Source organism: Cricetulus griseus, chromosome 7 (assembly GCF_003668045.3).
Source record: "Cricetulus griseus strain 17A/GY chromosome 7, alternate assembly CriGri-PICRH-1.0, whole genome shotgun sequence".
In the NCBI taxonomy this organism is placed as follows: domain Eukaryota; kingdom Metazoa; phylum Chordata; class Mammalia; order Rodentia; family Cricetidae; genus Cricetulus; species Cricetulus griseus.
The window spans coordinates 78,368,999-78,513,177 of NC_048600.1; the positions used below are offsets into that span (position 1 = coordinate 78,368,999).

The window sequence follows — 144,179 nt, forward strand, 5'->3', positions numbered from 1 at the left end:
GAGACCAAGTGACTTTAGGTTACAAGAAGGACTGGATCAGACTCCCAGTCTCCTAATAATGTTGGTACTAAAGTAAGTTCAGAGTGAAATTCACTATTCTATTGTGAATTTCTATTCACTAATAACAGACTTTTCAGAACCTGTACTAGGAAGATATGCACATATAAGCCAAAACAGGTAGGTTTGTTATATGAGAATAGTCAACTGAATTTCAAAAGCAGAGTCTATTTTATAGTAAAACAAACAAACAAAAAAAAACAATCAAAGACTAGTTTGTTTAACTACTCACAAAGTAAATAATCTGGTATCTTCATGGTGAATGTTTTCTTCTATTTGTCATAAGCTCTCTAGAGCTAGGTGACTTGACATGGCCACTATTCAAGTTAGGCCACCAGCTCAGGGGTAGGAAAACAGGTCCAGAAAGACAGGTGATAGTAGGTGTGTTCTGATTGGCCTCAGCTGGTGAACACAAGCAGCTCCAGCTGGGGCCATTGATCAGACCACTCCAGAGATATCTGGTGCAATTAAGGGAGGCATGAGGCTCTAACAGCCCAGTGACCATTGAAAAACAATGCTGTCATCAACTACAGCGTGCATCAGCATGTGTAGTTATGTGCTCCCAGGCAAAGATGAAACCAGTGCCTCAGACCAAGTTCTTTGGTCTCTTGCTCACCTCTGCTTTTTTCATAAAGGAAAGTTGGGGCTCAGTAGCTTAGGCTGTACCCTCCTAATTTGGAAGGACTCAGAAAATGAAACGTCTTTCTGCCAGGAATCTCAGCAAGCCCTTTCTTGACATACTTTATCATTTACAACAAACCCCCTGGAGAGGAGAGTGGACTATCATACCTCCAGTTTAGGAGTGAGGGCAGCTTCATCTGAGGTTTGGAAGAAGTGTTTGTCCAGGAGAAAGTGTAGGTGCTGCTATCAGAAGAAGGGAGCTCCAAGAAGCCTCATAGTAGTATCTCCATGCAAATAGTGGGAAACACCTTCCCATGGGTCTCACATGGGTCAAGGCAAAACCGGTCTGAAAAAGTACCAGAACCCATATGAACTGGTTTGATCTCACAGCACAAACTTAATTAAGGCTCTGCTACTTAAAACATGTTACTCCATCTGACAGAAACTGCTCAGTGCAATTCACAAGTCTTCAGTGAGTTCTGCTATAATTTGAAGTTTTATCAACCCCAGAAGTTATGGATTAGGAAAATACTCCCCCAAAGTCATGTGCTAATGACACTTCAAGGTAGATCCTTTGGTAGGTGATTAAGTTATAAGGACATTGACTGAATGAAAGGTTATCAAGGGAGTGGGTTGGTTATCTAAAGAGTAAGCACGTTATAAATGACAGTTTGGCAATTTTTCATGACCCCCTCACCAAGTGATTCCTTGTCCAGCCTAGCCTGGGGATTTGGTAAAGACTCTTCACCACTAAATAAGGCTTTCACTAGAGGGCCCCTCCCTTGGACCTCCCAGCTTCTGGGACTCTGGGGAGAAATCTTTCTTTACAAATTACCCAAACCAGATTCAGGCATTCGGTTATAGCAACAGAATAGAGCATCCATGTGAATGAATGAATGAATGAATGAATGAATGAATGAAAATTTGTTCACAGCTCACACAGTTGGACAATGCCCGGGGTTGGGTTTTCCCTTGCTTCTCATACTGCAGGTGAGGAGGGAAATTTTGTAAGTTCCTCAGTAATTTCTTGACCATAGTCTTCTTGTTTGCTCTAAAAGATGGTTTTTGGAAATCAACTCTAATGCAAGTCTCTAAAGTTAGAAACAACAGAGGCAGAACTATTGGGTGAAAGTGTCCAGAAACAAAGAATGCAGCTCCATCACTCTGTGCTGAGGAGTGAGGTGTAAACTAGAGGGAGAGAAAGGAGAAGACAAAGGAGGAGGCTGACAAAGTGAAATTTCTGCTCACAGGAAACTTTCTAAAGTTAATAGGTAATAGAAACACTTTTTTTTTTTTTTTTTAGCCAGGTGGCGATGGTGCACGCCTTTATCCCTGCACTTGGGAGGCAGAGGCAAATGGATCCTCTATGAGTTCCAGGCTAGCCTGATCTACAGAGTTCCAGGACAGCCAGAGATGTTACACAGACAAACCCTGTCTCAAAAAAAAAAAAAAAAAAAAACAGGAAGGAAGGAAGAAAGGAAGGAAGGAAGGAAGGAAGGAAGGAAGGAAGGAAGGAAGGAAGGGAGAAATGCTTTCTTAAAGCAAAAAAAAAAAAAAAGATTCTGGTTATGGATGGTCTTCCAACAGATATAGTTGACCGCCTCAGGGTCACTATGCTTACTGCTGTCACTTAAAATACAGTGCCCCCCAGAATTCCTCCAACACTTATTTTGAAATCTATTATCTCCTCCACCCTCTTTCCATTCCAGTAAATAACTGAATGTCATATTTTCTGTCTGCAATAAGGATATCACTCCACTGGTATACTCCCATGTCCTGACTCAGTAAAAGTAAAAGGCAAAAGCAGCCATGTCTATGTTCACAGACATCCTACCACAATGGAGACTCTCATAAAAATCATACAAGGTATTCAAGATCTGGCTTCTGCTTTTTTTATTCTCCCCTCATTTCTTTTGGTCTTTACCTCTCATTGACACCTTCCCCAAGCAATCGTATAGTTTATTCCATCTGAAACATGGACTCTTTACAACACAGTACTGCCCTTCTGGTCCCTTAGCCTTGCTTTCTCTCATTGAAACACCCCTGGCCCCATCTTCCAGCTCTTCTCTTGATTCATTTGCTTATTTATCATATCTCTCCAGGGCACATCCTTGCATCACGTAATATGTGGATTTTCTGTGTGTACCAGTGAGCACTGACTGTGATGGTAGGTGGCCAGACCTCCGTGTAACTATGGTCCCTTCTGAGGTTCCAATCCAGAAGCTTTCATCAAACCAAAGAGGCAATCTTGAAGATGACTCTTGACTTGGAATTTGCAGGGTAGATTAGAAGTGAACACCGTATTCCTTGAGGGAACAAGAAGAAGGGCCATCCAGGACTGAATGTGGAGCATATAATCTGGTAGTTTGTTGAGTATAATGTAATATTCTGATGAACATTGGTAAAGGTTTTGTCTCATTGAGAGTGTAAGCTCATAAAACCCATGTTACCCCACAGGTGGGACACAATCTCTTGGCACTGTCTCTTGTACTTCAGGGCCTGACGTGGATATACTAGACAGCTAGCTCATGAGCTCTCTGACTTCTATGCTAGTTAGTCCAGTAGTGTGTGCTGACTCCAGATGCTTCAGATGAAGGCAGAGATACAGATGGGGGCAAGCAAGGGGTATCAGAGGGCCATAAGGATTGTTTCTTACATATGTTTGCTTCCTGGGGAAGGGGAGGTTAAAAAAAAAAAGTCTGCAGCAATGCTATCTGTATTATCTATCATCTGTTTATTTACACACACACACACACACACACACACACACACACACACACACACACACCATTTTTTTTTTCTGATTCCTTCCCTAAGTGGTCAGCTTGGGCCAGCTTTGTCCAAACACCAAAGTGTACTACTTTTCTGAGCAGCTGTTCCTTCTAGCTGTGATCCTCTCTCTACTCTGATCTGTCTCACTTCTGTAGATGTAAAGTTAGTTGCTTTGTGGCACCATCCCAGGAGTCCTGTAATAGACTGGGGTATTGTTGCTGCTGCTTCTCTGCAAGCAAGTCTTTGGTTGGTAAAGCTTTCATGAGTTATCTGTGTTTGAATGTGGGTGTCTGATTGCTATTGAGACCCTACAGGGGCCTTCCTCCTCTGAAACAGCATTGTCATCTAAGCAGCCACTTCAGTAGTGACAAGCTACATGTGGGTCCTGAGCATCTGAAATGTGACTTTAATTAAGGTGTGCAAGAAGAGGAAAGTGCACACTGGTATCCAAAGACTTACATTTAAACAAAAAGAAAAAAAGAAGGGGTGCTAGTCCATTTTCTGCTGTTCAAACAGTCCCAATTCCTGGGCTGATATGCACAATAGACGTTTATTCAGCTCATGTTTCTGGATGCTGGGAAGTATGGGGGTTTGGGACCACACCATTAATACTCACAGAGGGATACACAGGTTCAATATCACCTCCCGATGAGCTACAGGTGAACTTGGAACCTAGTGTTCTCCAGATGAGAAACCAGATGTTCTCGTGACCGTGTGACTATTTGCTTTCTGAACAACTTCTGTGTTGTCTTCCTTCTACAAACCAGACTGAAACACACCGAGGAAAATTTCAAAATAAATTAACCTTAAGTCAGGATTAAACTTCAAAGTGGTTTGTCAATATCCAATTTTTCAGACATAATAGGACATGGAAACTTGGCAGGGTATGCTTCTCATCCTGGGCAAAGGCCAGTATTTCCCATCCAGAATCTAACCAGGCCTCCATTAGTTGTGGAATCAACTGTGATTGGTCATTTGTGAACACAAGACTATACCACCAGTGAGTTCTTACCCACCCAGGTGCACATGATCTACTTCCAACCAAGTAAGCTTAGAATCAGTAGGAACCCTGAGGAGGCTGGAAGGCAACCCCCTAACTTCCGTTTCCTTGGTTAAATGGGGTATAGGCAGGAAGTGGAGAGACAATCTGAATGTCAAAGCAGGGCAGCCAGGATTCCTAGAAAGGTGTCTCCTGGGCCCTTGTTAGCATGGGAGCTCTGGGGTGGGAGCGGGTAAGAAAAATGTCTACTGCATGCAGGTATTGGGGTAAAGTGACTAGCGCACAGTCCACATTGCCAGGCATTTTGAGGAGACAGCCAGAAACAAGGAAGCAATAAGATTGGAACAAAAATGAAATATCTGAGGGCTGAAGAGATGGCTCAGCAGTTAAGAGTCCTGGCTGCTCTTCTAGAGGACCTGGGTGAGAGTCCCAGCAACTACGTCTAGGCTCACAACTGTCTGTAACTCCAGTTTGAAGAGATCTAGCACCCCTCAGTTGTCACCGGGCACCCAGGTGGTGCATAGACATGCATGCAGTTAATAAACATAAAATAAAAATAAATGAATAAAATTGAAAAGCAAAATCCCTACAAACTGTCTGCCAAAGAAAACAATCAACCCCCCAACATCTGCAGATTCTACTGACCACCTCCCCAGGAGTCAGCAAGGGGCAGATTTTACCTCTTTGTGACCTGCTCTGGGGCCACAGGAAGGGTATCCAGGGTCAGGGGAAGAAACAGGAAGAGGAAACCACTGTTTATGAAAGGAATCGTAACTCTCAAAGAGTGCAAACACAGCCTCACATACCGCAAGGTGCACACCCACAAAGTATTAAACTTTACTGACAACCGGGTATATGATTTGGATCGAACCCAAATTTTTAAAAATCTTAATTTCTACTTTTGATTTATTTAGGATGTTTCCTAAGGGGTTCCTTTCTAGGTTCTGAGTGACTCTTAATCCTTTTAAGTAAGTCCAAAGGAAAAAGCAAAATGCGGCTTATCAAGAGGCCTCGGTGGACGGTAAAGTAGAAGTCCACCTACCCCGAAGAATTCTCTTTGCCCAGACAAATCAGGCCGTGGCCTGCCTCCAGGAACTCCTGAAAACAAAACTTCAGAAGTCTCTGGGATGAGGAGAGGATGGGATGGATTGGTTGGAGAAGGGTAGGGATGCAGAACCTGGGACAAGTGGAAGCAGGGAACTGGGATCTAGGGGGCGCCAAGGCCGCGAAAGGCTAAACTGACCTGGACAGGCTTGGGAAACCCTAATCGGGCGGCTAGGGGCTGAAGTGGTGGGCAGCAGACCCGGACAATGGCACAGGCCCTAGTTGTCAGTCTGACAGCGGCCCAGAGACCTGGTGGTGGGGAGGGGCGTCGCCTCTGTTGCCCCCGCCCTCTCCAGTGTATTGGGCGGAGCCTCGCCACCTTTTTTTTTTTTTTTTCCTGTCCCACCCCTCTGGCCCCTCTAGCTCGGCCCTGTGCCTCTGCTCGGCACCCCAACGCGGATCCCTGGGTTGGTCTAGTCTGGGCCATTGACGTCACCACCAAGTTTGCCTTCCTTCGCGTCCCACGTGTGGCGGTAGAGGCCAAGGAGGCTGCAGGGAGTATCTAGGAGCACAGTGGCAGCGGCCGCTGACAGGTCCCCAGCAGAGGGTCCACTCCAGGCAGCTCCCAGCTGGGGCCCCAGAGGAGTGGGTAGACTTCCGGAGCGCCCCAAGAGGCCAGAAGACTCGAGTTCTACTCAGACAGAGAGGCTAAGGGGACCTGGCTCCGTGCTGAGACCCAGAGTGCGCTCCTGGGAGGGCCAGGAGAACAGAGCAGCCAGCGGCTGGGGAAAAACGGTCACTCGCTTTGTCCAGAGCGCACACAGCTCTGCGGTCCGGCAACTCCGCGTCCCTTCCACTGGGACCGAGCCAAGGATGCACGGTCGCTGAGGACAGATCCGCACCAAGTGGCCACTGAGGACCCTGCTGAGCCCAGCGCCTTTGCCACCTCTGCGGCACTGTCTTGACCAGCGACTCTCGGGACCCAGAGCGCCGAGCTCTGCCCAGCTAGGCTCAGGACTCGGTCACATTTCAGACCCGAGACGATGGTTTCTTAAGCACGGCCCCGAACCCCTTTCTGCCCCTTCGTCCGGAGCCCGGGACCCCGAGAAGGGCTCGCGGCTTTTGGTCCCCGCTCCAGCTCTGGCCGCCGCCCCGCGGGGCAGCTCTTGCGCACGCAGTGGCGCTCGGGCGATGTGGCCGCAGGGCAGCGAGCTGGATGGCAGGGCACCCGGCACAGTCCCGGCCTAGCATGGCCCGCGCGTCGTCAGTCGCCTTCGGCTAGGATGGCCCCCTCGGGCCCCGCCGGTGCCCAGCCCAGCCCGGCTGAGCCACTGTCGCGCAGTATCTTCAGGAAGTTCTTGCTGATGCTCTGCTCGCTACTCACTTCCCTCTATGTCTTCTACTGCCTGGCCGAGCGCTGCCAGCCCGGGTCAGGCCCCGTCGCTGGAGTCCCGGGGCGCGGTGTCCCTGCAGGACCGAGGGAGTTGGCGGCGTGGCCCGCGGGGGCGCAAAGGAAGCGCCTCCTGCAGCTGCGGCAGCGGCGGAGGCGCGGGCGGCCCGGGCCAGGCTACAACAGCGACCAGGACGAGCAGAACCCGGGGCTGGCCGCCTCTCCAGGAGGCTCTGGGGCGGGAAGCAGCGTGGCAGAGGCCCAGTCGGGGACCCTGGCCCTACTCCTGGATGAGGGTAGCAAGCAGCTGCCGCAGGCCATCATCATTGGTGTGAAGAAGGGCGGCACGAGGGCGCTGCTGGAGTTCCTGCGCGTGCACCCCGACGTGCGCGCAGTGGGCGCCGAGCCCCACTTTTTCGACCGCAGCTACCACAAGGGCCTCGACTGGTACCGGTGAGCTTGGGAGCCCCTCATGGGCATTTCGGAGTGCAGGCTGACCAGAGGGGGAGACTTGGGAAGGGTGGCAAAGGGGAAGCAGTAGCTGTCCCCAACTAGGGCTTTCATTCTCTCCCCTCTCCTTTGGGGAGGGGCAGATTGAGAGAGGAAAGGCTGTTGTCTTGATTTTAATCCTAAAAACATACCGAAGTCACCCTTGTATTTAGATAAAGGAAAATAAAGAGAAAGGCGGGAGAGAGTTTTCTTTAAAGTTAGAAACCTGTTCGTCATTACTGAGCTATCTCAGCAAAGGAAGCTTGTTTCTCTTCCTTTATCTTTGGGGTAATACCCTGTGGTTAACATGATCTTTATTTGCCTTGACCTTTTGCCTGATAGTTGTCCAAGGTGGTAAGTCATATAGAGACTTAGTAAAAGTGTCAAGTGCCCGGGAGTTCATGTAGTTTAGATAATCTATGTCCCAACAAGGGCCAGCAGCCAGTCGCTGGGTTTTAAAGAACATTTCCTTGGTAATACCGTTGGCCTGACAGAAACGTCTCTAAAGAGCTCCGAAAAATTATCTTTACAAATAAGACTGCTAACTTTAAAAGGGGGAAGAGATTAAAAAAATAAAGAATCATAGGAAAATGCAGTGAAGAGTGAACTTCATTTACAAGGTAAGCTTATTTGCCAGTGTCAAATTCAGATCACCTATAATGTAAGAGTTAGCTAAACTCCAATAAATTCTAGCGTGGCCTGGATTTAGTTTGAGGTAAAAATACTGATCCACCCCCCTCCTCCAAGTTCAAGGAAAAATCATATGGTTAGAATTTTCCCATTTTATAAAGTTCAGCCTGTTCATAAAATATTCATTCTCATTATAACTGAAACAATATTAGAAAAGTTATGACACAATTGAGATACACGGAAGGAATCATTCATAAACCGGAGCCGGGCATGATGCGACTAGTGTATTTCATGTGTGGAGTCAAGAACATGTTCTGATTGATTTCAGGGGCTGAATTTATAGGTTAGTCCTAAAAAAAAATTCAGATCCAAACATTAAACACTTCTAAAAACAGTAACTTTCCATTCATTGGAAAGAAAAACAATCAGCCTTCCTCGATGCAGAATATATATCATTTAAAATCATCAGCCACTTAAAAAATTCCCCCTCCCCCGTGTTTCCGTCATTTACATTGTACCCTCTGGGAAGTTCCTTTAAAATGACCTGTTGAATCTGGACAACAGGTCCTTCTTCTTAACACAAAGGCGGTTCTGTGCTATTCCTCAAGGACACAAGAAAGAAGTGATTAAAGACCCTAAAACTCTTATCTCTAGCCGCTCGAATTGAATTTGGCCTCGTACAGTGCTGGGAGAGACACATTTCAAGCCATCAGTCTGAAACATCTAGGCCAGCCTGGGCTCTGAGGTCCTATTAAATATGGTGAAATATTTAGTACTAACCTCCTTTATTTTCGTTTTGCTCTATAAACTTTATTTCCACAAGGTAGGATTGTTTCTTCTTATTCCAATAATGTATATTTGAGGGCACAATATACCTACAGTCCTGGGTCTGATTTTCTGTGGATCTTTCTGGAATCATGTAAAAGCAGGAAGGTTTCAAGGTAACTAAAAACACAACTACTTAAAAAAAAAAGGCAGGAAAAAATAAAAAGAAAAAGTCATAAACTCAAAGCCACCCTGCCCTTTGGAAACTGGATGCATGCTATGAAGGAAATCTCCTTGGGTTGTTTACCCGGCAGAGGAGTTCTATAAAGCAATTTATAGTGGTTACAAAAATAACTGCACAGTAGACTTCATGGTTGGTGAATTTAATTTTCCAAGTGTCGGAACAATGTCTTTGTTTTAACATTCACAGTGAGTTTTTTTTTTATTGAATGCATAAATTTAAGCTCACTGAATTATATGAAAAACTCCTTAAAAAAAAAACAACCCATGGAGCCTGGATTATGGGATTATTTAATGAAATTTCTCCCACAGTTCCTTTTCATCTTGACTCTGAACTTGAAGTTTGATGTTTGTGAGAAAGACTGAGGACTTAAAAAGCCCCACACAGAATGCCTTGAAGCTACTGTGCATTTGGGCTACTTATATTTACCTAATATTTAGAACAAGGATCTGGGTAGCCCTTCCTAAGTTACCCCAAATTTGCAATAGAGAATTTCTACCACACATTTAAGACCACACACACACACAGAGACACACACACACACAGACACACACACACACACACACACACACACACACAGAGACACACACACACAGACACACACACACAGACACACACACACACACACAGACACACACACACACACACACAGAGAGAGAGAGAGATCGAGAGAGAGAAAATACTGAACAATTGAAGAAAATAAAATAAAAAATATGGATAATATTTTTAGATGCTTATTGACATGGGGGAAATAAAAAAAGTCTAGCCTCTGCTTCTTTCTTTTTCCTTCTCCCTTTCTCCCTCCCCCTTCCTTTCTTATTTTCTTTCTTTCTTTCTTTCTTTCTTTCTTTCTTTCTTTCTTTCTTTCTTTTCTTGTTTGTCCTAACAGTTTACTGTGGCAGTGCCCCCTACTGTCTTCACAAAGGGAGAGAACTGTTGCTGTTAGAAAGTTTGAGGAAATCTCTTGGAGAAGCAGTTTGAGAGGTATAACCTCCTGTTGCTGAGATGTTCCTATATATTTCCACCACCAAGAAGAAAAATAAAATATGAGATATGTTTCCAGAATAGAGTATAACTCAATCTTTGAAAACAATTATAATAGAATGAAAACGAATTTGTTATTGAACATCAAAACAGGATGTTCTTCTTATTGACTTAAGCATTTGATGGCTCAACAAGTATCCTGGCAATGTTTGTGTGTGTGGAAACTTGTTCCTAATAACTCAGGACACTCCAGTGGAGGTTTCTGGGTATGAAACTCCACCCTGGTTTGGAAAGCATTCCTCATGACTTAATTTTAGCAGACATGATATCTGTACAGCAAATGTCTGTGCCTTGCACGAGTGTCATGTGACACCAATCATTCAAAGTGAATAGCATCCGTTTCCATTTCATGGATGGTATGATCATAAAGGAGAGTGGAAATCTTTTCACTCTCTTCAACATGTGGAGATCTAATCATTATGCTGTCTTTGGTCCTAGCATGCCCCACATTTTAATTCCCTTCATTAGCAAGTCAAGACCAGTGGCCTCTAGTTCAAGGGCAGGTGAGCTTTGAACTAAATGAGGAGGGCCTTCTCCCTGCTTGTTTATTACACCTGCAGAGAAAGTCTATTCCACTTTCCCTACAGAGACAAAGGACATGTATTTGTAACCTACACATGTAAATATTCGTGTATATATACACCCTTCTTTGGTGTCTGTGAGGCAATGGTCCCATCTCCCTGTAAATAACAAACTTCTCAGATGCTCAAGTCCCTTTTATGTAATGACACAGTACTGCAATGACTTAAAGCATCCTCCTCTGCACTTTAAATCATGTGTGCATTATTTATAATGCGTGATACAATGTAAATTTTATGTAAAGAGTTGCTACAGTATTGTCTAGGGAATAATAACAGAAAAGAGTCAGGACATGTTCAACACAGATGTAAATTTTTCTGCATGTTTTCATACACAGTTGGCCGAGTCTCTGGATGTACAACCTGTGGATACAGAGGGTCTGCTATGCATCTGTCTGTCCTCTATTTATCCACCCACACGCCCACATAAACACACATGCTTATACATGGCTCTGGTAACATTCTATAGATGTATTTGGGTAATGATAAGAAGCATTCATTATGCTGTCTTTGGTGCTGGCATGCCCCACATTTTAATTCCCTTCATTAGCAAGTCTGGGCCATTTCAGCAGAGAATGATATCACATTATAGCCCACAGTAAAGACAGAAGACTCAGCTTGGAGTTTTGGAGTTACTGTTCTCCTGACTTCATCAAAATGTGAAAATTTTGAACTTTCATGATCATGGCCTTATTTTTCAAGGCCACTAGAGAGTCAACTTGAGCAGAGGAACTTCCGGCTTCTGGGATAACTCTGCATTTTGTGGCAGCTGGGAGCAGCTGCAGAGTACCTCCAGGAACCATTCCCACCCTCCACACTACTGTCCCCTTCTGCACAAAAGTCTGAAATTTAAGCCAAAGGAGGTGCAGATCCTGGCCACCCATGCAAGGTCATATGGACTGAAGTCCAGGGGCTGTAGCCTTGAGTAAGCAAGGAACAAGGACTGAGAGGACTCTGAGCTCAGGGGATCCATGTCTCTGGAGAAAAAATGGACCTATTTCTTCTATGAATATAATTCCCAGGAGCTCTGAGTGACTGGATACTTCCCACCTGTTGTCATTGTCTGAATTCTGGGTTCTGATGTCACTGGTAATTTAATCAGGTGTGTGTGTGTGTGTGTGTGTGTGTGTGTGTGTGTGTGTGTGTATGCGTAGAAGTAGATATGCAATAGATGAGGAAGGGATAGAATTTGTGTGATAAACTTCATTAAATGGTTAGGGAATGACTTAGATGTGCTGGCTATAGAAGAGGCATCTATTATCCTAGGGTTGAAATACCTTGAGTCCACACATTCTTGTGTGTGCATCCCCTTAGAATCCAAGGGGTATAATGTGCTGATACACTTTGTATGAGAATGCAGAGACATTCTCTGGCTGAAAACCCCCCACAGCACTGTGATCTCCTGCCCCACCTTCCCTTAAAAGAAAACACTCTGGCCCAAATATTTGCCTCATATAAATAAACCAGTTGATTGGCCAGGGAAGACTAAGTGCCAAGTCTGTATTTTAGAGGGGTCATGGGAATAAAGTAAGCCCGTGCAATTAATGACAACAGGGGCCAACCTTACATAGACCAGATGTTCACATCATGAAGAATGTTGGTCACAAAGCAAACAAGCCTCCTTGATATAAACAACCATAAGAACTGGTCATCTCTCTATGGGACATATTCAAACAACTGTAAACTGTAGTCACCATCAGTCCTAATGCTGGGTCTAGGCAGGAACCCTGAGGGGGAAAACCCCCCACCTAATAGAGGTATGGCCAATAAAGAGAACAGGTTTTGCCAGGCACAGTGCCCCACCTTGTAACCCCAGCACTTTGGAGGTTTTGTGGGGAACACCACAAGTTTGAAACTTGCCTGGCTCCCTAGTGAGGCAGTACATCAAAAAAAAAAAAAAAAAATACAAATCTCAATAGTGTAGTTTCTTGGTCTGTGTTTCCCAACAGTATTAAACCTGAATGTCTGGGAATTTTGTCATCCTTAAGCGATGAGTTAAAATTGTGGAAGTTTCTTACCAGATATGTGCCTTTCATATATGCGCTAAAGAAAGAAATGGCACCGAAGCAACGCTTGCCCTCTGCCCTTCATCTTGATAGACGCTCAACACTTCAGGATGTGTGTTAATTTGAGACACTTTAAAAATCTCTGTGGGGTATATGAATACAACTAATAAGGAAACATATGAGCCAGTGCTCTGTTCTCTCCTAATTCCTGCTTCCAGTGATACAACCTTGAAACGTTGGCATTTCTCAGGTACATGAACACACGAGATTGCCCTTGGGTCCCGTGAGTTTTGTACTGCAGAGTACAGTTTTAATCCGGTCTCAGGAGTTGTCAGATAACGGCAGATGTGTGGCAGGAAAGGGGGAGTGTTTATTAATAATGCAGTTAAGTACTTGCCGTTAGGAATGCCAGAGAGATTCTTTGAAAGGATATAAACAAAATTCCTCCTCACTTGAGAGCAGCCTAGTTTGAATGTGATGTGTAGCGCCACCTAGTGGTAAAATGAGCGGTCAGTAAACCTCTGTGCCAGAGCTGAGGTGCCAGATGATCAGGTTGTGTTTGTAGAAGAGAAAATTGAGAGGGGTGGGGGAGAGGGGGAGAGGGAGTAGGAGAGGGAGAGAAGAAGTAGGAGAAGGGGAGAGAGAGAAAGTGGGGTAGGGAGGGGAGAGGGGAAGAGGGGAGAGGGAGGGAGGAAAGGAAGGAAGAGAGAGAGAGAGAGAGAGAGAGAGAGAGAGAGAGAGAGAGAGAGAGAGAGAGAGAGAGAATAACAAACTATGTACCACTTATGTATCAGGTACCAGCCACCTAGCACAGCTGCAGCATTTTGACTCTTTTAGGTTGGGGCAGTTGCCTCCTTTTAGGCAGGCAGTTTATTCTTTGGAGAGAAATAAAAGAGACTTGACTTGACAATAAACCTGAAAAGCAAGCTACAAATGATTAGAGGATTTATATTAGAAATCTGTATGAGGAAGGAATGCCATATGCCACAGATGACTTTTGTTAGTGCATGTTGCCTCTGTTTCTGAAAGCTGGCTTCAGATGAAAATGCTTCCAGATGACTTTAGTGCAGGCTTATTCCTTCCCCTGTGTGGTGCAAGCTCTGGAGGAGGGAGGGCCCTGTGGTTCTTCACAGAGCAAGAGCACACAGAAGCCAGCTTAACCCTTGGAGCACCTGCCTTGTGCTCACCTGATACAGGACAACTCCCAGGACAGAGCAGAGGTGAGAGATGCATTTCCATGCCTAAGGACAGGTGGAGTCAGGTTAAAACAGTGGAAAAGGGAGGGATAGGAACATTATCACTGGAAAAGTGACTTTAATCAAGGGACCCAGTGGCTGAAGTCAACACTCCCTTTTGCTGAGTTCTTGTCCATTGACCTAGTATTATTCATTGACCATAACTTTCGTCTGTGGGGTATTTTTCCCTGTGTCCAGAACTCATGTAAATTTGACAGTCCTAAGAAAAGTCAAATTGAGCCAGGCGTTGGTGGTGTACGCCTTTAATCCCAGCACTCGGGAGGCAGAGGCAGGTGGATCTCTGTGAGTTCGAGGCCAGGCTGGTCTCCAGAGCGAGTGCCAGGATAGGCTCCAAAGCTGCACAGAGAAACCCTGTCTTGAGAAAAAGAAAGAAAGAAAGAAAAAGAAAGAAAGAAAGAAAGAAAAGTCAAATTCAGTGTCACTCTACTGGTTCAGCCTAGAGCAGGAAAATAAGTGATTTGGGAATAAACAAGGCAAGTGTGGATGATGTGGTGGTAGCTTCCCTGTACTTGAGGTTTCACTTACCAGTGGTTCAGTCACAGTCTGAGAATATTAATGGAGAATTCCAGGAACAAAGACATCACAAATCTTAAATGTCTGCCTTTCCAGATAGCAGGATGAAACGTCATACTGTTCTACATAGTGTAAGTCACCCCTCTGTCCAGAAAATTCACATTGTGTATAACACCTACCTGTTACTCACTTAGCGGCCATCTCCCTTCTGAACCCCACACTCCAAGCATCCCTATGCTTCCATGCAACTACTCCTTATTTTACTTAATAATGAGACAAGCACAGGAGTAGGTGTGCTGGCAACTTGGACACGAGGAGGAAGAGGTACAAAGTTGCTTCCCTAAGTCCAAATCTCAGTAAAGAAAGATAATTTCTGTTGAATGCTGAGTGGCTGAGGTCTATGGAGAAATTAAGTCTTCTGCCTGCAGAATTTTGAAGGAGTAAAGAAATCTAGACAAGTTTGGTTGGCGTGCTCCAAGCTGCAGAAGTTCTGGCCATAGCACAAAAGTGGTTAATGGAGAGGTGAAGGCCATTACATTTGTGTGTGAGCACATATGAGTGGTTTGCATGTAGTGCTATACTATGCCAGCCACTCTCTGGGGTTCTTGGAAGGATTCCATGGTGAATAGGAGGCGCGGGGGGGGGGGCTTTCTGATGTCTGTGTGTTTCATTTCTTGTTTGGAAATGACATCTCTACATGTAGCCCAGGCTGGCTGCCTCGACCTCCCCAAGCGCTGGGGTTATAGGCATATGCTACCGCACCAGTCTAGTTGACTGAGATGAGGGTCTTAGTTTTTATCAGTGTGTTATACTTGACCTGTACCTGTATAATGCTACTCCTGGGGGGGGGGGCGTGGTAAAGTTTATATCCTGAGAATTTTTGTGCTATTTTGTGCAATTTAAATACCCCAAATTATCCTAAGCTCTCCTTGACAGCGAAGGCAGATTGTGTGTACCTACTCCGCACACACTGTGTATCCCATGCTCTTTCATCCCGAGTGGGATGGCCGCTTCCCCTCCTCACAGCACCTGTTGCTTCTAGGCAGGATGAGCCTCCCCTGGCTTGTTTCAGAACAACACTCCCTCCTGGCTCGCCCACAGAGACAGCGTCCTTCCCTTCCTTTGCTTTTGGATGGCAAGTGCAATGCGAAGAAGGGATGAAAGGTTCCCAGCCCTGGAAATTCCTGTAGGGACAGAGAACCTTTGCACAAGTGACAGGTGTGAGAAACTGAAAAAGCCAAACTAGGAGAAATGAAACACAAGTCTTTTTAAAAACTTTTTTATATTTTTGAGACAGGGTTTCTCTGTGAAGCAGTCCTGGCTGTCCTGGAACTCACTCTGTAGACAAGACTGGCCTCAAACTCACAGAGATCTGCCTGCCTCTGCCACCCAAGTGTGGGATTAACAGTGTTAAAAACAATTTTTTTAAAAAAAGGTTCATTTACTTATGCGTATGGTGTTTTGTATGTTTATTATGTATATGGTATATGGGTGTTGTGCCTGCACGTATGTCTGTGTACTGTGTGTATGCCTGGTGCATGCAGAAGACAGAAGAGGGTGTCGGATCATTTAGAACTGGACTTACTAATCACCATGTGGGTGCTGGGAACCAAACCCAATTTCTCTGCAAGAGCAACAAGTGCTCTTAACCCAGATCCCCATTTTTTTTTTTTCATTTTCAACTACAAACATCAGAATAGGTCTCAGAGCTGGGGGAGTTGGTTATAGGGTATGGATGTGGACTGTGGTGGCAACATGGCTTGGACTGTCCAGGCCAACTTATATAGATCACACACTAGCTGGGCTCAATGTCTTTGCAATGGTGTAGACACTCCCAGAGTACCTGAAGACATTGCTACATTCCAGGTTGGAAGAGGTGGAGAGAAAGTCCCATTGCAGAATGTGGAGAACCAAGGATGGAGCATCTAAGCCCAGTGGCTGATCTTGCTGGAGCCTCCCTTCTCTGACAGCATCATCAGATTTGAAGTCTCTATCTAGGTGGCATGCTGTAATTTTTGTGCTGTTTTTAAACACACAGTTGCAAATCTGGGCTTCTCATTTAACACAGTGATGAGATCTCCCTCCAAACACTTCCCCTTTGATATTTATAACAGGTGTAAAAATAACTTATTTATTTTTACATATCATATGTATGTATTGAATAAGCAAATCTAAAACTATTTATAATTACTGGAAAAATCCACATCACTTTTTTTTTTTTTTTTTTTTTTTTTTTTGCTTGAGGAAAGCAAAGCAACACCAGTTCCTTTCAGAGCCCCCAGGAAACCAGTGGTGTTTCATTTTGTTGATTGATTGTCTTGCCTTTAGTGGATCTGTTTTAGGTATCTCTTGAGCAAGAGATGGGTATGGATGTTTGTGCAAATAAAATTAATCTTTGTGATTTAATATCACTCTCTACTTTTGGCATTCTTTTCCATTTTAGTGGGGGAAAATATGCTCCTTAAAACTATTTTCTTTCAAAACATCAAACAAGATATGTGAACTTTGTAATGAGTTTGACAAAACCCACCACTCTAGGTGTAAAGTGGCCAAAAACAATTGTGTTGAGGCCTCACTGTGGGCTGAATGAGGTGAATGGGAGTCTCATTGAACTTAATAGGATCAACGTTTTAAGTCCTGCATTCTACATAAAAAAGCACACAGGTTTGGAAAAGGAAAGTAACCCACAAACAACAGCTTGATGTGACCCCAGGCTGACCCACATGTAGCCCTCCAGTGTGCCCCACCTCCTGGGCATTCTGGGATGCTCTCTGGCAGAAGTGTTTAAATGTAACTCCTGCTTAACTCTTCAGCCATCAGGCTTCCAGAGATCCTGGCTACTGAAAGCAGCCCATGTAGTTTTGGTTTGATCTGATTAGGAGACCTATTAGTTATACAACTGGACAGAACTATTTGGTTCTGATAAGGGACCATTAGTTATAAAAATTGACAACTAATCCTATTGAGTATATTAATAATATTGAACCAGCCAATGGGCTCTTCACATATACATTAAAAAAATAACAACAATCACTAAACAACCTCTTGAGTGAGCTGAGCATGGAGCCTCTGAGCTGCTGTACACAGAAGTCAAAGCACTGTGAAAAATATTATGGGAAGGAGTCTTGCACTCCTCCAAAAGGGACCAGGTTGGGTGGTAGCTGTGCCCAGTGCCTGGAGTCACTGGGAGGCCCTGGGGTTTCCTTTGCAGTGTAAGGAGTCCCACCAGGCCTTCTCCCTGTGTGCTGCCAAATCTCTACCAACGTGTCCCACTCACCTTTGAATTGGCATTTTTTCTTTTTATTCTTAAGATGTGGCAATGCCCCAAGTCAGAACAGAGTACACTGTTAACCCAGCACTCTCTCATCATCATTACTGTAGTGTTGCCTAACGGTCATCATGAATTTAGAACCTGTCCACACATAGTGCCCAGGCCATAGCCACGTATGCCCTAGCCATTGACAACTGTGCCCCTCTAAGTTACCTATATTTAGTTGGGGGGTGTACATACAACATGACAGAAACGCCGCTGGGCTGGAGCCAGTTGAAGGAGAACCTTCTGTTGTCCCAGAACTGGTTAATGAAAGCCTTACCTGGGATCAAAACTGTTCACTCTTCATCTACCTGTTTTTAGATGCTCTCCTCAGCATTTTGACACATGTCTGTTTGGGGCCCCTCTGGCCCCCATAGCTCTTGGACCCTTGTAACTAATTTGTGTTTTATGGTGTTGCCTGAGTGTAAAAGATTAGTGGGAGAAACCTGAGGCCATCCAGGAAAGGATTCTTTTTTTCCCCCTCTTGAGTGTTCAGAATAGGAAACGATCAATCAAATTATGGGAATAAGATTCCTTTGCCATTTTCAGTGTTCTTATTTGGGTTAGATTTCTTTTCTCACTAGGAAATATCAAAGTGGCTAGGGTGGGTTGAATGAAAAAGTCAAAAATGATGTGTCATTGTCATAAATTCTTGCAGATTATCAGTAAATCCAAGTATTTAATGAAGAGATACAGATTAAACCTAGTTTACAGAAACAGGAAGGGAAATGCTATAATATCATGTCACAAACAATGCTTTTAAGTAAACAAAAACTCTTGCTTATTTTTTCTTTCTTTTCAAAAAATTTCCTGATGTACTCTCATTATTCTTGGAGTTTCTTTCATCATCAAATGTGGGTTTGCTTCTTTTTTCTTTAAGAAATGAAGTTGGTTTGTTTTTCTTCCTAATGGGGCCTTGCTCTTTCTTCTTCGTGTAGGAGGCCTTGGGATTGCAACAGTATCTGTTTAAAAGGCTTTTCCTGAAGCCAGAGGTTCCCTTAGAATGCCCTGGGACAGTTTAAAGATGGAAAGAAAACAAATCGGATCTGTTTTATATTGGTATGGGGGGAGGTCATAAGGACTTAATGCTTGTGATGAGAATTCTTGGGATTTTCAGGTGTGTTTGCCCCGTGGCAACAAGCAGCGGTAAGAAAGCAAGTGTTGAAGAAATTATTTCTCTGCTCCTGCTGACCTTGGCAGGGAGAAAAAAAGCAGGCTCATTCTTTTCATGTCTTTTGACAGATCAGCAGAACATAGGAATGCTCACACATGTGTCTGCTACCTGTTGGAAATCCATGGGCAAACTTATCATCATGTGTGTAGCTACCCCACCTGAGGAGGCCTGATGCTACCTTACAGACTATAGGTATTGAGGGCCAGTTAGATAAAGGTGGTGGGTGACATGCAATAAAACCAACCTTTAGAAAACAGCATGGAGGTTCTATGTAGCTCTAATGGAGTTTAAGGGAGTAGAGTGGATCCCACATGCCAGGAAGAGCCATAGCTTTTGGACAAATTTCATTTTTGTCATTTGTTACATAAGGCAGGGTATGCAGAAGTTTTGGATGTAAAATTTCTGTAACAGTGTAACAGTGCATGGTGACTTAAAAGAAAATTGGAAAACACCTGCTTGTATAATAGGAAGTGTAGTTGAAGAGAGACAGTCAAGAGTACCCAGGGCCTGGGAATCTGTACACTAATTACTATTTTATAATAAAAATATGACAGCATCCCCCACAACCAGGTCAAAAGTCAGAAGTTTGTTTTGTTTTGTTTTACTGGGAAGGGCCAGACAACTCACCTTTCAGGCCTTATGGACCTTGCATTGTGGTCCCTGGATGCCCCATCCCTGCCATTAGCACCTTAGCTGTCACTGACAACCTGACACTGCCCATAGCTTGCAGACTTTGGAGTTAAGATGAAGTCTTTACATAACTGTGGGTCTTCCTTTTTCCCTTACCTTTTGCTGCTCTCAGCTGAGCACCAACCAGGGACATTTGGGGGACATGTGATGGGTGTATAATGCAGGCCATTAAGCTCTGTCCCATTCCCAATCAGAAGCTACAGCACCCCTGCTGTGGTGGCAGTTGGTCTAGCATCCTGCCTTGGAACAGCATGGCAGTAGCCCAGGGGAACTTGAAATGTGCAGAATGGCTCCAGATGAGGCCATTTTATAGAAATGCAATTATTGGCCCAGCTACAAACATTCTGTCTTGGAAGGGACACACAAACACCAAAGTAGCTGTCGCTTGTTTCTTTATTTTTAAAGGCCCATCATCCATTTTGATGTTTCCTGACTTTGAACTTGAGTGTGTTTGGTTTACAGCTTTTCTCTGGTCACACCCCCTTCTTCCTTTTGCTTTTTGGGTATTTGTGTAGCAGTAAGTGAGGACACATTGAAGGAAATCTGGATCATTACCACCAGACTTATGATCTGAGCAACCATCTCCCAGCATGGATGACTTTGCCATTCTGTCTGTGTGGGTGAAGAGGTGTCAAGTTGGAAATGAAGGCTAGGCAAAGATTTTTCTAGGATCAGCAGGTGATACTTTTTGAGTTTGGGCTTTATTTTTGGCCTGCTCTATCTAACAGGAAAGTAGACATGTAATCTAAACATGCTTAACACAAAGGAATGGGAACCTTCAGGGAGATGGAAATGCTAATTATACTATTTGGTTAGCACAAGTTGTATAATGTATTGGATTATAAAATTATATTTTAGAAATAGGCACAATTGCTACATCATTAAAACAATTTTTTCAAGCAATGTAATGGAAACTATCTCTGCAAGTCAAACAATCAATCCAGTACGCACATTTAAATGGCATGGATAAGGAGGTGAAAAGGACTTTAACAATATAATAATTAAAAACAATATGTGTATAATACGATGCAGAGTGTAATCACAATAAAACTGACTAATAAGCTAGTTTGCATGCATTTCACACTGACACACAGCTCAGTTCTTCTTGGCTGCCCTTTAAAATGTCCATAAACCTAGGAAACTGGCTGCCATCATGGTTCCACGCAGCGCTTAGGGTAAGATCCTGTGTAAAGGAACTGACAGTCTGGTGGAGGTCTGGCTTTGTACACTGTCTCTGGAAACCCAGTCCTCCTTGGCAGCATGCCGATTCATAGCCATGTAAGTAGGTGGAGGGATCTGGAGGATGGTGAAGGGCTGAGGATGGGCTAAAGCAATCCAGTGGGTAAGGTTGGTGGGGAGGGGTTTGCTCCCTTCATTGTCTGTAGGGATTATAACTTTCAAGGAATGCTAACTACAGAACATTTGAGCATTTTATCCTAAGTGTATTGTATTAATAGTAACGACAGTGGTAACAGTGAGTGTAGAAGGAGGAAGGACACCTCTCCAAAAGAGCGAATGGTGTTTAGACATGGGAAACAGAAGTACTGCTGCCTGCCAGAGTGCATGAGTATGTCAGAGCCAGGCAAGCATCCATGGCCTTTGGGCAGTTGTTCTCAACCTTCCTAATGCCTTGACCCCTTAATACAGTTTGTCATGTTGTAATGCCCCCGCCATGAAATTATTTTGTTGTGACTTCATAACTGTTATTTTGCTACTGTTATGAATTGTAACATAAATATCTGATATGCAGGATATCTGATATGCAATTCTTGTGAAAGGGCAGTTCAACCCTGGGGGTGGGGGTCAAGACCCACAGGTTGAGAAACTGCTGCCATAGTAGGGTATGACATGCCAATCATGAACCCACTGAGTGTGGGGCAGAACCAAGCAGAGGATGGAAAGGGCTCACAGTTTGATCTCTTGGAAATAGATTCTGCAGGTCATTTTGAGCATGTAAACACATTTAGGGGGTACTATACAGGTGTCTATGATTTAATTTTAAGTGACATTTTGAAAAGTTAAATTGATAGATGGTCTTCTTTAGAAACTTAGAAACAAAATAGAAGAATAGTTAAATATACATCAATAACATATCATAATGTATATTTAGAATTGAGCCCATGGGTTGATGGGTGTTTATTGTAAAATTCTCTTGAAAAGGTTGTATTTTAAAATTTCATAAAATGCTGGTGTGAGGTACAGTATGATCCTGAGTTCAGTGCTGTGGAAAGTTTTTGTTAGAAGGCTGAGAATGTTTGCCTTGTCAGTTAGGAAGTCTTTGGTAACTTTGAGACCCTGTGGGCTCTGTGGTGTGCAGAAACCAGAAGACAGCAATGAGTTGGTGTGTGAATGAGAATTCATCAGGACTCTACCAAATGTGCATCTGACCTTTGCTACCCCCTGTCTGCCTTGGACTTGAATTGACCAGTGAGATGATTGCTTTGTGATCACCCTGACTAGTCATTCACAGAAGCAAATCTTCCTGAGATGAAGAGGGGTCAAAAGTGTGTGTGCTTGTGCCCTTGCAAGTATGTATGCATGTGTTTTCATTTTACCTTGGTTTTCACATTGATGATCTGTGTGTATGTGTGTGTGTGTGTGTGTGTGTGTGTGTGTGTGTGTGTGTGTGTGTGTGTACACTTTCTCGACTGCCTGTGGAGGCCAAAAGAAGGTGTAGGATCTCCTATAGCTAGAATTACAGGTAATAAACCATCTGCCATGAGTGCTGGGAATCCAACTTGTGTTCTCTGGACCATCAGAAAGTGCTCTGAATGGCCAATGGCTATCGTGTCTTAGCATGGATGCAAATGGTTTTCAGTGTTAATTGTAGAAAATGCATGTCATTCAATATGCTTGTTCTGTTTTCTTGAACATTTTGTCCAGAGTGGTGGCTGACCCTGAAATGGCAACTCATCAGCCTGTTCTAAATTCCACTCATTCAAGAAGCAAAACCGACTTTGAATACCTGCCTGGAAGTCCCACAAACCAATGAAGAAATTTAACCTTATTCCCTTGCCCCCAACATGCATTCTTGTGGGTTCTCAATTCTTCACTGTAAACATCAAATAACAGTCAACATTCACACACTCTCAGACATGATCATGGATCTTTACTCCCTCCTCTGGACGTTTGTGTTGATGAGAAAGTACTAAAAATGAAATCAAATATAAAATGCTCAAACATGTGAAAACCAAGTCAGCTCATTTCTGGTCATCTGAATCACAAATTTGCTGCTTGTGACCATAAAATACACTGTTACAGTGTTTGATACCTCATTTTATTGATAGTGATACTATTTCTCCATCTCATTGACTTTTGCAGAGAAGGAACCTGGAAATTTTGAGACGAACCTGAATTAGAACAAGCAGAGTGTAGGTAGTTCATCAATTATTCCTGTGATGGTATTTAAGTTTAACATTAGAGTATTGCAAATCATTTATTTTGCCATGACTGTCCTGGTCTACTTAAAGATCCACTGGGGCAGTGTTGCAAGTGACTCATGAAGGGGGATTTTGAGAGGGAGTGAGGGGGGTGGGCTAAGGGGCAAGGTTGGAAGATCCAGAAAGCCAAAGGAAGAAGCAGAATCCTCTTGACTTGAAATGAAAGGGGTTCCAAAGTCTTCATTCTCTAAAACCCAGACAGAAGTAAATTCAGCCTTTGTGTGACCTTCTGCAGAGGAGTGAGAGCATTGTAATTGTTTCACTGTGTGAGCAGAAACTCCACAGAACAGAAGGCAGACAACAGAGGATCATGGCATCTAGTGCATTTAGGGCCAACATTGCATCTACTCTGGCAGGATGATGTGGCCAGCAGGAAGGAAAGTAAGGTTTAAAAGCATTGTCTGGGGCTAGAGACACAGCTTAGCCCTTAAGGTGCTTGCTGTGGGGACAGCAAGTGTGAGAAGTGGAGCTTGGAGCCCCAGGACCTACATAAATATGAAAGGAACAAGGTGATCTACCTCCAACTGCAGCCTTTGGAGGCAGAGACAGGGGATCCCTATAGCAAGCTGGCTAGGTAGACCAGTTGTACTGTGAGCTTAACATTGAACTGAGAGACTCTGCCTCAATGAATATGCAACCAAGGAAGACTCCTGATGTTAACCTCAGGCCAACATGCACACATGCATGTACACCCTAACACATATGTGCATCCATATATGTAAGAGCATGCATGCACATAGTACACACACATACACACACACACACACACACACACACACACACACACACACACACGTGAAAAAGAAAGCAGTTTCAGGTTCTCTTGATTGTCAACATTGGTATTTCCTGTGTTTTCCCAAGAGTTGGGCAAGTCCTAAGATCAGAGATGGAGAATGCATGTACCTATTCCCCAGTGTTCCCTTGTTTGTGTGACTGAGAGTTTTAGTGATTCCTCACACCCTTTATTAACTACCATTTTAGCTTGTACATACATACTTTTGTTCCCATGTCTTTCCTTCACAAGGAAGTATCTTTGGGGATGCATAGCAGTGTGGTCTTCCCAGAAATTCAAGCCATCTAGCACGGCAAGCAACTGGCTGGACCTCATGTCCTGTGCAACTCCTTACACATTACCTACACAGTCAGTTCCAATCTCAAGTGTATGCATATTGATTACACACTGTCTACAACTGATTGCAATCTCAAGAGTGTGTACACTGAGTAGACACTACCTCCTGCTAATTGAAATCTCGAATGTGTGCACTCTGAGGACCCCTTTGTATGACAGTGTTGGAAAGGTGTGACAGTGCTGCAGATACACTTTCTTCATTATTGGTTCATCCAATGGCATCGAAATTATTAATAAAACACTGTGATGAAGGAAAGAACAGTGCCCTGCATCTGTGAACAGGCAGTGCTGTGACATGCTTAGACACCCCTGGATGAGAAATGTTTTTTCTATGTATATGATTTAACTGTTTACCACACTGTATCAGTGGACAGGTTGAGTTTTGGCTCTAATGTTGTAAGCACAGTTTCTCTGCATTTTATAAAACAACAAAGATGGTCTGTGAGACATGAAAGCCATCACTGTCAAGCCTCAGGCTCCACATGGTGGAAGGGGAGAACTGAGTCCCACAAATTGTCCTTTGATTTCCACATGTGTGCCATGGTATACACACACACACACACACACACACACACACACACACACACACACACACACTTAGAAACTTTTTAAACAGCAGAGAAACAAGAGCCCAAGGAAGCACTTTTGCAAGCTTGCTGACTTAGACTCCTACCGCTATACACTTAGTACCATGATATGCAAGCCAGGTTTCAAAGCATTGGACAAATCATCGCCTTCAAAGTAGGAATTTCAAAAACATAAATTAACAGCTGGATAGTTAAGCAACTCCACTGTAATGATGTAAACATCTGACTTTTTATAAAGAACTACCATCAGAATTCTTGGGGACAGACTGGCTCCATGCTGGAAGCTCAGGTAAAACCATTTTCTCAGCACACGGGAAGCCCCATTTTCTTCTCCCTAAGGCCTCCAGGAGTCTGAACTGTTGAACTCATATTTGAGTGATGATGTCCCATGCTTTTCCAGGGTAGTTTCTCTTTTCTAATATCCATCAGGGAAAAAAAGGAAGTGGTTAGTTGGACAAACTCTTTCCCAGGGAAGTCCTTTTATATTTGTTTGTTTAAGTCAAAGGAGTTTTCAAATGAGAGGAAGGCTTCATGCTGTTCTCAGGTAACACTCTGAGAAAATGGATGAGTCTGTGGGCTATAGTTTATTGGCAGAGAAATGCCAAGATGACAGTTCAAGAAAATAGGTATCTTCCTAACCAGAAGCAAATAATTTAAACTGTTTAACAGCAACCAGTCGCGAAAGGAATGGTGGGAAGGAGGGATGTTTCATGTTCTTGCAGTTTTTTGAGATGTAACTATGGCAAAATGTAAAATGCATTAAAATTTTAATATAAATTATAAACATGTCCACTCAAAATGCGTGACTGAATATGTTTTTATAATACTGGATTCCTATTGGAAAATGATGGAGTTTGCACTAAAACTCAGCCCTCTGGAAATGGAGCTTATTAATTTATAGCTTAACAAAGCCTTATTAAGAAAAATATCAGACTATCATTAAATTCCATTATTGGGATTAGAAATGACCTCAGGGTCTTTAGCCCAGTTCTTTTCTAATCAACATTTTAAAAAACATTTCTGGAACAATTATAGTCATCAGACAACATATTTTAAACTGTTACTATTTATTTCACATGTCTTGAGTGTTTTGCCTGCACACCACATGTGTGCAGAGTCCACAGAGGCCAGAAGATGGCACAGGATCCCTGGGACTGGATTTATGAGCTGCCACTTGGGTGCTGGGAACTGAAGCCAGGTGCTCTGGACAACAGTAAGCACTCTTAACTGTGGATTCCTCCATTTGATAAGCTAAGATACATCCTCAAATACTGGCATAGCATAACTTGTTTGGGAAGTAAATTCCTTCATTATAGTTGTTGTCTCTGGGACTTGTGGTTTTGAAATAGCATAGTTAGCATGGACAACTTCAGGAGTGTTTTTTTGTTGTTGTTAGGTCATATTCAAGTTTGTTTATTTATTAGGGACATGGTGTCATAACATTTGACTTTTTTCCCCAGTGATATTAATATTTTTGAATCAGTGGAGCATAATGTGAGTTTTATATTTTCTCATGTATGAATTCATGCACAAAAAACCCACTAGAAGAATGCAGAAAATTGTTCTCCACTGAACACAGCCAGACAGGGACAACACTGCCAGTGACTGTGTTTCAAACACAGCTGCCCAAATCTGCTGCATGGCTAAGCTCACTTTAGACCACTTCCCTGCTCACACTTCACAGCAACACACAAGCTGCAAATCTTCTGATGCCTGCCTCCTGGACAAAACCTTAGAACAGAGGTTCTCAGCCTGTGGATTGCGACCCGCATGGGCATCTGCTGACCCTTTTACGGGGGTCCCTTATGACCACCAGAAAGCACAGATACTTACATTATGATTTATAACAGTAGCAAATTATAGTTATGAAGTAGCAATGAAGATAATTTTTTGGTGGGGGTGTTGGGTCACCACAACACAAGGGACTGGCTTAGGAAGGTTGAGAACCATTGTCTTAGACACTTTTCAGAAGTGAAGTGCTCTGTTGGTTGTAGTATTATGGAAGCTTCCACCATTTATCATTTGTGAAACATTGCTACCACTGTTGCTGGTTTCTTTTTAATCGGTACAGTTCCATGCCGCATGGACTCTCACTCTCACACGACTGCAAAAATGACTGCCTTTGCTCATCTGTTACAGAAAAGCTGGAAACAAACAAAACTCAAAAGGATAGCCCTTGCAACCAGTTTGATATAAATTTTGTTGGGCATTAACTATGTGTCACTTGTGGGCACATGGGTGTTTCTTACACTGCCATAAATACATATTCTCTAATTCTCTAATGTTAAGTGTTTTATAAAAGTTGCAGTGACATTGAAGTCCCCTTCAGAGTTTATCATGATTTGCTGGCTTTGCCTCCAGGGCACTTTCAAGCCTGAAGTTCTTATAGTAAACTTGATGGGCTCACGCTGTTTCTAATATCTAATAGGAGTTATTAAGGATGTATTTCCCAGGAAAAGAATCATGAGGTCAAAGGCTAAGCATATTCAAAACGGGGGGGGGGGGTAAATAAATTTCCAGCAAACTGTGAATTCAGGTTCTGAGCAGATGGAAATGTGGCCGAGCAAGAAAGATGCAAAATTTCATGTTGATGGAATGTTTGATTTCTTTACAGAGAGAGAGAGAGAGAGAGAGAGAGAGAGAGAGAGAGAGAGAGAGAGAGAGAGAGAGATGCAGCGCTAGACATCTGGATAGCGTTTAGATGGTGAGTTGTTACAGATTGCATGTGTACCATTCACAGTGGACAATCAGCATCTATCTTTTTTGATCAGGAAAAATTCAAATTCAATTTGAATTTTTATTTTTATGCACAGCCTTTGTCTTTGCTCTTACTCAGGTAAGAGGTCCATCAAGGGCTAGAGAGATGGCTCAGCAGTTAAGAGTACTGGCTACTCTTCCAGAGGATCCAAGTTCGATTCCCAGCACCCACATGGAACATAACACCTGCATGTAACTCCAGTTCCAGGGAATTCTGACTTTTTCTAGCACTACATGCCCGTGGTGCACAGATATACATGCAGGCAAAACAGCAACACACATGAAATAAAATATTAAAAAAAGAAGGCCCATCCAGAGTCACAGTAGGAGTGTAACACTTTTGCTTCCACTCATCAGCTATAACTGAGCCCCTTTCCTGAACAAAGCCCTGGGATACATACAGGTGGGAACGGAGGCCAAGGGGCCCAGGATCCAGAAAGGGTTGAAGAAATAAATCAGAGTCCACTTCGGAATCAATGGTCTGATGTTCTAATCATTTTAGCACAAAAAAGGAAGAACTGAGTTTGTAGTTACTGGCCTGGGCTGGACATAGCCAGCCACTCAGGAGAGACAGTGAAATACCAGGGTGGGGACACTTTAAGTAACCCAGGCAGTGATGGCTGTGCACTCTCTAGATCCCAAGCTTTACTCTGCATCCCTGGCAATGGCTGGAGTTTCTCAAGGGTGGTAAAACATCGGAATGTCAGTGGTTAGAAGATGCTGTCATCTTAGCACCACCAAGGATCATGGGAGGCTGAAATGACTGTTTGCTGACCTGTTAACTTCCATCTTCTGTGTGGTGCTGATCTCCAGGAGGGATTAATAGTGTCTCTCAGAATAAAGCTTCCAGCCTACACATGTAGGACACAGCTCTTGGGAACAGGAAGGTGGGTGGAGGCAGGAATGGCCAGAGCCCCATTTGAGATGGACATGAAGAGAGAATGTGGCAACAGAGAGAAGACAGCTCCAAAGAGGACCCAGCCTTGAGGTTCTTCAGCTGTGCTACTTGGCTCTGTCTTGTTTTATTATTATCCACGCCCTTCCCTGTGCACTAAATTCACACAGTGTTTTCCTCCCAGGCTTGCTTTCCTTTATCAAAGTCTCAGCTATTGATGACTATGACACACCCACATAAGATCAGTCCTGGCTGTATGTAGAGATCAAAACAGAAGGGCTGATAGAGCATGGCCTCAGAGCCTCAGTAGGTGAGTCAGCTGATGTATTCAGGCTGGAGTCACAATCTGGCTTACTTTTCCCAGTGCCATGTGTGTGTGCCATATCTCAGAGAGACATGTGGATACTGAACATCACCTTTCTCCACAAAATGTGTCACTGACATAGCCTTGACTGTTTACTTTAGTAGTGCTTTATTTACTTTGATGATGCTTCCAGCATGAGATGGACTAAGCTGAGGGGAGAAGCTTGCTCCCACTAAGGATAAACATGAAAATGCTGGGGAAATCATCACAGCTGTCCCAACCAAAACCCAGTTCATGCAGTCAAATTGCAACAAGGGAATTCTGCCGGGAGAATAGGTGTGGTGAGGCTTAGGAGCTAAGGGAGGGTGAAACACAGAAGGGCTTCAAGGATGGGCCTGGGGTTCTCAGATTGACAGGAGTCTGCATTTGACCTGAGACAGAGAAAACTGTGACCCCTATAAAAGCCATCTGCCTTGACAAGCTCCATGCCTAACATCCTAGATTAGAAAATACCACATTTCCTGCGTTGAGAAAGAAGTTTCAAGGACGCTTACTTTTTCTCTAAGCTTTTGGGCAAAACAGAAGAAATAGAGTCTAAGAAGTTAAAAACTGAGGTCTGAGCTGTGTGTTTCCATGCAACTTGGGTTTATGGTACCTTCGAAGTGTGAAAACCACACAAGTTAAGACACAAACCTAGTAACTTATCTCAGGACCACCAAGATACCCTTGGTGTCTTTAGTAGAAAAAAACTCTAATTGTCCTGGGTGATTTTCACAACTCAATTCTCGGGAGACTTCCTGTGCTGACCACCACAGTCTAGGATGAAAATTCCTGCACAATGAGAAACTTCAATTACAGGAGGAAAGAAACTCATGGGGGGGGGGAAACCAATGGATCAAGAAGGTCTGGGCTGACCTCAGAAACCCACAGAAAACTCAGAGGCAAAAAGACACACTCATGCCTGCTTCACACCACCGGACAAATAAAATGCAAAGATCATAATGCAAAAATAAGACAACAGCACAAATCAGATTTGGGAAAGAACCAAATCAAATGTGAACAAATTACAGGACATTGGGGCTGAAAAGGTAGTTCAGTGGTTAAGGTCACATACAAAAGGCCTGCATTCGTTTCCCAGTGCCTACGCTGGGCATCTCAAACGACTGCCCATGTCTACAGCTTCAGGAGGCCCATCAGCATCTCTGGCCTCTGTGAGCACCTGTAATCACTTGCACATACCCAAATGCAACATGCATATACATAAAACTTCTTCAAAATACAGGACACTAACATTTTTTTTTAAGGCTAGAAGACAACTTGAAAATTAAAACAACAGAAAATCTTGTAATAATTCAAAGGAGATGATCAATTTGCTACAAGAGCTGATAACTAAAGAATGTTTATACTGGAAAGATTAGAGAAATTGACTTGAGACAGGTTGAAGTGGGAGCTGGGGCAGGGTGATTTGGAGACAGACTAGATCACGTAGGACCAAGGGATATTTGATATGACTTCAGGGGATGGAATGTGAAGATCATTTGATAAACAGACCTGTGCTGAGCAGCTGCCCCATGCCATGCTGTGTCAGGAAGAGTGCATACAGGAAAGTTGGGACTGTGGGTAAATAGGAAGTTGTAAATAAGCAGAGACTACAGGACAAATACAAAGTAAAATGTTAGTCAACCCTGCAACCCTGGTTCTGCCAAATTGGCACATGGATGAAATATTTATTGATAATAAATCACAGAGAACTGTGTTTTAGACAATTCTTTGATAAACATAATTTTACCATTTGTTAAAGATGGAAGCAAAGCGGTCCACTGATGAGGTGCATGTGTGCACCTTACATCAAGCTTTGCATCTTGTCTGAATGCTTGATACTGCAGGATGTGCAGCATCTTCAGTGTTTCTCTTATCTGCCTGATGCTTCTACCTTATGGTAGTCAGTGTTGAGAGAATTGCTTCATAGAGATGCAGAATACAAAGCGCCAGAGGTACTCAGTGCCATTTCAGAAATTATTGGAAATTCTCTTCTACTCCTAAGCCAAAATTCACTTCACATTTTTTATGAAACCCAAGTTAGCAGCTCAGACTGCCCTTTTCAAAATCAAACACTCGGGCATGGTACATCCCAAAGCTATACTAATTTGATACCTCCATGCTGAGGCTTAATGGTAGGAAACAATTAAAAGCCTATTTTCTGTAATTAATTCATTATGTTTCTGTAAGAGCAGAAACTTTCTGGTACAGTGAAGACATGACATTTCAAAATGGACAATAGTCTTAAATCGGAGTTGGGGTGTTTTAGGAGTCGCTCATTGGTGTTGTAAGGTGTGGGGACAGATGCAGTGTGTGCTTGTGTTGTGTGTGCTAACCCTTGGCTGCAGTGAAGTTGTGTAGTGCAATACAGGCCAATGCTGCCCGAATCAGCTTGAATCTGAGGTTTGTGAATTCATGCTTGACCCTTGCTTGTTCACAAACCTTTACTGTTGTGAATGGTTTGTGACCTACCATATTCACTTATGAGATTGCCCACAAGGCTGTGACTCACAGTTTCGGGAGCTTGGTTCCACACTGCTAGTGAAAGTGTCTGTAACTGTGAAAAGATGGAAGGAAACTGCTTATATAAAGATACCATTGACTTACAGTGTGAGGCATTCCTGAGGACTGATGAAACGTGGGAACAAAAGTGTGCTGAAAGCAATGTAGGCTTTCCTTTAGGCACTTCAGAATTTTGGTGCAGGGTAAGAATCCGAGTGGTTTATTGTGTAATAATAGGTTGGTCCATGCATTGAACCATAATTAATAAAAACGGTGTACCTGGCACCAATACACACATGTATGATATTTAAGACATACTCTTATTGCTGGCTGATAATATCTTTAAAATGTACAGGAGGCTGAGCCAAGAGGATGTCTGGACACCAACACAGTAACACACTGAGGAGAGGAGAGAGAGAGGGAGGGAGGGAGGGAGAGAGAGAGAGAGAGAGAGAGAGAGAGAGAGAGAGAGAGAGAGAGAGAGAGAGCACATAGGAGGAGTAAGAGAAAGGACAGCCATGCACTTTAGGGCACATTTCCATATGTAGGAAGGGAGGAGTAGCTTTTAGTCCAGTGCCAAAGGGCTTTGTGACCCTAGGACTGACTTTAGTGCTTTGCTGGTTTTTTTTCTCCTCTGCATGGCATACATTTAGTGGTTCCTAGAATCAGTGAGTGTCAGAATGAAAGAACCTGCCAGATTTCCAACCCATTGACCTGCTATGGTGAGGAAAACCAACTATATGCCGGTCTCTTGACTCATGCCCTGGTCAGCAATGCACAGTGGTGCAGTTTCTGGATCCTGCCAGTATCTTCTCAGTTTGCTTGTGTTTCTACTCCTGTTTGTCTACAGAAACACAGCTCTGCTTCCCCTAATCTCAGCTAGCAAGGATCTGTATGTGTGAGATTTTCAGTGAGATAACCTCGAAACCAACTCACAAAGGGACCCTTCCTGAAAGAGCAAAGACTTATTCTTCCTCTGCAGGTTGTTTTGTTTGTTTGTTTGTTTTTGTTTTTTTGTTTTTCGAGACAGAGTTTCTCTGTGTAGCTTTGGAGCCTATCCTGGCACTGGCACTGTAGACCAGGCTTGCCTCGAACTCACAAAGATCCGCCTGCCTCTGCCTCCCGAGTGCTGGGATTAAAGGCATGCACCACCAACGCCCGGCCCTCTGCAGGTTCTTATCCTCCCACTCAAACCTCAGCATTTCTCATTACCATGGTCAGCCTGAAAGATGTGTTTCCACTCTTTCCCAGGTTTTGGTGATGTTTATTAAACTGTTACTTCCTTCTCAGAGACTGTGAATCCATGAAGAACCCATATGGGGGTTTCATCTGCCTTTTCTCCTCTGCCCACCTGTACTGCACAGTACACCAGGTATATACATTATTTTTCCACTTTGCCTGGCACCCCTGGGAATCCGTGGAATCTTGGTTAGGGCCCGTTTAGGTCTCCTTTTCCTTCACCCCAACAGTGAGAGGTTTTGGTTGTTTAAGTGTTGTGTGCACCTGATACACAGAGCATTAAAAAAAAAAAAAAAAAGCCAGGGCCTTCCAGGCATAGGAAGTTAGAGGAAAAACCCATCCTTTTATGAACTCAAATACTGTGCTGTCATAGGTAAATATAGGATGGTTTATGGTCCCAGGGCACATGGATCAGCTTCATAAATGCAGACCTCTAGAGCTCAGCTGGGTGCCTAGATATCTGACTCTTTGGATGGGGTTTGGCCCAGTGGAAATGCCTGCCAGTGATTTCCATCAATGTAGAAAAACAGAACTTACAGCCCATAAATTCTCTGCCTGGCCAGACCTGGGGATGGGGTAGGGGTGGTAGGGCCTGGGGGGAAGGGCAGAAGACAGAGCGTGGAGGATGTTAAAGGCTGGCCATCAGGATAATGTTTCCTCAGGTTTTGAATCTGTCTTTCACGCTGGACATTTTTATAGGGCCATTCAATCCCAGGATGTAATGGTGATCAGAGCCAGGAGGGAGGGGGCTGCAGTGTCAGGAACTGGATAGGGTTACATGCCCTCTATGCTCTGTCCCTCTTGTGTGTGCCCCGGCAGCCACGTTGGTGACAGGATGTGAAATGTTTGCAGAAGGGACTGGGGTGTCAGTCTGCAGGAGATATGGTTGTCTCTGCCCCTCTTGGCTTCTCCTGGCCACGGCTGTGTCTGACTCATCTCCTGGCATGAGGTGAGAGTTTAATAAAATCTCCCAGGCTGCCCAAGCTGCTTTTGACTAGAGACAGAGCTGAAGTCACTGCCCAAACATTCCTCCAAACACAGGGTGCTAATCATCATGGGATAGGAGAATAAAAGGGTGGAATCCAATCTGCTATTTCTTCACTTTAGGGATTGGAAAAGTTCTGAATATCATCCCTTCTTGGGGCTTTGCTGTCTGGAAAAGACATTTGCAGCCTCACACTGTCCCCAGCAAAGGGCTAAGCTCTCTGGCCTACTAGGCACATCTGCCTCTAGTGCCACCAAGTCCAGATAAGCCATACCATACCCTCATACTGCCATGCACATATCCTCTCCAAACCCCATGTCTGGAATGGTAGCATTGGCAAAACACACAATCTTCATTTTATAATACTGTAGCAGTGTGGCAGCGAACTGCCTGCATTTAGAGTGTTTTGTTTTGTTTTTTTGATTGTTTGCTTGTTTTATCTCCCACTGGAATTCCAATGTGTTTCCAGCCTTGTGGGAAGTCTGATGCCAGGTAGTCAAAGCATTTAGAATGGCCCGGCCTTGTTACATCTCAGAGGGAAGGATTTTAAGGAAATCAGTAGCACGGGTTGGGAAAACTACAGTCTAATGTTCCTCCCCAAGATGAGGGAGTTGAGGGTGATGGGCAGAAGTACACAGCCACACTCAGCGTGAGCACCCTTGTCCTGGGCTGGTTGTTTATCAGAATCGCTGGAAGCTCAGAAACACTGCAGACTCAGTTTCATCCCCAGGGACTTGTATCTTAGTGTCTGAGGTGGTGGGTCCTGAGGCAGACCTAAAGACCCAGAGGTGAGTCTGGTATTTGGGAGGATGGGGCCGTCTGCCTGCAATGTGTGGTGAGCAGAGTGGGAGGTGGAACATTTCCTCTCTGGTCACTCGTGCGATTTTCACGCTCACACTTGCCAGGAATTAGGGACTTTCAAGTTTTGTATGCACTTCGCTGTACTGGAACTGAAGTTTACATTTTTTTTTCTTTTCCAAGACAGAATCTCCTTATGTAGCTCTAGGTGAACTCCAACTTAGAGGGAGGCCCCTGCCCCTGCCCCCTACTCTGCTGCTATTACAGATGTACACCATCTGAAGTTCGAATTTCATCAGACTTCACGTGTGTAAACTGGAGGGTTTTTTGCTTCAATTTCCTACACATTGGTTTCTGTTTAAAAGAAAGTATTTTTGAAGGTTTCCCCGAAGGGCTAAGTACTTTTTTTCCTTTAAAGCCAGGTTTTGTGTTAGACACCCATTATATGTGTACTTAAAGCAAAATAACATTATAATATAGAGTAATTACGGATGGCTCTTATCCGTGACGCTTCCTAACATTGCTTTATCTGGAGGGAAATCCATTCACTTCATCAGCACACAGCCAGTAGCTATCTGCATTGCATCCTGAAGTCGGGACACATGTTCGGACAGATGCATTGGGTGTCCGAGCTAACTTCCCCAAGGGTGGCATGGCATCGTTACACTTAGAATATTGTTCTTAGAAATACAGTGGAATGTTCAGGGGTGAGCTCCCAACATGCCCTCTTCTGGGTCAGCAAGAGGACATGTTCATTCTCATACACTGGTAATGTGACCGGTGGAGAGTATGCTTCTATAACCTGAGTTTTCTACAATTTGGAAATTTCCAAAACAAAAAGGCATGCAAAGGATTATCAACAAAAATGTTGGCAGGGCACTTACAAAAACCAAACAACAGGCCGGGCGTTGGTGGTGCACACCTTTAATACCAGCTCTCGGGAGGCAGAGGCAGGCGGATCTCTGTGAGTGCCAGGATAGGCTCCAAAGCTACACAGAGAAACCCTGTCTCGAAAAACCAACCAACCAAACAAACAACAGGAGATAGAGAAGTGCTCAGCAGCTACACGCCCTGTTTGCTCTTCCAGAGGACCCGGTTCTGTTCCCAGCATCCAGTCAGGTAACTCAGAACTGCCTGTAACTCCTCCAGGGAGCCAATGCCCTTCGCTGCACTCTTAAGGCCCGGTGCACTCATATGCATATACCGGCAGACATACATACACAAAATTAAAAATGAAAATAAATCTTCTAAAAAATAACATAAACAAAGAACCTTAAATTCATCGTTTAAAAAATAAAACTAATAAAAATAAAACTAAATAATAATTGTGCAGCTTAAACCAAAGGAAAAAACCCATAAAAGTTTATATTTTCCTGTTGCCTTTCAGCCCATTCAGTTTCTTTAACTGAGCATGTTCTTCCATGCTCACTGTTGTCAGCAACGCCAAACCCAATCACAGTGTGTTCATTGCTTGAATTTTACAAAGTGAAGAGTCATTTAAAGACAATAATGTGGCTGAAGAACTAAAAAGTTTAAATATACAATAAAAATAGGTATGTTTATAACTTATTAAACTATTAGATTATTAAATTTTACATATAATATACAAACTTGTAACTATATAATAAATTCATTGTCAATTTTTGAATGTCACTTTTAGCTACAAATATATACACACACATATGTGTCTACATATATTTTTATGTACATAGAAAATGTGACGTTTGGACACTTACACGTGAGACTTCCTCAGTGACTTAGGGAAACTATCATCCTGTAATATAAAGTGCCCTGTCTCAGATTCTCCCTGAGTGACTGTGTCCAGATAAGGACATAGGCACTAAGGCAGACCCAACATCCAATGGTGGGAGGGAGTCCTGTACTTTGAGTAGATGCTCTACCAGGGAAGCTAAAGTCCCAGCAGGACTAAGAGCTGCTGATGCTTGCTCATTTGCCCTAACTTCACTTGGTGGGTTATTGGCTGGTGTTACTCTTGAGTTCTCTGTTAGTGTTTGATTGCCTGACATCTTTGCTGGCATTTCACCTTTAACAACCAAACCTCACTGTCTCTTCAGGACAGCTCTGCTGATCGCTTGAGATGTATATGTGATCTGCTGGGCTCCTGCCACCTTCCTTCATCTGTGCCCTGTCATCAAGGAGCATGGTTACCCAGGCAACATTTCCTGACTCTGCTCTTGTTATTATTTACTGCTACCTTTTTTCTTTTTACATGGACTATGGCTTTCATTCATTCTGAATAGTATTTTTATAATCTTAATTCCTCTAATTTTATCTTTAACTTTTTAAAGTTAAAAGTATAATCATTTCATGTTTATGGTAAGGAGAGAGAGAGTCTATTTACCCACTGTAAAATGAACCGGTTGTCCAGCTTTGATATTCATGACACTTAGTTCATCCAATCTCATTTTTGTTGCTAAATTAACACCCATATTTAATATTAATTAGATGCACACATGTGCCAGGCTCTGGGCATGAATTTTTATCCATTAATTTACATAGTTGCTGTCATTATCCCATGAGATAAGTGCTGTTATGCATCCTTGTACAGAAGGAGTAGAAGGACTTCAAGAGGCATTGTAATGCCTGCCAAGCTCAAACAGCTCCTCAGATCTGCAGTTGGGACCTGGACATAGGACAGTGATATTACCAAGTGTCTTAGTTAGGGTGTCTATTGCTGTGAAGAGACATGACAACTCCCATAAAACATTTAAATGGAGTTGGGTTACAGGTTAAGAGGTTTAGTCTGTTATCATCATGGTAGCAAGCATGGTGGGACAGAGGCAGACATAGTGCTGGAGAAGGAGCCCGGAGTTCTACATCTGGGTCACCAGGCAGCAGAAAGAGAGATACTGGGCCTGGAATGAGCATCTGAAACCTCAAAGTCTACCCCCACTGACATACTTACTCCAACAAAGACACACCTACTCCAACAAGGACACACCTCCCAATAGTGCCACTCCCTACAGGGGCCATTTCATTCAAACCACACTAAGTTCAAACCTTAAGCTATCATATTATACCAATGGACACTTCATTTATTATTTCAATAATACATGTTATTTTTTTCTCAAGGGCTATTTGTTGACACTGATGTTTTCTAAACCTTTTAATGTTAATTATTTATATTTATTTAGGCTTTGAATGGTCAACCTTTTTATTCTCTGATCTCTGCATTCTCCATTTCTTAAAAAGATATACAATGTATGGAATATACTAACTTTATAGACAACTTCTCACTACTAGAAGTGGGATTTGTTGGCTCAGACAGCTGCAGACATAGTTTTTGGAGGGATAAACTAGTCCAGTCAACAGGGAGGCTTTTTGCCATTACCACTGACCTGCTTTGAATTGTTTAAACAGGAAGGCATATTTTTTATAATTTAATTAATATTCTTAGTGTGGCCGATTGTTTCCAAAAATCTTTTTTTTTCCCGATAAATATCTATAAAACATACCATTCATGAGCAAGGCATTTTCCCTGACACCTGCACTTTAAGGTATTTCATGGTGTGAATTGAAGGCCTTAGTCATTTGTGGGGTTTTCTTCTTGTTTTTTTTTGGGGGGGGTTGTTGGGTGGGAGGGTGTTGGACAATTTGTAGGGGTCTCTCCCTCTTTCTAAAACACCCAGTGTCTACCAGTCATGTATTTGTACCTTCCCAGTTAACTCTGTGCTTGGTAGATGTGTTCAGTCTATGACTCAAGTCCTTGAGAGCTCACAACAGCTACTCACCTCATGGACAGCCTGCAGAGCCCCCATGTGGGGCTGCCTTAGCATCATCTACTCTTTTCTGCCTCTCTTCCTTCTGTCTTCTGTCTTCAAAGCTTCCTCTGTGGTATTTAGGATTTTGGTGGTTTGTTGTTGCTGCTTTTTGGTGTTGTGTTTAACTTTTCTGTTTCAGTTTCTCTTCCTGAGGCACCGTTTCCCATATCATTTTTGCTTCCTCTCCCATTGCTACCTTCTAGCCCATCTTTGCTCAGCCTCAGTTCATGTCTCTGCTTCTGGAAGGAGCATGTTTGGTTCTGTGAAAGCTTGCTCAGCGTCACTGAAGCCTCTCTTTGGGTTCTGTCTGATCCATTTTCCCTTTTAATTTAGGGTCTATCCCCTTGTCTCACTCTTGTGGCCAATCTTCCTCCAGCTGTTGTGGGGTGTTATTTGTTGACCTATACTCAAGGTTATATTCTGGCTTTTAATTTGTTCTGAGAGAAGAGTGCACAATTTGCCTCACACAGCAGGAGGTCCCGGCAATGAAAAACCCATTTTAGTCAAGTGATTCCCAGCTGCCAGGAGGCTCTCAACACAGCCATCCATAAGAGAGGGAACCTGGGTAGCATCCCAGGACCCCTGTTCACAGCTGCAGGTTGGCCCAACTGGAAGGTTTCTTCCACTGGTGCTGCTGTCTAATGGGAGCTTTCTGTTTGTGTTTGTTTTCTTTTGGGTGAGCTATCTCCTCTCTTTGGAGGTTTGATTTTCTGCTTTGCTGTCTGTTCTGTGACCTGCTCTTTCAGGGAGGGGTCTAGGGTAATTGCCTGCATTGCTGCAACTTGACTGTTCTGAGTAGCAGAACGTCCTCCTTATTTAATAGCCCTGCTAAACCCTGCGAGACTGACGTTCTTCTAGTTAGTTAGTTCACACTTTTCCATGGTGCCATTTCTCTCAGTTGCCAAACAGAATCTGTGTGAGTGAAATGAGCAATGCTGACACAACCCCTTTAAACAAGGGTGGCTACAGGCTCCATTCTACCTGTCTTGTTTCCACTTTGAGAACCCTGTAGTAGGTTAGCACTGCAACCATTTTGGAAAGGCTTTCTGGAATGAGATGGAAGCTGGACCCAGGCAGACTGTTACCTTTCTGAGAGATGTGAGGTTCAGTTTGTGGGCAGGGAAACACGTGTGCTTTGTTTCAGCAGAAATGCAGGCCATGAACTGGGATGTGATGCCAGTCAGCTGGATATCTCTGAATGATTTTCAGTAATGCCACACATGTGTGTCTAGGATAGGCCTGGGCACATTTGGGATACAGGGTGGACTCCAATGGGGGATGGTGTGTGAGGCTGTCTCTGGTTTGAGATAATAAGGCATAGAGGGTTGCAGGTGGAGGGGATTCTAGAGGGAGGTGGGAGAAGTGACAGAGATAGTCTCAGTTAGATGCTCAGTGATGGTTCTTATCCCTGCCAAGCAGGATTGGAAAACTTTCCTGTTTGAAAAAAAAATCAAACCCTTGATATCTCTTTCAAGAAGGAAGTTTGAGTATCTGGTTTTCCTGGCAGGTCAGGGATGGAACAGCCTCCCTGGGAGTACAGTGTAATCTGCTTACCATCATTGTGGGGGTAGCCCGGAGCTCAGAACCTTCGAGCTCCCAAGAGCATGGCAGAGATACCAGCAACCACTGACATGGTGCAGGGCTTGGGGCAATCAGAAGTCAGCTCTGATGATGACTGTATCTTGGTACACTGTGTATCTTTTTCATTCCCCTTGTGGGCACTTTTGGTTTTTATTTTTAATAAGCTTGATACATTATACATTGCTCATTTGCTACTAAAATTGAGACCAGTAGAGCAGTAACTAGCAATTACCTCCTAAGTGCTGCGAATTTCCCTGCTGCCTCTCTGGAATTCATGGAAGGCTCCGAACAGTTCCAGCAACTAGACTCTGACCTTGACCTTTGCTGCAAGCCTGGTAGAACTGCAGGATCTCTTCCCTTTCAGCAGGAAAACCTGGTCACCAATCTTTAGAGAAAATGGCCATGGGGATGTGTTGGTGAACCAGCCTGGGGTTTCTTCTTCTCTTTGATTCTGTGGTATAATTTTGGCTTTCTGTGTACCCTGAGGATGGTATGAGTGGCTCTGTTCCCTTAGCATGGCATCTGGCTTGCTTTGAAGATCTCTCCTTAGATGTCGATGGGAATATACTTAGGTCATCCATTGCTCACACCTGGAGCTCACACTTCGAGGGGAGTCAAAGGAACAGTGTTCCTTCTGGATAACCCTTTGGGAAAATTTAGTGAAAACATGCAAATTTATGTCAGGAGCTCACTTCCAGTTTTGAAAGGAAATATCTGAGAGAGGAAGGAGTATGGAGAAGGGGTTAAGACTCAAGATCCATGGTAGGGCATGCTTTCATAACAGGTGAAAAGAGAGAAGTAAATAGAAATAAACCAATACGGGGAGGGGCTAGCAAGAGAAAGAAGTCAAGAACTGAGAAACAGTTATATGAATAATGAATAATCAGCATTGTTCCATGTATGTGGAAGAATTTCTGGGAGCAGCAAGGAAGGAGTCAGTTCTGGGGCCTAGGGGCACCTCAGAAGAACAGCTTTTCAAGCAAGGAGTGGTATGCACAGGCAATTTGTGAGGAGTTGCCTTAGAAAAATTCTGGAGGGGTGGGGGCTGGTGAGATGACTCAGCCATCCCCAGGACCCTCATACAGGCTCACAAGCATGTGTAACTCCAGTTCCAGGAGATCTGGAAATCTCTTCTGGCACTTACAGGTACTACGGGCATGTGCTGCACACAAATACATGCCCTCAAAACATCCATACACATAAAATAAAATGAAAAAATAAAAACCAGAAATATTTTAGGATGTGTATTTAGGATTGTAAAATTCTACACAAAGTACACAAGGATACAGAATACCTTAGCTTTTGTTTGCTTTTTTTCCAACTAAGAAATAATTCATGCTCTCACCATTAAAGGCCTCTTCTAGCTTATTTAGGGACCACTGGTGGGAGCAGCCATGCCAGGGAGCATGGGAACTGCATTGTGCAGCTGAGATCTGTCCCTTTTTGCAAACAGCTTCTCTGACAGTCTGTCAGGGTGGTCTCCTTGGCTACTGCCACTGCAGCATCTGTCCAGGTGTCAGTGTGGCTTCCCGTGTGTGTGAGCTTACCATACACACTGCTCACTGCTGACAGGAGAAGCTGTTCTAACTCCATACACAGTCTCAAAGATCCAAGTGGGGATGTGTGTGTACGACAAGCTTGCTCTGGGCTCCTTTGTGTGCCAGCAGGCAGAGGGGGAGGATGGAGGGGCCATTTCCAGAGCCCAGGCTGGGAGGTGATAAACATCTTTTTTATTCTTATTCTTCTGGCTGTGGCTCAACCACACTGGAAAGGAAGTAGACAGATGACATGTAGCTGTTTTCTCCAGAAAAACAAAAACAAAAGCAAAAAAAAAAAAAAAAAAACCAAAAAACCAAAAAAACCAACAGGAGTAAATGTATGTAGGGGTGGTTTTGAGGGTGGAGGTATGGAGGTGACAGACCATTTCACCAACACTCCTAAAGATAACACTTCAACGTGAATTAAGTTTATCTCATGTGATCTAAAAGTTTAGAGCCAGTTATGAACTAAAATAAAGTTGTAAATGTTCTATATGTCCTACCTCATAAAATTGTAAATGCTCTGTATGTCCTACCTCTCTAGCAGGTTTGAAATACACGCCAGCCAGGCCAGCCAGTTAGAGCTCTGAGAACAGGCAGCATGTTTACTTTTAACCTTATCACCAGGAGTTTTCTTTTTCTAGAGCATCCATCAGTATCCTGTGGGCATTTGAGGGGAGGATGGATCCAGAGGAACAAGATGTTTTATGATTGTCAATGAACAAACAGTCTTGAGTAACACAAAGAGTTCAACTAAATAAGTTGGGTGCAGACTGTCAATGAAATCTAGGACTATGATAGACTTAGCATCAGATTACAAGTGGTTTGTTAATCTGAATATTATCCAAAATTTAAAGAAATTTAGTGGAGCCTAGCATGGGCTTTCACAACTGTCATTCCAGTTGTTGGAAGACAGGAAGACCAGGAGTCCAAGGTCATCCTTGCTTCATAGCAAATTCAGGGTCAGCCTATGCTACAAGAACACTCATTTCAGAGAGAGAGAGGGAAGGAAGGTAGAGGAGGAGGAGAAAGAAGAAGAAGGAAGGAAGAGAGAGAGGGAGAGGGGAACAAGAAATGAATACTGGATGTATATTATGGAATAAATCTCCATCTTCCTGAAATTCCTTTGTTAGTACCCCAGTCTCCATGGTGATCATGAACAGAGGTGTGGACTTTGGGAAAATGTGAGGATTAGTGAGGGCATCAGGCTGCAGCTCTTGGGATGAGATTAGTGTTTGCATTAACTCAGAGGGAGATCAGAGTCCTCTCTACCTCTGCCACACAAGCTCATGACATTTGTAAATCAAGAAGTGACAACACATTTGGCCATGTTTTGACCTTGGGATTTCTAGACCCTACAACTATGAGAATCACAACATTGTTTAGGTAATAGCACCTATGGTATCTTGCTGCAGTAATCTAAACTCAAATAACAATATGATACTAAAATATAGAAAAGTATGTTGCCACATACTTTTACACTGAAGTAATGGCATGACCACTGTAATGCATGGAGTTAGGGCAATGTGGATTTGGACTCCATCTTTTAAATACTGAGACTTAGGCATTTACACCTACCAACATCACATCTGACACAAACATGTTCATTATTTCCTCAAAAAAAAAAAAAAAACCCTGAATCTCCAAAGCTCTGAGTTTTGCCTGAGGTTAGTATCAAATTGAGAACCCGATTTCATAAGATTGTGCCCATTTTAGACACTTTTCCCTCAAGCCCTAGCCTCCTATTCTCCTGGAATACAAGTTAAGGCTCCTGCAAACCTCTTCTCATATTAAGTAATAGGCAAAACCAACTTGCAGAGTTTGGCAAACATTGAAATATTGGGACTGGGCAAGATGAGAGATGTTTAGAATGAGGAATGGGGATGGAGATGGGAGCATCAGTACTTCCTTAGACGACATCACATTCCCAGTGTCTTACCATGCTCACCAGTTCAGAATCTCCCTGACTCTGGCTGGGGTTTCTAAGGACATTTGTTGTATAAGTGAAAGTCAGTAAATCATTGGTCTTTGGCGTTTAGCTTAATGCCTAGCTGATTTGCCATCCTCAGAAGTTGATGAGTTGGAACCACAAGTTTCAGTTCTCATAGCCTGTCTTGAACTTTCTAGCAGGAGTCCACATTCTGGAGCTGCATGTTACAAGGAATACAAAAGGATAAGAGGTGTGTGTGTGTGTGTGTGTGTGTGTGTGTGTGTGTGTGTGTGTGTGTGGTGACTATAGTTTTAAAGGTAAGATGTAGTGTTGGATGCTTGGGCAGGAGATAAAGTTGAGGACTCCCTTTCCCCCCCTACTAAGATGGATGGGGGTGAGGGGTAGGTCTGTGTGAGAGAGACTTGGCATAGAACTGAATAACCAGAAGGAAATTTGGGAATCATTAAGTCTAATGTAATTCTGTGAGAGGTTCCTAGGCAACCTGAAAAACATGAATTTCATGAAATAAGTCTGCTCAGTGTCACATTCCATATAATCTTGGAGCTTCACCCAGCTTATTAGTGCATTAAGGGATCTGAGGGATCTTAGACTAAAGACTAAACACACTTAATCTCCACTCTCCCCAAACTTATCTGTCTTCAGAATCCATCTTTCATGCTCCACATATTTCATTCATTCAACAGATATTTATTGGACACCTAATCTATAGAGGTAGGAGGAAAGGTTGGTGTTGCAGAGGACATGTTTTGAAAATGATGTCACCCATCTTCCATTTCTAGGTGAGGAGATTAAGGTTATGAATCACTGGGCCTCAGTAAAGGAAGAAGGTTGAAAAGAGACGCAAAGGGGGGGTGTGAGTTTCATCGGCTTAAAGCCACTGGAATATAATGAAATTAGAGGTGGGAGCTGGAGCTGGTAGTAAAGGAGTTGGCAAGGTGGTGCTATTTGTTTTTTCTGGTACCTGATCTATAAAAGACAGGTTGAACATGAGTGTATCCTAGAGATGAGCAGAGGGGCTGCCTAGAATTGTCTGGTGCTAGAGCAGGTTGTTTGCTGAAAATGAAGCAGAGAATGGGCATACATCCTCCATATTCAAGCAGGGCCTACAGCTAGCAAGTGGTTGGAGATGAAGATTCACATGTGAGAGTTTGAGCACTCTACAGGATGCCTCTGGGTGCAGGATGTTCTGGATTCAGGATGCTCTGGCTGATGTGGCAAGAGCAACAGAGGGTTCTTCCACCGCTCCTTGGGTAGAGATGATTCTATCTCAGTTTCCAGGGCCTGCCAACATCCAGACCCTATCTTAGCTGCCTTACTTCAGAGGTCAAATGGCTATAGCAAGCTTGCAGAGTGTAAGAAAAACATAGCAACAATAAACCCCAAAGCCTCTTCTATGCATAAGGTGTTTAGTTTCCAGGAGAGTGTGGGGGAGGGGGCTTTCAGGTGCAATGAGGAACCCCAAAGAAGACAAAAGATTGGAAATCCATGCTTTGCCAAGATCCTAAGCAAATGCTGCTGCACATTGTTGGGAAGGTCTTCCTTGCAGAGCAATGTAGGTGGCTTCATTCACTCTCCAAGTCTTTCTTTCTCACCAGGCTTTTTCTACTCGACGCTAACTGGTATCAAGATATCAATTTTGTTTGGGGTATGTCTGCACTGGCCAAGTAATTATGTCTGGGTAAAGCTTGGCACTTAGTCATGGGTGATCTTTGGTAGTCATCAGACCCCAGCCTAGAGAGGAAGTGTCTGAGGAATGCTAATGCATCCTGGCTTGTCATTTGACAAACACACAAGCCATTTATTGCCAGGCTGATTATTTCAATCCTTAGCAACACATACATCAGCCCCCTTCAGCCAAGATTGCCACATGCATTTGTCTTTTCCTAAACAATTATCTGACAAGGGCACTGGGAATTGATGGTCTGGAGATACTTGGCACAACAGTGGGTCAGCCACAGGATGGAGCAAGCTGAACACCCCTGTTAGCATCATCATTTCATTAATCAGATTAGGACAATGACCCATCGAGTGAGTGCCATGTCCATAAACAATAACCAATCTGGGTGCCTTTGTGTTAATCTGAGGCTCGACTTCATCCCTGTGTAGAGATTTCTGCTTCGCAGATCCCCCTGGAAACCCTGGATCCCTGCTCATGCCATCACCCTCCCATTTATAATAATTATGTTTGCTGCAAGGACCAGGGTGTGGGAGTTGCTGCATTTGTGTTGTAACCATCTGGTTCTTATTGCTCACCTGAGTCACAGCCCCCAGACATCACTTCCCCATAGCAATGTGGGGCACAAAAGGGCTGGACTGCTCCAGATAGTTAAAGATGATGACAAAAAGGCTGGGCTGGTTCAGACAATTCAGGGTGATGATTGAAAGAATAGGGTGTTTCAGTCATTGTTTCAAATAGAGGGCCTTCAACTGGTGACACACAAACAGGCAGTTTTGCTTTTATTTAAAATCACCATCTCAGACTCTTACAATGGAAGGCTAGTTTAGTTTGTGCTTCTGTGTTCCCTAACTTGTCCTCAGGTGTCTCACTTATCTGTTTTAGAATGGAGAAGCCTCTGTCCATCTTCACTTTAGCTTTTTGTTGTTACTCTTTTGATGTAATGCACTGGGATTTGTAAATGGCTCTATTGAGTTGCCTTTTCAGTGGACAGACATTTACATTCATATTCCTTAAGCAAATCTAAATGAAGAAAATGTGTATTTTCATTACATAGATGGAATGCATCAGATTTTAAATATGCATATAAATGTTTCCTCTTTAAACTATTTTCATGTGATGCCACAAAGGGCCATGATGATGGTGTTGATGATAGTGCTGGTGATGATTATGAAGGTGATGACAATGATGATGGTGGTGGTGGTGGTGATACGGGTAAAGTTAATGATGATGATTTATTTTATTTTAATTATGTGTATGTTTGTGTGTCTGTGTATTTCTACACATGAGTGCAAATGCCCACCTAGTCCATAAAAGTGCACCAGAGTCCCTAGAGTTATAAGCTGCCTGATAGAGGTGCTAGGAACCAAATGGCGGTCTTCTTCAAGAGAATTACACACTCTTAACCACTGAGTCATCTCTCCAGCTCCCTAGCTTTTGTTCTTATAATTCCCAAACATTCTTGGATCTTTTTGTGATTGTCTACATTGAAGCATCACCTTCAGATAAGGATAGCCATGCCCTAGGGAAGTGACTATGCAGGCTGATCTCAGGTGTCTAAGCCACATGACCCTTCATTAGTCTTTTCTGGCTATGGAAGAGGGAAAAACAACCTTTTCTCTCTCCATTTTCATGCAGCACCCAGCACAAAACTCCTGAAAATTGATTCTCCAACAGGTACCAGCTGAACGTGAGCTTCAATTCTCACACTATGGGCCTAGACATAGAGAGATTCCATAGGTTACAGGCTCAGTCCCAATAGATGGCCACTTACTTTATGTGTTAGTATTAAGTGGAGGGCTGTCACCTACACTCCAACCAAAAAGCCATAGCAGTTTCTTATCGGAATTCAATTATTTACTCATGGAACATAGGCAAATCTTTACTTATATTTACTCACTGCTAGGAAGGTTGATACTAAAGATATAAGAGGAAGGTAAAAATGCACAGATCAAGGCATGTGGGAAAATACTGTCTCCAACAGTACTCCTGGGCATTGCTGTGTGCTAAGCTTTCTAGGAAGTCTCTGAAGCGATCCTTTGGAGTTTTGGTGATGCTTCTTTATATATAAATGTGACTGATTTCCTTTATTGCCCATTAGTAAGACACTGGATCTTTGTCACATCTTACCTCCCTGGTGGGTCAAGTGCCCAGAGAAAGATAAAAATTCTAATGCTAGGATCACAGGAGTGCTGCCCTTGGTGACCAATTTCTATCTGCCATGAGGCACCAGTCATCAGTCATCTTGTGTGCTTCAAGATGGCAAAATATGTCTTACAATAACAAAATACTGTAGGCTTCATGGCTATCATTATTGTCACTACTATTAAAAAATTGTCATTGTTTTTCTTGTTGTTTTTGGTGGTGGTGGTGATGGTGTGTGTGTGTGTGTGTGTGTGTGTGTGTGTGTGTGTGTGTGTGTGTGTTGCCATAGTGTGCATGTGAAGGTCATAGGACAATTCTTGGGACTCTCTTTTCTTCTACCTCAGGTTATGGAAATCAAAGGAACTCATGTCATTGGGCTTGTGTGACAAATACCTTTACATTGGGAGTTAGGGTTTAAATGCTTTCATTTTGAGCCCCCTTTACTATTGAGCCCCCTTCTTGGTCCACACAGTAGAAATTTATTTTGATTTAATTCTCAGGGCAGGGAGTCTAGATCAAAATATTGGCAAGGTAAATCTCTCCTGAGTCCTCCACTTGGTACGTGAATGTGTGCATGGCTTTTTATTCCTTTACTTTGTGCAAGCATGCCCCTGGTGACCCTTCCTGTATACAGACAGGAATTCTATTGGATTGGGCCTCTTTCTTATCCTTTCATTTGTTCTGCTACCTCTCCATTAAAGTCCTATATCAAATATAGTCACATTGGGAGTCAGGGTTTAAATGCTTTCATTTTTTAGGGGCAAAACTGGGCTCATGGCAAGTACCAGTGAAGTCAAGGCCTCCATTTCATCAGCAGAGTTTATTAAACGCACAGAAACCAGAGACATCAACACCATCCACAGGTGCAGAGAGTTTAGGGCCAGGTGAACTCTCTGACCCCCATTTCCTTCCTCCGAGTGGCCAGTCAGGATTTGTGTGCACAGAAAAAATGCTATGTAAACAGCCAACAGATGATTCTCTGGTCAAGACGTCCAAAGGTGCAACCTCAAATGACACGGAAAACTGTCAAGAAAAAAAAAATGCAGGAGTACAATGCCGTTAAAAATGGAGTTTTCATGGGTCACAGGACTCTTGGAACTGACTGTTGCAGGACAGGATGCAACACTAGGAGAACCCCCTTTCACATGTGAGAGGCTGGACTCCAGGCCTATGTCTTAGAATGTGTGCACAAGGTGGAGATGATGACTATGTAAACTGGTCCTTCCAGTCCCTACATGTTCTACCAAGAGCTGGTGAGACAGTGATGAATTACCCAGGAGGACGTTAGAATAATTTAATGAAAAGAGGTGGAAATGGGGTCTTTAATTTGTAACCTTTGGGGCTATGGATAAGAATCCATTAGCAGAACATGGATTAAGAAGTCTAAAGCAAGATCACTTGGCGTCACCTGCCAGGCAAGCATGCTGGCACACAAGTCGGAATTAACATGTGAGAATTCTTTCAAACTTTACAGCTGGGATTTCCCCCATGGCCTGGCTTCTTAGCCCCATGCACTGAGACGATTGGAAATCTTTGGCGTCCACTCAAAACTCATTCAAACCACAGGGTAGAGCCTTCGAGGAGGCCTTTGGGGATAGACAGGTCAGTCTTAAGAGTTTACCTCATAGCTTTCAATTTTTTTTAAGTCTTTCATAGCAACAGTAGGGAAAATTACATCACAATGTAGAAATGGATTTAGCAGGATTTACAAACCCACACGTATTCCAGTTGCTTTCAAACACTTGATGCCCCGAGAACTCTTAGTTCAAGTGGAATTTTTTACTGATTGGAAAATGAACAAAACTGATGAAAGTGGGTTTCTCTGTTTAAATAAGAGCATGGGGCTTGGGACTCCGGTCTTCCCATTCCTCTCTTCTGAACAGCTTTCAGGGAATGAACATTGAGACTGTCCTAGAGGACGGACTGAAGTCTTTGTCTGTGGGAGAGTGACCTTCTACTGTGAAACTTGCCCATTGAGCCATAGAAATGCATGATATTGGCTCTTAAGCAGGGAGTCACATCTCTCCTTACGTTTAAAAAATATTTTGAAAATATAAAGACAGAGATGGAATGAGGTAGGTTTCCCTCACTTCGGGAGAATTTGAAACTCTGCTTTCAGAGAGTTGCTAAAGAAAGAAACATATTTTATCAATTGTGTATGCTTTTTCATTTTATAGATCTGTCAAACCATATGATGATGCTAAAAAAATGCCAGTCTTGGGGAACTGAACCGAAATAAAGATAATTGGGTTATTTGATGTTGAACATTTTGCAGTGATAACTCCTTTTAGTCATGATACTCAACCCTCACTGCAACTTAACTCTATTTTTAAATTCCCCATTCCTGTTCAACCTTGAAACCCCAATGGGAACTCACAAAAGGGAAGTTCTCCTGCTCAGTGTTAAGGGACACAAAGCACTAGAACATTAAAGATTGTCACCCAAGGGCATTATGATAAGTTACGACAGTAAAGTCAATTAAAAATAAAAAGAAATACCTTACTCTTTCCTATGCAAAGTCATATTTAATTTATACCTGGGGTAGATCCTGATGAACTGGCTTTTCTTGGCACAAAGGCTATGACTCTCACTCAGTCTATACTTGAAGCCTCAGACGTGTTGGATGGAAAGGATTTAGATTCATTTACTAAGTTCAAACTGGAAAACAGTGGTCGTGGTCTCCTTAGAGGCCCACAATGTCAAGTTTGTAACCCTGAAAGGTGATCTAATTCTATATAGTTGGTGGTGACTTTAAAATCAAATGGACAGTTAAGCTTGTAGAACATTAGAATTCCCCAAGAGTCTTTCAGACTCCTAGAAGCTCAATGAGAAATTGCCCATTGTCTATAAATGAAAATTTGGCTGACATGTTTGTTTCCCTGTGATACTAGAAGTCAAGGTCTCTTCTGAATCAAGGAAGCAGCATAAAGAAAGGGGAGGAGATTCTCTACTCTGAGTTTGAGTGACTGACTTTGTTAAGAAATTGCATGTGATGAAATTCCTAAACAAATTTACTGTTTTAGCCACAGATCAATTAGCAGGCTTCAGATTCCAGCAAACTTGAAATAAGAATAAAAGGACAGCTGTTAGGTGACATTAAAAAAGAAGGGTGTTCTTTGCAATGCATCAATCAGTGAAGTAAAAATCTCGGAGGGGATGCTAACTGCCAGGGGTCTTTAGTATCCAAGTGACCTGTAAGCTTTATCCTTGCTAGAATATGACTGTAGAAAGAACCCCATGGGCTAGTTCAGTTGACTGTCTCCAAGATCTGCTAACAGTTCCTCCCTACCAGATGTGTGCATTCCAGAGCTCCCACCGGGACCTGGAACCTAACTATTTCATCTTTCGTTGAATTGAACTAGCCTTATGATTGCATTACCACTTGATAGAAATAACACTGTGCAGGGTTCAGGCAGCTTCTCTCTGGCTCACTTGGACCTGCTAACCACCAAATAAGGAGGCCATAGTCCTGCCACAGAGAGAGGCCTGTCCTCAGCTCTTCAGCCATTACAGCTAAGGACCCAGGTGTGGAGTCAAGCCATACTAACTATGCTGGCTCTCAGGGAGTGAAAGTGAATGACTGGCTAAGTTTCAAATGTTCAGTCACACTCTCCCAGCATTTCAGAGTCAGGAGCGAATAACTGCTTCTGGATTATTTTCAGCCCCACCTTTCTGTGGTGCTTTTTGTACAGTGAGATATACCTGACATTCAACAAGAAGAGTTTGATAGGTTTGTTCTGTTCACTCTCCCTGGGACATTTTCCTTCCGTCACAGAGGCTTCTGTTTTGGCATGCCCTGATGTTACATAGACAATTAGTGAAAAAAGAAATCAATTCCTCAAATAAAACATCAGTAACTTTCTGAAGTGTAGACCCCTACATGCATTTCTGTGCTGCTTAAATAGATAGTGGGGGCTATAAGGTGTGGTCCAGAGTCCCTTTATGTGGCTCTCCACTTTGTAGCAGTGGTCATCAATGCAGACAATAGGGGCAAATATTTTAAACACATACACACACACACACACACACACACACACACACACACACACACACACACACACTTTTGAGATGTGGTCTTATTATGTAGCCCTGGCTGGCCTAGAATTCTCTATATATCCCAGGGTTCTCTATATATCCCAGGCTGACCTAAACTTATTGAGATTCACCTGTCTCTACTTCCCCAGTGCTGGTGTTAAAGGTATGCACTATCACCCTTGACTCACATTCCATGTTATTTCACTGGAACTTGGTTTTCAAATCCCATTATAAGGGAATGGCTGACACAGAATTACTATCTAAAGCATTTCAGTGGCCAAAGAGATGGCTCAGTGGGTAAAGGAAATCGTCCCCAATCTTGACAACCTCACTGCAATCCCTGGGTCCCACATGGTTGAAGGACCCAACTGCTTTCTGGAAGTTGTCCTCTGACCTCTCCGTGTGCCATGACACACACAAACCTAAATGAAATATATAAATAAATAAATGTTTGCAAAAAGGAGAATTTTAAAGAGCAGGATGAGTAGGGATGAGGGCCAGAAATCAGTAGTGATAAAATGATGAGGCAAGCAGGGCAAATGGAATTAACTTGGGGAGATCCAATGCTACCTGGGTAAAAAACAGCAGAAAGTGATTTCAGTGGCTTCCTGATGACTTATAGCAGGTACAAGAGACTGAAAGACAATTAGTAATGGAATGATGTAAGTCAAATGCAAAATAGATGTATCTGGAAAAATAAACAGCTATGTGTCAACACCAGAAGGGCCTTATCCACCCAGGAACACCATGAGCATCTTCCCTTGGCAGTAGCTGCATTAAACTCACTTCTGTTGGGTTGAAACACAGTGTGTAGAAGATGTGTCCTTCCAAGTATGGACTAGGACAGAAAGATTTTGGACTTTTTTGTTTATAGAAATCACCTTTTAAAACCAGTCTGCTAGGCTGCTTATTGAATTAGCTCTAAAAAGTCAGTTAAATTCGCCGATAATGATACCTGAGCACTGATCTTAACTTTACACAAATGCTGATGATGTCAAATGGGCACTGAGGAAATACAAAATTCTTACAACTTTGAGAACTTCACAGTGACCTTCGACCTGTGAACTACTGGGAAACACTTGGCCACATCCTGCCCTGTTCTCCACTGACAAGTGTCTGGTGGATATTTTATAATGGTTCTCAGCAAGGCATCAGTTGTCTTTAATACCTAGAGGAAAATTGAATGGAAGGATTCAATTACATGTGTGAAAAATGAACCTTCTACCCAAGGTTTAGCCACTGCTAGTCGGCTTGTTTTAAAACTGAATTATAGGTGCAATACATTTGCCGGAGACACAAGCATTAATTTCTCTCAGCCCATTCAGGATTGGGAGGGCAAGGTAGGAGGGAAGAGAGGGAAAATAAGATAATAAGAGATTCATGTTGATTTATTCACCTTTGTGCCATGTAATGGGGGCAGGCGGAAGATGGCCCCAGGGGTGGGGCGGGTGCAGAGTGTGGGGGGAGAGATGAAGGAGCTGTGGAAGGATGGATTGCAGGGCCTGCCAGACTCCAAGTCAGACTGCTGGCCTTAGATGATATAAGATGCTTCTGTGTCTCTAGCTGCTGTATCAAGATGCACATGCATAAAAATGTAACACGATGCAGCTGGGGTGAGTGAAGAGCCCCCTGTCACTCAGGAAAGGGCTACATTCGTTGTCACCCAAGTGTTTGCCAGCTCAGTCAATAAAGGAAACCTGAGCCTGGGAAGAGAGGATCTGCAGCCCTTACTCCTGTATGCTAGGTTCTGGTAAGGAGAGAGAGATGGGCTCGCAGCCTACTTGGGCAGACAGCTAGCTAGTTGTGGAGGCAGGATGATGATGTCCCACAAAAGTCTGTGTGTGTGAGATGTCATAGACTTAGGGAAGCTCCTGTCCCTGGCAGATTTGCAGTCAAATCAGCAACAGGCTGAAAAGCTATGGGCCAGTAGTCACCCTCATACAGTTGGGAAGCCCATTGTGAGGACAGAACGAGGGGACATACAGGAGTCCTGGTTAAAATGACTGGGAAGGCAGGGCAGATACATATGATTATATAAGAGGGATGGGCAGATGGCGCAGTTGGTAAACTACTTGCCTTGCAAGCGGAAGAACTGGGTTTGATCTATAGGACTCACCTAAGAAAGACAGTCATGGTGGTCTGCGCTTGGAATCCCACCGGTGGGCCATGGGAGAGAGGCAGATTTCTGGGAAAAGCTGGCCAGCCAGCCTCACCTACTTCCACACCAGGGAGTGACTCTGTCTCAAACTGAAAAAAACAGAAGGTAAATGATGCCAGAGGAGAGAGGAGTTATACCTAAGGTTGTTCCTGGTGTCTATAAGCATATATATATATATATATATATATATATATATATATATATATATATATATATATATGGAACACACACAGACATGTACATACATACACAAAGAGGGACACTCACAGTAAATGAGAAATTCAAGACTGTAACACTAGAGCATCCCAGCCATGGCAAAGCCATTCTCAACATGAACCCTGGTCCCTGTGGGCTTCACATGACTGAGAAGTTGAACATCCTTTTGCTCTTTTTGGCTTTATGACCAGGTGACAAGACCTCTCCCTTGTGTCAAAGCTAGCAACCTGGGTGTCACCTCACCCTAAGGGTATAAGTGGGTCCAGATAGCAATGCTGTTGATAAAGTTGGAGTTTAGTTTATAGAACTTGAGTCTTAATTCCAAAGAACTTCTCCCCTTAGATGTTCAATCCCATCATGCATCTGGACAGAGATAAGAGAAGGCTACCGTGCCTTCTCTGGCACACAGGGAGCAAGGAGGAGAGAGATGGTGGCTGCAGTCTAATGGAGCAAAGAAAGATTTACTTTAACAAAAAGAACATTTTCCATCCTATTTGTAAAAGAAAATTAAGTCCATTTAGTGAATTAAAACTTAGTCTTGGGTGTGTGGGGTAGCTAACACTTATTTTAAAAGGGACTTTGAAATCTAAATACCTTTCAAGTTTGGGCCCGGAAGCTAAACAACTTGGACAATGAATGGGAGTGAGATGAAGAGTAAGTTCTCCTACGTATGCAATGACTCTATCCCTGAACCCAAACCCATTACTCAGTCGTATGAATGCTGAGACACAGCCTTCCTTTGTTGAGGAGCTTCTGAGCCATTTCACAAAGACACTGAGGCCACCAGAAAAACTTGCTGATCTGGTACCCATTCTATTTGTGGTACCCATGAGGGAATCTGGAATAATTCTGTGGGTTTTTTTCTTTTTCCCAGTCAGAAAAAGTCTAGAAGCTATAGCTCAATATAGTCGAAGCAATTTGACATCAACTTTCCATTGTTCACTCAAGTGGGCAAGCTTTGCACACACACACACACACACACACACACACACACACACACAGAGAGAGAGAGAGAGAGAGAGAGAGAGAGAGAGAGAGAGAGAGAGAGAGAGAATACAGTCACAACAGTTTAGCTAGCCATTTTTTTACCTTTTTAAATATTTTTTTACCTTTTTAAATATCACCTTTTAAATCTGTCTACTCACTATGTACAGTACGTTCTCTGATTTACAGATTTGCACCACTCACTAAAATATATCCACAACTCCAGGATCAAAGCTGAGCCATGTTCTAGCAATCTCTGTATGTGCACCCACTAAAACTGAGTCCCTAAACATTACAGCTGTGGTGAACAAAGTGACATTAGCCTCCAGCTTCAGATTGCACATGGCAGGTCGTCCTGGGATATCTGTGCAGGGGCTTGCTTTTCACAGTTTCACACTCTTTCTTGGTGATATCACTGTTAAAAATGGCTCCATACATCCAGCTGAAGTGCTATCCAGTGTCCAGTGTCTTATGGAGAAAATGCATGTGCTGTCCAAACATCCTGCAGGCCAATGTTACCATGCTAGGCGCTACTACTGTTCAATGTTGATGAATGGACAAGGTTCTGAATTGGATAGTCCTAATATTAAGACCAGAAACTCCCTTCATTTGCCCTGTGAGCAATGGATCAGCATTACATAATTCAAGTTTTCCAGTGGCTTTACAGATGTGTTTCTTGGAGCAAGAAGAGTATACTGACTGCGTGCTCTGAGGCTCTGCAGGTCAAATGCACTGAAGAGGTGAATTGTGACAAGTGAACTGTGTCCTCGGGGAGTGCGTTTGACAGCAGTAAGTGCACTTGCAGTTACTCCAAGCACCTTCTTACTGTGTCTTCTCTAACTCTCCCAACAGCACAGTTAGTCATTAAATCCACCTGTAGAACCAAAGATTCAGGTCAGCACAGTTGCTGAGTGGTACAGTTGGAATTTGTACTTGGTCCCTCAATTCTTCAGCACCATCCTCCTCTCATGTCCTTATGTCTACAGTGGCGAGGGGGAAACTTGAGTCAGTTATGTCATCACAAAACAAATGACTGCTTGCTTCAGGGTCTGTGGAACAGAAGGGGCGGCGCTTAAAAACAACTGGAGATTGCAGTTCTGAACTGCAGTAAATGCCACTTTTGTTTTAGTTTCTTTTTCCCTTTTGGCTATTGCTACCCCATTTGATCAACCTGCAGATCCTGCCCAGAGCTCAAGGAGGTGCTTGCCATAGTGCTAGCCACGGAAGTAATGTCTTCTATCCCGGCCCATTCAGATTTCTCTTAGTTTTCGTTACTCTGATCTGAACTCTTTGCCAAGGATGTGGCTTCGCTTAAACGACGGATACACAACTCTTTGTGCATGCTGATGATCTTGTCTTCCCTTTAAACGTCTCGGAATTCTTCTAAACAGGTTCTATGTCTCAGACCCTTTTCTTCCAGACAGTACTCAGCACAATGCTCTCCCTCTGTTACTTCGGGGAGCTGTGAAGACAGAAATGAGATAAAATAAAATCACCTGATGCAACATCTGGATCGGGGCAAGCCATAAATGTGAGCATCACTTGGGAGCTTAATTTCCATGAGGCATTTGAGGGCATTTATAAACTTGGCATGTGAACAAGAAAGCTTGCTCAGGTGTTACTACACATGTGTGGAATTCCTTGCTGTTTACAGAGTCTCTTCCTTAACTCCACCTATCATAGTCTGTTATAGCCCTCCTGAGCACATGCCGTCAACCCCTAAAGGTAAAGTGATGAGAGTGAGGTCTAGAGAAGGTGTGGTTATTTAATAATCAGTCAAGAAGTCAAGCAAGTTATGGCAGCACACACTGGTAACCCAGGAAATGAAGGGGACAGAGCAGAAGGATTGTGAATTTGAGGTCAGCTTGGACTGCACTTTGGGGCCAGAAACAAGCTCAGTGGAAGACTTGCCTAGCATGTGTGAAACCCTGGATTTGAGCCTTAGAACTACACAAATGGCTATTAGATGCACTGGATAGATTTTCTTGAGTCCTTGGTGGTGTGCATGCGCGCGCGCACACACGCTTATACAGATATCCAATGAAATATAAAGTAGCATGCTATATGTAAAACATATATATGCTATAATATGAAGCATAAAGGCTTTATATGCTGTGTATAAAGAATATGTGTTCTTTGACTCACTAAAATAGGAGTAGTATATTGGATGATTTTCAGTGACACCGTGACATACATATGTTTATACTACAGTTACTGTGCTTACATATTACATATAAGAGTATTTTCAAGTGCTACTGATTACTACTTCAATGTATACTGGAACTACCCAGCAGACATATAGAACCTCAGCAGGTTCTGACTGCTACATACTGCCCTCAGATGCCCCTCTCTCTCCTCTACTGTCCAGAAGTCTCAGTCTCAAGCTTCCCTCTGCTGGCTCGTGGGGAATGGTTGCCCCCAACCCCATCTTCAGTGTTCTGTCAAAGAGATTGAAGAACTGCTTTTCTCACAAACTCCTATGCCCAGATTCCTTTTCTATGTTTGTGTCTACTGTGTTCCTCTTTCTTTCAGCCCTTGGGTTCTCTTGGGAAATCAGTTTTCTCACTCTATTGCCTTGAGCCCTTGCTGCCAAACCTTCAACTTGCCCCTGAAGTGCTGAGCTCCTATTTCCCAATTGCTAGAACTCCCCTTTCTTCTCTATAATGGGCTTCTGACCCATGTCAGCCTCAGGAAGCTCTGAACTCCAAGCTCCTTCCCGGTTATCTCCCTGCGCCTGTGCTGACTAGAATGCCTCTATCTGCATCCCCATGTGCTGCAGATAGCCATCAGACCATTTGTAAATGCAAGCAGAAATAAGCATGTGTGCAGCCTGTGTGCTGGAGGGCACTGGCAATCTCTCTGTGTGCAGGAGACCCCCTCATCCTCCTCTACAACCCACCCACCCGCCTGCACCTTTAACACCAACTGCCAGAGAAGTCAGTGATGAGAGGCATCAGGGCTCTCTCCCTGCTAGCAGGCTGTTTCAGCTCATCTGGCTGACAGGGCTTCCAATGCAGCTTGATTTTTCGACTCTAATTACCAGCCTCTAATTCAAGGCTGGTCTTCTGATCATTCATCTTTTAAGTTTCTGCTTCTGAATCCCATTTGGTTCCCTGTCCTCCCTCGAATCCCTACCTCCTCCCCTTGATGTGGCCAGAATAGTTAACTTGGACAATTAGTAAATGCTGAATCATTGAGTCGCTGAATGGGGCAAGTGTCTGTGTGAGGTATACAACTTCCTGAGTGGGTTTAATGGAAGCCTAAAGAGATTTTTCACAGATTCATGGGTTTTCAAAGGAGAAATTTGCATATTAATAAGAAGCTGTTCAGACTGATTCGCTTAATGTGTTTGGAGTAAGTATAATTAAATGTCAAGGGAGATATATCATGAAGTAATGAAGCTGAAGCCAATTCATCAAAAACAAGGTCTGGGGAGAGACATTTCAAATAATAAACAGTTCTCTAACCTTCCTTTTTAAGGTGATTTGCTTAGTCTGGCCCAAGATTTACATGTTTTTTGAGACTCGTTCAAACAAAGATGCTGGGAACAGAGAGTGGGGGTGGGGAAGAGGAATGGACATTTTTCTCTATTCAAGTTTCTGACATTCAAGGAGGTCTCTCCTGACTGCAACACTTTTAAAGGGGATAAACGTGATTCAGTTTTGTTTTCCCAGATATTGGACTGGAGCTAGAATCAGCAACCCTCACACATCCTACAAATACAACAGCCATTAACTCACCCTGCTCTGATGAGAGAGGAAGTGATATGCCAGGATGGCTGGTCACCCAGGAACTGCTCTGCAAGAAAAGGTGCTCGAAGTCTCACTCCAAGACCTGGATTTTGAAGAGTGAGCTCTTTATCCATGTGTTTGTGTCAAGAATCAGCAACTCTTGAAACAAGAGTCAATGCCAATCCATGGTTGACACTGAACTCACTTTGAGTTTTAGTTTCCAAGTATTTGGCTTGAATTCATCAAGAAGTTAGGCTCCTGCACAAGACACATCCTCTTGAATTCTGGATGATTTACGATGACCCTGACGATGGTCATCTCAGCTGGCCAGTTGGAAACCCAGTAGCATCCTGACTGTGCTACTCAGAATTTGAAATCCATTGGGTTCATTCCCAGAAGGAGCAGAACAATCAGGACTCTCACTTGCCCACCCAAATGAGGTCTCAGGGCTCTGGCTAGTGGGGAGTTGAGTTGATGCTGTAAAACAATGACTGCTTGAAGGAAAATGCCTGCCTTGTGCTGGTTGTCACTCACAAAGTGAAAATCATGCAAACAAATGAAAGAATGAGTGGCTCACACTTGTTCTAACTGCACATTTTACAGACTCTGCCTGGGGGAGAGAGATTAGGCAGAGAAAGCCCATGGTTTAGGAACATGAGTTACTTTAAATTGTGTGTGATGATAAGTCCTCTGATGTTTCTACAATAGAAGCTATGACCAGAATCACTGAGAACAGCCTGTTTTACCTACATCCCAGTAGATTGTCTGAACAGGATTAAAAACTACTGTGATCCATTGCCTTTCTAACAGTACTGTCTCAGAAATCTGTCCTGAATTCAAGTTCTACTGTGGTGATATCTTTCTTGCACAAATAAGGACTGTCTGGGGGTCAGTGAATGGAGCTTGCCACTAGCTAACCATAGATGTCTGGAGGTCTGTACAGATAGACAAGAAGTGTTGTAGCTGGGAAGAAACAGAATGTAAGCAGAGAGAAACAGGAAATTACTATCTTCTCTGCTGAGACTCTTAGGAGGTAAGGTGTGCGGTGGCTTGCTCCTTCTCTCTGCTCTCTCAGCATTTCCCTCTATATCTGACTCTGGCTATTTATTATATACACCAATTAAGAACTCCATTTACATTCTACCACTCTTCCTTGCTGTTGAGGTAACTCTGGACAGATGACTCTGCTTTGTTGTCTGAAAAGTAGACGTGAAAATACCCTTCTTGTTTGACATTTGTTAGAGATGGTATATGTAAGCTACACTGTTTTTGAGATTTTTGTCCTTAACCCATGACTTCATGAAACCATCTGCTTTGGACTTGGTATCTGTAGACACCATTTACCCAAAGACATGGCTAGAGACAGTGAGCCCTGCAGTCTCTTCTCAACTTCATTGAAACCTAAAAGTCAGAATCAGATTCCAGCTGGGACTGTATAGACCTGAGCACCAGAGTCTTTGTGGGGCTTTGTGTCCCATCTATCCAGAGTGATGTGACAGTAGGCATGTCTTCATTGCAAACAAGTTTCTGGTCCTACCTTCTGTCCTGATGGCTGATTTTCCACGCTCAGTGCATATATAGGGATGACTGATGAATAGATGGATAACAGGAGTGGATTCAAACATCTGTACCACTACAGCTCCTTCTCAAAAACATATCTTCTGTCAACTCTTGGTACAGTAGGCAATACTTGCAGACAAGATGAGGTTGGCTCTATCAGCCACCTGCTCAGACACTATCTTACCTCCTGGAGTGACTCTCAAACAGTTCTAAGGAACTGCTACAATTTAGTTCAGCCTCATTTGAAGGCAGATGTCACTGGATTGCATTTTTTCTAGCTATGTTGGATGAGTTTGAGTTAAATGGGCTTTTTTTTTTGGAAGAAATTTTAGTTTCCTCCAGAAAACTTCAAAAAAATATTGCATTAAAATCAGAAGTGGTTAAGAATAGAATATTGTAGCAGGGCATTGTGGTGAATGTCTTTAACCCTGGCACTTGGGAGGCAGGGCAGGTGGATCTTTATGAGTTCAAGGCTAGCCTGGTCTACAGAGCAAGTTCCGGAACAGCCAGGGCTGCACAGAGAAACTCTGTCTCAAAAATAACAAAACAAAACAAAAGAATAGAATAGACTATTGTATTGTGGCCACACATAGTAAGAATATTCTATACCAGATTCCCTCAACTTCATTCTTCCATTCATGAATGTTCAGCAATCTGGCAAACTGGAAACCTTAAACTTCCTATTTATATAGTCAAAAGTATGTTTCCAACTATGAGCTTTCCCCTCCCAAACAGCAGACTGAGTATTCTCAGCTCCCATGGTTACCAACAATTTCTATCCCATAATCAATTTGCTAAGACTGTTTATGTGCTGGATTGGGACCAAAATGCATCCTTAACCTCATGCTCTCGGGGATAGACACATCACCTTCAAGAGCAAGAGATAAAGCTAGAAGGCAATTCTTTCCTTTCCTACTATCAAAGTTTGGTGTGAAATGCTTTTGACTTCCTAAAAGTCAGCCACAGAATATATTCCCTGGAGTGTTTTTTTTTTAATCCCATGGTGCTCATGGGAGTGGGAAAGCAGGAGGCTTTTGTGATCAAATTCAAATGGGAAATGAATTCAACAGATATAAATGGAACTTTGCAGTGGTCTTCTAAGGGCTATGTTTCCAGAGATCACTATGCTAAGCCAAGCAGGCTTTGTAACCTAGGGCATTTCCCACATTGTTGCAACTAGAGAGCATTTGTCAAGAAAAGTGGAAGGTCAGTGTCCTTAGGCTTGAAATCGTGGTAAAGATGGAGTTTGCTATTGTTGTTTGTTTAATTAATATAAATTACTGTCTATAAAACAAGGTGCTCTTTAGGATGGGTGGTCCTTATTTGGTCTTAAGGAAATTATTTTAGGGCCCCATGAGCAAACATTTTTCTATCCTGAATGAGCAGGCTGCCAATTTCTCTCCTGAAAATGCAAGCCTAGAGAGTGAATTTTCCATGATAGATTGATGTTATGATATGATTGATTTTGCCGTAGCATGGGACAAGCAGTTCATTCTCTGTCTAACAAATAGCAGGTGCTACTTGCTCAAGGAAACCACCTACATAGAAGTAAAATATCTTTTAGAGGGGCTGTCAAATGTACTGTGTTATGGAATTCTATGTACTTTATTGCTCTGGGTAGCTCATTATTCTCCCAGGATTATCATTTTTCTTTATTGGAGTGTGCAAGCCAATAGGAGTGTATACACGGGGCATCTACAATGGCTGTAGCTGTTTATACTGGATCCTATACTTTGTAGCTTTCTCCCCCAGGCCACCTCCATAGTGAAGTCCAGTGTCCACCCCTTACCATGGCCCACATCCTCTTTCTTTCCATCACCATTCTTTTGTGCACGTCTTTGTGCTTGAAATGTCTGTTTACTTGCTTTCTGCTCTCAAACTCTCATTTAGCATTCAAAACTAAACTCCAACACCATTCTATTCATGCTCTTGATTTCTGTTTTCCCAGTGGTTGGATTCATCCCCATCCCTCAATTTATTCTTTTACTATTTGGTTTCCCTCAGAAACAACTCTTGTGATAGAGGAAGTACAAACTGTGACTCAGAGAGAGGCACCTGTAAAGGAGAAAGTTAGGATTGACAGGTCTGAGCCTTTGCCAATCAGACAGTTCCTGGTAGCCCCATGTGCAATGCTCTGCAGTAAAGATACCTCATCATAGATGAACATTGAGCTAACCCTGGATGCCACTATCTTGTCTATCACTGAATAACACCCACTTGGAGTCAAGAATTTGCTGAGATGACCCCAGGGACTCCAATGGCAAGGGCCTGTCAACTGACCACATTTCATCCAGGAGTACAGCAAGTCCTTTCCCAAAGGATGAGTGGAATGGGTGCATCATTAGACCATCCATGTTTATTTTGTGGTCCACAGGCTCAGAATGTTAGATGAAGAAAGGATTTGGCTGCACTATTGTCCAGTGGCTCATTGTTTTGCAGATGTAGAAAGAGAAGTGTCATGCAGGGACACAAGCTCCTTGCTTTGTAGGATCTGATCCATACTAAACTGAAGCTCAAGCCAGAATCTAGAGCCAACCTAATCATCTCCATCTCTACTCTTTTATCAATAACATGTATCAGTGTCCACTTTTCTAACCACCCAGAGGCACTGCCTCTTCCGGGGTGACCAGGGGGCATAGATATTAGGTAAGAAAATGAGAAAAACAATTAAAACCTGTGCTAGGTCATTGGGGTTTTTAGATTCTAAAAACATATTTCTTGACATGAAATTTGTAGTTTTAGTCACTTGAAATCCTCACACAGTTATAGATAATGAAAGAGAACTGGAACCCATGACCTAGTTCACTGGCAGGAAGTAGGTGGTGGTCTGCAAAGATGTTTTAGTAAAAGAAAGAAAGTCAGTGAGCAGACTAGAAGTAAACCAAGAAGTTTTGTCTCCCTTTCTCCTCTCAGCAAAGAAACGTAGGGGCATTTCCGAAGTCCCTGTGTGTGCCCTGTGTTGTGGAGTCTTCTTCTTGCTCATGGGGGAGGAAGGAGCCGCCCCACAGGGGCCAGGCCCACTTGAGTGGTGACTGATAATGCCTTAATTACCAACCCCAGAGCAGGTGATGTCTGGCTGCTGGTCCTCAGGGCTCTTGCTTACTCAACGCCCCCTCTACAAGGAACCACTTTCCACATCAATAATTAAACAGAACAATTAGGGCAATTTAAAAAGTATAATTAGGAAGAATCAACTCTGTGTCCCCCGAGCCATCTCTCTCTCTCTTCATCATGTTTCGTGCCCTCCCCCGTCTATCTTTAAAGCATCATTTTGGGGATCTAGCAGGCCGCTGTTCTGAATCTTTAAACCCCACTGGGACAGGGAGAAAGTCCATTTACAAGCATGAAGGTGAGGGATGGAAGATAAGGACAGGCCCAGACCATCTGCTTTCTGTCCTTGACACACTGTTTCTGACACACAGACAAACAACCTCTGTTCATAGGGTACAAAAGAGAACCGGCATGGCACCTGCAGTGGATCTAGAGGTCTCTGTCATATGGTCTTCTGTCCCTGGAATGGTACAATGTGTGACTTCCTGAAGGAAGACCACAGGACAAAGATGTGTGAGTCCCTTTCATCTGCTTCCCTAACTTATCTGTACCCCCTCCTGGAGAGAATCTTTTTTTTTTAAATTTCTATCTGAGAGAAATGAAAATTAGTTGCAGGCTTTATCAGCCTGGTTTTTGTTGCTACCACAGAATATCAGAGGCTGGGTTTGTAAACAAATAGTTTTATTTGGGTGATTCTGGGGGCTCCTGTAGTAGCCAGCAAGCCTAGTTTCCTGGTAGGGGCTATGCAGATTGTTTTACACATGGCAGAGAATCTGCCCCGTGTTGAAGGAGCACATGGGTGACCTGGCTTTACAGCAACTCTTCTAGAAAGAACTCTCACTCCTATAAGACTCCATTGGACCAACACCAATGCAGTCCTAAGATTCAAGCCCTCTTAACTACTCACTCATTAGGTCTCACCTCTTGAAGATGTCACCACACTGGGGATCAAGCTGCCAGTGTGTAAACGCCTCAGCATAAACACTTCCAGTCCATAGCATGATCCAAACCCAAATATGAAAAATAAGAGAATTGGTGATGCCTCCCCACTCAGTATAGTAACTTGAACTTTAGAGTCTGTGTGTCAGTCTTCTCTAAGACCCCAGAGTAAAAGCTGATTCAGTGATTAGCAACCAAAAAAAGTAGATGGAACAAGGACTGTCATCGTCTGAGCACATGACCTCCCTAAGTAAGCATTCAGGGAAAGTCATACTGAGGAATCACAGTCAAACCAGGAGCCAAGCACACAGAGTCTGTCCTAGGAAGGAAGGTGAGGAGCCACCAGGAACTCATATACCAGAGCCCAAGGGACAGCAGACTGCAGTGAAGTGACCAGGGCAGCTGAGACTATCCTGTGGAGACAGAAGGACCAGAGAGCAAGTGAGCTGCATTAAGGCCTGCAGATGGCAAGGTCAGAGTCCACAGTGCTAACCTCAGATCCTTCCTGGAGGTGACATTGGGGGCAGCCAAGCCCTGCTCTGCTGTAACATCCTTCTTGGCATGCTATTTCCTACGCCCACTCCCTGCTTCCTCCCAAGGGATATTTATTTGACTTTCAACTTGACAAAGGAAATCACAGAGAAGAAATTAATATTTCTCTTTTCCTCATCCCTGGACAGATTTTCACAAGAACTCACGGGAAAAAAACCAGAAGAATCTGTTTAGCCCTAAATACTGGCAAATATAGATTTACCTCTGATGGCCTTGGAGGTCAGCAGGGAGAAACCTGATCAGACATAAGCCTGTGTCATTAAAAGGACAGGCTCAATTGAAGGGGACAGGGCGAGAATGTCCTCCTTCTCCGTCCTTCTGCAATGCACAATTAAAGCATAAAATGAGTGAGAAAATATCCAATTTGTTTTCTCCGGAGTTCAACCAGCAATTTAAAAGGCTTACTGAACATAGAGAAGAAATAATGAAAATGGCCTACAAGTCTCCTGGTTCTAAAATGAAATATTTAATCAAAAGTCATAGAGGAAACAAATAAGCAGAAATCAAAACCAAAACAAAACTAACCCCCACAGTGGTCCAGAGGGCAAACAAGCTGCCTCAGAGAAGAAATGGGAAGTTGGCATTACATCCTCCCACAAATAATTCTTGAGAGAGCATTGGCCTCAGAGAATGGGCTCAAAGAAAATATGTTTGTGACTTGAGGATTTTTAACCATCATCACCAGAGCAGGGGAGACAGCTGAGTAGGTGAAGTGCTTGCTGGGCAAACATGAGAACCTGTGTCCAGATCTCCTCTGTCATGTGAAAACCAGGGATGGTGGTACACTCCTGTAACCCCAGCACAGTGTGATGGGGAGAAAGAGGCATGCATTCCTGGGCTTGCTAGTGGACAGTCTCGACAAATCTAAGAATCCCAGGTTTGGTGAGAGACACTGTCTCCAAACATAATGTAGGAAGTGATAGAGGAAGACACCCAACATAGACCTCTGGCCTCCACACTTGTGTGCATACACCAAGTATCTCAAATGATCATGGTGCAGAAAGTTAAAATAATCCACTAAAGGGGAAACCTCATCTTGGGGGGATGGGCACAGATCTGGGAACTTGCTTTTTGCATGCCAGTGACCATGTCTTCTGGTGCCTTAGCATCTTTACTTCTGTCTTTGTTGCAGACTTAAATATTTGACACCATCTTTTGTGGGCACCTCTTACAATGATTCCCTGTGTCTGATTGGTTTGTTGTCTGTGTGTCTACTTCTCATTCTTTTGAATGAGAAACCTAACCCATATGTAGGCTCCCCAGTGCACAGCCCTTGTCCAATCTTTGTCCTGTCTTAGTTAACTGATCTTGTTGCCCTCTTGAGAAATAAACTACATGAACCATATCGTTTTATGTCTTCTTTATTATTTCATCGTGGTCCACAGAACCACAGGAACAGATGTCTAGACCAGTTTATTTGTAGAAAGGAGATAATGTAAGAAGAAAATGGACACAGCTTCATCTGGTCTTTTAAAAGAGTCTTAGGAGTTAGACTCAGGTTCTAGTTCCTTCTGCCTTTTCTGAATGTCCTAGTTGGTATGACTGCTTCTCTTTGACTGTTCTTCCTGCTTCTAGTTCTTTCAATTTTAATCTAAGAACATTTTAAAATCAGCACACACAACACTAGGTTTCATTAAGATCAAAGTATATTTTTGTTGGTTTTCCTCTTCCATCCCCCTATTCCCCTGACCATCCCCCACTCTCCGGCTTCACCCTCCCATCCCCCTTTCCTCTTCATGTTGGGCATGTGCCACAGTCCCCTCTCTCTCATCACTCCTCTTTCCCTTCTGTTTTCTCCTTCCTAGTGCCGTAACTTACACCCACTCTCACCCCCACAGATATGCATACAGTTAGACAGGATGCTGAGCTATGTTCATGAGAGAGGATGCTATTCTTGTCCTTTTGGGTTGCCTTCACCTAATGCGGTACTTTACAAATGCATCTATTTTTAATATAAATTTCATACTTTCACAGCTGGGTGAAATTTCATTGTGTATGTATGCCACATTTGTATTACCCATCCTTCTGTTGATGGACATCTAGACTGGTTCCATTTCTTGACTCCTGTGAACAGAGTGGCAGTGAATATGGATTAGCATGTATCTTTGTGGGAGAGGAGAGTGTCCTTTGGGCATATGCTGGGGAGTGGTATAGCTGGTTGATATAGGAATTCTATTTTTAATTTTTTGAGGAACCTTCACACTGATTCCCATAATAACTGTCAATTCACAGTAGTGCTAGCAGTAAATAATGGCTTCAGTCTCCCTTTATCCTCATCAGCATTTATTGTTGTATAATTTTTGTGAGTGTCTTTCTGACTGGAGTCTGCCTCTGGTTCACAATGTGGTCATTTCTGGTTTTTTTCTCACCTCTTTCATTTCTCAGATATGATAAGGCTATTGGCTATCTTCCAGGCACTGCCCCAAAACAGTGGGTCATTGACCATGGCTTGAAACTTCTGAAACCAAAAAGCTTTCTTTCTTATATGTTCATTGCCCTAGATATTTTATCACATTGTTGGAATGCTAAAATACTTTATTTTACCATTACAAATTTGCTCAGATTTTCAATATGTTTATGTCACATGTTCCCAAATGACATTGACAATAGATGCCATTTCTCACTTGATCAGAGTTCCACTTCCTTTTCTGTTGCTGTGCTAAACATCATAACAGAAAGCACCTTTTGGGAGGAAAGTGCTTACATGACTTCACTTCCAGGTCATACACAGTCCATCACTGATCTAAGTCAAGGCAGAGCTCAAGCAAAAACTGTACCGGAAGCCATGGAGGAACACTACTGACTAGATCTCTCTCTCTGGCTCCATCAGCTAGCTTTCTTACATAGTCCAGGCACACCTGCTAGGGTTGATGCTGCCCACAGTGGGCTGGGTCCTCCTACATTAATAACTAATCTAGAAAATCTCTCAAAGACACAGACACAGGTCAATTTGATCAAGACAGTTCTACAAAGGTATCCCTTTCCCATGTGACTCTAGGTTGTGTCAAGTTGACAGTAAAAACTAGTCAAGGACACCTGGTATCCATCAACTAACCTTGCATCATCCATCCATAAGGTAAAACTTAAACAGACGTTGTTCAATAGAGTGTGTCTTGAAACAGGCATCAAAACCGGATATGGCATTTTGTTTTATTCTTTCCTTCAGAGCATAGTAAAGACTCATTGATCTCCTGGACCCATGGTGCTCTGTTTTGACAACCTTATACTATCTAAGGTAGAAGTTAAATGTCACTTTACTCAGTGAGGTAAAATAAATAAACAATCTGCTTGCCCAACATTTTGAAGGAAAACTACATTAAATTAAAACCAACCCAGAATAGCACACAATACACTGAGAGGACAAAGAGAAATTTCTAAGTGGATAACAAAGTCAACACCTTAGCAATAATACAAATAAATCATTAGCCTTTTAGATGTTAGATTGCTCTCATCAATATTGTTTATATGCAAGTATACCAAAGAACTAATAAATATAAACAAACGGTTATGAACCATGTTTTCTCTTGTCTTGAATGACAGTGTCTATTTTATAAATTGCCCTAGTTTATTATAGTCTCAACATTTTTTCTTTTTGAGACAGGGACTCCCAGATATCCACCCTGCCTCTCTGCCTTGTGAGTGCAGGGATTAAGAGTGTGCATCATATACCCAGCAGTTCTAGTCTTTTGTGAAATGATTGTTTGCCATATTTTAAAGCAGCTATTGTCAGCTAAGAGGCAATTTTGACTCCTGAGGACCTTTGACCACATCTGGAGACATTTCTGGTTCTTGTCACCCTTTGTAGGAAGACTAGAGAAGGGAGGGTGCTGCTAGCATCCATAAGATATATATATATATATATATATATATATATATATATATTATATATATATATATATATATGCTCAATCCCCAAGATGCACAGGACAGCCCTACAACAAGAAGTCATCCATGTTGTAGTATCAGTTGCATTCAAGTAGAGAAACAGATCTGAATGGTGGCATGCACAAATCATAAAACACTTCTCCCAATTACCAAGAAGCAAGGAACCTTGCCTATAATGGCATGCCAAGGATCCTCCAAGACCAGTGTTAGCCTTTATAAGGACCTCACCAAGTGAACCTGGTTTTCCACCCACAGCATTTGATGATGCACTGTTTTTCGAGTTTATAAGAATGTGTGAGACTTGAGTCTTCTAGGCCATCCAGGGTACTCTGAGGTGAAAACATCAGTGACTGCTTCCCTGAGTGCTCATGAAAGCTGATTCATCACTTGGGTGATTAGCTGTGTTGGTCAGGACTAATGAGCTTTGGGTGCCAGTGGCTGGTATTTGAGCTTAGTGGGGCATTGAGACTCCAGCACACTCAACTTCTTTCTGACCTGCTTGGACCTCTGTTGCTTCAAAGGCCAGCAGTGAGGAAACTGCTGAAATGGCTGTTTAGTTCCCATCAGGCTAATTACTTCTTTTCCCAAGATGAAGTCTATATTGGGAACGGCTGGGCCACCAGAAAACTCAGAACATCCTGCTCACTGGGGCAGAGAAGCACAGGCTGCTTTTGTATGCCTCAAAAGAAATCGGCTATTAGAAGGAACCTGAAAGCAGAACACAAAATGGAGGGACTTCTAATGCCATCTGTAGGTCAGCCCAGCCAAGAGGCAGGTTCTGAGTAAAATGGAGAGGCAGGAGTTGGGGGCATGCCATGGGAGACAGCTGATACCATGTGGAAAGAAAGGCCAAGAGTGGGTCACAGAAAACCCGACAGCTCTCCGAAATGATCAAGACCTTGCAATGGGTGGATTTGTTTTGGGACACAAGGTGCAAGGTCATCACAATAGCATGTGGAAATGATGGTCTGGTTTTATGGGCAAGAGAGTTCTTTTTAGGCCAAGTGACAAATCTGTGTATTCTTCTATGATGCTGGCAGTAGTCACTATATGTTAGTTCACCAGACATGTGCAGGTTAGATAAACTGTCCAAGTCTGCAGTCACCTAGAGGATAGGGTCTTTTGTGATTCTGTTTGGTTGGTTTAATGGCAGGTGTCTTAGTTAGGGTTTCTATTGCTGTGATGAAACACCATGACAAAAAGTAAGTTAAGGAGGAAAGGGTTTATTTGGCTTACACTTCCACATCACAGTTCATCATCAAAGGAAGTCAGGACAGGAACTCAAGCAAGGTAGGAACTGAGTCAGAGGCCGTGGAGGAGTGCTGCTTACTGGCTTGCTCCCCATGGCTTGCTGAGCCTGTTTTCTTATAGAACCCAGGACCACCAGCCCACAATGGACTGTGCCCTCCCCAGTCAATCACCAACTAAGAAAATGCCTTACAGGCCTGCCATCAACCTAGAGGCATTTTCTTGAGGCTCCCTCCTGTGATGACTCTAGTTTGTGTCAAGCTGACAGAAAACAATCCAGCACACCATGCCAGTGACTTTAGATTACTTACCTGCAATCTTCTAATATGTCGATGTGTGGTGGACTAGTAGAATTCCTAGATAGTTTCCCCCAAAATGAATTACAAATTTAAGAGGACTAGGAATGCTGGAGCTGTCCACAGTGAAGCTTATCTGGTCCTGACCTGCTTTCATGCTGTGTCCCCATCCTTCTCTCCCTAGAGCATCCTGTGCTATACACCAGGATATGGCCCTCAGACACTTTATATGTATGCCATCATTTTAAATGACTTCCAGGTGGTTAAGAGTATTTGTTGAAATTTAATGTAGGACAACTAACCAAATCGAGTCAACCAGTAATTTTCATTGTACTTCTTGTCTTAGTAAGAGTTCAACGATAGACATATCTCTCAGATAGTTGGCATGAGTAAATGGAATCACTGCACATACTGGTGCTTGGTTGTATGCAGCGTAGCTCAGCTATCTCAGTCATCCGAAAGGCCAGCATCAAGGAGTTTATAGGTCCTGTGATGGCCTGCTATTACTGCTGCTGTTACTGTGACTAAAATTCACTATCTTCATCTTCAGCATCACTAATAGTACCACCACCACCATCATCCTCACTATCTGAAAGCCTTTTAACTTATATTTGGACAAGCTGGGTATTGAAACAGTTTCTCACTATGGCTTTTCCCATTTTTAATAGACATAGTCATGAACTAAGTGACTCCATTCCCAGATGGAGCCTCTTGTAACTCTACAAAGTAAAACTGGAATAAAATAGTGATTGAGTGGCTTGTTGATGAATAGTTAACCTATCAGTGTTGAGACAAGAGTGAAAGCTGGCTACTCTAAAGTTTTTGACAAACAATATCAGTACTATGTTCCTTCAGACTATTTTAAAGCCAGAGTAGCCACCAGGATTAGGACTTATTTTCTTATCTTATCTTATATATTTTTGGCATTTTAAAAATAGTTAAGAGAAAAGAGTGGATCAAGCCAAAAGTAGTAGCAATTCTGTTTCTCAGGGCTTACATTCTCTGGCAGTAGAGTGTTGGCTAGCAGTTGCATTCTCTAAAGGCACCCATTGTTAATAATGTGGGGTGCCTTTGCCCATATTTTGTTAAGCTTATATTAATATAACTCAGTATTCCATTACCTATGGCTAAAACAATGCTTCCTAACATTATAAAAAACCTCAGACATGCCACAGCTATTCATTAAGCAGATCTGAGACATTTAGCAAGCTACCTTGGAATCGTAGCTAGTTTGGCTCATGTAGACACCAATGGGTCAACCAGATGGCTTGATGAGTTTGGCTGCACTCACTTACAGGTCTGGGAAATCAGCTGCTAAAGGCTGATCTAAAGAGGCTTTAGCTGATGTAACAGAGTTGACTCCACTTCACTTAATCTTTCATCCTATATAAGCTTGTCTAGGCATGCACTAACAGTGATGGCAGAGCACAGGAAGGAATGCACAGGAAAATGGATAGAGCTGGAAAGTACTACACTGTTCTCTTCATGTGCAACTAAGCTGATTCTATTTCCTTATTGTTGTGAATAGAATAGTGATAAATGGATTTGCAATTATCTATTAGAAAACAGTCTTTCTCTTGGGGTGTACATGCAAGAGTGGTATAACTGGGTCATATAGTAATTCTATTTTTAATATTTTGAAGAACATCCAAAAGATTTCCATAATTGTTGTATCAATTTATACCCCACTAGCAGGTGATCCTCTATCTCCAAATCCTCTCCATCATTTCTTGTCATATTCCTTGATGATGGACTGTATGACTGGGGTAAGGCAGTATCTCTGACTTTACTTTTCATTTTGCTAATGACTAGAGGTGTTGAAAACTTCTGAAAATGTTTATTCGTCATTTTTAGTTCTTCATTTCATTCCCATGTGTCCACATGCAGTTCTATTTATTGTGGCAATATTTATGCTACCAGAAGTAATCCACAGATTCAAGACAATCCCTAGGAAAATTCCAAATACATCTGTCTTTGTTTAATTTTCTGTTGCTATGGTAAACAATATGGTCAAAAGCAACTTGGGAAGAGAAAGTTTATTTAGCTTGTAAGTTATAGTTCACCATCAGGGAAGGATAGGACAGCAGTTCATGGCAAGGACTAATGCAGAGACCATATAGAGAAAACTGTTTACTGGCTTACTCAGCTGCCTTTTTTATACAATCCAGGACTACCTGCCCAGAGGTGGCACTGTCCACAGTGAGCTGAGTCCTTTAATATCAAACATTAATCAAGGAAATACCCACATAGGCCAATTTTATTGTGATAATTCCTCTACTGAGGGTCTCTCTCCCTAGGTGACTCTAGTTGGTGTCAAGTTGACAAACCAGCATAATATTCCCCTAGAACTAGAACAAAAAGAATTAAAACAGAAAATAAAAGGCCATGAATAGCCTAAGCAATCCTAAGGAAAAAGAACTTGGAGATTTTGCTATATCTTACCTTAAATTGTACTACAGAACTATAGTGATAAAGACAGTCCAGTACAAACAAAACAATCAAACAAACAAAAGCAGCAGGCTTGCAGACCAGTAGAGGAGAATAGAAGACCTAGAAATGGAATAAACTCACACAACTGTGGCCAACTAATTTCTGGTAAAGGTGTCAAAAACATGCACTGAACAAAAGACTTGTATTCATTAAATGGTTCTGGCAATCTAGGTATCAACTACAGAAAGATAAAATTAAATCCCTATCTCTCAACTTGCACAAAAATTAACTCAAAGTGGATTGAAGACCTTAACTTAGACCCTAAAACACTGAAACTTCTAGAGACAAACTAAGGGAATACACACTAACATGTAAGCATTTGCCAGAGCTTTCTAAACAGACTCCAATTGGACTACATCAAAATACATAGCTTCCCCCCACAAAGTTAAGACAGTATCAGCAGAGCACACAGATTTGTCACAGACTAGGGGAAAATCTCTGTCAGCTACACTTTAGACAGGAAACTAATGTCCAGAATGTAAAAGAACTACACAAATTAAACACTTAAAAAGTAACCAGGTGTTATTTGTAGGTCTATCTAAGACATTGCAAACAGATGAAACTCAATCTTTTTATCACCAGAATGCTCTTTTATACAAATTTACCAGAGCATGTTGATTTTTTTTCCAATCAAATTCCTAACTGTAGTCTTAGTTAACAACAACAATGAGTATATTTCCTGTGTTATGGAATGTAGGACTGGTGCTACTTTGGATGGTCTTCTACATGAGGAAGATGAGTGTATTTCTTTAAATTATTCATCCTCCAGCAGGGAATACTTGGGTCTCTTCCACCTCCATGTTTTTTTTTTTTCACCTCTATGTTTGTAAACACTTTCATCAAAATCCTCCATCTCTCAGCTGACTCCAGTGAACCATCGTGATAAAATGAATTTGTATATAAAGTAGCTAGAGCCGGGTGTTGGTGGCGCATGCCTTTAATCCCAGCACTCGGGAGGCAGAGACAGGCGGATATCTGTGAGTTCGAGGCCAGCCTAGTCTCCAGAGCTAGTGCCAGGATAGGCTCCAAAGCTACACAGAGAAACCCTGTCTCGAAAAACCAAAATAAATAAATAAATAAATAAATAAATAAATAAATAAATAAATAAAAATAAAGTAGCTAGAGATGCCTCCTTGCTTGTGTCTGCAGCCCCTCCATTTTGTAGTCTATGCCGACTGTCTGAAGGCCTTTGCCATCAGCACCTCATGCTCTGCTCTCACAGCTTTGTTTGGTCAGCCCTCTTTAAATCCCTTAGGCAGAATCAACATTCTGTGAATGTAAAAACCTGCTCAGTGTGGTGGTGCTGCTACTGAAATGCATTTATTTATCACAATATCTACCCCTTCTAGGTGGCAATCCCTTTGAAGGCAGGAACATTGTAACCCAAGCAGCTCTATTTTCTAATAGAATATTTGGTGGAAGCAGACCCTCCATAAATGTTTGCTAAGTCAAAATCTTGGTGTGCATACAGTAATATTGCAATATACACATAGTGACCCACTTAGTCATTCAGTATGTATCTGTTAGACATGTGTAGTGAATTACTTAATACACTCCCCAACTTAAAATGGTTCTACTTAAGAGTTTTTGTCCTTTTTGTTTGCTTTGTTAGTATTTTACTAACATGAAAAACTGTATGTTTTTCATGGTCAGAAGCTTCATTTGGGGTTATTACAGAGGTGATTCAGTCAGTTTCAGCAGCTGTTGCTGAGGACCTGTGTGTGGTTTTGGAAACCAGAATGGTGGCTTGCAACTGCCTGTAACTACAGTTCTAGGGAGTTCTGTGAACCTCTTCCATCCTTTACCTGCGCTGCCTTCTCAAAGTACAAATGCATACATGCAGACAAAACATTCATGCACACTAAATAATAATACATAAATAATTTTTTTAAATAAAAAAGAGTTTTTTGTCCTTATGGTGATTGGAAAACAATACTTTTTCAGTAAAAAACTGTATTTTCAATTTGGAGTTGTGGTATTTTCCTCAGTCTAGAGATATTCATGAAGCACCCAATGATGCTGGGCATGAGCCCTGGACCACAGCTCCCAGCCATCCACAAAACTGAAAAGCCTCTGGTCAAGACAAGTGCTGAAATGAGGGGCAGATAGAACACTCACACACTTGGGAAAGAAGAAAGTGGCATACTTCACAGAAATCCAGCTATTTCATAAAGTTAATTCTTCACAGAATTCTTCAGTGAACCAGCAAACTTCCTCTTTGATACTTAGCAGGGAAAAGAAATGTGTGTTAATAATAACCCAGAAACAAAAGTTTGTGGCCGTTATGTTCATGATTGCTGAAAACCAGAACCAAATCAAATGTCCTCTAACAGGGGGATACACAACCATACTGCAGTGCATCTATACAGCATCTGAAAACATACTGCAGTATAGCTATACAACATCTGAAAACATACTGTACAATATCTGAAAACATACCTCAGTGCATCTATACAACAGACACTACTCAGTCATAAAAAGGACTTAAATCTTGGTGCATGTGGCAGCTTGAACTGGATCTTCAACACATGGAGGCAATATAAAATGAGACAATCACAGAAAGCCATAAGCCATATGATGCCAGTTGCATATTGTTCTCAAAAGGACGAGCAACAGTGACAGAGACCAGGTTGAGATAGATAGTGACAGGATGAGGGCAGAGTAGGACTCTAAAGCAATTCATGATAGTGGAATGATGAGACGGTTTCATGTTCTGATTATGGATAGTTATGCAAACCTCTATCATGGCACTCATACAGAGTTGAACAACCCCAAGTTTATTTTCTTATACATTAGTTTAGATAGAAACAAACTTTGCTTGAGAACATAAAAGTTATATAGATAAAAACTGCTTCATTCCTCCAGATTGGTGGACTTCAGCTGGAGAGAATGACATTGCTTTCTGAACCCATATTTGCATTTTATGAAATCCCAGTGTCATTGTGCAGAAAGAGGGCAAAGGTACTTTATATAAATATTTCCAGTTCTTCAGTCTGCGTGGAGGAGACCACACTCAATAGAGTATATGCAATAGTAAAATAGGTAGGAAAATTCATGTTGAATTTGAGACTACGGAAATAATAACATCACTCTGTAGGGAACAGAATAAACATAAAATGGAAGAAATCCGACAGACAAAAAAGGATTAGAGAGAAATTCAGTAAACGACTCTGGTGGCACATAAGTACTGGGAAAAATCATAGTTGCCTGCTTCAGTTAAGAAAAATTTAAAAAGATTTTGTATCCTAACTCAACCATGGAAAGAGGACCAGAAGGATTTTGAGAGATGTGGAGGATGGCTGTGGCACACTGCAGACATGACATGGCCCATGTAACCAAGAACACACACCAACTGTGGCTACCTGCACACACATACACACACACACACACACACACACACACACACACACACACACACACACACACACACACACACGGGAAGCGGGTGGCATCAGGGGCCGGAGAGAGGGCTTAGCTTTTGAGATCACTAGTTTCTCCTATGGAGATGCAGGCTTGGTTCTCAGCATCTGAATGGTGGCTCACAACCATTTACAACTACAGTCCCAGGGGTGTCTGACACCCTCTTCTGGCCTTTGCAGACACTAGGCATGCACACAGTACACACATACATGCAGCAAACCAATCTTATATGTAAACTTTTTTAAAAAGAAAAAATTAAGCCATGGAAGTAGGAGGTGGTCTGGTCAGGAGGTAGCAGGAGTCTTCAGAACTAGGGGCTGTATATGAGATGGAAATGGGAGACAACATCCGTTCATGATACAGTGTGTGCATGTATAAAATTATCAAAAATTAAATAAAAAATCAATAAAATTGAGAAAAATGTTTAAAAGGCCACTTGGAAAACAGTTGTGTTCCCACGACCTCAGAACAGCACCTGTGAGGCTTTGTCCCTGGGTAGAAGGAAGGGTCCAGGTCAAGTGCACAGACGCAAGGCATCTTTGACATCTCTGCTGTGGTGGAGGCACCTAGCACATGTGAGCCGCTCTGTCTGCAGGGTCTGTTCCTGACAGCCCCCAGGTTTATTTGGCACTGAGGGCCCTGTCTGGCTGCCTCGTTTTTCTTCCTAATGACTTCCCCGGGTTCTCTGCAAGTTCTCCGGGGCCCAACCTTCACATCTCCAAGTCCCTGGACAAGGGTACCACTGAAGGCTCACATACCATGTGTCTAAACATTTTAAAAGTTATAAATCAAGCTAATACACTGTTAGATGAAACGTGCTCTTTCCCTCACTTTGACAGATATTTCTCGGTAATAATAAAACAGAAAAATAAGCTTAAATCTATTGTTTTCGTATGTCTGAAAGTTGGCAAAACACCAAAGATGACTCAATTTAATTATTATTGCTCATTTGGGATTTTCTGTGGATGGGCCAGCAGTGTTTGGATGAGCCATAAAATAAAGATATACACAAATCATGACCTATGGCACTCACACAGTAAGATTTATTTTTTCAATCCTGAACTTTCAGTAAATACTAATTATGTTGCAATCAATATTCCTCTTGTTAATTTTATTCTATTGACAGTAATGGTCTCAATCACAGACTGAGAAATGTTTTCTGAAAAGATCCCGACAGTAAATAGTTTAGACCTGCATGCCATATGGCTTCTGTCCTTCCCTCTTTGTACTTACATCTCAAAAGCTGGATAGACAGTGTGCAAGCAAATAAGTATGGCTGTTTTGACAAAAGTTTTTGGATTAAAAAAATTAATCATCAGCATTACCTGATTCTGTGACCTCAGAAGGAAACCCCATACCTGCTAAGCTATCACTCACTACTCCTCACACTCTCAGCCACTGGCACTGTGGGATGCTTGTTGTTAATGTTGCATACAGGTTAAAGAAAATTGGTAGAATTGGAGTATGGAATTGAGTTTGGTGATCACAGATATAAAGAACTTTTGAAGTGTGGAAATTATAATATACTCTGGTCAAAATGTAAATTAAGGTCCAATGTAAAACTTAAGAAATCAAGTAATTTTTCACATGTCATTAAAAGTTGTCTGCTAGAAAATGAAAGCCACCAAAGGAGCTCAGATGGGTATGTGTCAGAAGATTTCATTAATCTATGTAAAACTTCAAAAATGCAACTTATTTAAAATTCATTCAATAATGTAAAAAAAAATCTTGTAGTTTAGTCTTATCAAGCCCTTTTATTTTTTTGTTCAATGAGTTCTCAGAAGCCACTTGAGATACCTCCTCGTTGCTCGTAGGGTCCATGTCATGAGCACCCTGCTTTCCTGAGATAGATACCTTCTCAGGACAGCACTACTGGACTACTGGTCACTTGTGACAAGTGTGCTTGTCTTCATGTGTAAATACTGTGAGTTCACAGTGAGTGGGAGCTCCTTCAGTCATGGACTGGATCAAGAGAGACAAAGGACACACACACACACACACACACACACACACACACACACACACACAGCATTAGCAGCAAGTGGTACTTCCAATCAGAAAGCTCTTTGGTGTTAACTAACAGGAAGCCTTTGCCTAGTACTGAGTTAGTCCTTTCTCTTAGTTGGTTTCTTGACTTACTCAAATCCTTCCCCCAACTGGAAGCATGTGCATCTGTAGTGTTGGCACCAGTGTATCCCATGTGTGCTCTCTTAGCATCTAGGGACATTGTTTCAAAACATGAAAAAAAGAGGCTTGGAGAAGCATTTTCCTGGAGCCTGGGTGAGGTTAGTGATGCTCAAGGCTATGGGTTGCACTGTATTGCTTGTTGGTGAGATGGGTCTATTGTAAGTGTATGCTTGTAAATGTGCGATTCATGGGCCTTTCTGAACTGTGGAGGTGAATGCCAGAGACCTCTGTCTTTGCCCCTTTCCATAAATGATTTACCCCTTCCTCATGGCAAGAGGCCCTGCCGTGTTGATGGACACTTACTCCTTGTGTTCCTGAAGATTGCTGGAAGCTTCATTTCAGGACATTATTATGCTAGAACTTGCCATGGCTTGTTGTAGAGTGAGGCTTATGATGAATGTTTGGCATTGTTTTGGTGTTACATTACTATTGTTTTCTATTTCTTGGAAATCAGGGAAATCAAGACTCACCCAGGATGCCAAAGATAGATTTTAAAAAGAACATCCAGGATGTCCCGGGCCTCCAACTTTTGCTGGCATTGTAGCTTCAAGCATTTTTTTTTTTCTGTCTCAAACTTAAAAGTCCTTTGATTTTGTTCCTACTCTGTGTCTAGGACCAAGAAACAGGAAGAAGTAAAAAAAAAAATGCAGGGAGTGGAAGGGGAAGGAATGAAGGAACCAAAGCCCACCATTGCCAAAATGGAGCAGAGAGACTCTCTGCAGTCTCCGATCTACCCTGCTTGGTCTCCACGCTGTCATTAGAAATACTACTTCCCTTTTCTAAGTAGTTGACTTTAGACACAGTGAAAGCACCAGGTAAGCAGAAGAAAGCAGTTCTACCTTTAATGAGGACCCACATTTAACGGATCTTTCTGGTTCCAAGCCCTTCTGGGAATTTACCCTCTGTGGTTGGGCTGTATTATATTTATAGTTATCTTACATTGGCATATACTCATGGCATGTAATGACAAATTTTACTCTTCAGGAACCAATATCAGAATGGCCATGCTCTGGGCACAGTACATTTTAGAATTAAGGCAAAATGAAGTAAGACTAAGTAGTAAACTAAAAACGTTAGGAACATCTAAAATCAAAACAGAGCAAAATCTTACAAAACCACATTTCGTAAGTAGTTGACTAAGTAGTAGTCTAAGGGGTTAAAAGACATGGGATCTCAGCCACTGAAGAACTGAGTGTGATAGTAAGGAACTGGAGGGCTTAGGGGATTTCTCACACTGTGCCCCAAGTCTACAATTCCACAGAGCTTCTCAGGAGAGAGCAGTGGCAAATATTCCCATCTTTGAAAGATTTGTCCCCCCTTTTATGTATCTGTATCTCTGATGTCTATCTATAATCTTGTGGGTTGTCTGTCAGTCTGTCTGTTGGATGCTCATAAATATGCACACCCCTCAGGGCTTGTGACTTTTCAGTCTTGGTTCTAGAGACCATGTAATGTAGCACCATTGTATTTATGCTACACATGGCCTTTTAAACTACATTGAATGTGGTTTTGTAAAATTTTGCTCTGTTCTGATTTTAGATGTTCCTAACTTTTTTAGTTTTAGTACACAAACTTCATTCAAGAAATACATAGACTCATTCAAGACCTTTTAAGTTCACTTGTTTAGTTGTTTGGCTAAAGTGAACATGTAAAATTCTTTCCAAAGGCAGGGGCAGGTGTGAATTTTCCTGAATCTTTACACTTTTTAGTATTATATCACTTTGATACTACTTCAGATGAAATAAAACTTAGCTGAGTATAAGAGTTTTTTTTTTTTTGACTTTTACTACCATTGGGCACTTACACTAAATACACTCTAAGGCTACATTCTCTGCTGTCTTTCCTTGAGATAGCACAATGGTGTTATTCCCTTTCTATGCGCATGCCTGTGAGACTCTTCATTCCCAAACCCTATGACACCTGCTATCTATCCCTTGTCCACATGGGTCTGTGCTAGCTGTGAGTGATAATAGCAAGGAAGAAGAGCTGCAGGTGTCGTAGGGCAGTGTAAGCAACCTCTTAGTCCTAGAAATAGCTTTAGCCCTTTGTGGAAGGAACTAGGCATAGTCCTACTGCTGAACATGGTTTCTTAGGTTCTGACTGTCTTAGGGACAGGCAAGGGGAGCATTTGCTCTCACCTTGGAGCAGACTTTGGGACAACATAGACAGATGTGTAAATGCCATCTTAAACTTATCACTACATCAGTTCCCTGGTGAAGGAGACTAAAGCTCAGAAGGGGACAGTGAAACTTTTGGGACACTGATCTAGTTTTAGGACCAATGGTTTCTAACCTTCCTAATGCTACAACCTCATGTTGAGGTGACCCAGAACTATAAAATTATTTCCTTGCTACTTCATAACTGTAATTTTGCTACTGCTATGAATCGTAATGTAAATATCTGATATGTGGCCTCTGTGAGGGTCAGGACTCACAGGTTGAGAAACGCTGCTTTAGATCATCAGTGAGTGATGTGATGATGGTGGTTGACTGGGAAACTCTCAGCATTCACAGGCACGATCACTCCTTACACTTGGGATCTAAAATACCTCTTGTCCTTCCCGTTCAAGGTGGCTCTTTAGTATTCAATGACCACAAATGTATTTTCTGCCTTTGCCAAGTTTCTATGGGAGCAATCAAGAATCCTTGACATAAGCCAGGCCACGGTGGCACATGCTCTTAAATCCCAGCACTCAGAAGGCAGAGAGGCAGGTGGATCTCTGTGAGTTTGAGGCCAGCCTAGTATACAGAGTGATTTCCAGGACAGGTTCCAAAGCTACACAGAGAAACCCCGTCTCTTAACTTTCTGTAGTCCCCTAGAGTTTCATTCTTGAAATAAACCCGGTACTTGTTGAATCCTGAATCCTGGGACAATCAGAATCTCTGCCATTCCCTCCTGTTCTTTGAACATTTAGAGTCTTGGAATACATTGGCCATCCACAGTACTGGAACGTATTCCAGCTGCTCAATCCAACATTTAACTTCCCTCACTGATGGTATGATTATTAGAATGGCCCATACAAGTTTGCTCAGTGTGGGAGCCGGTTTATAACATCAGTCTCCTTCTCCCTCCAAAGCCAACTCAAACATCAGCAGAAGGGAGTTTCCTGGCCAGCTTTACAAGTCACGTTTTGAGTGGGCTCTCACATCACAACAGCAGGAGAAGAAATATTAGCATGAGTGAGCCTTGGCCCTGGGGACAGCAAGCTGACAGCTCCCGACTCAACGTGGTTTCCTCCCTTCTCACACACACACACACACAGGGTTAGGGATCTCCAGGGACTACCTGCAGACATCGGCTATCCAGAGAGAAAGTCCTTCCTGGCGTACGCTGTAGCTAGAGGCTTGCAGAGACAGACTAAGAGCATGCACAGGCAAATTGGCAAGATTTATCGATCCCTTAAGGTCAATCAGCCTTGTGTTGCAACCCAGGATTTCCCCTTGCAGCTATGCTTCCCTTGTAGAAGAGCTCTTTTGGAAAACAGGATAACAGGCTACTTCCTATTTCAAGATTCAGAGACAGGCAATTTACATGCCAAGATGAATGGGGCAAGGAATATATTTAATAAACATTTAGTCACCATGTCCAAGATGGTCAGTGATGCTGATAGGAGGGGTCACACCGAAGCTGCCTGGGTATTTGGAATGGTTCAAAGAACATGCTCTCTTTGAGAAAGACCTAGAAATTTAATCTGTTCCTATTGGTCATAACTATCACTGGGACAAACCATGTTGCCTCTCTGTCTTCTGAAACTAAAATTAATATTCTTAGCGGCTCTGGTGGTGGTGAGACCAGAGGGATTATTCATAAGCTTCTGTCTGTGATAGAGGCTTCCTAAGTGTCCATTGTCTTCTTTCTTGCCAGGTTCTTTCCAAAGCCTGGGCTTGAACTCCTGACTCCCCTGGATCTGTTAATTTTAATGAAGTCTGGTCTCTGAACTTTATCTTGTAGCTATGCCATCTTATTTCCAGAAAGCAAGGGGTAGATGCTGGTATCTTCTGTCATGAACTTACTTTTATCAAATGCTATCAGGCATTCATCTCTAGACTTCCTGGTCTTTCTGTTGCCACCATTCAGAGCATTAAATTAGACAAACGAGTATCCTGAACCATACACAGGATTGATCTTGTTTTGCTGATGAGGAAATGGAGGCCCAAAGTACTACAGTGACTTGCCTAAAGTCATACTGCTTATTAATAGCAGAAAATAGCTGGAATATGTATTGCTTCTCTCAGTTCTGAGTTTCTTAGGAAGACATACCAATGGACCTCACATGGCTGCAAAACTACCATATTTCAAAACACCACCAATGTTGTGCCTCCTCCTGGGTTGTTGGGGAGAATTAACCCCTTTTTGCCAGTAATTCCAACCCCACTAAACAGAAACTTATACATGTGTTTCTGTTTTGTGTGGGGTCAGGACTACCCCCACCACAAATAACTTGCTAGTTTGTAAAGCATTTGTCATTTTCTTCCTTCAAACCTTTGTAATCTTCTTTGGAAAGACCTATGCCACCCCACATAAATCACCTACAGCATCCTCATTGCTGCCTCTAAATATGACTCTTAGACTCCCCCCCTCTGTCATTCCCACCATGGACACTGAGTTTCTCACCCTTGGACCACATGGGGATAGATTTCTAAAACATGCAAACACCTATGTTCTCTGTAACCTGCATGCTGGCTCCAGTCATTTCCATGTCAGTGGGTATGCACTCATCTTGTCTTTCTAGAGACACATGACTATCCTGGTCATGCAGACAGATGAGTCCTTCATCTCATCTCCCTTCAGTCCACAGTTCAGGCCTTTCTGCATTCTCCATGGTGTTCTGGGTCACTCACTCTCTTGGGTCCCCATTTTCTCCAGTAGTTGTTCAAGCTCTTGTATTAAGTTCTTGTTTTTGGATTCCTTCTCTCAGCCCCTCTAATTGCTGGCTTATCTGATGCAGTATAAACAAGTCCAAAGCACAGAGGAGAGTACCAATTAAAGTCTAGGTTAGTGGTTCTCAATCTTCCTAATGCTGAGATCCTTTAATGCAGCTCCTCATGTTGTAGTGACTCCCAACCATAAAATTATTTTCATTGCTACCTCATAACTGTAGTTTTGCTACTGTTATGAATCCTAATGTAAATATCTGATATGCAGGATATCTGATATGTGACCCCCAAAGGAGTTGCAACCTACAGGTTAAGAACTGCTATATTAGGTGATATTAATTATTTTGTTAGTGATATATATATATATATATATATATATATATATATATATAGAGAGAGAGAGAGAGAGAGGTCATAGGCCCACTTCATCTCTCTTTCAGATCTGCAACAATAAAATGAGAACGTTATTTCCAAAACACCCTGCAAGCACCACTTACAAAACTGTCTTTAGATAATTCCTCCCTGCAGGCCAGACTCTTGGACATCTTCTCTATGGCAAAGCCCACTGCTGTGCCCTAGCTGTAGGACAGAGGCTATGCAGCTTCTCTTCTTCTGGTTTTCCTGGGGTGAGAGGAAAGTGGTCATCGGTAGCCTAGGTAGGTGAACTCCATTCCTTTCCCTCTGTCATCTACATTTCTCCAAATTGGAGATGTGCCTGTTTTGACAAATGCGATTTTTGTTTTGTTTGGGCTTTGTGAAATACGCACATTTTTTGGAGCTTTATGGAAAACTGGCCATTTATTTTTTATAAGCACAGTAAAATATTTATTCAGCTATAACTTAAATACATAAAAACACACAAATCAGAGGGCACAGCTCCACAGCAGATTTTCACAAAGTGGACACCCCATGTGAGGAGTGTCCAGACAGGTATACTCCATCACTTTAAAAGCTTTTATTCTTCCTTCCCCACACTGATTCCTCCATGGGCAACAAATGTTTTAGCTCTTGTCAGATACAGGGGCTTCTTGCTTGTGTGTGTGTGTGTGTGTGTGTGTGTGTGTGTGTGTGTGCTCATGCACGGAAGTGCATATGCAATCATGGGGGAGGCACACACATGCATGTGGAGGTCACAGGCTAGTGTCAGGTGTCTTCTGTCTTCCTCAATTGCTTCTCCACCTCATTTTTTGGGAAGACCGGAGGCTTTCACTGAACTTGAAGTTCACTGATTTGTCTGAACAGGCTGGCCATAGAGACCAAAGGATCGGCTCTTCTCTGCCTCCCCAGTCCAGGATTACAGACACACCGTGTTGGCTCTGATTTTTTATATATGTTCTAGGAATCTGAGCTCAGGTTGCCGTGCTTCTATAGCATGCACTTCACCAACTGAGCCTTCTTCCCAGTTCTGATCATCCACCTTTCATGGAGAAAGTCATATTAGCCTCTTTTCTGTTGCTGTGATAAAACACCATGCCTGAGGAAATTTATAGAAAAAGGGGGTTTATTTGGAGCTGATAGGTCCATAGGGATAGATAAGAGTCCATCCCCACCATCATAGAGAGGAAGTATGGCCGCAAGCACCATGCATGATGGTAAGAACAGCTGAGAGCTCACATCTCAAACCATCAGGAAACAGAGCAATTTTGACATTAAAGCAAACTTTAAACTCTCAACGCCCCCAGTGACATATCAAGGCCATACCTTCAATCTGCCCCTCAAGCAGGAACACCAACTGAGGACCAAATATTCAATGCCAGAGACTGACAGACATGTCATTCAAGCTACTGCAACAGTCATACAGCAGAAGGGTTGCCATGATTAGCCATGCTTACTAGCATTGTTTGTGAGATACCCACAGGCAGGTGTGAATGGCAGATATGATGTCATCCATTCTGACTGTGTGGGTATATATTTATTTCTTGTTTTGATGAGCATTTGGGGACATTGAATTTGGGACCATCATTATTATGTGTCCATGGATAAACAGCTGTGTAAAATCTCTAGGCATGAGGTTGCTGGGACACATGCTCAGCTCTGGTAAACTGTGTCAACCAGCTCTGGAATCACTGTGTCAGCTTGCTTACCACCAGCAAGATGCCAGTTATTGCTCATTCTCACACACACTTGCAAACCTCAGTCGCTCCTAGTCCAGTTGTCTGAATGGATGAATCAGATTACAGTAATAGATAACAGGGTTTTTGTTTCCATTTCCCTAGCCTAATGACCTCTGAGAAATTAATTGAATATTTGAATATCATGTTTTGTATGAAATGGTTGCTCAGGGTTTTTGCTCATTTTTCTTTCAATCTCTTTATTTTTCTTTAACTTATTGACTTGTAGGAGTCCTTTATATATTATAGATATGGATTTTGACAGATACACATTTTGTAAATATTTTCTTTCACTATGAGGTTTGCCTCTTTACCTACTTGATGGCATCATTTGATGAATAAACAACTTTACTTTTCATTTACTCCAACTTACCATTTTATCACATTTGCTTTTTCAATACATTCTAAACATTTTACCTCCATTTGAATCATGAAGCTGCTCTTATAAATTTCCATTCTGCTTCTATCTATAAGCAATGTGGAATTGACTTTTATGTGTAGTAAGTGGTTGATAGATTAAATGCAACTTACTAAAAACAAATAGAAAAGGAATATTTATCTCTCCATATGTCTATTTATTCATTCATTCAATCATCCATCCATCCATTCATTCATTCACTTGAGGCTACTTCCAGAGTTGACCAGTAGCAATTATTCAGGGAAGCCGGAGATCAAGAACAGTGTGAAGGCAGTGGGGAATCCAGGAGAAAGGGCCCCAAATGTTAAGAATTACTGAACACATGGGCCCTTTTTATACCTTTTTGTGTATATTAGATGCATACTGAATAAAGTTACTGAGTGGTCTGGATGGCTCTTTCTGGATGGTTCTCATGGAAACTGGGGTATCTGTATGCAGACAATGGTGAAGCATTGGTCGCCTAATCCAAGAGGAGCATCCTGAATCTCAGACTATGGATGAGGCCCAGCCATAAAGGCAGGTGTGACTCTTGCCCAGTGTGGAGTAGGAAACCCCTCCAGGTCATTCTAGCACTTTTGCCATAAACTATTATCTTGACCATTGGCTTTTTACAGAAGAACAATCTACTTAACCTGTTTGCTATGGTGCCTGTTTGGTCCTAACATTTCCTTCAGGCACAATCCTAGTCTCATAGAGGTTACCCAGTTATGGATCAGCTCCAACGTGTGGGTGGTATGACATGTAAAGCAGATGCAAGCTCTGATGAATAATTCTTTCTGGAGTGATGACCCCTTGTGGGAGGTAACTGAATCCACTTACAGAATGTGCTCACCTATGCCAACACAACCAGTTAACATATGTCTCTCCAAATACAGTGACCAACTCATGATCTTCAATGTATGTACTGATGCTGGATACCCCAGGGTCATGGTAAAGAAGGCATTTCTGGTTTTATCTGGAGTCCTATTATCTGGACTGAGGGGGTCCTCCTGACCTTTAGGATCAGGACACTGGTCATCACCCCCTTCAGAATAATGCTTCTCATGACTTCTGCAACAGTCACACTGCCATCCTTTATAGGCCAGATTCCTGAGGCATTAGACTTGGCTTTTCTGTTGAGATGAATAAGCTGAGCTTAGGCAAGTTAAGTCACAGCTTGTCTCCCCTGAGCCCTGTCAGCCATTAGAAAGGGATAAGCCACAAACCCCATTTTCTGATTTCACATCAGCTCTACAAACTGTCAAAAATTATTTTATTTCCCTTTGGTCTAACAAGATGAAAACAAAACCACAGGCCCTTTGAGTACTTAGCCCCTGCATTTAGTTATCTTTAAGCTGAAAGACATAATCTAGCTAGATCCATCTTTCAAAGCCTTTGTTCCTTCTTGAGTACTTAAAAAAAGAAAAACTTGTAAACTGTGCTTAGCTAAAGTTTCCTGTCTCTGTGTCCTTAAGTTTAGGAGTGTTAACAACATGCGGGCAGTGTAATCAGTCTCCAGAACTCTCTCGATCTTGAGCTGAGAGCTCACATCCATGATGTAGCAATTCACTACTCCCACTCTAACCAGTCGGGTTTCCCATCTTCTGAGTGACAGGAGGTGTTGAGGGTGACTTTCTTGGGAAGCCTTGCTTGGGCCATCTCCTTTCAAGCACCTCTTTAGAATAGGCTTTTTGAAATATGGACCCCTTTTCTGAGCTTTAGTGGCATTTGTTTTGGCCAAGCACAGTCTACAGTTTCAATCTCTGAGAAAGCTTCCCAGGGGTCTATCTGCAACCAGAGACAAGGCATCCAGGAACTCCTGAGAGCAATCTGCCCTCTCTTTAAGATTCAGTGCAAAATGTGAAGTAAAGTGGTTATAACTCAATGATTATAGACAAGGAGGCAGGCATCTGCTGCTGTGTCTTAAGTCAACACACACACCCTTACTCCTCCAGAGTATTTGGTGTCTGCTTAGAGCCCATCGCTTTTCCATAAATTTAATCTAATTTCTTTCACTGGGAAACTCCACCACCTTGGAACAGATTTCTCAGCTTGTCTTGTGCAAGGGCATCATAAGTCCCAGAGGCAGCTTGGTCCAGCTGACTCTTTAGGGAGTCTGGGCATGCACAGGTGAGGAAAGGCAATGGGCATTTCAGTTAGTGGCATGTGCTCTAGGCTGTGGTCACCTATATCCAGCCGTTGAATGTATTTAAGAGAAGGTTAATGTGAGGTATCATTTTATAAAATAAATTGCAGAATTCTTTTAAAATGAAAAATAAGAGTTGAGCACCATAAGTCAAACATGCAGCTAGCATTCTCCCATGGAAGAAGAGGAAAAGCACTTGATTAAAATTGCCAAAGTAACAAATATAGGACGTAGGCTCCATTGAATATGCTGAGATATTGTTAGCACTAGACACTGTAAAGGCAGAGGACTGTGTGCCAGAAATAACCCACACGGGAGCACAAATACTTGCAAAGTAATTGAGAGGCTGTCTGCCAATTGGCTTTAAGACTGTCCAGTTGGCATGGATAGGGAGTAGATGGGGCAGGGTAGAGGTGGGGGAGCTCATAAATGAAGCCGGCCATCGTTTTTGCATTCTTGAAGGAGATATAAGGTGAGTGAGGTTTACTTGACATCTTTTCATCTTTTATGTTGGATAATTTCCACTTCCTGTATACTTAGCAACCAGTTTAGGTGGGAAAGGTGGTAAGAGGGCAACAAAGAAAAACACTCAACAAAAGCAGATCCTTTAATGTACAGATGCAAAACAGATACTACAGAACTGTGAAAGCAAAACAACCCTTAGATTTAAAAAATAAATACAGCCATGGATGATGCTCGCATCAAAGGGGAAATCAGAACTCTGCTGTGTAACTGATAGGTATTGACAAGAATGCTGGCAGAATGCTCAAATGCAAACCAGTGGATTAGAAAGAGGGGAGGGGCTGCCTAGCCCAGAAGGAATAAACAAAGGCAGAATGCACAAACTGTGGCCTAGAATGGAGACAGAGCTGCAAGTTCTCACTAGACAGTTTTTTGGAAAAATTATAATTGTCCCCAATCCACACAAGACATGACAAGAGTATTAGAGCAGGCCAGTGCCCATACAGGACAGAGGGAAGCACCCAGGGATCACACTCTCCTTCCTGCCCCCAACACATGCATTATCAGACCTGGGTGGAAGTGACTCCCTTCAAATACCAAAGGGATAGAAAGGAAACTGAGATATTTAGAACATGACAATCAGGACTTTTCAAACCATTACATTCAAGATGGAACCCTGAGGAGTTGTGAAGACAAGCATTTTGTGTTATATAAAAGTCATTTTCTCTGTACGAATGAGGCTTACCCTGCCACACAAAGCGCTCCAGTGGGGGGTCTGAAATCCAGGCTAATACCAGACCCACCCTGCTACTTTTGTTTTCCCCACATGCCAGGTACCTTTGCAGGCAGCTGCAACTTTAATGTGTGCCCCTGTGTGCTGTGCTCTGGTGTCCTTGTCATTGTTCTTTCCCTGTGGGGCCTCCATTGCACAGGCACTTTGATAATGTAACAGCCAATTTGATTAAATGACTAATGGACAGGTTGTGTATACAAAATGGACATACTGGACAAAGGAATGATTCCTGTCCTGGATAGACAGGAGGGGACTTTGGGAGATTCCTCCGCGCTGTTTGGGATGGCATGCAATTTAAAAGTTACAGATTGTTTATTTCTGAAATTTCTGTGCAATATTTTTTGGGGCTGTTGTTGGAGGCAAGTAACCAAAACTAGGGAGAAGTAAATCATTGAAATGGCAGGACAACTGTACATTTACATTTCAAAAGAGGGACTGGTGAGATGGCTAAGTGGTTCCCAGGGCTTACTACTCTTTCAGAGGACCTGAGTTCAGCTCCCACTGCTTCTGGCCTCAGGAGGCTCACAGTCATTCTTACCTCCAGCTCTGGGAGATCCAAGGACCACTTCCAGTCACCAGAAGTTTCAACACTTACCTGTGCAAACCCACACAGAGACACAAAATTAAAAATAATAATAACAAATCATTAAAAAGGATTCCTTTGTTAATGAATTTCTCTTTTTGAGAGAAATTATTGGCTTTTGTATAAAGGACAAAGCTCATCTCTTAGACAGTTATAGGCAGGATGGCATTGGGAATTTTAATGTCATTTGATAGCACTGTAATTGTGTTTATAATGTTGTTGTAAAATGCCTACAAAAAGCACTGATGTTGAGTATGGTAGATGGACAACAGTAACTAATAGAGCCTTTATTTTGTGTTGGGAGCATTCCTGAGCTCTTGAGGTATATTAATTGCCATAAAAACTGTATGCCAGGGACAATATGATTGTTCTGAGGCAATGGCTCAAGGAATGCAGAGCTATCGTGGCCAACAGGCATTCAGGAAATCGGGAAGCTGGAACTACAATTCCCCCAGGGAAGTCTGAACTAAATTGGGTACTTCTCCAGTTCTTGGGGTTCAGAAGGAGACTTGACTTACTATCCCCAGGTCCTAATAAGCATTTCTGCTTGCTGTAGGGACCTGATGCCAAGAACTCTGGAGGGACAGATCACCATGGAGAAAACGCCCAGCTACTTTGTGACCCGGGAGGCACCCGCGCGCATCTCAGCCATGTCCAAGGACACCAAGCTCATCGTGGTGGTGCGCGACCCGGTGACCAGGGCCATCTCGGACTACACGCAGACACTGTCCAAACGGCCGGACATCCCCAGCTTTGAGAGCCTGACGTTCCGCAACCGCAGCGCGGGCCTCATTGACACGTCCTGGAGCGCCATCCAGATCGGCCTGTATGCCAAGCACCTGGAGCCCTGGCTGCGCCACTTCCCGCTGGGCCAGATGCTCTTCGTGAGCGGGGAGCGGCTGGTCAGCGACCCTGCGGGTGAACTGCGCCGCGTGCAGGATTTCCTGGGCCTCAAGCGCATCATCACCGACAAACACTTCTACTTTAACCAGACCAAGGGCTTCCCGTGCCTCAAGAAGGCGGAGGGCAGCGGCAAGCCTCACTGCCTGGGCAAGACCAAGGGTCGTGCGCACCCAGTCATTGCACAGGAGGTGCTGCGGCAGCTGCGTGACTTTTACCGGCCCTTCAACCGCAAGTTCTACCAGATGACTGGTCGCGACTTTGGCTGGGATGAATAGCAGATATAATTTAAAAAGAAAAAAATATCAAAATATAATATATTTTTTTACCAGTCGGTAGAGAAAAGACATTTTAATATTTGTGTATTAAGTATGTGTTGCAGTAGTTTTTTTTCTCTCTCACACTCTCTCTCTTCTGTCCCCATGGGGTAACCAGCATCAAACTTGCGCATAGCAGAAAAGGAGATTTCGTGTATCCCTCCCACTTTCAGTTTGTTTATGTTCTGAACGTGCATTAGCAAAGGATAAGCACCAGTCACCACTAAACCGATTAAGAAAATTCCCAGGGTAAACCTCCCTTTCCTTAGATACAGAAACCTGATAGAACTGAGACCTGAACTTCCATTTTTCTACCTTTCCCCTATATCACTTTTTCTCATAACTCATTTCTCAGTTAATGGTACTCTGTGTATGCACAGGGCAGTTTTCAATTGTAGTTTTGATCCTTACACTACTGCTGCAAGCGTGAAGTGCATTTTAGAGACCATCATTTTCTATTTTAGAGGTAAGAAAACCTGAGTCTCAGGGAGGTTAAGTGACTTATCTTTTTTTAATCTTTTATTCATTTTTATAACAATCTTGTCTCATTTTACATACCAATCCCAGTTCCCACTCCCTCCCTTCCTCCTGCCCTCCCCACTTCCCCCCCCCATCTACTCCTCAGAGAGGGTGAAGCTTCCCAAGGGGAGTCAACAAGTTAAACATCTTAAAGCCGGATGGTGGATCCTGGACACAATCCTGTCTGCCACTTTTTCTCTGGTTTTTGATGGGGATGTGGGGGTTAGGTGTGGGGCGGGGTTAAGACACCTGGAGCCTTAGAAGCTCTTGAGTGACCCCAAAAGGGCAGAGAGGGCTTGTTACTGCAATCCCAGTTCCAGGCTGGCCTATGGAATGCAGCCTCATTACATAGCTGTATTCATGGAAGTCACTGAGATGGGGACACAAGCTCTCTGGGAAGCCCCTCTTGCCTCTTGGCTGATCAAAGCATGTGAAGCCAAGGAAACCTGACCCATGGATGGTCATTTGATTTCTAGGGAAATGACTGAATTCTTCTATTGAGGGGACATGGGCAGAAACAACCAGGAGTGTAGCAGAATGCCACTTTCCTTGCTTTTGAAAGAAAATCCCCCTTTTCTTTGTAGTATCTCATCTCTGACCTCAGTTAAAAACTCCTTTCTGGCTCCCCCAGTTTTCACAGATTGAGACCTGCCACTCGGTCGTTTTCCCAGCCTCCACATTTTTTTCTCGTATGAGTTATAACCTAAAACTCATTAATGACTGGAAAATATCCTAAGAAACATAGTTGTGGGTGGAATCCCACCCCTTCTTGCCCTTGCCCTGCCTAAATGGCTCAAATGAATCAATAGTTTATTGAGAGTCCTCTTCACTTTCTGAGTGGGTATTAACGAGATTAGCATTAATGGGAACTAAATTGCTTCAGTGAGAAGGAGCACATAGGCACCGAACATATAAAGCATTCATAATTACACTGTCAGCAACATTTTATTACAGGTTTAAGACCAAGAAGAAAATGTTTGCTCTGCCATCAGTATTTTCTTTATCTACTAAAATTTAAAGGGCCAGATACTCTAGTATACTAAAATAATAGTCTGCTTTTCTTTGCTGTCCATCAAGAGAAGCTAAGCTGTTTTACAATATGCTAGATGCTGATAAGTTTGTCATAGATCATAGGACATCCATCACAGATGTCTACATCTCTAAAGAAAACTAATACGGGCTTTAAAGGAAGTGAAAACATCTTTTTAACTTTCTACATGTTTTGTCATCTTCAGGTTTGTTTGTTAGTATCCCGTTTATGGGAGTTAAGTCCCAAACTCAGGTCCCTTTTTCCACTTTGTCTCCTTCACTTGGGTGCCCTCAGCGTTCAGCACCACAGTCTGTTTTCAGTTGAAGTGAGTCATCACCAGCAGCCACGAGAGACTCATTTTACACTCTGCTCATCTTTTAATTTGTTCTGTTTGTGCGTCTGAATCTTTTGTATTCTTATCTCTGCCTGCCATTATGCAAAAGCGGCTTGCACAAAACCAGAATTGTATCTAACAGCGCACTCGGTAGCCTTCCTCTTTTCCCATGGAAGAGAAAATAAAAGAACAAAATTGAGTGCCAACGATCCCCTGCTTGTAGATGTTTTTCTTCATATAATTTAAGATATGAATGGGAAGAGCCCTCCAGGCAAAGTTTCAAACTCGTAAGTGTCCTTAAAGGTGTCTAAAGTTTTGAGTCTTGGGCTAATGGATAATGAACAAGACTGGGGTTCTCTCAGTTTTGTTTTTTTTTTTTTTCTAGGACTAGGGACAAAATGTTTCTGCCTTCAGTGGAGAGTCCACTCCTGCTGTGAATGGAATTGGCCTCCCATTTATGTTGTCCGTTTAGCTACACCAAACAATAGGCTTTGATCTCAGGTGGAACATGAGGGGCTTCCTTCCTTAAGCTGTCTTCTGTGAAGCCATGCTCATCCCGCCCCCTGCCCATGCTTTTCTTTGGCTAGAACACCATTCAGGACAGCAGTTTCAGGCTGAACCTTTAGCTTTGGGACAATGGGTACAGCATATAAGAGTATCACTCAGCACCTGAGATCCAGTCATCTTATTCCAATATCTGGGTATTAACAGGCTTCTAGAAAACAGATATTGAGTCCTCTACAAAGATTAATCGCACTCTAGCTTTCTTACGCCTGTAGGATCTTCAACCTTAAAATAGGCTTCAGTGACAATGTGGCTCATATCTCCAGCTTACATTCCAATAGAGGGTTTAAAAGCATAGAGGCACCAGTCAGTGCCCATCCCCCAATTTTACAGCTGCAAATGGGATGCATTTCTCCCAGCATCCTTGTCTGTTGTGCCAGTTAAGCCATGCCAAATCTGTCACCCACAGAGGGGTCTGTACAATAGTAAAGCTACACAGTCGCAGAGTGGACTACCCCTTCAGCCGCTGAGAGCAGTGACTGCTCTTCCAGAGGACTCCAGCTCATTCCTAGCACACACATTGCAGCATCACAACTGCCTGTGTATCCAGACCTGGTGAGCCACTGCCCTCTGGTCTCTGGAAGCAACACTAGCGAGTACATCCACACATGCACATGCACGTGAGCGCGTGCACGCGCGCGCGCGCACACACACACACACACACACACACACACACACACACACACACACACGGCTTGAAATAAAAAACTTTACAAAATAAAGTAGCATACCATCTCACTGTAAATTGCAGTTCGGCACTCTCATTAGCATTGCTGTACAGATGGAGGAAGTTAAGATTTAAGAGTGTGATCATTAACAAACCCTAACTTTCCATCCCCTGGAAATGTGGTGAGGCTCTTTGTTGTGTCCCCAGAGGTAAGAGCTACTGATATCTCAAAGGCAGATGTCTCGACTGCTACCAAATATGCTGGATGACCCAGATGGACCTCCAAGACAAAGAATGGTATCAATCAAGATGACAATCCTGCCAAAGTTCCTAGCTTAAAATGAAGTCAGTCAGTCATAAGACCAGTGTGTGTCTATGAATAAAAGCTTCATTTGTCCTAATTCTTGGCTAATATCATCTCAGCCACCACGCCAGCATTTCTGTTGGAACTTGTAGTGAGGACATCCACGTTTGATGCCCTTAGCCAAGAGAAATATTAAAGAGAAAAATATAAGGCTTTTTCAGTTGCAGTTTCAGGGGCATCTCCTAGCAGATATATAAACACTATCAGTAAACTCCAGGTGGGAAAATAATGACCCAACAAAACAGACACTCTCAAGTTCAAATATGATAGTTTCAATTTGTATCCATGATCCCATAATAGTATTTCTTGTTATATGACAAAACAGAGTGACCAGAGAGAAGGAAATATCCCCATTTCTCCTAAATGACACAATTCAAGATGGATGATAGTTATCAATGTCCTCAGACTGCTGAATAATACCAAAGCATAGAAACCCTTGTGCTTTCATATTGTAGAACCAGGGGAAAGCAGTCATAGCTCTAAACATAGGGCAAGTGTCACTTAGTTCCATGCAAGTCACTCTGTAAGAATTCACTCAAATTCTGAAGCATCAAAGGAAAAAAAAAGGACTTCACCATCCAGAACTTCGGGCCCTTTTGGAAACATCAGTGTTACTGTAGTATCCCTGGCCCTTGAAACATTGTCATCAACATGCAGATACATCTGTATTCAGCCTCAGTTCTGTGAGAGGAGAACATGAATAGGGAAATTATGGACCTGTTCCTTGGATAATGGAGTGCTGGGATGGCAGGTTTTCCCTCTAAGACATGACAAAAATGGATCTGGGGAAGTTATGAGACCTTGCAACATCATGGATGAAGTGATAGCATAGTGGAGTTTAGTTGTGCTAGGAGAAACTAAAAATAGAAAATGCTTCTAATATATGGACCCATGGTGATATATTAGTATGTTTGGGGCTATAACCCACATTCTTTTAGTTTAGTTTCCATCCATTAATGGTATCCTTTTAATAGTCTCATATTCAACAACTTACCCTCCCCTGGTTTTACTGTCAGTATTGAACACATTCTGATGAGTCTTTTCCCTCCCTACATGTCTGGATGTGTGGCCTAGGTATTTCGAGGATCAGGCATGGTTTTTGGTCCTTGGTTAGCTCTTCTTGATGGTACATGATGAGGCTGTATTTCTAGTTTGGAGATAACTTGTTACTCCACTGGCACACTCTAGTTCAATGTGCTCCTGGTCTCTCTCAAAGTCACTCATCTAGAGTGTTCATCACCTCTTGAATCGTGCCTTTGTTGGGAATGGTGTGATGGGTCCTATTGCCCCCTACCTGCTATTTCTATGTTTCTATCTCTCTCTGGCACCTCTTCCAACCATGCATTGCTGGTCCTTGACTTTCTTAGCCTTTCCAAATGCACACACTCAATGATGTTAATGTTCTGTTGCAAGCTCCTGGGGAAAGTCTTATAGTGCACCTTGAGCAATTGTCAGCTTCAGTTCCCAGACAGCAATGAGAATGCCTGATGTTAACATCTAGGAAGGTACAGGTGCCTCTGTTCCCCAAGTGCTTTCAGGATGAGCAAAAGAAGATTTTGAAACAATGTCAAAGTATGAGTCACACTCTCAGTAGGGGATGGGGATGTCCTTACTGGAAGGACACGCACTTGGCTTCCAGTGCCTCACCTCACCTCTCACCACCAGTGGGGGGATCCAGCCAGAAACTTGGCATTTGGCTCTGAAAGGTTGTCTGCCGCCAGGCTACTGGGGTTATTTATCTTCTACCTGTTTTACCAGAAAGCACCAGAGCTTGGGGTTGTTTATTTCAAGCCTCTAACAGTTGAGCAGCCAAAGAAGAGTAGGATGTAGGGAAGCTTTCTAGTAATTTCACTGTAATTTTTCAATAGGAACAAAGGACCTATATGGAGGGCATGAATGATAGTCCTAGAGCCAAACCTCATCCTTATCCCTAACTATAGGATCTTAGCCTAAATTCTGCATCAGTTGTTCCATTACTAATAAATCAACTAAATACTCTATGATGGTCATACTGGACCTTCCTGTAGAATAAGACAGCACAATCACACTCTGCTTAAGGATTAATGTGTTTTCCTTTCATTACAGATTTAAAAATTACACAAGCCACCCCAGATCTTTTCCATTGCACGTACACCCACCCATGCCCACAACCAAATCTACTATTTCACCCACAAGGCCACAAAATTACCTGTACCACAAGGCCATCAAACCCTTCTTTCTTCTCCAAAGCAATCACATTTATCAGGGTAAAAGGAAATGCCACTGCCTTTGAATTGTGCTACTGTGTGTCTCTTCCCTTGTCCAAGATGTCCTGACATTACCCCTACCCTGAGCTCAGGCGGTGTCCTGTATCATTCTTTCCCTGCTTCTGAAATAGTTTTGCAAGAAAGACTCAGCAAGGAAGCTCTTAATAACAGCTTTAAATGGAGGCTCTCCTGATCCATTCATTTTTGTTCCTTTAATTTACAGGCTGCCCCCCACCTCGAATAGTAAAATATAGTAATAAGGAAACTCCCTCCTTCCCACATTAACTGCTGCTGCTCTCCTCTCTTTGATCTGGTCCAGACAGGCTGCTATGACTTGCTGTTTTCTGTAACCTCTCAAGCTCTGAGTCTTCTGCCTTTTGTGCCCTTCCCACTTTCGTAGAAGGAGGAGGCCAGAAGCATCAACCTTTGCTCGCCTTTCTACAAAGAACTTGCAGCCATTTAGGAATGGGGACTCTGCTTCTTGCCTCCAATCAGCCATACCTGTGCATTCTGAATCTAGGGTCCACTGGCAGGTGGTGGGGAGAGCAGGAAACTGGATCAGCCTGCAATGTTGGAATTCAGTCTGATTCTGAGGGCATTTTCTCAATTCCCGTCCATCTTCTGGACTCCACCAAAAAATTTTAATGAACACACACACACACACACACACACACACACACACACACACACACGTATATATGAATTATGGTCTTAACCACTGAGTGTATAATTCAGTGTTCAGTGTGCTATCTGCATTTACTATGTTGTCTTCGAACCATCATTCCCATTTGTTTCTAATCTGAACCTAATACCCCAAATAGAAACTCCTTACTCGTTAAACATTGACTTCCCACTCTTCCCATTGCCTGTCCCTGGTGACCACCATCGTACTTTAAGTCTCCATGAAAGGCAACACTAGACACTTGTGTAAGTAGAGTATTGTGGTAGGCTGCATTTTATAACTGGTTTATTCCCGTAGTATAACCATTTTAATCTTTATTCATGTTGTAACTTGTCTCGGGATTGCTTTCCTATTTAAGGAAGAATAGTATTTCATGACACACACCCCCGACACATATATTTGTTCATTGACTAGCAAACAGTAGGCGTGCTGCTTCTACTCTTTGACCATTGTGAATTAGGCTTCTGTGAACATGGTACACAATTACCTCCTGGACGGTCTGGCTTCAGCTTTCTGAGCACACACTATGAATGGAATTGGCTGGGTCATCTGGTGACTCTAACTTTTTAAAGAACTTCCAAGTACCTCCTATAGGATGATACTGTTTTTGCATGCCTGCCAGCAGCACGGGAAAGGTTCACTTTTGTGTTGTCACCAATGCTTATGTTCTGGGTTTGCTTTTGCCAGCTAGTGTTCTACTAGATTATAAAGAAGAAGAGCTGCTTCATTTCCCAGCCTTCATCTTCCCTTTTTGTAACCCTCTTGGGTCCTTTATAGTGACACCTGAACCTGATTCTCCTTCCCTTGGCCTTCTATGCTTTCCTCGTGTTTGTCCCTAGTGCTCTTACTTTTTGTTTCCATAGCAGGAACCAGCTACTCTCCTCTCCTCCACTGTTTCCCTTGCCTTCTTCCAAACTTTTGATATCTTGAAATGTCCCTGACCATCATCTATTTGTAAAGATGTGGCTTCATCTGGCTGGGTTCTGATTTGTCCATCTTTCGGTGCCTAGAAAGCCGACCCACTTGTCATTTCTCACATATCCTTCACACTGTAGTCCTACACTTGTGCCCAACCTTCCAAGAGGCCACGTTTGTCTCTTCTTGATGTGAGGTACCACAAGGTCCTCATTTTCTTCAAGGAACCCTTCTATCTGCTCCAAAGCGGTAATGAACAATCTAGACTTTTGTGTTTCATCCATAACCCTATCGATTCTGAAGATCAATTCCCCCATGGCTCATCCCATTTTTATGTCTGAAGTGACACATGCAAATATTCTCTGTTTGCTACTCAGTCACAATTCCCCCTTTAACTGCAAGGGCACACAACACTGAGCTTGAGCTTACTTGAAATGATCATGTGATTAAAAGCATATGCAGCTGTGTTCTGCTGCTTTCACTTCATAAAATTCAAGTACCACTGTGAATAAAAGGGCCCCAAGGAGCTTTCTCCTGTGGAGATGAAAAGGATGGTACAGGAACTAATCTGGGAGCACCTAGCGCTCCAACCTTCCCAGGATGAGTTGTGAGGCCCAAGCCTTAAATGGGCAGCTCTGTTCAGAGAAGCCCCATCACCTCCCATAGTTTGTACAAATGTTGGTACAGTGGTCCTCTGTCAGGAGAGATGTGTTCTCAGAGCCAGGTGAACACTGGCAACTAGGTAGCAACACACCTTGGACACTGCATTTTGCTGTATATACAATCAGACCCATGATTAAGTTCAATTTATAAGTTAGACACAGTAAGATGTCCTTTAATAAAATTGAGCAGTTATAACAATATATTACAGTAAATTACATGAATGTAATCTTTCCTACTCCCTCTCCCCCTCTCCCCTGAGTGTCTCAAAATACCTTACTGTAGATTTCCAACCCACGGAAACACTTTGCAGCTTCTCTTTGGCACATCCAAACTTCTGGCATGTCTATTGCTTTGGGGCTCTCATTAAGTAGCATAGGGGCTTGCACACACACACACACACACACACACACACACACACACTGACACCATGGCGATGGTGTGTTAGTCCAGGACCACTGTTGCCTGAGAGAACAGGTAGCCGATGCAGCTTGGACACTTTGGACCAAAGGAGGATTCACACTGAACAGGATGAAGCATTCATGGTTCCTCTAAAAACACCTAAGCATTCAAATTTTCTGAATTGCTTATTGGTGGGATTTTCTAGCTAGTATTTTTGGGTTGTGCTTAACAGGTAACCCAAACCTCAGCTCAAACTTTTGATGCTTAATTGGCTCATTTTGCTTTTCTGTAAGCAAGCTCCTACTTTGTTCCTGATGCCACTTGTATATGTGGGTCTCAGCCTTTGTACCCTTTACTCTAGGGTTGGAATGCATACCCTGGCCCCTCTCTTTTAGTGCATTCTCAGGCCTAACCACAAGACTTCTGTCCCTGCTATCTACCAAGGCATGAAAGCAGATTGGATGGTAGCCTGGTATCTGAGCCCACCCAAACACTTGGTCTCCTCCTGCAGTAGTCGCTCTAGGGCTTCACAACTTAGGGACCACTTCTCTAGTTTATCTATGGACAAACAAAGCTTAGTTATGCATAAATTAATCCAATGACTGCGACTCATTTTAGGACAAATACATTTTCTTCTGATTTGAACATACAGCTTACAGCAGTTTAAGAGAGAACTCTACACAGGACTTATTCTCAGATTTGCTCTCTGAGGTTTCAAGTACCCATTGACCATAGTCTGAACTCGTTAAATAGGAAATTCCTGAAACATACACTCACAAGTCCTAAATTATAGACCATCTTCGAAGCAAAATGAAATCCTCTACTGTCGAGATTGGTCTGTTCTCAGGTCTCCTGCCTTGGTCTATCCTCAGGTCCTCAATCTGGGCTGTGTTTAGGAGGATTCAGGATTCATTAAGGAGGCAGCACAGCCCCAGCCCAGAATATTCACTTGCAGTCCTGTCTAGACTCCATTCCTGTGTTAACTTTTACCTTATTCTTTTCTATTTAAGAATTTATTTATTGATTCACTTACTTATTTATTTATTCACTTACTGTGCACGTATGTCCATGCATACTCACACATGCATGACACAAGTTGAAGGACAACTTGAGGAGCTGGCTCTCTCTTTCACCTGCTATACCCTCTCACAGCCTCAAAAATATGCAGATGACTGTCCAAGTTTCAGGCTCCATGAGATGTTCACCCACTCCCATTTGTCCCCTTCAAAGAAGACACATTCTCCACTCCAGCAAAACACTATCACTCCCCCCTTGACTACATTTTTGATCCCACCCTCCCTGATCATCAAATGAGCTCCCCAGTTCCTCTTCCTCATTCTTATAATTTGTACCTGGATGGTCACTGGACCATGATTAAGATAGGTCTAGGGGGTCTTCAGGACAAAAGAATGATGAACCACTCTATGGGCTACTGACTTAGTTGGGATTACTATTGCTAAGATGAAACACCATGGCCAAGCAAGTTGGGAAGGAGATAACATTTCCACATCACAGTTTCTCATCAAAGGAAGTCAGGACAGGAACTCAAACAGGTCACGAACATGGAGAAAGGAGCTGATGAAGAAGCCAAGGAGGGGTGCTACTTACTGGCTTGCTCTCCATGGCTTTCTCAGCCTGCTTTCTTATAGAACCCAGGATCACCAGCCAAGGGATGAGGTTGACCCTCCCCCATCAATCGTTAATTAAGAAAATATCATACAGGCTTGCCTACAGCCTGATATTCTGGGACTTGAGCTTGTGTCAAGTTGACATAGAACTATCTAGCACCGGACACCATCAGCCTCCATCTATACTATGGATAGATTGCTTTAGTTTCATAGGAGTGGTGATGACACATTTCATTAACTGACAATGCCAGATGAAACTGATTCACATAGGGTTGAATCCTGCTGATTAAGGGAGTTAGACACATCAATTAAGCTCACAAATCACATGGCATTCTTTTTTGGGCCTTCCCAACTCCATTTTAAAAATAAAATCTCCTTGATGATGGTTCTTGCAGAGTATTAGTGAAGAACATGGGCTTTCTGTTTGGTTTTTAGTTCAATTTTGCAAACTGTATGATTCTGGGGATACATTTAATCTCTCTGTGCCCCAGTTTTTAGTCCACAAAGGGTGATGGCTGGGATCACAACACAGAATTGCTACAAGGGTTAATATATGCAAAGAGTTCAAGTCCATGCTTCAGTTCTGCACATGTATGTCTCATTTTTCTTATGTGTTACGAGACTTCTCTGCACAGAAGACACAATCTGAGATAACCGCATTATCTCTTGAGATTATTTTACCTTGAAATTAGCAGATTTCTTGAGTACATACTGGCAGTTCCCAAATGCTAAAGCTTACTAACAAATTGTCTTCATCTATGTGGTTCCATAACAAATGAAACTGTGTGGCTTATAAAGAGGAAAACATTATTCCTCACAGCTCTGCAACTGAAACGGAGAGATCTGGACACTGACAGATTGGTTATTTAGCAAGGACAAGTTTTGGTTCAAAAATAGGTATGTCCTTGTTTTGTCCACATTGAAAGGGGGGCAAGTGAGAGGTCTGATTTATGATAGTATTAATCTCTTATCCATTATATAAACACATCAAAAAGGCCCGCCTCTGCCTATATCACATTGGTGGTATGGTTTCAACAAATGCATTGTAGAGGAAATCAGAGCATAAATATTCCACATGTAGCACACATTGATGGAATCTTGTTTCATGACTGTAAACAGGTATGAATGCTAACAAAGTTCATCAGTCAAATCCCCTTTGGATCCTGGTGATGATATGTGACAACTCTAGAACTTGGGTTGCTGGCCTGGGTATGGTGACCTGGTAAGCATATAGCCTATGCCACAACACACTTCTGCAAAGCTTGATGAAGGCTGATGCTATGACTTGGTGGTTAAAGTACTTATCACACCAGCTTCAAGTGTGTGAGGACCTGAATTTAGGTACCCAGAACTCACATGAATGCTGCTAGGTAGGGATGGTGGCCTGCCTGTAATTCCAGTGCTGGAGAGGTGGAGACATGGAATACTCCTGGGCAAACTGGCTAGCTAGACCAACCCTTTCTGTGAGTTCTGGGTTCAACAGGAAGCGCCTACCCCCAAAATAAGGTAGAAAGTGATTGAGGAAGATTTTCAAAGTCAAATTTGGGCTTCCATGCACACCCAGAGTACAGTGCACAAGTGCATATGCATACATGAGCACACATGCAAACACTCATGAATACTACACACATATACAATGTAAAAGAAAACAAATACATAATTAAGTATGGAAGCCTGAAGAGAGCGGATTCATGTACTAGTTGAGATGCTGATTCATCTGAACAACTATAAAAACAAGGCTAATCAAACTCAGAATGGCCTGAAGCCATGGAATAATTCATACTGACAGTGGCCACATCTTATGATGAACACCTTCAGTAGCATTGTCACGAGGTGAAGATACTTGCTTTGGAGTAAGACTGATATGCTGTGCAATGAAAGTTTGCATAGGCTCCAGCTTTATAGACTAGACTACGGACATTTTACACATCTGTCTACTTGGTTACAGTTTTACTTTCCTAAATCTTTTCGTTGTTATAAGCTGTTGCTTCCCAAATGTAAATCTGAAATTCCTGAGGTGTTTGGTAAACTATAAGATTCATAAAAATAAGTAAATTAACAGCTCCCTTAATGCTTGGCTCAGTCGATCCAAGTGTGTGGTTTAGTTTACTTTCTTCCAAGAGAGTGTACAAGTTGCTGAAAGACCACCCGGGTGGTGGTTGCTCATTTGGCACCATTTGTTTTCTATTTGCTGAAGTAGAGCTATTTTGGTGTGTGCTACAGAAAGGAGGTTCTCTATCGGAAGCTCCAAGTCTCTGGTCCTTTCTGATGATCATTAATATTTTACAAAAATCCTCTCAAGGCACCCAAAAAAGCCTTTCCAAGTCTGAGTCATCAAAAAAGTAGCTTTCTGGTGGAAGTAGAAGCAGACACCCACAGCTAAACCTTGAACTGAACTGAAATCAGTTGCAGAGAAGGAGGACTGATGAGCAAAGGGGTCCATATGAGGCTGGTGAAACCCACAGAAACAGCTGACCTGAACAAGGGGGAGCTCTTGGTCCCCAGACCGATAGCTAGGAAACCAGCATGGGACTGATCCTGATCCCCTGAATGTGGGTGTCAGTGAGGACGACTTGGAAATCTATGGGGCCTCTTGTAGTGGATCAGTACTTATGCCTTTGGGACTTTGGGAGCCCATCCCACATAGAGGTATACTCTCTGAGCCTAGTTACAAGGGGGTTGGCCTAGGCCCTATCCCAAAGACTATGACAGACTTTGAAGCTCCCACCCTCCCTGGGGAGCAGGAAGAGTATGGGATAGGTAGGGTGTTAGTTGGGTGGGGGGAGTAAAGGGAGGAGAGGAGGGAGAGGGCCCTGGGATTGACATGTAAAATAATTTTCTTTCTAATTAAAATGAAAAAATTTAAAAAAGAAATCCTCAAACTAAAAAAAATAGCTTTCATTCATGGTGAGTGTATGAACATCTTGAATCTTCCAAATACTCCCTGTATGAAAGAACTCCTGGACTGCTTCCTCGGTGGAGACAGGATTTCTTCTGTCCCATGCTGGTTCTCGAATACTCAGGAAAGATGATGGCAGTTCAATCAAGATATATTCCTGAAGATATGTCTCAACCAAATTAATACTTTATGTGCAAGACTCCCATTTCAAATGAAATTATTAAATTGTATCACTATACTATGTTTTCTCTTTCTGTGTTATATGAAGCATAAGTTTTTTTTATGCTAAAATTTAAGGTTATGAAACATGTCTTCAAATATATTTTATGTTGGACATTTCCATTTCGGTGTTGTTTTAATTTAAAAATAAATTTTGCTTGTTTTTGTATTTTATTTAGTAAAGGCCTTCCACAGCACACAAGGACAGTGACTATATTTGTCTGATAATCACTTGCAGAGCTCCATTCCTGAAGATCCCAATAGCAGTAAGGATGTAAGCAGGATTTCAATTCTGACATTAGCCTTGTACTCTTTACAATAAGCCTCATCAAAATTCTACTCTGAATATGGCCCTTTCTTTTATGCAAATCAGTTACATCTAGCAGTCTTCTAGTCTTCAAGAATCACAGAGGAAATATTTGTTTTACAGATCAAGTAGAAGTTAACTGGAATTTAATGATTACATAGTTTTTAAATTTTAATCCATTCAGATTTCTAATATTCTTCCTGTGTGTGTGTGTGTGTGTGTGTGTGTGTGTGTGTGTGTGTGTGTGTGTATGCTCATGCCTATAGAGGCTTCAGGACAATGCCGTGTGTCTTCTTTAGCTGTGCTCCATCTTTCTTTTTGAGACACAGTCTCTCACTAAGCCTGAGGTTACTGTTTTGTCCATCAAGGTCCAGAGATCCCCATCTCCATTTCTATAGCACTGGAATTACAGACCTTCTACATGGGTGCTGGGAATCTGAACTCAGCTTCTCATGTATGCATAACAGGGCTTTATCAACTGAGCCATTCTCTAGAAGACACTGAAGTATTCTCAGTGTGCTCTGTCCATTCCCCAACCCACACACACCACCCCAAAGATCCTCTCAACCTCATGCTCTAGAGGTCTGGTCTAGCCCTGGGACCTACATCATTTTCCCACCACTCTCACCCAGAGGTCAGGGACTGAAAAGAAATAAAAAGGGCTGAGGGAAGGGAAAAGGAAAATGGGCATGCCTCCTAGATCCCAAACAAGAGTTGTGCCTTTCACTATGGGAGTTTAACTTTACTGCATTTCAGTTTCTAGGACCTGTCTTGTACATACGGATACTTGGATGCCATCCGGATCCTCCAAAGGCTCAAAAGGAGATGATGTCACATCGGACTGATTACATTGTCATTTGGAAAATGGACACGGTGGGGGCATCATGTTCAGGTAACTGAAAAGACTTGGGAAAGGCCTATGCAAGGCTCTTATCATCAGGCCTGGTGTGCAACAGTTGTGGTGTGTCTTAGTGGCAGTTAATAATTACCCACTTAGGAAGTTGAAGCAGCCTGTAGAGAGGCTCTCGAGCTATCTCTGACCACGGCTCTGGCCTTCCTTATGGAGGCTAGGCTTCCCTCTGCCTCTGCATCCGGCAGGCTGCATGAAGGAACTGGCAGACTCATTTAGCCCCACACTTCCCATGTGGAGGCCGCAGACCTGTCTGCAGGGTCAGCGGCACAGTGTGAATTGCTACAGTCCTTACCCGCACAGCCTGACCTGGCCCCTCACTGCGTTTCATGTTAGCATTTACTTCACCTCAGAAAGACCTTCTTGGGAAATGTGGTTTAGAAAGTGTTGGAGGAATGTGTCACCAGGGACCTCTTTGGTTACAGAACTTGAGTGAAATAATCAGGGCAGGAAATACATCTGCTCCATAGCCCTGGGCTGCCCCAGTGGGTACACAGCTTTCCACCACCAGGGAAGCTTGCATCCACCAGTGTCCTTTATCACAGCCATCTGTACCAATAAATCAGGTACCTATTGCCACTTAACACCATTGCTGACCAGGGATGGAAGGCTTGATCCAGCCCCTCCTGAGGAGGCTAGGAACCCCCTGTTCTTTCTGCCCCATTATACCCAAGAGCAGTTGAGAAGACTATTTTTTCCTCAAGCATTTGTTGATTTGGCAATCAATGCTGTTGCCACAATCTGAGCTGTAGCCACAATGCATGAATGGATGTGTCATGGCTTTCTAACACTTTTCTGATTTGGAGCTGATGGTAGTCGCTGACACAATCCCTTTGTCTGTGTGTATATCTAGCCCATATTCTAACAGGAAATGGACTGGATGAGCACACAGCTGCCTTCTATAGAGAAAGGGAATTGGGGAGCTGGTTCACTCAGGACCTTCCTGTCACAGAGTGGGCTATACTTTCTGTTGGGAAGTCCCAGCAGAAGGGGGGTACGCAACCTCGACTTGAGGATCAGAGAGCGGATTTGCCAACACACAGTTCAGGTAGGCTCCTGGATTTATGAAGTGTGCTGACATTTCCCCTCATACTCGAGTCTCTGCAGATACCTCTCTCCTTCATGCCTCCAGGCATGCATTCTAGTGTTCCACTGGCCTGGAAGTGGGAAATGGGACGGAGTTAAAGAATTTGGCAAATCACTGGGTCTTTCCCGCTTTTTCCCTCTGCTCCAAGTAGAAGATATTTGAAAATTATGGGGAGGAATAGCCAGATAAATCAGCTATCCCAGTTCCTGTCACTAAAATAGTCTTGTTTAAAGGCTGGTTTAATACCAATTGCATCCATATCCTACGCTATCTTCTTCTTCTTCTTCTTCTTCTTCTTCTTCTTCTTCTTCTTCTTCTTCTTCTTCTTTTTCAAAAACTAAGAGATGCATCCATTTGTTTTAAGTTTTCTAACAACTTAGAATTTTAAAGCCGGCAAAAGTAATTTGATCCTTTCTCTTCCCCTGAGCTCAAATCTGAGAATTCAATGTGAGTAGCCAGGGGCATAAACAAAGGATCGGGACTGCCAATGAAATGCCAAAAGTGATGCGAAAAGTCCTCACTAATTTTCTACATTTCAATTTAGTGTAATCTGGGAATCCAAAGCCATTTTTGACCTCGGCTGTCCCAACTTCCTTGAGACTGAGACTCCCCAAGCATCCCCCTAGTCCATCACTCACATCCTCATTGCCTTTCTCCAAGGAGAAGGGGAGATCCCTTGGACCCTTCCTACTCCATCAACACTGAAAATAAAGAGCAAGCCTAGCTAAGCTGTCCCTGCAAAGCCAGGAGTGTTCAGCTTCATGGCTGCAGCTGCAGGCTTGCACAGCTCGCAATGCCACCTGGGCTCATGGTTGCTCTGGGGCATCACCTGATCAGGGTGTAGAGGTGACACAGCTAAGCAAGGTCTGGTGAACCATTTCCACAGCAGCAAATGGGCTGAGAGAGTGAAAGGACTCTGGCCCGGGGGGGAAGATGCTGCATTCTCCTGGGAAGCCGTGTGTCATCAAATACATCCCCTTCCATCCTCACACACCCTGGAGGAGGTGGGTTGATCTAGGTGGAGATGGGGTAAAAGGGGGCAAGCTGGGAGGATCTGGAGAAATTCAGAAGAGCTTACAAGTTCTGGTAAGCCTCTGCAGAATGACTCTGATAGACCATTGACAAACTGAAAATGTAATGAAGACTGATTGTATCTATGGCAAGCAGCAGAGGACACACTTCTGCAGGTTGGATTCAGGGACTTGAAAAGTCCTGATCCATTTTGAATGTTCAGGGACTTTGACATCCATCCAATAGTCACCGGGTGCCTTTTTCTGGGTTAGATGCTATTCTAACTTTACGGGTTACTTTCCCCAGGTTCCTAACTATCTTTTGTGGCCAGCTCTTTAGAAACATCAGCTTATAAAAGAAGAAACCACAGAGTATAATCACATATTGGCATGAGGTTACCAAAGTGGACGGGATTGAGCTTCACCTCAATCTGTCCAGTCTGAACCCAGAGCCTTCTATGGCTACTCTACCAGTTCTGATAGGTGGCAGGTTCATAGTCACAGGGCACTTCAAAGTTGAGAATTTCAAAGCCCAGCAAATCCTATTTGCAAAGCCCTTCTGGGTATCTACTACATGATAGGGAGTGGCTTTGTGGAGTGGCTTTGCACTTCTCTTCAGCAATGAACACAATAAATCCATTTCATTTCTTTCATATTTCACATATATTTGAGAGAAGGTGTATGATGCAAGTAGTAACATTCCTGTAGAGGTTGGCCATTTACAGGGGGAAACAGGACAGTTTGATGACCAAACCCTGTTATCTCTGCTTCCTTTGCTCACCCCTACCTCTTTCACACTGTTGGATACAGTTACTTAGTAGGGCTAACCTCTACTATTAGTAGGTTAGCCCTACTAAGAATAGTAGTGTGTCCAGCCAGAAGTAACCTGTCTCCATGACTGGTTCTGGAGATCTCATGTGTCTCTTTCATCAATGCCATATCAGTTGTCATCATTTAATACAAATGGCACCCTGAGCAGATCACATTTTGGTGTTTACTGGAATGGCTACGAAAGTAGGATCTTGCTACTTTTGTGTTCCTGGCTACATGCGATCACTTTAGGAATCTTTCTGGAAGGTCTTTGACAATCTCCCTTTTGTCCCAAACTGTTATTATCCCTTTGTTTGCAGAGTGAGACCCAGCTACTCCATCTACCTTTTCAAGTCTCCCTGTCTGCCTTCTTGTTTCAGTGACTTCCTCTGCCCTCTCCTACTCCCCACCATGCCTCCCTGACCCCAGGCATGCTCTGTGTGCTACTTCGTGTGTTTCCTAGTGCTCCCTATCTCCTCATTCCTCCATTGGTAATATTGTGACCATGACATCATTATGCTGCACCCCGATCCTCCATATCTCTGAGTTTCCTTTGCTTCTTCCCCAAAATTTATCTCAGTCTTCTCAACACTTCAAACTGTCCTTATTTGTACTCCTATGTTGTGATTTGTTTGAACACAGCATGAGTTCTGTGATGAACTTGTTACAGTGCCACACGTTTCTCACACTCACACTCTTACACTGCAGATAGAGTTGACAGAGGGCAAATGATTCAACTCTTCAGTATTTATCTTGTGTTTATAGCTTCCTAAAAATGACCCACTTGGTTATTTGTTGTTATTACTGGAGTATATGACTATCCTAATGGGAGGTGTTTGTCCCAGGTGATCTCAAAGCCATGGATACCATCATCTGCATCCCTTATGCAACTGCATCAACCAAGCACCAGTCATTAAACAATTCTCACGCCAAGCCTGCCTGGTAACCAGCTGGAGGGTAAGTTTTCTTTCCAGGAATTTACTTTAGCCACAGCAACATCACAGTTAGCCTCAGCTTGTCAATTGACACACCTGGGAAGAGAGGACTGCAACTGAAGACTTTTCTCCATCAGATTGGCCTGTGGCCTTGTCTGTAGGGCATTTTATCAGTTGCTTATTGATGTATTGTGGGCAGTGCTATTCCTATAGCCAGGCAAGCCTGAGCTGTCTGAGAAAAGTAACTGAGTAAGCCAGTAAGCAGTGCTCTTCCATGGTCTCTGCTTCTACTCCTGCATCCAGGTTTCTAGCTTGTGTTCTCAGTGACAGACTATAACCTACAGGGCAAATGAATTCTTTCCTCCCACAGTTGATTTTGGTTAAAACATTTTATCACAAGAAGAGAAACCAAACTAGGAGAGCAACCCATAAAGAAAAAATTGACTGGTTTTCTTTAAAGATATTGAAATGTCTTCTCTTGCCTGGCAAGTCCATCAGATCTGGTAACTTCTAATAGGGCCAGGCAGACAGCCCCAGTTCTGTTTTTTCTCAGTTTCATGACTCAACTGTGGTCAATGAAAGGCTCCTCTTACTTGTTTGGTTTTAGGCTGGCATTTAAATTGTACTATTCCAAGTCACTAAGGCTCCACCCCTTCACGCCCCTCCCTTCCACCTGCTCCACCCCCATCATTAGTATAATTATCTTTTACTTTCTTGTTAGCTCCAAGAATACCATGGCAGAGACATTCCTGGGTCTACCCACCATCCAATTTTCTATCAGCAACAGCAGCCTGTGTGTCAGTGGTATGGTGGTTTTTCACACCTCCTCAGCTTTGATAGGTCATATTCACAGATGAATATGATGAACCCAGATGAGCTGCCTGAGTGAGAGCAATTATACCTTGGAAATTGGCAAGCACTATATATGTAGCCTGGTTTGGTTGGAAATATTTCACTGAAATGAATCTGTAGCTACTTCTTCTTATCTTTTCTCTTGTCTTCTCTACTTTTCTTTTTCTAGATAAGGTCTCACTGTGCAACCCAGGCTGATCTACGACTGAATGGCTATATCCTTGATCCCATGATCTTCTGGATTCAGCCTCTTGGTGACATCATACAGAATGTCTGCCCAGACAGCCATTGTTCTGTTTCTTCTAATAGAGAAAATGTAGCTGTTTCTTTGCATCCATATAAAAAGGCTGAGGTTCCTTACTGCCTGCTCTCAGGGAGAAGCCATTCAGGCAGAGCCCCAGAAGTGACTTGGATGCGCACCTGTCTCAAACTCATTGCAGGCCTCCAGTACCATGTTTTCTTCTGACCTAAGAAGCAGATGAGCCTGGACAAGAGTGGGGGTGGAAAAGTCAATGGCCCGATTAACTTTTTTAAAAGGACAAAGGAAGTCAATAAACATTGAAAATAGTGCTGCTCCTGTCCCGGGGCTCAGCAGCTTCTAGTTCATTTCCACATCGTGCTGGCTGTAATGAGAAGTGACAGCTGATGAAAGCTGCTATTCATGGTCATCTGAAACAGCTTTTCCTCCCAGATGAAATTCGGTGTGGCATGAGTCTAAACACGCAGACCAGAGGCTGGGCAAAGCAATTCCCCAGCTCCCCAAGGGCTGGCAGAGGCGACTTTGTTTGTGAAGGGGGCTTCCTGCAGGGGCATCAAAGAGACTCAGTGTAAACAATGGGGGTCTTTATACCCCTCCTTTGCTTGGGTCTGAGATGGTGGTCCTGGCCCCAGACTCTGTCCAGTTAAGACCCTCCTCTTTGTTTATAATCAGCCACAGGCACTGGGGGTGACTTGGAGGTTTCATGACTACTATTTTCCACTATAATGGACAAAGGCCAGATTTATAGTCATGCCTTGCAGGGAATATTGTTCTCCCATAGGTATGATGTTGGGTGGGCAGCATGTCACACGGGCAGCTTCAGGTTTGAGTTGGTCACTCTTGCTCTTCCTCTAGAAGAAGCTAGAGTGATGGTGAGTTTAAGCAAAAGGGACATTAGTATGGAGTTCAGAAATGGGCAGCGCTGGCAGCCAGCGCAGCTGATGTTCATGAATTGGAGGCAGACACTGTGGAATGAGACACCGAAGCTTTTCTACTCCGTCTCATCTGTCACTGACATTAAGTCACAGACACATGGCTTCCATCAGAACAGAGCCAGTGGTTTGTCATCAGCCTCGGAGTTATGGGCTTAGTCACTTTGGTAGCCAGTAGCACACTTGGCACAACCATCTCTGAACGAGCCAACACAAACCTCACAAGGGTGGCATTGGGCACATGGACAAGAGAAGAATCTGAGAGTGAGAAAAATCTTTCTTCTAATGGCTCCTGCCTTTATTTAGACTCTAAACAATGGTTCTCACCCCTCCCAATGCCACAATCCTTTAATACAGTTCCTCATGCTTGGGTGACCCCCAAGCATAAAATTATCCCATTGCTACATCATAACTGTAATTTTGCTACTGTTATGAACCGTAATGTAAGTATCTGATATACAGGAGATCTAATATGTGACCCTCAAAGGGGTCGAGACCCACAGGTTGAGAACCACTGATTTAGAGTCTTGATACCTCAAGGTTTGTAAGGTTTCCCTCTGACCAGGAAGCTGACCTACTGGAAATGTGCCTGTAGACACTCGGGAAAAGAGGCAAAACCTATTCTATACCAGGCTGGAGAAGTATGGTCCCTGAGTCAGGACTGACAGAGCCAAGTGTCAAGCTCCCATATAAATCTCCTTATCCCCCACCCCTTAGAGTCCCCAGAAACAAATATTAAACTCAGCTGTGTACACACTTCTGCAGGAAATGGGACTCTATTTCCCATGATTGATCTTACTTCCTCTGTTGTGATCCCAGGCTACTGGATGGGAGAAAATGAGGCCATGTGCTAGAAGCCTAAAATGATGACATAAAGAACACAGTATGCTGTTGAGCATATGTATCTTACATTTCTCTTAATTCATGAGACCTTGTGTCTCAGTTTCTTGATACATGTCAAGGCATGTCCGTGTGCACACTGGGAGCTTATGTGTTTGAATGTGTGTGTTGGGGGCAGGGTACCTGGCCCTAGAATGTGTTGGTATGCACCGGCACTAATTGAACTATTCTTGTTTCTACCATTTCTTCAGTTCCTTGACCATTTTGCTCATTGTTTCAATTTTCTTGCCCCAGACAAAAGGCCTCTTCAAGTATGGCTCCTTGTCCTCCTGTATTGGGGGTGGGTGAGAGTATGGATTAACAACTCAGCCATTTTCATGTATAACTCTTAAATCCATGGATTCTGAGCCCTTGGGACTTGAATGATAGTCACTTCTACTCTATTGTGCTAGTCATCAATGAACAGGTTTTAATCTCCCAGTCATTGCTGCCCAACTGCTACAACTCACCAGGGCCTATTATGTCAATCCATCTGAGAACCAGGGGTTAGGGAGTGGCAGTGTGAATCTGTGACCTCTCTCTCTCTTTCTTTTTTTTTTCCTCTCAGACTATTGATTCCAGCATGTTGCAGGATAACCCAGCTATTCATCTTGTTCTTACTCCCAATTTTTATGAAAATATTCTAAGCCTCATATCCCCTGAAAGCTGTAAGGCTAAAATATACAAGTCTTCTATTTCCACGAGCCTTTGCTATAACCAGGACTTCAAAACCAATTCTTTAAAGGTGGCCATAGCTGTGAACACCTTTTTATAGCACTCAGGAAGCTAAGTTTCTCATAAGTTTGAGTGCCAGGCCAGACAGGACTACATAAAAAAATTCAGAGAGAAGAAGAAGAAGAAGAAGAAGAAGAAGAAGAAGAAGAAGAAGAAGAAGAAGAAGAAGGAGGAGGAGGAGGAGGAGGAGGAGGAGGAGGAGAGGAGGAGGAGGAGGAGGAGGAGGAGGAGGAGGAGGAGGAGGAGAAGGAAATAAAATTCAAATTTGGTGCAAAGCTGATCTAAGTTTTCTTCCTCGTAGCATGGCTGTTGAGATGTTTTCCTGTCCTAAGATATTTTTCTTGGGTGAAGGGAAGCATAAAAGGGCAAAAGAGGAGTGAGGGGAGAATCTTTGGCTTAGGTTTCAAAGTCCTTCCAAGAGTTATTCTGCTCACCTGGTGCTTTTGGTCAGGTGGAAGCAACAAAATTCCCACGTCTGCTGACTGTACTTGAGACTATGACTCCAATGGGGTCTTGGGAACATCTGGGAAGGCATCCTGACTTGTATAACTTGTTGTCAAATAGTAAAGAGGACCTGAAAGAGCAGGAACCTGACAAAGGCTTTGAGTAGGAAGCAATCAGGCTCTTGGTTTCCCTGCTCTCTCACATGGGAGAGTATCCACAAAAAGCACACTTTCCGCAGGAGTGTCCTCAAAGAGTATTCTCACTCTTTGGCTGCTTGAAGCTGATTGTGAGCCACCTACACTACAGAGACAACTTCCATTGTCCCAGATGGTAAGGATTTCAGGACATCACACCTAGGGGAGGGATTAGAAATGAAGGTGCTGGGGCAAGACTGTCCTTTTCTTAAAACTTGGGAGTGGGTAAGCAGAAAAATAGAGTGTTTGCCCTTTATTTCAAATGCCTTACATACCCTGTCTTAGTATGACTGCTTTTTCTTTTAAGGACTTCCATCAAGTGTGTGGTGGCCAGCAAAAGGATTCACAGTCTAATCCAACACCTGTTTCTGTCTAGGATGTGTTCTCCAGAAATGAAATTTGATCTTGAACAGGTAAGGATGTGATATGTGTATATGTGTGTGAGTGTACACAACAGGTTAATGCCACGAATATCACCTTTTCTGACCCTCCCAGAGTGTCTCCAATTCTACTTGGTGTTCATCATCAGAAAGCCTCAATAAAAACAAACTTTTGACCAACAAATGTATTTTTTAAATATAGTTCAGAAAAATGTTGAGATCATAAACTCATCGATATTATGATATGGATTGATTTCAGGAAAATACATCCACTTACTATAAACTAGTCAACATGAGAGAGAGAGAGACTCCTAAAGCCACAGAACAACTTATGTAAAGTCTACAACTATTTAAGGCATTATATGACTTCCATGGAAACTGCTTTTCCATCTTATGATTTTAACCAATTTTCTAGCAGCAGGGCTATCAGGCTCAATGCAAGGGAGTGTTTCTAGCTCAGCAAATGATCAAAGTGTGTGTGTGTGTGTGTGTGTGTGTGTGTGTGTGTGTGTGTGTGTGTGTGTATGTCCCCACGTATGTTCATACATGCCACAGTGCTCCTGTGGATGTCAGAGGTACACTTCACGGAGGCAGTTCATGGTTCTTTCTGCCCTCCTTTAATTGGGTTCTGAGGATTGAACTCAGGTTACCAGGCTTGCACAGCAAGCACCTTTATGTATCAAGCCCTCTTGCTGGCCTAACACAAATATTTTGACAGAGACTTTTACCTGAGAAATCAGAACAAGTTTATATGTTGACAACTCCCATTTGCACATACTTTGGTCAGCTTGAAGCCATAAGATTCTAGGTTTCAGGAGGAATACACAAAGAGGAGGATGGGCACATAAATGGTGGAGGGACAGTTTATGAAGCACTCGTTGTCAGTGAGGACATCACAACATTTCAGTGTGAGGCAATATGGAGATGAGAAGATGATCAGGTGAAAGCCAAAGATGGAGTCACAGGAAACGAGGCTCTCTGGCAAACTCCACAATAGAATTTATTGTTTCCTTGGGAGGAGGAGTTAGGCCCAGCCTCCTTTGAGATGAAGTGCCAACACCCACTCTGCAGCATGGAACTAGGGCACAGTGCCAGCTGTAAGGCTGCTCATGACTTAGGCACACGCTGAATGGGATCTGTAGCCTTTCCCTTTCTAATCTGCCACCCAAAAGGAAAAGGAGAAAATAATGCTGCTGGACTCGGGTCGGGGGCAGACCTAGGATATGTGGGCAGAACATAGAGGACAGTGGCAGGGATGAGAGGAGAACAAGAGAAAAGCCAAATGCACAGTCTGGGGTCTCCCACAAGGGAACAGTAGATGGGAAGTGGGAAAGGTTAGCTGAGGGGGAATGGTTGTTTAGCTTTTAATAAAGGACAGATGGAGCAAGAGAAGGTGAGACTCTAGAGACTCTTTAGAACTGCGTGAAGGAAGATGTGGTGGAAAGAACCTCAGAGTGGAAGACAGAGAAACCCATCTCTTCAGGGAAGATGGCTGCTCCCAGAGCCTGACCGGAGGCAGAAAGAGCCTGGTTTTCACCCCCACCCACTGTCACAGTCATCAGCAGGGAGCTGCCTGGAAGAGCATAGTCTTGGGGTAAATGGCTTAACAGTTCTTTCACTAGACACACCCAAAGGCAAACTGAGCCATGTACATGCTGGCCTTAAGTCAATGGAGGAGCCCAAGCATAGAATGCTTATTCTACACTAGTGGACTCTAACATCCCTCTAACTGTGCTGGGTTAATCTTTGTGCCGACTGCAGCCTTTAACGAGAAATAACTTTGCATTGTCTCTAGCAAGAAAGCCTTCAACACTCAGCTGTGTAGGGAGCAATTCCTGGTTCATATACACACCTTCATTTATTAGCAGTCTGAGCCCCACATCAAAGGCACACTATGCCTTTGTTGGACACAGGGGAAGACCTAGAAAGCCAGCACAAGGGACATTGCCATTATAAACGCTTGTGTTTTCCACATTGACCACAGAAGCAAGTACATCAATATCTGATATCACGGTGATGATATAATGAAGCCAGAGCTAGTGAGAATAAAAGCCAGAGTTTGCAGGCTCTGAGGTCCATTTGAGAAATGGCATCAATCCAGTCTCACCCTTATTAGACACAGGATGAGTCAGAGATGACACAGATACTTGCTCCTAAAATATGCTCCTAAAATATAATTAATGAGCTGGTAATATAATAATTCTATTTGGGGGAAGGGAATGAATGAAGTCCTCATATCCAACTGTCATAGTGCCCAGGCATTTATCCACAGCGTGACAGAGGGTTCAGATGAAAATGTTATAATACAGTCAAATCTTTTATCAAATGTGCAGTTTATTATAACCCGGCACATTTCAGAACCAAGCCTCCACCACAATCAAAAAGAAAATTACATGTTTTAAAGTAATAAGAACAGACATGCCCTCATGCACACAAAAAGCTTTGCTGGGAGCACAGAGTTCTGAATCAATAATGGATGATTCTCTTGGCAGAACAAGCAATGGATTTTTTGCACCATAAATAAATGAGCAACCTTTTATTTATCCAGTGAGATGTCCCTTAACACAGCCGGAACACCATTCTTATACCTTTGTGTTCATTTAAGGGCTGAGCAGCTGTTTGCTCTGTTCTGCAGACAGGGGAGATGGTCCCTGAAAAGCAAAGTGCAGAGAGGTGTCAGTCATAGGTACAACCAAGGCTTCAATTTTATGATAGTTTCTGATAGTTCCTCTCTCCAAAAAAAAAAAAAAAAAAAAAAAAAAAACCAAAACCAAAACAAAACAAAACAAAAAAACCACACACACACACAACTACTCAAATAAACAAAAATAGAGCATGGTTTTCTAGAAGATGGGCTTATAGATTTGTACTGAGAGTGGTGACATTTTGTGGCAGGGCAATATTATGATAAAAAATAGCTCTTCCTCTACTGTGTCAAGAGGCTGGAAGTCTTGCTGAACTTCACAGCTGGAGTAAATAACACACCTTGAAGTCACTGAAGACTGAAGACTGCTATCCTACTGTGCAGCCAGTCTGTTTGTTCAACCTGTCTTTGAGAGAACAAAGTAACAACCAATCTTACTTGCCTTGGATAATGCATAGCTGTAACTTTAAGTTGTGTACTCTCCCATGCCCTGGACCCAGAATAATGAAGGTGTATCATTTGCAGAAAATACCAAATACAGTAGTGGAGAGCAATCTTCTAAAATGAATATCAATCATAAGTGTTGGACATGTTTGTGGATAATGTTGAACACATTTGGTTATTGCTTGGTAAACAATGATGTTCATACTATTTTTTGTTATTTGGGTCATTTGGGCTCTGTTGGAGGCAGTGACTGAATCCCTTGTGAAGAATCTCATTCCTTCCCCACATGATGTTTTCTGTGCTATTAAATAAAAGAAAGGGGGAGAAGGAGGGAGAGAAAAGAGATGCTTAGCCCTAACTACACAAGCTTTTACTTCCAGCCATTGGAGGTGATGGCCAGGCTGAATCCTTTCTAGATCGCTGACCTATAGAGCTTTCAGAGATCATAATCTGATTGTTGTACATCCATCCAAAGATTTTGTGTACCTTGCTGGTCAGCAGCAGATATCAGGACCAGAAATTAACCGCCATAGTACAGAGAGTTAGAAACACAGGCCCATTTAGCAATTTATGTGTCTTAATTGTGATTTTTTTTTTTTGAGACAGGGTTTCTCTGTGTAACAGCCATAACTGTCCTGGAACTAGCTCTGTAGATGAGGCTGGCCTCAAACTCACAGAGATCCACTGGCCTCTTCCTCTTGAATGTTGGGATCAAAGGCATGTGCCACCTCCTGGCTTTAATTGTGACTCTTAGCACCTGATTGTTCATGATCCCTAGATCTTGAGGCATGAACTAGGTCCTCAGCTGGAGTCTGCAACACTCTTTCTTTTGCAGCAATTTAAAACTATGCATAGTATTTCTTTAATCCAATAAAGATAACCTCTCCATTTGCCTTCCTGAGTCCAGTCCTTCCTACTCCTACTGCAACCCTTCTCCACAGACTGTTGACCTGTCTTCAGGAGTTTAACTAGTAAGTATTTTATATGCTGGATTGTATATCGTGGCCAAGTGAGTTCTACCTGAACAATATGCTTCATATGCTTCAATAGAAGAAAGCCAACTGACATAAAATATCACATTAATAGAGAGTAGCCAACTCAATGATCATCCTGAGTGAGGCATTTTTAAAAAGCAGTTGATAAAACCTATCCTCCGTTCAGGTTGAAAAGCAAAAACACTTAAAGGAACAGAAGAACATTTCTATCTAATAAAGGGTGCTGAAGAAAATCCCACCACATACTCAGCCATGAGGAGCTAGAAGCTTTGTGTTGAAAACAAGAGAATGACACTTACTCTCAACATTGCTATTCAAGATTCTGAAAATTCACATGAAAATGAAAATAAAGACATGAACTCTGGAAGAAAAAGTAAAACCATCTCTCTTTGCAAGATGGCACGTTCTTGTAATCAGAAAACTCTGAGGTTATCAGTTTGCAAAGGAAGCAGAATTACTGAGAGCATTGGAAAAGTGTAAAGATACAGTGTGAACACACACTGTCCATACACAGACAGAGAACAACCGAGAAAGGCATGAAGATCATTCCAGTTGTGATATCAGAACAGTAAAACAGTATTATATTAAAATTAGGATAAAGGCTGCAGACTAAAACAAAAGACCATGTAGACTATTGGATATAACTTCCCTTTGTCCAGGTTTGTGAGCCTCATCATTGTTCAGATGCTAATATAGCTTGAGGGAATCTATGGACTCCATGTAATTCCTGCAAAAGTCACATTGGCTTTTTTTTTTGGAAATGAAAAACATAACTATACTAAATTCATATACTTTCAATGGCTTTTGAAAAGTCCAAATAGTCCTGGAGAAAATAAAATGGGAAGAATCACATTTCCTTGTTTAGAAACTTACTCAAAGCTACAATGATCAAAAAAGCATGGCATGGGTCTAAGGATCACACCAGGAAGGAAAGGTTGGAGTTGGAGTGAAGGAATGAGGTCTCTGCAGCTGCTCGTCAAAAACAGAGTGGAGCCCCACAGCAGGAAAGGGCAGTGTAGTCAACACACGGCTAAGCACACGAAGAGTGAAGCTGGAGCCCAACCACACACAATAATAGATAAAACTATTTGACAGTGGTCCACAGCTCCAGATAAAAGAGCTGAAACCACAAAACCATCAGAAGAAAACCCCAATGAAAAATGTCATGACCTTGGATTTAGCAACATTTCTTATAGTAGCCAACAACTACACATCAACAAAACAAAAATAAATGTGGGGGATTTCATCAAAATTAGAGGCTCTATGAATCAGATGACACTACTCAAATATTCCACATTATACCTTAGGCCAGAGTCTAATATAGAGCACATGGAGTTTACTGAAGCCACACAAAACCAAAATACATAAAAATGACCAATGACTTAGGAAGGTAGCTCTCCAGTGGAAATATATGAAATAGCAATATATGCATTCAGAGGTGTTCCATGTCATTAATTATTCAAAAATGCAAATAAGCACAGTGGCTATTCATGCCCACTACGGCAGCTGTATGCCTTTTAAGAAATCAAGAAAACATGACTATACTACACATTGGCTTACAAAGTGGGGGGAGATATGAAAATATTTACATGGCTGCTGGCAATGTAGACATTTCTGCTCTGTGAAAGCTGGCGAATTCCCAAAATGAATATTAGATCACTGTAGGATTTGCCAATTACAACTTTTTATGTACCCTCCAAAGAATCGAAAGCAGATAGTCAAATAGATGCTGCTTATGAGTAGTAGCAACCCTGCTTACAAGAGTCAAAAGGTGGCAATGACCCAAAGGGGTCAGTAAGAGATAGGTGATATATATATATATATATATATATATATATATATATATATATATATAGTGTGTCCCTGCAATGGAATATTATACAGGTCCAAAAAGCTGCAAAAAAGAATTAATATGTACTACAATGATTAAATGGCCCTTAAACAAGTATTAAGTGAAAGAAGTGAGACTCGCAGGCTTAAGCATCATATGGTTGCAATTATATAAAATGTTCTTGAATTATATTGGACATGAGGATGACTGCTTACAGGATATTGAGTCTCCTTTGAGTGCTGAAAGTTATTTGGCAGTAGGAAGAAGCAACAGCTGTATCATATTGTAAATTCATATACCCCTGGACTGCTTGCTTTAGAATGGGCAAGTTGTATTATGTGAGTTTCACCTGAGCTGAAAAGTTGAGTCTTAGCAGTAAGAATGTCTGTATTAACAAATATCCACAGGTTAGAATTAGAAACCCTATTTAGTGATTTAAATTATCCTCTAAGAGTGAGTCGGCATCTCCAAAAACAACAACCGAAGATGAAAGGATCCTTTCAGATCTGCATACTCATGTTCTGATTATCTGATTGCTTTGGAGGATTCTCTTGGCTGGACAGAGTCCTTCCATTCCTCTGTTGTCACTGGAGTTTAAGGATGGAGCTCCAGGGCTCCAACATGCTAGGCTCAGTCACTCATCCCAACACAACAGTTAAGAGTGAAAAATTAAGAAATGACATTTAATCAGAGTGTTGGAAAGAGAAACAACGCAGCAGGTGCAATGACCCCAGGATCATCTCCAGGCTGCAGGTTTGGATTTTGTCTCAAACATGAGATAAACTGGCCAGAGTCAGTAAATAGACAACCAAAAATCCCTGTGCAAGGAGTGGTCTGCCCATGTTTGTCTCAGCTGTGGTTCTACAAGGCCATCTGAGCAGTGTTAATCGGTTCACCACTGCCCTCACCATGGAGGAAAGGGGAATAATCTGGTTCCCAGAAGACAGTCTGCTCCGGAGTGCAGCCTCTCTAACACAGATTTCATCATCTTATGACTGATCTGTCTGAAGATTTGCTGTTTCTGGAATCCAAGGACACTGCAAGTTTTGCGAATGACTTGCCTTTGTGTGTTCAGCCTCAAGGAGGAGTAGATGTGTTAAGTCAAGCAGATGGACACAGAGGCAGGAAGCACACAGCAGCTTTTCCCCATGCCAGTTTCCTTGTGGGCCAAAAGGATAGAAGCAAGAGCAAAGCTTTAAGGAAAAGTGGCTTCTGCAAGGTTGTTTGTTACACTGTTGCAGTGTAACAAGGCTGTTACACCATCGCCGCTTCTACAAGGCTGTTACACTGTCACTAGGTTAATTTTGCTCTTTTGAACTTATGGAAACAGAGAGCAGAATTGTGGCTATTAGGCTTCAATGTGGGTCTTTTAACAATGGGGAAACGATTGGTTTAAGGATATAAAACTGCAGTTGGACAAGAGGCAGGGACTCTGTGAAATCTTGAGGTCTATTGAGAGCATGATAAATATGGTTGATAACAATATGCTATATTTTAAAAGTTGTTAGATAGTATACTTTAAGTGTTCTCAAAACAAAAACGATGAATATATGTGATATAACATGTTAATTGGTTTAATTTAACCATGCCATTGTGAACATACTGTATTGTGTATCATAATTGTGCATGACTTTATTTTTGAGCTAAATAAATGAATGGAAAAAAATTTGCTCTTTCAAACCAACAAACTGCTCTCTTAAAGCTATACAGAATATTTTGAAACTGGAGATAAGTGGAATACGTTGTGTTTGCATGTGTGATCTGTGATTCACTACCCTATCATTTATATATCTCACCTGTGTGGCCGTTTTCACAATACAAAGGTTACGGCTTCTCTTGCACATTTGCAAGGCTTGTACATGGTAGCCCAAGGCAGGTTTTGATGGTCTCATATTCCTTTCCTATTGTTACCCTTTTCTGCTCTGGATTTTGTAGCCCACACTCTACTGTTCCAGCAGTAGACACTGGTGGGCAGAGGAAATAACTGTGTTCCTTCATCTCTTGGGGCCAGTTTTCACCACCTGAGCTACACACACACTCAGGGCAGCCCATCTCTATTATCCCAACTGCTCAATTGTTTCGTCCCTGAAGGTTTTCAATCCATGATCCCAGCTCTTGCACCATACCCTGGCCTTCTGAGTCCTAACAATACCACCTCTCCTCTGCCCCAGGCACAGGGATGTGCTGTTCTCTCTCTGGGTCCAGAGTGGTGCTTCTTTGCCCTTTCACTATATCTCCATCTACAAAGGTGGCACTTGTCTTCTCTCTCCCTGTGATCCCAGCCACAGAGTGTAGTATTTGTCTCCCCCTCTGCAGACCTAGTGATGTGACTCTGCCAAGCAATTGCTAGCCATGTTTCCTTCTGTCTCTCCAACATTTCTAACACTTCTGTGGGTGTTCATGACAGCCCTGAGTTTCCCTGGGGTGCACATTGGTTCAGCTAGGGATGCTTACACAACATTTAACACCTTTTCACAAATTCCTTGAGTCTAAACTAAGTTTCCATTTTACTTCTAGCTTTTACTTGCTTTTAGATCTTCTGCAATTTCTAGTCTTAGAATATTTAAGGCTAAAATAGTCTGGCTTTCCTATATTACACAATTGAGTTTGCCATAATCACTAAGTATTAATATCTGTTTTTAATTTTTGCTTTTGGGTTAGACAGATTAAATATGTCTTCCTGGTCCCCGTCCCCCCCCCCCAAACTGAACTCCAGCACTTGGCTGGCCAACAAGTCCTGAACTGTCAAGCACAGTTTTCTTGTCCCATGCCACACCCATTTACTGTTCTTGTCCTCTTGGTTTGTTTTTTGTTTCAGCCAAGTGCCAACATTCAGCCAGCATTGAGCCAGCATCCTGTGTAAGCCACTGGCGACAGTGAGCAAATAGAGTCTGCCCTTGTCCATCACACTGGCTCCTCTCCATTAAGCAGATAAGTACATGTGTTCGCTTAACTATTTGGCTCCAAAGGAAAAGACACGCATCCTTCAGCCAAATGCTTGAGATGACGAGAATAAGAAGAGAGATCTTAGCAAAAAAATCCATGTGAACTAGGCAGGTAGGATGGCCAACTTATCCAATAGCCAGAGAGCCTTCTTACAACTTTTGTTCTCAGAGGAGTTCTGTAATGGGAATGTTTATGTAATCTATTATTTATACCTGATCCTATGTAGTCCAGGCTGACTTCAAATTCCATATGCAGCAGAGGCTAGCCCCAAACTCCCTTTCTTGGTGCCTCTACCTCCTAAGTGCACTACCATGCCTGCCCTAAGAGCTATACAACCTAAACTAGGTTTAATTTAACTTTATGTGTTAAATCTTGAATATCATGTATTCTTTAGTTTTGTGGTAATTTCATCAGACCCAGCCACACATACTGTAGCCCCTGCCCTGGTGTTTTCCCAGAAGTGCTGGGATCTAGCCTGGCTTACATCAGGGACTTGTGCTTACCTGCATGAGTTAATGTTGTGGGATATTTGATCACACTGTGAAATTCCAAGACTGTATTAGTAAAATCAACCTCTGATCAGGGAGTGGAGCCAGCGGTAACCAGTTGACAAGAATTAGCTATAGATGGTACGGAAAACCCAGGGAGATGGATAGAAAACACACACAGGCTGGAGTAGAGAGACACTTAGAGATTCACCAACTTTTTGATCTGGGACATTTGGAAAGAGATGCCTGCTTGCTGGATCTTTGTTTAAAAAGGGGGGTCAGCTGGGTGCACCTCCTCTGCTTCTTTGATATACCAGGCTTTCACCCAAATATCTGACTCCTGAGTCTTTATTGGTAATGGAACAACTTAGATAAAAACAACCAGTTAGTGAGTGATCTGATCTCAGAGGTCTGCTCTTTACTGATGTATTTACAGATGAGTGTCAGAGCACAATTCTGGGCCCAGGGATCAAACTTCAGGAAATCGAGACTATCCAGAGCATAAACCTTTCTCTCCAAAGCAGACACTTTGCAGTGCATTTTTAGAGATTGTTTTTATTCAAAAGACCACTTTTTAACACAACAGTGTTTCAACTCATAGTCTGAAGAATTTCATTTCTGAAATGCTTTCCCAGATGTAGCCTTTTCAAGCCCTCTCATGCCCACATCATCATTAGCTTCCTGTTCATCCCCACTTGGACGGATCAGTCTATGCTATATCTCTGATGGCTTCTGGAAGGCTGAGGCCCTGGAGAAGATGGAGTGATGCCTACAAGCTGCAACTCACAAGGAAAGAATGTGCATCTGCCTGGCCCACTCTTGGCCCCTCTCCCAGGACAGCATGAGGCTGCTCGAGCATGGGTCCATCCCAATTAGCTTGCAAACTTGGAACTGGTCCCTTGGTGGGTCTTTCATACTCCCTGGCCCTCTAACAGTCCCCTGGCCTTCTAGTTCCATTCCTACCACACCCTCATCTTTACACTTTGGCTTAACCCTTCTCCCTTTCATAACTCCACTTTGGTTTAGTCTTTAAAAGGCCTTGGGTGGCCTTTGCTGATAATCTCAAACTTTGCTATGGGTCTTTCAACTTCAATACCTGCATTTTAGGAGGGTAAATTACCATAAAATATACTTCCATAACCTTTATTTGCTTTGCTTTGTGGAACTCAGGAACCTGTCCCTATAAAGAAGAGTTAGACGTCCCTCATAGTTTTATTCTTCCACCAGAGAAAGACGGTTGGGGATCTAGGAGTCCTGAAAGAGCCAGGGGGCATCCGCTTGCCAAGGGAAGCATCACGCTGGCTTGGTTGGTCTTCTCAGGCATTTTATTTTTTTGTTAGCCTACTGTGTCTACTTTATTATCAGGAGTCCACCTTTGGAGCAAGAAGCTCCTTTGGTTTGTATGAATGCACAGGTCTCCATGACCTGCCATACTGTGGGGCACTGGCAAGTGGATTGAGAGGCTAGGAAGAGAGGATGAAAGATGAAAATTTTCTTGTCACTTCCAATGTCCCCCAAACATTCAGTACTTATGATAAGCTAATAGGTCATTCATGTTGTCAATCTTTCTGGTATCCACCAACACACTAGATTCATTATCTGCAACTTCATTCACGTGCTAGCTGGTTCCCAAGCACCAACCACATACCACTAAATATTGGGTATGAGCAGTGGTTTTACTGCACTCAAGGGGGACATGTGGCATGCCCCAAATGAAAGTCCAAGAACATTATTGGATGATTCTCATAAAGTCAGATCTTACTTATTCATAAGAGATGTCTTATTAGAGGTCTCTGAAGAGGAAGAACTCAAGGCTGAGTTAGAACTACTGAGAACTATTAAGAATGAAGAACAGGTCATAGACAAGTATTCATTTTCTGATTTTGATACAGAAAGCTCCAAGAACACAGTTATCAGGCTTTTCTATGCAAAAATAACTATTTGAGAAATTTGTTTAAAATGTAGGTCCCAAAGACATAACTGATAGAAAAAAGCAAAGACCATAAAGACAATATAATGTGATCATTTATTATTTGTGTGAATGTTTCTGTGTATGTGGTATGTTTATGTGTATGTGTATATATGTGTGTGTTTATGTGAACCAGTGAATGTGTGAATACTTTTGCCTGTGTATATATGTGTGTGCATGAACATATGTACATGTGTGGTTGCACATACAAATGTATATGTTTATGAGTGTTTGTGTATATGTGTATGTATGGTATATGTGTGTGCCTCTGTATGTGTGCATGCATGTGATGTTTGCATTGTGTGCATGTACATATGTGTATGTATATATTTGTTTGTATTAGGTTTACAGAGTGGAGTCAGAAATAGATTGATAACAGGTAGTTTATTAAGGAATATTACTCACGCAAGGGAGCCAGTGCCCAGGTTTGCACCAGAGCAGGAGGGACCCACAAGATGCTTCCTAGTGAGCTCAGCCAGGCTAAAGAGAGAAAAAGGGACACATGCACACTTTTCCTCCTACTTAAACCCTTGTTATGTCACTCTAACCATGCCCAAGCAGGCGTGGTTAGCTGTACCTGTGACCAGCCTCAAGCAGGTGTAGACAGTGGTACCTCAAGCAGGTGTAGACAGTGGTACCTCTTAATCAGGGTTTCTCCCTATATGTGTGCATGTATCTAGTGTGTGTGTGTGTGTGTGTGTGTGTGTGTGTGTGTGTGTGTGTGTGAATACATATATTGTATTTGTGTGTGAATATTTGTGTTTATATATGGGTGAACTTTAAGGTTCTGTATAGAAGTATAAAATCTTAAAAGAACATGTAAACAATAAAAAAAGCAACACCTGTTTTCTATGGTTGCATCATTGAGGAAAACCTGGGATACTGGTACAGGTGGTGGAAAGATTCATAATTTCTGGAATGTCTAGCTATACATTCTGATTGTTGCCACTTGTGGATATATTCATCATCTATTCTATTAATTTGCAGTTTTCAAGAAGGAAAATGTATATAACCATGTAATGTGCAGTTCCTGAAACTTCTCTGCATGTTTGGATTCTCCTGGTACATGTGAGGTGGTGGTGGTGAGGTTACAAATTTGAGTGCTGACAAACATGATGTTAGTATGATGCACATGTTTTAAAAGAATACAGGTGAGACATGTGTGAGTATACTTGTCACTTTTCTCACTGTTGTGGGATAGTACCCAATCTGGGGTCATATTTGGGGATGTTCTAGTTGGCTTCCTGTTGCTGTGATAAACACCATGACCAAAAGGAACTCTGAGAGGAAAGAGTTTGTTTCAGCTTACAGGTTATCATTCACCATTGAGAGAAGCCACAGCAGGAACTCAAGGCAGTAGTTGAGTAGTTTGAAGTAGAAACCATGGAGGAATGCTGGTTCCAGACCGGCTCTTAGACTCATGTTTGGTTTCCATTCTTATGCAGCCCTGGCCCAGCTGCCTAGGAATGGCAATGCCACAGTGAGTTTGACCCTCCTACATCAACTGTCAATCAAGAAAATTCCCCATAGCTATGTCCACAGACCAATCTAATGGACAGAAGTCTTTAACTGAAGTTCTCTCTTCCCAGACATATCAAGTTGACAACCAAGATTAGCCATGACATAGGATAGGGAAATATTGTGGCTCACAGTTCAGGAAATTAGATTCTGTCATTCTGTTGGAAAGAGCTTAGTCAACTGTGGCAGGGGCATGCCATAGCTACTAGCATGCCTATAGCTTTCCATACCACCAACCAAGAAGAAGAGAACTTGGGTAAGAAGTGTATGAAGGTCTACATCTTAGTGAACATCTTCATCTAGCTAGGCCCCACCCCTTGAAGGTTACACAATGTTCTAAGATGGTGTCATGTGCTTGGGACCAGCTGCTCAAACACAAAAGACTACCTGTAAGGACATTTCACATCTAAGTTACGTTTTACCCAAAGCCCTATCATGCCTTTTACATAATGTAAACTATATTCATCCTAATGGGAAGAGTGGCCATTGTCATCACAGTCCCTTCACTGCTCAGCAGTTCAAAGTACTAAGGCTCTTTTCTAAGACTTTAGGTATTGTTTAACTGTTAATCACTATGAAATAAAGAATTAAAGCCAAGTTACATACTTCCTATACGCAGTAGTACAAAGGAGGCTTTAGCGAGTTAACAAGGAAGAACTGAACCAAAGCAAACCAAAATCCAACAGCTCTAAGCATCACATTCTGAAGACTGCTTACTAGCTTGCTCCCCATGGCTTGCACAGCATACTTTCTTTTAGAATCAAGAACCACCAGCCCAGGGGTGACCCCTCACCTCAATGGGTTTGGCCCTCACTCATCAATCATGGTTAAGAAAATGCTCTTGCAGGCTTGCCTGCAGCTAGATATTATTAAGGGGGTTTCTCAATCAAAGTTCCCTCCTCTCAGACTACAACAGCTTGTTTCAAGTTGACATAAAACTAGCCAGCACAGCCACACAGTGTGAAGACTGGACACACCTAAATACAATAAAGGCTGTATGTAATGAGTCACAGTGAGTAAGACAACCCCTAGTGGGGAAAGCTGAAAATGTCACCTTTGAGGTCTGGGATCATTCAGGCATGATTGCTTTTAGCACTTTTAGTCAGTGCTGTAATGGAAGACCTAGACAGAGAAATTAGGGAAGAGAAAGAAAGTATATCTGAACTGGAAAAGGAAAAATAAAGGGTCAGTGTCTGTAGTGGGTGTGATCTGAATACAGAAAACTCCAGAGAACCTGCCAAACCCTTCTGACACTACGAAACAAATTCAGCAATTGTAGGAACACAAAATCAATATATAAGTATTAAAAAATTCTGAGTAACCAAATTTATCTTGAACAAATAGACAAAGCATGAAGCATTATATTATCTGGCTTCAAAATATATTAAAAGTCATGATATGCCATGGCTACAGACATAGACCAGTTAAATGGAAGAAAAATGCTAGAAGTGAACTCATGCATCTGCAGCCAACTGATTCTCTAAGACTGTATTTTGCTATATCCTCTCTCTCTCTCTCTCTCTCTCTCTCTCTCTCTCTCTCTGTGTGTGTGTGTGTGTGTGTGTGTGTGTGTGTGTGTATTTCTGAGTATTTGTATATGAGTACAAGTGTCTTTACAGGCCAAAGACATCACATCCCATGGAGCTGAAGTTATATCTGGATGCTGGGAACTAAACTCAGTTCCCCTGGAAGATCTATCTGTTATGTCTGCACTATCTCTCAAGCCCCAAGCCAGCTGATTATTTTATAAAAGTGCAGGAGGGTATGACTTTATTCTTTTACATGTGGATAATCAGTTTCCCCAGCACTACTTACATAAAAGCAAAAGTCAAAGAAACCATAGCTAAAACTGTAAAATAAAAGAACTTTCAGAGGTATCTTCATCCCTGATTTCAAGCTTTACTACAGAACTATAGTAATAAAAACCATATCGTATTGGCATAAAAACAGACAGGTAAATCAATGGAATTACATCGAAGATCCAGATGCAATTCTACACCTATGGACACCTGATTTTTGACAATGAAGCTACAGTTACACAGTGGAAAAAAAGGAAAACATCTTCAAGAAATGGTGATGGTCTTACTAGATGTCAGCATGTGGAAGAATGCAAACAGATTCATGTCTATCCCCCTGAACAAAACTCAAGTTCAAGTGGATCAAAGATCTCAAAATTAATCCAGATACATTGAACCTAATAGAAGAGAAAGTGGGAAATATCCTTGAATACATTGGCACAGAAGACAACTTCCTGAATAAAACACTGATAGCATAGGCTTTAAGATGGACAATTAATAAACAGGACCTCACAAAACTGAAAATCTTCTGTGAGGCAAAAGACACTGTCAATAGGATAAAATGGTAGCCTACAGAATGGAAAAATATATTCACCATCTCCACATCTGAGAGAGGCCTGATTTCCAAACTATATAAAGAATTCAAGAAACCAGACATAACAAAACCAAATAATCCAATTAAAAATGGGTACATATCTAAACAGAGAATTCTCAACAGAAGAATCTCAAATGTCTGAGAAACACTTAAAGAAATGTTCAACATCCTTGGCTATCAGAAATGCAAATCAAACTACTTTGGAATTCCACCTTACACCTTTCAGAATGGCTAATATCAAAAACACAAGTGACAACTCATGCTGGACAGGATGTGGAGAACATTCCTCCATTGCTCGTAGGAGTGCTAACTTGTACAGCCACGTTTGAAATCAATATATGGGTTTCTCAGAAAATTGGGAATCAATTTATGTCAAAATCCAGACATACCACTCTTGGGAATATACCCAAAGGATGCTCAATCATTTCACAAGGACTCTGGTTTTTTTTTGTTTGCTTTTTGTTTTTTGGTTTGTTTTTTTGTTTTTGTTTTTCGAGACAGGGTTTCTCTGTGTAGCTTTGGAACCTGTCCTGGCACTCACTCTGGAGACCAGGCTGGCCTCAAACTCACAGAGATCTGCCTGCCTCTGCCTCCTGAGTGCTGGGATTAAAGGCATGCACCACCAACACCCCGCTCACAAGGACTCTTGCTCAACTATATTCATCACCACTTAACTGAGGAATGGATAAAGAAACCGTGGTGCATCTACACAATGGAGTATTACTCAGCTGTTAAAAAACAATGAAATCGTGAAATTCAGGGGCAAATGGATGGGGAAACTGTGTGTGGTTGGGATGTAAAATAATCAAATACCACATACACACATAGGTGTACACACACACACACACACACACACACACACACACACACACACACACACACAATGCCTCCATAAGATTGGGGGCTGTAGGCAAACCTGGAAGACATTGTCTTAATTAGTGATAAATGTGGGAGGCTCAGCCCATTGTGGGTGGTACCATCCCTGGACTGGTGGGCCTGGATTCTAAATAAAAGCAGGTTGAACAATCATGAAGATCAAGCTAGTAAGCTGTACTCTTTGACCTCTGCAGCAACTCCATGTTCCCGCCCATTTGAGTTCTTGTCCTAAATGAATTCCTTTGACGAAAAGTAATAGAGTAGTGTAAACCAAATAAACCCTTTCCCCCAGCCCCAGGTTGCTTTGGTCATGGTGTTTCATCACAGCAGTAGTAATGGTAACTAAGGTAAGCATATAACTCCTAAAATGTAACAAGTTTCTTAGTCTGTTTGGTGGCTATAACAAAGTGTTGTAAAGTGCATGACTTAGAAGCAATGGATTTATTGTTCATACTTCTGAAGCCTGAAGTCCAGATCAAGGAACTGGCAGATGTGGGTTTGTGAGTCCACAGCTGGCTCACAGAAACCCATTTCCTCACTGTGTCCTCAGGAGGTGGAAAGGTGCTGAGGGACCCCTCTGGCCTTGGGTCAGGTACCCACCCCACAGTGAGGTCTCTGCTGCTAAGAACTAGTCACTTCGCATGTAGGGCTGATTATAAACTTATAAACTTTCAGAGCAGAGTCCTATTTGGCTTTCTGTTTCTGTGATAAAACATTGACCCTTAAAAGCAACTTGGGATGGGGTGATTTTATTTGGCTTGCCAGGTTCAGTCCGTCACTGAAGGGAGTCAGGGTGGCATATCAAGGCAGGCATGGAAAAGGAGACTGGCTTGTGCCCTCTGCCTGGTTCAACTCTTTATCTTATACAGACCAGGCCCACCTGACTAGGCATGGCATTACCTACAGTGGGCTGGGCCCTTTTTTACATCATTGACAATTAACAAAAGGCCCCTCAGACATGGCCACAAGCCAGTCTGGTAGAGGTGATTCCTCAGTTGAGGTTCAAAAATTAACCAGCACATGCAGTTATTTTTTCTCAAAAGAAAAACCAAAAAAACATTCTAAGTTATTTTTCTTGAACAGAAATAAGTCTTATATTAAGTGTCTTGTCTTTGTGCCTTATAAAACCTGTATCACAAAGTGAATTGCTCAAATTCCTGAGTCCTCATTAGGATGAAGGTCAGGATAGAATGCCCTTCAGTTGCATTCATCACTGTTTTAAACATACACAATTGAAATTAGACATCCAAATGAGACTTCCTCTGTAAGTCTGATTTGAGATTTGAATTTCTTTCTGAAACTCCAAGTGTCTGGCACAGCAGTGGTTGCAGACAGTAACTGTATGTGAGTCCTCCCTGGTCCTTGATTGCCCACCCCTTGCAACAGGTTGGCCACACTCCCACTGCCTTACAATTATATATCTGAGGTCCCTGTCATCGGTTCCTTTTTCCTCCTCTCTTTCTGATGTAACACACACACACACACACACACACACACACACACACACACACACACACACACACACGGGTTGTCTCAAATCTCTGCATCTCCCAGGGCCTCCTGCCAACATTCCAGTCCCTTGGTGTGGGGCTTGCATGTATGTTTGTCTTTCCTTAGTGAAAACATGTCCCAGATCCCTTCTCATTCCCACAAAACTTGCATGTGCCAAATGTAAAGACTCTTTGTATTTTGGTTCCTGATACCAGCTCATAAGGCTTGCTTGAGACATTTCAACTGCCGATTTGGTAGCAGCAGTTGGAACAAGGGGATGGAAGCACCCAAGAACTGACTCGGAGAGTGACATAGCACACCTCTGTCTTACAGTCCCCTATGCTATCTCCAAACACTGCATTCAAATGACAACAGAGAATCACAGTCGTGGGGGTTAATGTACTGTTTTCCTGGACAGACAGTGCTGGAGAAGAGAGTGATTTAAAGGGCAGAAATTTTGTGGGATCATTCTTGAATGTGTAGCATTTCTGAAGGCCATTATCACTAGTGCACCATTGTCTTTTCAATTAATCTCACATAAAACAATAACTTTTTCACTCCCAAATGCAATATCATAAAATATATCTTGCAAACATATTATTTTATGTATGATATTGATGATACCCCACAGTTGTGACAACTAATGCCTTTTCAATGTGGTTATAGAAGCAGATGGAAAACACCCAGCTTCTGCTCAGCACAGGGATTTCAAATCTCATCCAATAATCATAATGTTATATTTCTAGGGCCCCATTTCTGATATATCAAAGGTCACGCAGAATTTAAATCTTAGAGTCAGTCATGTGATAAATCTGACTGAAACGGGTGTGTTCGGCCTTTAACTCTCCAGTGATGTCAGCCTGGTGAATGCTCAGTGTCCAGATTTAACATCCAACTAATACTCTGTCCCCTAAACACCAGACATCTGGGCATTGCAAGTACTACCAAGGAACTCAGAATTAAATGCTGAAGGACTTCCAGAAGCCAGGCAGAAGCAGACACACTTCAAAATGATCAATTTTCAGAAACAAAATCATTGGACAAGCACTCCAGAATGTATCCATTTGGCCTGGTCAGTCAGTTCTGCAAGTGTTGTCAGAGTCTGGACAGACAGCCAGAAGGATAGGAAGAGATGCTCTGAAGAAATCCTACAAGCTGTGCATTGACCAAAGTCACCACAATATTAATGATACCACTAGTAACAGTGCCTTTTAAACTGTGGCTGCTACTACTGAGTGCAGCAGAAACCACAGGGCCTGAGTTGGAAGAAGGGGTTTACTGTTCATCTGTAAATCTGTTCCTACACATATGTCAAATTGATGGGGCAAGGTTCTGGTAGAGAAATGAGGCAGTTCCATTAGCAAAGAATGAGACTGCTCTTTGCCATGTCAAGGAAGCAGGACCTGTAGGAGCACTGTTGTCAGGGGATGGAGATGGGGACCACTGGGGTAGCTGGACCAGATGCCTTGGCTACATCAGTGACATCTCAGACTCCGGATGATGCACCAGCATTTGCAGCCCAGGAAGAGATGCCAGAATGTGCATTGCCTTGAAACCCTGGAGTCAGCTTGTCTTATATGTAGTCATTCCCCTTTATCTGCAAGTGCTTATGCAAGAAATCCCTTGGATAAGGGATGCTAGCAACCATAGATTGTACTAAACTAGATGGATGTCGTGGATCTTCCTGTCAAGCACATTAAGAGATCAACAACAACAATGCACAGTGATAAAATTCATGTGGCGTCTCTTTTTCTTCTTGTGCTCAACTTTCAGGTAATGAAGATGATGACATAGTGAGGTGAAATGAAGTGATTCCAACATTGCAACATAGCAGTAAGCTACCTAAAACCTTAGGATAAGGAGTCAGAAATAAAGTCACCACATCATGACCTTGGGTAACTTGAACAGTTAAAAGTAAATAATAATAATAATAATAATAATAATAATAATAATAATAAATAAATAAAGAGTACGTGGTGAGTCTTCTGTTGACTTGTGATTTCTGCTGAGTCATCAGCCAGGGTGCTTCTTTTGCCCAATGTCACTCTCCCTTATGAAGATCGATCTCATCCATCTTTACTCTCACTGACACTTCTGGAGCAGACTGGCAGACTGTGACCCAGGTAACAGCACTGAGGCTTTGCCCCCCATGCTCACACCGGTCTCCCAAATACAACCTAGATTTGCTCAGAAATCTAGAACCAGTTAGGTTGATGTAGTACACCGACCTCCACTCTGAGACCTTCACTCAATTCCCAGAGCCTCTTTTCTTCACTCAATGTAGGGACTGTCCCTAAGTGTTTACTGGGACTCACCCTAGAGGTAAGCAAGACCAACCAAGTTGATGTGACCTAAACATTGTAATAAGTGATGCCTCGGGCAGTTGAATCTCCCAGAGTTTCTATTCCTCAGAGCCATTTAAATCCCTTCCCACTTCATTTATGAGGCTGATGCCACTCTTAGGACCTAAAGGCCTTGAGTATGTAGAAGATGGTTGTCTGCCTGCCTTTTTAGTTTATGAGTAAAAGTAATCTTACAGTAGGAAAAAAAAGTTGAGTGCTTACATTTCTTTCTGTTCCATGTTTCCTTCCAGTTGCTCAGTGGAAAGCATCTGTCCATTTTTATCTCCATGCTTCAGAGGACAAAAATCCCAGCTTGCCTTTCTGACAGTAAGGATACCAGCAATAAAAATCCATGGGAAGGTGTTTGACAAGCTTTGGTGAGCCTCACAGAAGATGCTCTTTGGCTAAGTGAAACTTTCTTTTCAGTGAGGCATTGACCTTGGGTTTCAGTATTCAGTTTCAGCATGGATCTTGAGATATCATCTCTTTGTGTATCTGTCTCTCCGTCTTTCTCTGTGTGTTTGTCTCTCTGTCTCTTTTCTCTCGCTTCTCTTGCTCCCTCTCTGTCTCTCTCTGTCTCTCTGTTTCACTACTCTCTCTCTCTTTCTCTCTCTCTATCTCTGTCTCACACACAAACACATACAGATAGAGAAAAGAGAGAGTGAAAGAGAGAGAGAGAGAGAGAGAGAGAGGAGAGAGAGAGAGAGAGAGAGAGAGAGAGAGAGAGAGAGAGAACCCCTAGGCACTGTCATCATTTTAACCAGAGTCCCCTTCCACAGAGATTTTGTCTTGGTGATTTTTCATGTAACCAACTTGCAAACATGCAGCCTGGCTATCAATCCTTATTTTTATTTCTTACACTCTCTGGTGTGTGTGTGTGTTTGTGTGTGTGTGTGGTTGTGTTGTGTTGTAGGGAAATAGTTTTGAATTCAGGGATGGAGAAGCCTCAGCAGGCAAAGTGGAAGTGCTTAATTAAGAGTTTTTTGCCTTTTATTTGCCTTAATTAAGAGTCACTGCAGACCTTTTGCCTCAGAAAAATGAAAGAAAAACTACAGCAGCTAAGTTAATGGTCAGGTAAAGTTGAGACAGTGGCAAGATAGGAATTGGTTTAGGTTACTCTCCTGAGATTTAAAGACATTACAGAACCTTCACACTTAAACTTGTAGATAATTCTTACCAGGGTTGGGGGCAGTCCCCATCTTCTGGACCAAGATTAATTTTCCAGCTAAGGCTGGAGGGAAAGTGACTGGGGAGAGGCCCCATCCATCCAGAGTTTACTTTGGCAAATTACCCACAAAGGATGGAAAATGGCCAGGGGCCTTGGTGCTGGAGAGCATGCGTGACTGTTTCAGCCATGACCTCTGCACTCTGGAAGGCTCCCCAAGGAAATCAGATTTCAGGTCAGTTCAATTGCCTTTTTGAGCCTTACCAATATTAGTGATTACTCCTATTTGCTTGTCTAAAATAACAGATGAAACAGAAAGGCAAAGAAACCCCTTAACTGTTCTCCATAGATGGCTGTGTTTGTAATATTTCTAGAATTTGAGAAAATGAAGAAATTAAGAGTTCCACAAAGCAATCCAGGGCAAGGCCCCTAAAGGTTATCTTTTCTTTCATTATCTTTTAAAAAATTCACCTTGATGCCTTCACCAAACAGTCTTATGAATCATATGTAACATACAATCCAGCAAAGTGCTTAGGTGCTCAGAAGATGGTAAAGCTTACTATGAAAACCACGATGTCTGCACTTGGCATTATGATGCCAGTGGGAACCAGAAACTCATCTGTGCTCTGTCAAATGAGGTTGCTAGCAGGTCTAAGGACCCAGGCTTGGGAAAAAAGTAGAGCTATTCTTAACTTGGACAAAAGGAAAGTGTGCTGCCATGACCATCACCTCAGAAAGAAACATGAGCTATATACTAACAGAGGTCCTGCTCAAATTAAAGAAGAAGAAAGGAAAAGCTGAGAGGAAATTCTTGGGACTCCAGAGGGCAAGTAACTATTCATTAGATGGGTGCAGACAATGTTAGAGCTCTTAGCCATCTATTTTGATTATCATGTTTTCCTCTTTAATTTTAATGGCATGATTTTCAGTGATATAAGCTTATCCTCAACATTATGTATGTATGTATATATAGTAATATTGCACATATATAGTACATATATATAGAATATATGTACAATATATATATTGAAGAACATGAGTGTTTTCAGTAGCTACATGCTGAATATTTGGGAGGGAATTGTTTATAATTTGTTCTCCTATAAGCTCAGCTAAAACTCTTACACAAATGCACTTTGACTCGAACTGGGGCTCTATGTCCTAAGGCACTCAGCAGGCTTGTATTATAAATAAAAAATGCATGGATTATCTCTAATCTAACATTAGAACATAAGATACTCTGCCCTACTTCAAGAATGCTCAGGACACTTACTCAAACCAACAGTTGAGCAAACACAACTAATGCCAAGCCTTTAAAAAATACAGTATTTAATGTCTTCAAATTTACTGAATTCTGCCCTGAAAATGAAAGCCAGGAAGATATTACAGTTACTCATTGTTATTGTACATTCTGGCCTTGAATAGAGCTAAATTTATCCTTGGATGCTGGGGTACTAGAGCAACAGACCCATTAACTATTGACCAGAACCTGGGTCTCATGATCACTGTCCAACACTGTGAGAGAATATCACACCAGATCTCAAAACTAGCCTTGGAAAGGGTCAAAATGAAGGCTGCTATTGAACACATATGGCTCTATCACAGTTGTGAGGTAAATGTACATTCACACATAAAGAAAGTTAATCCCAGAGAAGCCAACAGTTTCCTTTCTAGAATTAAGCTACCTATGAGAGAGGAAGAGGAAGCTTATATAAATAGTAGTATTAAAGTAACAAATAGAAGCAATTTTTGTCCATTGTATGTTCTAATGAATACAAAGGACAATTGGCTTGAGATAGTGACTCTCAAGATTCTCAATTATCTTCATTTTGTCTTCGTTATCATCGTTTTTCTCTTGAGCCAGTAGTAACAATCTTTAGAAACAAAATTTCGTTGGTACTGGGAGATCTTGGCTTCAGGCAGAGGGCTTCAAAAGGGAGTCTCGGGAGAGGTTCCTCTCTGCTGTGAAGTAGGAAAGAGGACTAGTAGAGATAGTTGGTGGAGAGGGTGGGCAGAGCCCTCCTGAGGACAGACGGATGGGCAGGCGGGCAGGCAGGTAGGCGGGCAGACAGATGGACAGACAGACAGATTTCCATTGTGTCCTTTCAAAAGCCTGTACATTTCTCTATGCTCAACCATTCAAAGAGATATACATGGGTTCAGTCAACCACAGATAAGAAATATCCAGGAGAGAATCATGCTTACATGATATGTGTGTCATTTGGTGGGGGCAATGTGTGCGCAGATTAGAAGTGAACTTCTTCTGATGTCATTCCCCAGGTGCCATATACTGTGTGTCTCACTGGCCTCAGACTAGCCAGTTGGACTTGCCTCCCTGTCCCTAGCAATAGGATTATAAGCACACACCATCATGACAAGCTTTAGTGTGGGTTTGAGGAATCAAGGTCTGGTCTTCATGTTTGGGCAGCAAGAGCCTTAGTGACTGAGCCATAACTTCAGTCCCCAGATTCTTTTTCTTGTCATTTGCCATTATCTCATAAACCATGCTGCTAACAACTATTCACGAAGCATTTACATGGTATAGGTGTCAGAAGTCTTGTAGAGATGATCAGAGTATGTGGATGTGTAGACACTGTGTAGAGTCTAAGCTGCTTTGTGTAGGGAACTTGAGCACCTGCTACTCTTGGGATATGTGAAAGATTGGGAACCAATCAAAGGGCTCTGAGGGAGATCGCCTGTGCTGTGAGTTTGGGTGGAACAATACCATACCAAGTAAACTTTCTGCTGTGTGTTGAGGACGCTCACATTTGCTTATTCTATCCTTCATGGAACATACCAGGTTAGTTGGTGCCTCCATCCATGAGGGAGGAGACTGCTTGCTGTCTCTCTCTAGCTATCATCATATTCTCCGTTCTTTTAGAGGAGACAGCACACTTGTCTAGTAAGTGGCAATATCATGAGGAAGAAATGACTGTGGGTCTCTCTCTTCTTGCCGTGGGTCCTGAAATATTCACAGCTGTTCATTAAACTAGATGCACCACGGCTCTGTGGTAACATGTTGATTTCCCAGTGCACATGCCTGTTTTCCTACCATAATGACTGTATGTGGCAGTCGCAACAGACTACAAGACCTACAGACTAAATATGTATTCTTTGGCCCCATCAAGAAAAATCCCCAAACATCAATTTGCCCCAAAGCAAAGAAAGACTCCGGCAGTCGACAGTTCTAAAGGAGTACAAAATCACTGTAGACTACAAAAACAAAAACAAAAAGAAAGAAAGAGAAGACCCACACATTTTTTCTAGCACTGATAACTCCAGTGATCATTTTGTAGTATAACTAAAAATCAAACTTAAATGAAGATTTATTATCTTTGAGCAGTAGAATAATAACAATGGCCAGTCGGAAGGAAATTTAGTGGCAGGAACACTGTCTGAGGAATGTGTCATTATGCTATTCCATCATTGTACCAACACCATAGAACATGCTTTCATAAATTAAAATGACTGTGATGCCACAGGTGAGGTCCATATTCTGAGGAGATATGGAACAAATATATTAGAACAGAGCAGGGCTTTTTTATTACAGCACTAGCTTAGGTTAATTACCTTAAGAAGTAGCCACATTGCAGCTGGTAACGTGAAACTGTAAAGACATTGAAAAGCAGTTTAATGTCTCTTCTGAGGTCAAAAACAAGCACGTAAGAGAAAAAGAAAGCACAGCATCAAGAACATTTAACAATGTCGATGGTAGGAGACACAGCTTAAATGCCCGTTAAGAGTTTAAATGGTAAACATACACCAAACATGAAGGCCAGCATGAAGAAGCCATACAAGGAAATAGAGTCTGAATGTTTCCCTAAATATGAAGTCTGGAAATGCATACTGATTTGTAGCAATAGGGACCATAGGAGTAGGTGGATGGGGGTGAGAAGGAGACTTATACAGTATTATAGAATAGTATGATGTGATCCAACTTTAGTGATAGATGTGATGTCTTAATTGTAATGATGATTCACAGCACACACAAATATCAAAAGCTGAAAGTATGGATGTCTATACTTTATAGAGATGTTCAGTCTAATATGTGGCAATCGGTTTTGTTTAATACTGCAAAGAAAAAAGCTAACTAAGCACAAAAGATAAAAATAGGAGAAATTTCACAGCATATATGATAGACTAGAGACTACATTTTGTTTCTGATTTTCAAAGCTCTTAGACACATATAATATTTCAAAGACATTCCATGACTGTTAAAAGAAAACAGATAGTTCTCACACAAAATGTCGGTTGATGATACCCTTATTTGTAACTAAACACAAGTGACATACCATATTTCCCCAATAAATGTGATAGAAGTTTGACATTTTAGTACAGTTCAGGGTTAGTTGGGCCTGAGGAGAAAATACCCTCTTGTGTGCTGCATGAGGGACTTTATTGGTACTACACCATGGGAAGTACATAAGGTCATGTCTATGTAAAGAAAAACACAGCAGTCACAAAGCCCAAACTCCTTGCTTGAACCCTCACTGTGCATATGACAACATATGTGGAGTTCAGCATGCTTAATGTAGAAAGCAATCAGCTGGATTCATCAAGTAAAACCAGCCATGTGCTTGTCTGTGGCTGTGGTGTTCTGTGTATCCATAAGCAACACGCAGCTTTCAAAGGAAAGACACTGAGGTGGATATGTGTGTTTAGAAATGCTCTAGAAGGTGTGTCGCTCAGTAGAAAGAGTGATGTATAGAACACTGCATATGCAGGTAGTCTAATTTGTGGAAATTTCATTTTCACATGTATGTGTAAACCACACACACACCCCTATGGATCAGCATCTTCCAGGGGACTGGATTCATTACTTTTCTGGCTGCTGTGATTAAATATCCACACAAAAACAACTGAAGGAAAGAGGGCTGGTTTCCTTTGGCTCACAATTCCAGGACACGATGCACCAAGGTGAAAGAGTCAAGGTCGCACCATATCCACAGTGGAGAAGCAGACAAGGCTGGTGCTCAGCTCACTTTCTCCCTTTTATTCAGTCCATGACACCATCCTAGGGAATGCTGCCACCAAAAGAGCTGGCCTTCTACCTCAGTGAACCTAATCAAGGTAATCACCCCCAAGACATGCCTGATCTGATTCTCACCTCCCTGATAATTCTAGACCCCATCAAGCTGACAATTGAATTTCACCCCCACAGGTAGTAAACAATGGCTGAAAGTTGCTTAGCTTTGGGGAAGGTTAGTAATAGAAGCTTATCGTAGTTTGATTTGGTGTACTGAAAAAAGAAACAGTTTTCACTTGTAAAATGAATAAAACAATACTAAATAAGTTTTAAAGACTGCCTGAAAGGTAAACACTGAACTTGATAAAGGCAATCACATTGACAGATTCACGACTGTATGTCTTTGGGCAAGTAAATGGACACTGAGAATGGGACTTGTTCAACCTGATGGAGTCAGCCACAGTGCTCTGTATTAAATCTGGTTAAAGCTCTCCCCTTTGTTTCCAATAAACTTGGAAATAAAGACCATCTTACACACAAATATGAAAAGAAGGAGAAGAGGGAAGAGGAGAAAGAGAAGGAGGAGGAGGAGAAGGGGAAGAAGAAGAAGAAGAAGAAGAAGAAGAAGAAGAAGAAGAAGAAGAAGAAGAGGAGGAGGAGGAGGAGGAGGAGGAGGAGGAGGAGGAGGAGGAGAGGAGGAGGAGGAGGAGGAAGAGGAGGAAGAAGAGGAGGAGGAGAAGAAGAAGAAGAAGAAGAAGAAGAAGAAGAAGAAGAAGAAGAAGAAGAAGAAGAAGAAGAAGAAGAAAATTTGTTACAGAATTCAGGCAGTTGTGGTCAAAGCCATCATTCTTGGTCCTTGAGATGTGAAGCTAATATAGGTGTACACTAAGCAGAGTACTTCTAGTTCTGATTGCTTTGTCATGAGGTTCCACCCTTCAGTGATCAGCTTAGGCACTTGTGCTTCTGGTGATACTTCCTCAGAACGAGTGAGAAACGTGGCATAATTTTGTTGTTTTGTTTTTCTTTAGCATCAGTCCCAACCTTACTCACAGAGGCCATTGAGACCTAAGGCAAATTATTACCTCTGAGCCACAGTTATTTCTACCATAAGATGAGACCAACAATCTTTTTTCTGCAGTAGAATGCAAAGATTGGGAGAAGGAAAGAGAGAGTCAACATTCTGAAATTGTATGACCAGTTCTTCATTTTGCCCCCAAAGAAACTGGAATTGGGGCTTTGTAGACTCTCGTCACCGTATTTGAAGTCCCCATTCACAGATAGGATGTCTATTGCTGCTGATTCAAAGGGCAGTGAGAGTCTATCAGTCAAAGTTGCTCATTCAGTACATTAAATGAGAGATGTCCCTCTTTGTGTGGGTAACGTGGGGTGATGACCACAGACAAACTTTACTTTTTAAAGTTCTCTAAGATGTCCTTTGGAAGAGTACATATTTGATGTCTGTTTGTGTTTTTGTCTTTTTCTAGGTAAATGTTGATTTTTCTTCCGGGATCACTGGCCTCATCACTGCAAAGCCATCCATTCCACAAGCGATCATTTGTAAGGTGTAAACACTAATCACATTCATAATAATATATGAAAAGAGTCTTATGTGTGCTTGGCCTTGAAGGATGGGATAGCTGATGACACTATGGTGTGGAAAAGGTATTAGGATAGAATTACAGAATCTGAAAGTAGAATTAGATGCCTTCTACCAAGTGTCCAAGAAAGGAACATTGGTGACCATTTTCAAGTCTTTCACTCACTTGGTCACCCTTCAGCATGTCTCCCAACATTTGTACTTGATGAATCAAAGTGGGATACTTAGATGTTCCTCTTTTGGCAATATGTTGGAGACACCTGCATAAGCAATATCCCAGTGCATTAAAAAAAACACATCATTTTCATGTGTTTTCCACCAGGCATCTATCATTTGATCTTTTTCTTCAGCCACCATAGACTGAAGGCTGCCTCTACCCAGGATAGCTGAGGAAAAGCAGAGACCAAGGAGAGGGCTTCTCTGAGACCTGAATGTGGGGAGAATTTCATTCAAAATTTAAGAATTTTACACAGGCAACTGACCTCTTGAATTTGCACAGAGGAAATTCCCATATTGCCAGAACAAAGAAAACTAAGTGTAGGCTACAAATCCAGAACAAATAAAAAACTATATCTCAAGAAAAAAATCCCCTGGGAGCGACTAGGATCAAGATATGTCACCCACCAGGCAGAAAATCTGAGCAGGCCCCTGATAAGAGACCCTGAGATCGCCACAGAGGTTAATCCATTCCTGCTGTGGCTCTGTGGAAAAGGAGCCGCTTATCCGATGTGTCATGCTCAAAGGAACAGCTCCTGGGAGCTGGCCACTCACCTCACAGCCCTGGCAGGCAGGCAAGAGGCCCCTGTTGCAATCCCAGCTCTTTCTCATCAAGCACTCAATTTCCCCTGGGTTCACTGGGCCTGTCCTAATTCTTGCTAACTGATGGTAATTTTGACCTGTGAGTTAACGGGAACTGCCCTTTGAGTTTCTTTTGGCCTTCGTGCAATCTATTAAGGCACTTAAGCTTCTGCTTTCTACATAAAACACTCCTATTCTTAAAAACAAACTTTTAAGTCAAAAATGACAGGGTTAATTATTCTGAAATATGCTGTTTATAGCTCAAACTCCATAAAACAGAATACATGATTTAATACACATCCAAGACAGCACTGGTTTTCATTTCTGCACAATCAGGGACTAAATCTATGTCACTCACTCCCCTATGTGTGCTGGAAATGGTTTCACGTTCCATCTTACTCTAAATTACACCCATTGAGATCATAATGGGATGCAGTCTACATTGTTGCCAAAACCTGCTAGGTTAGATCATCTATTAAAGTCTATTTATTTTTTATGACAAACAAGAAAAATGACAAAGCAGCTACCGAATGCTTGCTAATGAACACCAAATGCCTCCTGAGGTCCCCTTCATATTGCACTCATTTGTTCGGGAGTCCAGTTAACTTCCTCTCCAATGCTCTGCTCCCCCAGAACCCTCCCCAGAAGCTGGTTTGCATAAGCCAAGGGATCAAGCTGGTTGCCATCTGCCCTTGTGCTCTGTTTCTAGAGTCAGGTCAAAAGTTTGGTTTGGGTTTGACAATATACATGGAAAGGAGAGCATCCTGCACATCGCCACTGCTGAAGTCACTTGAGGGCTCAATTTTTTTTTTAAAGTGACAAAGCAGCAGTTAATTATGAAAGACACCATGTTCATACCAAGAAGGATTCCTAAAATGGGTGGCAGAGGAAAACTACATTTGGAGTTAATTTGATCAACAATTGCGGGTTTTGGTGGTGTTACATAGTTTCACACAGTGGTGGCTATTTTTGTAGATTTGTTTGAAAGTCTTCCCTGGTTTCATTTACAACCTCAGCTGACCTGTTATGCCCTGGTGAAGATGCCAGCTTAACTGCAAAGCCCAGCATGGTCTGGCAGCCCACTCTCACCCAAGACACTTCATGCCCAGGAGACTTCTGGGATTGAGTTCCTAGATAGAGAAAGAGCCCATGGGGCCCTGAGGTGAAAGAACAGAGTGCTCTGCCTTCTTCATAGCATATTGTTCAGGGCAGAGGACTAGTTTCCCAAACCTGAAAACCCTGGCCTAACCCAGCCATAGTTATCAGGTCACACTGACCTTATTCTATCAGGTTCTACAGCCTGCCATGATGTAAATAAAGCCTGAGAAGTGTTTAGTGGCACCTTTACCTATTGGCCATGTCCCCAAAAACCATTGTGTTTGTTTCCTTGTTTTAGCTTTTGGGGCATGGTAAATGCTTTTGTCTTTGTTGTTTGTTCCCCCCCCCACACACACACACATCTTCATTAATTCCTTAATTATTAAGTGGTGTGAGCAGCAGCCATTCCAGTTTGAACTGGAAGTTTGAGGGAATTCTTTAATGGCACCACATTGAAGACACTGAAAAAAAAAACTATTACTATGTTAATAAATAAGTCTGAGGATGCTAGGACTATGGGAGGCGAAATTTGGCTTGTAAAGGTGCCAAGTGAAACAGGGCCATGAAGGGCAAAGGAAATGAAAACCCATAGTTCCGAAAAGACGGGGTTGTAGAGAAATTTTCTAATATTAACTGAAAATACATATATAAATACTTTTTAACATACTTTGTGGGGGGTGGGGTGGGGGGGTGGGTGTGTGTGGGTGTGTGTGTGGGTGTGTGTGTGTTTCTTGTAATGCAGGAGAACTTGGAGAAAATAAAGTGCTCCCATAGGCTTGGCATATTTTAGCTTTTAGTTAATACTCAGGAAACAGTCTTTTCCATCTGCTTTATGTATGTAGCCCAAGTCTGTTAAAGTAATTGCTGGGCTGAAGTCTTTCATGCACTGCTGGCCATGGTCACCATTCTTCCTGGCCACTTCTCATGTAAGGTGTGCTAAGTGATGACAGGTGAGCAAGCGCAGAGGGAGCTTGTGGTCCTAGCTTGCTCTGCTTGGCTCCACATGGAGGACATCTCTATTGAGCCAGACCCTGCCTCAATTTGAATTCACTACAGTCAGGCCCATGAGGGACTTTGTTTCTATCTTAAGTCTTGGCAGACAAGCAGGCTTGCTGGATAAATTACAGGATACCCAAGTAAATCTGAATTTCAGGGGGAAAAAAAGAAATGAATAATCTTTTAGAATAAGTATATCCCAAATACTGCATGAGACATATTTATAGCCAAATAATTATCCACTGTTTATCTGAAATTAAAATTTAATTAGGTCGTCTGAGTTTTGTTCTTAATATGTTGTGTTTGATCATTCAACCGATAGGGTCCTCATTTGTAAGTCACTTGGAAATACTACTGCGAAAGAAATCAGAGAACTGTGTTTGTTTGCTCTAACGTCTCTAAACTTGGCCAAAAATCCTGCCTACTTTTTTTTTTTTTAGGAAAAAATAGCTTAGAGCAGAACAATAAACATGAGCTTCTCCGGAGTTTGTTACTG

At 42.5% G+C, this 144,179-nt stretch overlaps 1 protein-coding gene across 1 annotated transcript; it reads left to right on the plus strand.

The window, feature by feature from the left end:
- The first annotated feature begins 6,777 nt into the window (after nt 1–6,777).
- LOC113836795 (heparan sulfate glucosamine 3-O-sulfotransferase 3A1) lies at nt 6,778–90,229 on the plus strand. Its single transcript, XM_027427152.2, has 2 exons — nt 6,778–7,337; nt 89,608–90,229. The coding sequence occupies exons 1-2, from the start codon at nt 6,778–6,780 to the stop codon at nt 90,227–90,229; spliced, it is 1,182 nt and encodes a 393-aa protein (XP_027282953.1).
- The last annotated feature ends 53,950 nt before the right edge of the window (nt 90,230–144,179 follow it).

What these genes read in the sequence shown, in the direction of transcription:
- LOC113836795 (XM_027427152.2), top strand. Translation starts at nt 6,778, where the DNA reads ATGGCCCCCTCGGGCCCCGCCGGTGCCCAGCCCAGCCCGGCTGAGCCA. An exon ending in AAGGGCCTCGACTGGTACCG is followed by an intron (nt 7,338 to 89,607) that starts GTGAGCTTGGGA and finishes TGCTTGCTGTAG; the next exon opens with GGACCTGATGCCAAGAACTC.